General features: G+C 40.8%; 1 protein-coding gene and 6 long non-coding RNA genes across 10 annotated transcripts in view; 2 read left to right on the forward strand and 5 right to left on the reverse strand.

Annotated features, from left to right (window-relative positions):
• Positions 1–95, forward strand: part of LOC135279688 (uncharacterized) — a 3,731-nt gene extending 3,636 nt beyond the window's left edge. Inside the window, exon 3 of the long non-coding RNA XR_010346912.1 lies at positions 1–95. This exon is cut by the window's left edge and continues 375 nt beyond it. This is a non-coding gene — a long non-coding RNA (uncharacterized LOC135279688).
• A 261-nt stretch (positions 96–356) lies between these two features.
• Positions 357–4,382, reverse strand: LOC135279740 (uncharacterized). Its single transcript, XR_010346928.1, has 3 exons — positions 3,291–4,382; positions 3,050–3,110; positions 357–772 (listed from the first exon to the last, which is right to left on the reverse strand). It is a non-coding gene; the product is annotated as an uncharacterized LOC135279740 (long non-coding RNA).
• Positions 4,383–10,236: 5,854 nt separating this feature from the next.
• LOC135279624 (uncharacterized) lies at positions 10,237–36,836 on the reverse strand. 2 transcript variants are annotated; one of them, XR_010346853.1, is made up of 4 exons: positions 36,641–36,836; positions 35,160–35,310; positions 17,086–17,305; positions 10,237–10,724 (listed from the first exon to the last, which is right to left on the reverse strand). It is a non-coding gene; the product is annotated as an uncharacterized LOC135279624 (long non-coding RNA). The 2 variants fall into 2 exon arrangements; XR_010346852.1 differs by having other exon boundaries at positions 10,237–17,305.
• A 14,837-nt stretch (positions 36,837–51,673) lies between these two features.
• On the reverse strand, positions 51,674–57,517 carry LOC135279665 (uncharacterized). The gene is made up of 2 exons (XM_064387120.1): positions 57,234–57,517; positions 51,674–53,866 (listed from the first exon to the last, which is right to left on the reverse strand). The coding sequence occupies exon 2, from the start codon at positions 53,841–53,843 to the stop codon at positions 52,488–52,490; it is 1,356 nt and encodes a 451-aa protein (XP_064243190.1). The 5' UTR covers positions 53,844–53,866; positions 57,234–57,517; the 3' UTR covers positions 51,674–52,487.
• A 9,541-nt stretch (positions 57,518–67,058) lies between these two features.
• On the reverse strand, positions 67,059–71,784 carry LOC135279689 (uncharacterized). Its single transcript, XR_010346913.1, has 3 exons — positions 71,558–71,784; positions 68,326–68,676; positions 67,059–67,466 (listed from the first exon to the last, which is right to left on the reverse strand). It is a non-coding gene; the product is annotated as an uncharacterized LOC135279689 (long non-coding RNA).
• A 23,350-nt stretch (positions 71,785–95,134) lies between these two features.
• Positions 95,135–100,504, reverse strand: LOC135279683 (uncharacterized). 2 transcript variants are annotated; one of them, XR_010346905.1, is made up of 4 exons: positions 100,197–100,504; positions 99,467–100,084; positions 98,249–98,435; positions 95,135–96,689 (listed from the first exon to the last, which is right to left on the reverse strand). It is a non-coding gene; the product is annotated as an uncharacterized LOC135279683 (long non-coding RNA). The 2 variants fall into 2 exon arrangements; XR_010346904.1 differs by having other exon boundaries at positions 95,135–98,435; positions 100,197–100,503.
• Positions 99,325–111,460, forward strand: LOC135279684 (uncharacterized). 2 transcript variants are annotated; one of them, XR_010346907.1, is made up of 5 exons: positions 99,325–99,485; positions 100,267–100,322; positions 102,076–102,194; positions 105,116–105,334; positions 111,401–111,460. It is a non-coding gene; the product is annotated as an uncharacterized LOC135279684 (long non-coding RNA). The 2 variants fall into 2 exon arrangements; XR_010346906.1 differs by having other exon boundaries at positions 99,325–100,322.
• Positions 111,461–144,179: the final 32,719 nt, after the last annotated feature.

Here is a 144,179-nt window from a genome sequence, read left to right on the forward strand (position 1 = left end):
AATGGACATTTCTTTCACCAAAGGGGAAGTGTTCTTACAGAGATCACTGGACAATATGAATGCCCTTCTTCAGTAAACTACAAAACCTACAAAGCTACCTGTAACTTGTAAGCAAGAGGAATTTCGTCTCCCAGCTTGGTGACCTATTGAACATCAAAGTTAGTGTTTATCCATATGTGGCACAATGCTGAAGTCTTTTGGGAAAAACTAATGGTGTGATTAAAGCATTTAATAGCACATATGATGTGGAGAAGGGCTTTGTGAAAGAATTGTTAAAGTATTACCCTTAAGGATGTCTGTAGTGCCCAGAAATGGAAGCTCAAGAACTTTCTGAACACAGCTTTTTTTCCTCAAAGGGACTTCTTGGGGATACATGAAGAAGCCATCTAAATAATTAAATCTAATTACTGTATTTCAAACAACAAACTTCAAAAACGAGTTATCTCTATTGAGCTATTTTTGGCTGTAGCTAGATATATCTTCTAAAAGGACGGGTCCATTCTAAGTGTCCAATGAGTAGACAAATTGCTTAAATCCAGCCTTGTTAATAATGTAAGCAACCATGTCCCAAACAGACTGGTGAGTAGCAGTAAAGTAAGGAAAGACTCTCAGGCAAAGAATTCCTCCGGTATTTATTGCTCTGTGGGGATTCTCACACACCTCTCTTTTGTGCAGGGGTTCCTTTTTGATCAGGATGAGGCTACAGGTGCCAAATTCCAGTCTCAGTTCAGCAGATGCAGCTCTCTCTAGCTTTAGTTATTCCCCAGTTGGTCTGGTGATGACAAAATACCATGATCAACACTTCCTGAATCCCAAAGGACTGGCAACAGATGAATTTGCAGCAAATATAAATTCATAATTAATGCTCTCCAAATTCCCCAATTAATGCAGACCAGCGAACCATTGCAGTGTTAAGTATCTTAACTTTCCATACTCAGTTTGTCCTTTGATAATCTGAGAGGAGTTTATTTCAAACAAGGGATGTGATTAACTAATGTTGCAAAGAATATTGGGATTATCAGCAGTCCTGAGGAAAGCAGTTCAATCAGTATTCAGTTTACGACTTTATTTCCTGATCATTTATTCCAACAGCAAAGACTGGACCATGTTGCAACATATGCAGTTGATTCTCAGGACATGTTTTCCTTTTGCACCATTGTCTTCTTGTTTAGCTGCTAGCACACAGCAGAGGAATAAACAGCACAGAGAAAAAAATATTATATCCCTAATAAAATAGAGAATCCTAAGATAGGCTTTGCCTTCAGCCAAAGGCTGGGCATCCTTATTGTGTGCAGAAATAAATTAACAGGGGAGAAAATATATTTATATCTGTGCAAACACTTGATTAAACTTCACATCCATTACTGCATTATTCACACTAGAAATACCTTAGCCTTAATTCTGAGTATATTGGGACTAAGTGGGTCTTCTGGCTGTAAATTAGTGTTAAAAGACAACATGTTGGAAACTTGCAGAGCAGAACGGTACAAAATATACTATTTTTGATGTGCTGCATACCTGTGCTACGACAACATATTCATCTGCTGAGACAAGAGAGCTGACTTTCAGAAAACAGCAATGAGCATCACTGCCAGTTAAGCCTGACCTTTGAAAGAAGTACCTGGCCTTTAATCTTCAAGACTATATTTTGAAAGGCAATTAAAGGAAAAAATATGGAAAGAGTGACACTAACACGACAGCTGTTGAGGAGGACATAAATAATCATTTGCCTTTGACAGCAGAAATCTAGAGTTTAATATTTGAAAACTTATTAACAATGAGAGGTAAAAGATCTGTCTGTGTGCTCTGCATCAACTGGGATATCAGAAACAGCTTTTAAAAGAACTTAATTTGAAAGAGATGCATTTAACTATCGGATGGCACAACAGTAGCATTCCTAATTCACTGGATTTGGGACATGAAATGACATGACTGTTTAAAAAAAATTTACTCATTTTGAATTAAATAATAGAGAATAGTTAGGTTAAAACTCAGGCAATGGAGAAAACAGTGTTTGAAAGCAAAGTCCTCCAGGAAAGAGCACTGGCAGAGTCTTTTCTAAAGTAGCACTCCAGAACTTTCACTACCTCCCTACAGACTACACAACAACTTAAAGCACAACTGGCTGATTGTGCTGAAATTGTCCATTTTGTTGAAGAGAATACTATTTCATCTGCCTGTTAGAAAGAAGGTAAACACTTCTGTGTAACAGTCTACAGGCAAATCTCTACAGGCAAATTCCACCAGTTGGCAGAAATAAGCTGGGGAACATAAGACTCATCCCATGCAGATAATCACACAATCCCACAATAGTTTGGGCTGGGAGGAATTTTAAAGGTTATTTCATTTCATCCCCTGCCCTGGGCAGGGAACACCTTTCCCTGGGAAGCAGTCCCAGGCTGCTCCAAGCTCCAATGTCCAACCTAGGCTTGGGCACTGCCAGGGATCCAGGGGCAGCCACAGCTGCTCTGGGCACCCTGTGCCAGGGCCTGCCCACTCTCCCAGGGAACAATTCCTTATTCCCAATATCCCATCCATCCCTGCCCTCTGGCAGTGGGAAAATGCTGAATTAGATCTCATCCTAAAGTCTCATTTAAGAAGATTGCCTCATTTCACTAAAGACATCAGAACAGAAGCAAAGATGAAAGGTAATAATCTCTTTTCCCTCTTGCTCCCCTCTCTGCACTTGGAAAGAAACCAAACATTCCTTTATTGATTTAACCCTTCTGTAGCTGTATTTCTAAGATATTGGTAACAAAGACCAAAGCTTTAAGTTGGCATGACTCAATCATCTTCTGTGAGATATACTGAGCTGAACGTCTGCCAGATCAGTTGTTGCTGTCATACCCTGCTCTGCAGTTTTGTACTTCTAGTCAGTATTCAACAACAACAGGAGATCCTTGAATTTTCTCATTGGATGGTCTGGGTGGAAGCATAAAATGAATGCAACAGGAAGTGTTTCAAGTGTTCTTGAAAGCAACAGGAATATACACTACAACACATAAAGGTTTCTGTCAGCAAATCAAAAGAGTTTAGCGAATGGACTCACCCATTTCCAGCAGCAGGTCTGCAGTGCACAGAGATGCTCAGTAAAACCTTATCCCTTATTCCTGGAGGAAATAAAAAAGGCTTTGAAGACACCAGCACAGCACATGTCTAGATCTTCTGACCTCAATTTGGCCAAGATCTAAAAGGGAACAAGTGGTGCTGGACAGAAGGCAGCTGGGTTTGGAGACTGACAGATGTTTCATGGTGTGACTGAAGCAGTTTGGCAGAGGAGCACAACTCACCCCACAGTGAAGTGCTCCATCATTGACATTTTCAGAAGTGCTATCTACTTTCAGCAGCTCCAAGAAATCTCCTGGAAAATAACAAAAAGAGCCTTACATTTGTTTAGTTTCTCAGCCATCTTCCCCCAAACTGTACACATAAGAATACTGAGGTAGAAAGTGCTTTTATATTGATTGTTTTTTCCTCTTTATATTTAACAGCTGGAGTGTTAAAACAGAATTCTGAGTAAATTAAAGCAATAACAAAATTACACAGGGCAGCTGTTTCAGCTATTTCCACAGAGCAATGCTCTTTAGAAGAGCTAATGAATCTAATGGAATCTAACAGACACTGCCAAAGCAGCAATGAGTGATTTAAAATGTAGGGGAAGGTCTCATACAAACAGCATCACTAAGCACTAAAGGAAGTAACACAGAACTCTTGGGGCTTTTCACTTCTAACAAAAAATCAAATAGATCTCTGTTCATTTATTACAGTGGTGCCCACAAGCTCTCTCCAGCACAGGACCTGTCAGAATTTCTATTATCCTTCTCATTACTGAAGTGTTTGTAACTTGCCTAATTACAAATGTGCTCAAGGCTGCAGCTTGCTTTCACTTACTGCCTGGTTAATCCCCATTTCCCTTTCATTTAAATTTTGAAATTATATTTTTGTTTATTCTATGCAAAAGAGTAAAGATGAGAAATATGTTCAACTACTGATTTTTTTTATTTTTCTGTAAATGTTGCCAGTAAAAGCTGACATGTGGGAAGTGTTTCACTGTTAATCATTCAAATGGGGCAAATTTGGTTTCTGTGCTGAGGGAGGAGGTGCTGCCCCTCCTCAGCCAGCAATTTGGGCAGTAACCTGGGGTGTGCTCTTATGGAGGCTGAATGTTTGTTTTATAGCACTGCTGGATTATTTTCATTCCTTCCAGGGATCATGGGTGCAGGGAGCCCTCTGTCAGGATGGATTTGAGAGGGACCAAACTTCCCAATGCTGTAGGAAAGCCCCTTTCCTAAGGGGGCAGAGCCAGCACAGCCATACCCTGGGCAGTAGTGGTTTCACAATAAAATAAACCCCATCAGGCTCTTGATGAGACTCTCAAGATTCTAAAAGTGCTTCAAAGTTCTTCCCAACAACCTTCCATGTTCTGCCTTCCCTGGATGTGGAGCTCTGACTCCTCAGTGGCTTCAAAGGGCTGCCAAAGCGCTCTGAGTCAGTCTCCTGAGTGGAATTCCTGCAGAGGGATGAACTGTCCCCTCATCTTCCTCAAGGGAGGCTACAGCCTTCTGGTGTGGAGCCATTTGTGCCAGTCAGGGACAGGAGTGGAAAAATGAAACACTATCAAATGAAAAGTCAGATACAAAGTTTCCGTGTGAACTCCTTGCCATGGAGGACTACAGAGCTTCCTTAGGAGCGCTGGAGCTCCTGTTCTCCATTTCTGATGAGTGCGCACAGCAGGATCCTCACCTCTGCACTGTGCCCTCTCAGGCCGTGCTCTGCCACCCAGTTTACTGCACTGGGTGTCTCAGGAGAGCAAATTCTCTGACAAAAGAGAGAGACTTGATATTCTCACTCATCATCCCATCAGATAAATCACTCATTTCCCCATAGTTTAAGGTTTTTCCTTAACTGCAGGTATTCCTTAACTGAATGTATTCTTACATTCATATCCAATATACGAAATAAACAATCTTTTCTTCTGTTACTGAAGCATTATTGTGACAGTCTTTAAAGTAACTTTTTTCCATATTTCCATATATTTAATGATGACAAGTATATTATCAGTGACCAAACATAATTTCAGTTAGAGCAAATTATTTCACATCTAAAAGATTAAATTTAAAGGCAGTTTCTCCTTTTTAGCTGAATGTTTTAGTCAGATTTAACTCCTAGTATTTACATTTCTTGGGCAGAATTTATAGTATTTAATTTTGTCTGCTCAAGCACAAACTAACTGGATCTAAGCACAAAATATGCTTTCATGCCTTGCATTTTTATTACCTTTTTCATCAAAAAGACTCACTCCTGTATTTTTTACAAATTAGTTTCATTCATTTTTCAAAAGAAAGCTGCTAACAAATTAGTTTCATTCATTTTTTTCCAAATGAAGCTGCTGCTTTGCTCAGATTCAGACACAAACCGAGCAGTTCTGTGAACTGACACCCACAGAGCCAAGAAATCTCCACAATGCTTGAGATTACAGAGTATATCAAAAAAGGCAGAAGTGCTGCCCCATGAACTTTGGAATCATATTGGCAATTTTGACTAATTAATAAATAATAATCTCAGCATATGCTCCAACTTGTGGCCCTGAGCAAACACACATAAAAGATAAGCTTAGTTGCCAGGTAAATAAAGAGAAATTATGTACATGTCTTTAAGGGATTTTGTAAGCATTAATATCTAAGCAGCTATACCCAGCAACAAGCTAATCAGATATCAATTACTTACTAAAATAGTTGCATTTATAATGTTAATTGAAACTAAACTTGCTACAATGACTTATTAATCCTAGTTTTCAAACTCTTTAATTATCTTACTTGTGGAAAGACTACACTTGTGATTCAAGTGGTTCCATTAAATTAACATATTGAATAGGAATGCTAAGAGAACTTATTCAAGAACTGTGTGGTTCATAAAACCCATATACCTTTATCATAAAGCCAGTCTGATACATTGTCTTAATTTAATTTCTCCTTAGAGGTGGTAAGTGACCAAATACTCTATGTTTAGAGTATTAATCCATACTGAATTCACACAGAATTGTGTTCAAATTTCAGTATTGCAGATAAACAAAGCCTGGCTGTTTCTGACGTTATGAAATCATCTTTTTTGACATCATGTTCTTTTTAATCACTGAACCTTGATCTGGTCTTGATAAAATTATAAATTCTGATTTGTTAAAGAACCAGTCATGGGAGAGCACTTTAATTGAAGAATGTTTTAGTACATGCTAAAGTAGTACAAGCAAAGTCCATATTTTATGGTTAAAATAGATTGTTTTGACTTCTCTATTGCAGCTTAAAATCTCAGAAGTCACTATTTATATGTAACTGTCATGCACAACAGATACTCATGCTTTAGATAAATGGACATATATGAAAAAAGAGAGACTTTTAATACTTTTAAGAGAGAATTTTAATACACTGATCATTTACCCTGACTAAAAGTTTCAAACCTCTTTTCCTTAAATCTAAATCAAAAAGCATTTTTAGGGATTCCACATTTAAAATAACAGACCTTGAGTTGCTTCCTAGATGGATTTAGTTTATTTTATTCCAAGTGTAACTTAATTTTGATGAATTTTTGCAGTCATATGAAGTGGGAGAGGGCATTCTAAAGGCTCCCTCATCAGTGGTGCACATAGCTTGGCCTCAGAAATCCCAGAAAACACCTGCTAAACAAACTTGCTCTCTTCCATGGCAGAAAGCACAAAATACCTCATTAAATCCCCTCACAATGTTCCTGCCCATATAAATTAATGACTAAGCTGAGCACAAATACAACACCAACAACCTCAAGAGTGACAACTCCAGATTCTTGGCTGATCAGATCTGTGCATCCTCCTCCAAACAATTTACCTCTGTAGAAAGACAAGAATTTTTGCTTTGATGAAAAAATCATGGATTTCCAGTGCTTGCAGGAGCTGCAGGAAAGATAGAGAGAGACAATTGACAAGGGCTGGAAGGACAGGACACAGGGAATGGCTCCCACTGCCAGAGGGCAGGGATGGATGGGATATTGGGAATGAGGAATTGTTCCCTGGCAGGGTGGGCAGGCCCTGGCACAGGGTGCCCAGAGCAGCTGTGGCTGCCCCTGGATCCCTGGCAGTGCCCAAGGCCAGGCTGGACACTGGGGCTGGGAGCAGCCTGGGACAGTGCAAGATGTCCCTGCCATGGCAGGGGTGGCACTGGGTGGGCTTTAAGGTCCCTTCAAACCCAACCCAAACCATTTTATAATCCTATGATTTTATGACTCCCTATTAATTTCAAAGGTTTTAGATGTGGCTCTTAATAAAAAGGGCTCTAAAAATCTGTGCAGTGAACACCTTCCTACTTAGCAAGTACAGTTCCATAGCAGCTAATTAGTGAAAAAGAAATGAATGATAGAAAATGTTAGGGTTGGTTAAAAATGATATAAACCCTGGTAGGAAGAGAAATCTCCAATGAAAGCTGATGAATGAACTGTGTAATCCTGCCCCTGTGCCCAGCTCTGGAGGCACCTCTGGGTGCTGTGTCCTGCTCTAAATCCTCAGCACAGCAGGGACAGGAGCTCCTGGAGCAGGGCCAGAAGAGGAAGGGAAGGCTGGCCTGGCCACTGCATGTCAACTACAGCAAAATCATCTCTGGTTCAGCAGTGAACAAGGCGAACAAAGAATCAGCAGCCTCTTTGAGTTTACTGATTAATAGTGGGACATTTAATAAATGCACTGGATACTATCCTATCCATTGGAACATACTTCTGTTTTCTTTAGTGTCTTTTTTCTCACTGAGCAACAACAGAAAAGCACAACTTTCATAAATCAGCTTCCTTTGGATTTTCATCACCAAAAGGCAAAGAATTGTAATTAACTGTGATATCATTAGGCCATTTAAAACAATTGCTATCATCCACAGATAATGCTTTGGGCTGGAAAGGACCTCAAAGACCACTCAGTGCCACCCCTGCCATTGCAGGGACACCTTCCACTGTCCCAGGCTGCTCCCAGCCCCAGTGTCCAGCCTGGCCTTGGCCACTGCCAGGGATCCAGGGGCAGCCACAGCATCTCTGTGCCAGGGCCTGCCCACCCTTAGGTTAGAAAATTTCTTCTTTGTATCCCATCTAAATCTTCTCTCTTTCAGTTAAAAAGATTATGAAGGTTACGAGATAAAAGAATTTGTTTTGCCTGTGACATACTGCAAAGAACTTTTTATTCTGAAGAGCAGATTATATTTTTAAAATTGAACCAGATTTAAATCAATAATCTCCTTATTCTACTTTATGACTTTAATATTTCTTTATATGTATATCTAAATTCCTGTAAAAAATCACAGCTCATATCATCCTCCCTGTAAATGTTGATATTTTCACCTGCAGTGGCATAGTCACAAGAAAAATCTATTCTGCTTACATTATGTCTAAAAATATATAAATGATGAATAAAGTACTGCATTAAATATTTCAAGAAATCTCAGTGTAACTGTGGATACAAATACACTCAGAGCACTAGAATTCCAAGAAACTACTGAGAAACCGTAAGTTTTACATTAATTTGCAATGTGCTGTTTCCTTACTAATGTGCTCTCCTTCTTCCACTGTTAAAGCTCACAGAAAGATTTTGCTTTTTAATTCTCTTTTCTTTCTAAATGATACAAAAAATTGCAGTTAAAACTCAGTCAGTGGTAGAATGATGCTGAACACACCATCTTATTAAAAAAACCCTGTGATTTCTCCTGACACAGCCTGGCAGTGGAACCAGCTGAAGTTTCCATTTTAGGTTTTATACCCATGGAAAGACCAAAGATTATCCAACCATGCTCATAAAGGAGATTTCTCATCCTGACTGTGCAGCTGAACATTTAATATCCTCTCGTAGGAGGAAGATCGCTTGAACACACAAGCAGGCTGTGCCCTGCTGGGATGAAGGCAAAGATGGAAGGTTTGGGTTACAGAAGCATGGGACAGACTGTCAGATCCACTGCAGCTCTGCAATGAATTAGGGGCCTAAACAACACTGAGATAATTGAGGTTACACATCCAGCTCACACAAGGGCTCCACTGCATCCCCATGGGCCCCCTGAGCTGCCCAGTGCTGCTGCAAATCAAACTTCAAAAAACTTGTGTGGAGTGGGAAAGAAAAAACCAAAATGTGACTGTAAAAGGATTCACCATCTTAATCCAAGACTACCAGAGAGAGAGACAGAAAGAGGGGGAAATCTTGAAAGAGCAGTGGGCAGAGCTGGGCAGTAAGTGTGGAATGCAAGTAAAACATCCAAAGCTGAGGAACTGTGAATTTGACCACACCAACAGCAGCTAAAGGAGAAGAAGAGGTTTAATTCTTTCACATGCATACTTTGTTTACAACATCCTGGAAAGAGATGCTCAGACAAACTCCTGTTGTTGTTATTCTTATTAGCTTTATAGTTAAAAATAGCATTTAGTTAAATGCATTAAATGGGATGGCAAAAATTGAAGTGAATTTAGACCTTCAGCTTTCAAGACAAACTTGCCCCAAAGATTTGTTAAAAGAACAAAGCACAGCTGTACTTTATAAACATGAATTCTTTCTATGATGACTGCACTTCTATTAAATGTAGGCTAGAAGTGGTATTCTCCAGTGTTTAGCTTATTTATTGCACATCTTTTTGCATTTGCCCTTATTCATTATACTAAATATCAAGTGTATGCAGTGGGATTTTTAAATTGCTTCAGCCCAAGAGCAATCATTATATAAAGATGTCCTTAGGGTATTGAAATATCTACAGCATCTCCTTACATCTACAGGACATGCAAATAGACAGTGTCTCATGTAAAATTGGATTTTATTTCTGTTCAAAAAGGAAAAAAATGTGGCCTCTGGGTATCAATATTCAACAAGGGCCACTGGAAGACAAGTAAAATCACAGAATCATGGAATCCCAGAATAGTTTGGGTTTGAAGGGATCTTGAAGCCCACCCAGTGCCACCCCTGCCATGGGCAGGGACACCTTCCACTGTCCCAGGCTGCTCCCAGCCCCAGTGTCCAGCCTGGCCTTGGCCACTGCCAGGGATCCAGGGGCAGCCACAGCTGCTCTGGGCACCCTGTGCCAGGGCCTGCCCACCCTCACAGGGAACAATTCCTCATTCCCAAGATCCCATCCAGCCTTGCCCTCTGGCATTGGGAGCCATTCCCTGTGTCCTGTCCCTCCAGCCCCTGGCAATTGTCTCTCTCCATCTTTCCTGCAGCTCCTTCAGGCCCTGCAAGGCCACCCTGAGCTCAGCCTAAAGCTTCTCCTGTCCAGGTGAACAATCCCAGCTGTGCCAGCCTTTGCTCCCAGCAGAGCTGCTCCATCCCTCTGCTCATCCTGGAGCCTCCTCTGGGCTCTCTGCAGCAGCTCCAGGTCCTGGCTGTGCTGGTCCCAGGGCTGGGGCAGCTCTGCAGGTGGGGTCTCACTTGAGCAGAGAAAACAAGACAGTGTGAAGAGAAGAGAAAAAACAATTAAATTGTGGATATCAAAGCTTTCCATCAGAGTGTGAGTAACACCTATATCAGGAAGAAGCCAGCCCAAATTAGATGGTCAAAAGTAGATTGAAAGGACAACAGTTTAATGGTGAAAACAGGAATTTTGTGCAGGTGCTGGATTCCCTTTCCAGCTCAGCTCCTCCAGGGTCTCCTTATGTTCATTCCCTGTCACAGGGTGTGTTCCACCTATTGGGATACTCCCGGGTCAGAGGAATGCATTCAGATTTTTGTTTGTCCCCACAAATACCTGCAAATTTAAAAACATTTTACTGTTTAAAAAAAAAAGTCCAGAGCATTTGCTACGAAATGAAGTTTATATAACAACCTAAAACATTGGAAAGTTCTTTCTTTTATATTATTCCTTTCAATTTTTTTAATTTTACTTCAAAATTCACATGTTTATATTCACACATTTATATTCATCCTAGTTTGACACAGAGCATGCAAAGGCTCTGGAGAATGCTCCTCTTTGGCCTTTGCCAGCTACAGTTCTCAGCTGTGAATGCAGCGGGTGAGTGGGTCAGAGACAGAGACCACCACTCACCCGATGCTCATGTGGCAATAGGGAGATCTTATTCCTTGAGCCCCTCTTTGTAAAGGGGATTTGCCTGGATAACCCCATTGGTCTGATCTTTTAAAACTGCCCAGCTCCCTGACCAGTGAGATGTCTGCTGCTTAGGCTGGAATGTAATTGGTTGAGGTTCCTGTCAGTCAACCCAGGGGCCAGTTGGGTTTCTTATTTCTAGCCAAATTAATTGTCCAGTACAAGCCAGATTGTAGTGTGATATACTGTGACATCTCCTCAGTTCTTTCTTTATTAAAAACTGCAACTTGCTCTCTGTCACTCATCTGCAAGGACCCATTGCAAACCAGGTGACTGAAGACAGTATGGGTCTAATTTGCATGAGGCCATGTATCACTGGAGCTGCAGCATTCACATCTAGGAGCTATTAGGCAAGAACTACTAATATCTTTTCAGGCTAACATGTCACAGGCTATTTTCTTAGAAGTTACAAGTTACAACTTATCTGTAAAACCAAGAAACTATTTAGCTCTAAAACCATTTAACCCTTAGAATTGTTAGAAAAAAACTCAACTACTAGAAAAACAATCTGTAAACAGAAAAAACAGTTTGTAAACAGGAAAAAATCATTTTTAAACAAATGCAGTAACTGTCAATTCAAGACTCCCAGATTTCTATGAGGTAGGTAATGAACTGTTCTGGTTACAGGGCTCTGTGATGGCTGTTGAGGGGTCACCAGGAGGATGCTGCCTGTGGTCCTGAGCAGGATGTGGTGTAGGCTGGACACATCTGTCAGGCATCCAACATGTCTCAGTGTCCATTAAAAGGCATTCATATCTCTGTTCTCAGGTAGTAAGTCTCAAAGAGCCCCCCATCTATTGGTGAGAAGGTGTCTCACCATTACCTTGGGTTAGAGCAGCTGAACATCACCGGATGATCGTACTGTTATATGATTGATTGCAAGATATGAGAAAAACATGAGAACATTATATTGGCCAAGACTTAACGTGGGGGTGTACATTCACCCCAAATATTTTCCCTTTTCTTTGTTTTAATAAAAAATAGGGGGGAAAAAACCTCATGGACTTTTGAACAACATTAATAAGGCAAAACTTACAATTGTGCATATGTTTTAATATTACCTGGGGTCTGCTGTTGCTGACGGGTTTCTTTTTCACAATAAGAACTTGGAAGAACCTCTTCCAGACAAGGTTTCCTCATTTATCTCAAAGGAAAAGGGTTAGCTTTTGCAAAGTTTGCACAGAATCATCTAGGTCTAATAGTACATTTTTCCTTTACCAGTCAGGTTCAGGGTTTGATCAGGGCCAAAAACCGGTTGGGTGTCCTGGTTTAGAGCAAATCTGGGAGAAAGCCTCCAAAGGGGGCCCCTCCAGAAAGCAAACCCACACAGCCCCTTCCCCAACTGCTTCGAGAAGGATTCCTCGGAGAGAAGTGGAAAGAACCTGTTTATTTAATAGGCAAAACACCCCCAGCACACAAAATGAACAATACCAGATGACAATGCTTTCACCGATCTGAAAAGGATGACAAATTCAGAAAGTCTTTCCTGGGAGTGGTCGCTCTGTTGTCAATCCCTCCAGCACTGGGGATGGCTGCTGCAGGCCACAAGGTGTAAACTCTTGGTGTTTCCCAGGTCTCAGTCGGGAGCAGGTTCGAGTGGTTCCAAAAAAGGGAAAGGAAAAACAGTCCAGGGAAAAAATCAGACTGCTTAACTAAACTAACTAACAAGCAGAAGCAAAAAGCAAGAGCAAAGCAGGAGCAAAGCAAGAGCAAGAGCAAATCAAAAAGCAAAGCAAAAAGCAAAAGCTGCACTATGTACTGCCCCGTCTCTCTGTCCTGCCAGCCGTGGAGGAGCAGGCTGATAACAAACCAAAACAAAACTTCGCTCTTCAGAGCCAGCCTTGAAGGCACAGAACATAATATCCAGCATAAACAGAACACACAATTGGGGATACAAGCATCATAATGCCACCCTCGGACACTGAGGAAGGTTTTCCCTACTTGTCAGTCAACCCAGTGCCAAATCTACAACTGAATTAATTGCCCAGTGCAAGCCAGCTTGTACTGTGATATACTATGACACTCAGCAATGTGTAAATGAGATGCAAAGAATAAAACCTGTTTGTGAAACAGATACAAAAAAAAAAGTGCACCATTTTATAGATGGTCAATATTTTATCTCTTCAGCATTCCAAGAAATGCCACACAAGAATCTGATTTAAAGGGTTATCAAAAGGTAGTTTACAGAATATTTTAAAATCAGTAGCATCACTAAAAATACGTATCCACATATAATTTTGTAGTCGTAATAGGACATATATGTTCAAGGTGTACACAAAAGTGAAGCACAAACGAACCAAAATTTGTCAGTCTATCATCTCCACTGATATTAAAATTCATAATGATAAGAACTAAACAAACAGAAGGTTTGTCTTCATGTGTGATGGAAAGTTCAAACTGAGAAAAGTCTGGGAAAAAAATCTGGAAAAATATCTCATAATCTGTCTGTTAAAAAAATATACCAGAACACTTTTTCTAAGGTTTATTGGAAGAGTTAAAGCAGCTCTGAATTGTGTTCATACACACAGAACCTCACAGGGCCAGTTCTGTGCCTGACAACAGTCTTTGGAAAACTTTGGAGAAGAGCTTGGAACCAGGGTCTGGGAGCAGGTCTGGAGAACACAACCTTGATCCTCATGTATTCATATGTGGGAGAGGGATAGATCAGCCCAAAATCAAGTAGCTATTTGAACCACCTGCAGAACACATATTTTTATGTTCTTCGTAGGTTTTTCCTGGCTCCCAAGGTAAATAAAGGATAGAAGATGTGGAAAGGCAGAATGTGTCTAGAAGGGATAGAAGGACCAAGGAGACGAGATACAGGAACACAAACTCACCCAAAAACATTATCTAAACCCTGCAGTGTTCAGGCCATGTCAGGACAATGGGAACCCTTAAGGGATGAACAATGTGAGACAGTGGCATGTCCAGGAATACATTGTTCTGTTTTCAGATTGCTAAAATCAACTTATTTTTTGGGAAGACTATTCACAATGTGACTAATCTGTACTATGACTGTTGGTTTATATATTTTTGTATGGAGAGTGATGGAGAAAAATAATATAAATTACAATAATATTGACAATTATGTGATAAGTTTCCTAATGAGGTTTGTTGTCTGTGTTTCATGGCACAGTCTTCAAACACTAATTTATCTAAAGATTCCAAAGTCAGAGCTCATCTATCATTAATAATTTTGTGAAACTGACAATTACTAATATGTGCACATTGCTATTTTACTTTATAAAAATGTCCTCTTAAAATTAGGTTGCCTGAAGTTCCTGATGTGCAAATTAAACATCTAATTTATCTTGCCTGGCCTTACTGGCTGGCTTGATCAGTAGTATATTAGGCAGGCAGAGAAGGAGTGTTAAATGTAAAACAGCAATCTCTCCAAAAATCTATGAAAGGCAGCAATTACAGCCAAGCAGAAGATCAGAGGTCACCAGCCTCAATGAGGTGAGAAGAATGAGAATGTTTCCAGTCTGAAACCGTCTTAATTTATGCAATTTCCAGGAAGCTTTTGTATCTCCTGCTCAGGGATTTTCCTGTAAGATGTACCATCCAATATCCTATTCCACCTCAAGGTTACAGGACCTGCTGTTATTTGCTCCAGTGATGTGCTCAACAAAGAGAACTGCCAGAACATTCCAAACCTTTGCTCTCAGATGAGGCTACTGGTCCCTGAAAGGGAAATTAAACAACTTCCCTGGCTGACAGCTCCATCATCAATATATGTAGCTCCTAACTAGACACAAAAATTAGACTGAGCACACAGCAAGAGGGGAAGGCAACAGAGACATGACAGATGACTAAAAGTTATTTTTCTCCTTAATTCTGTGGCCAGCTTGTTTCTCCAATCTCTTCTCTAAGGAGGAAATATCTCTGAAAGCAGACAAACGTCCCTGGGTTATATTTTGCAGAATAGAACCTACCAAACCTTCCCTTGGCTATAGTAACTGCTTCCACAGGGAAAAGTCTTTTTGGAATTAAATTAAACAGGCATCACTGCAAGTTAAAAAGCTTTTGCTGTCCTTGGAGGTTTAGTATCAAACCTAAACAAAAAGTATACCACAATATTGGGTGTTGCTCCCTGCAATGCCACTGCAATCACTTCTCACAAACCACTTGTGAGCACACTTCCAACAGGTGCAATTGCAGCAGATAACAACTTGCTTAGGTAGTCAAACCTAATAAAACTATCAGCTCTAATAACACCTCGAGAACACTTAATGTAGTGGGCATTTCATTACTGCTTTCAACATTCTTGATATTTAATGACCATAAATAGATGGCAATGCTTTATATTCAACTCCTCTCCTTGTGGAGTTGAAAGTAGGTTAGAGAGGAAAGTTTAGCAAACAGTTTCTGAGGAATATTTTTGATTAATCTTAACACTGACTTGGCACTTGGATAGAATTAAGAGAAAAATGTGCAAATTTACCATGCTTAAAAACTGCATTATCTTGTAATATTGCTTCAAGAATATTTTCTGCTTTCTTTTTCCTTCTGTCATAACCTCCACTGTGGCCATGTCTTCATTTTTCTTATAATAAGATCATTTACAATGTACATTGCCATTTATGAACCTATCTAAAATATATGAGAACCAGTAGTTCTAGCTGAGAAGAATGAAGATAAGATGGCACAGAGCTGGCACTGTGCCCTCCTCAAAATCTGGTCATTTATTCAGAAATCAAAACAAAAATATTTGGGTCCTCTGCTCTCTTGTGAAGTTTGGATTTTTCCCAACACTTGCCATGAAACCTTCCCATACATCATTTGGAGCTGTTATTCTGCCTACATTAGAAAGCTCTTGGCAGTAATGACTCCTGAAAACATAGATCAGGCAGCAAAGAGAAAGATTCTGCAGAGCCTAAAGACTGGGATGGAGAAAAACTGCCACTGTCTTCCAAAATTACTGTCTCAGGACACTTGATTTTTAGGCTTCCTGCGTCAAAGCTTCTCAAAGAGGATGATATTCCCAGGGACTGGAAATTATTACTTTGAGGATTCTCAAATTTACAGCAACGATATCACAGTCTGAGCTGAACAGCTTCATCTATATCACCATCTCTCGTACCTTTACTCCAGATATGAGTCTAATTATGTTTACCTTTATTTAATTAGCTATATTTCTGTCTGAGGAGGATTCTTAATTTATTCCTGAGTCTTCAGAACTGACTATTTTATCTAGCAAGATCCTTTTGAAAGAAACAAAATTAAAGCTGCTTTAATTAAGCACTTTTTATGAGAGAGATGCACAAACAGCCCAACTCAAAAAAACATATGAATTATTTCATGGATAAAAAGAGTTCCCTCTGAGGATGGTGAGGCACTTCCAGGTTGTTCAGAGAACCTGTGGCTGCCTCTGTATCCCTGGAAGTGTTCCCGGCTAGGTTGGACGGGGCTTGGAGCAATTTGGGATAGTGGAAATTGTTGAAACTAAATGATCTTTAAGGTTCCTTCCAACCCAAACCACTCTGGGATTCTGTGATATGCTGCCATTCTGAGAGCAAAGACATGACCATGATGATCACAATGTGTGGTGGATGCTAAGACAGCCGTACATAATCCAGCCACAGGGAAAAGCTGACATACTGCACAGGAGGTCAAAAAAAGTTAATCAGGAATTCAGCTGGAACTCTCCTAGCTCTTGGTGACATGGATGTTTCACTGGGAGTGATCACAACATAAAGATAAACAAAGCATCTTAAATATTTCATTCATTTTCAGCTCTGCATGGATCTGTAAGACAGCCAAATACATAGCTGGATAAAAAGCAATGAATAATATAATGTTGCTTAGACCTAAAAGAGCTGCAAATATAGAACCTTCCTGTTGGAACTGTCTGTATAACATGTACATCACAGAGGAGGAAAAAAGATCAAGGTAATGGGCTGAATTACAGGCAGTAATACATGCTCAGAAGTTACTATAGAAAGACTTACCTTAAACCCAGTATTTGTGTCCAGCAAAAAAAAAAAAAATTCCTTCTGTTTACCTGTTTTGTTATTTTCTAAATGTTTCAGTGAAAGGCTTCAAGCTGAGAACTTCAGAGAACTGCAGCCTTAAAAATCCTAATGCACCACTGCATTTTCAGCATGAATTTCAACATAGCCAAGACTTGTCCAGTCTGCAAACTTCTCCCCAGTTTTAGGTAGCCATAGGTTGATACCATTTGGGAAAAGTGCAAAGTTTCTTGATCCCTTTTCAGCTGTTTTCTGTCAGGAAAATTTGAAGCACAAAGAAAGGAAAGAGTAAGATTGTATTTGAGAATGCTTTCATTTCTTCACTTTCATGTCTGACTGTGCTCTGTGCATTAAACAACATCCCAAAATGCTTTATTCACTCGTTCTCTGATAAAGGACATCTTTATGTAGTTTTATATTTTCATACTGTGTGAAGGAACTTTATTTTGTTTTATCTGTCACAACATACAAAAGAAAGACAAAAAATTTAGAAATGCAAAGCTCCTTACAACCTGCTGCAATTCACTCTTTTTCTTGCACAAAATATATTTTTTTAAAATCTAGCTTTGAGATAAATATACCTTATAGCTGTTTTGAGTGTTCCATTATGCCAAAAGAACACAAGGTAGATTACAAACATGGCAGGACTTCAAAACTAAATCTTACAACAAGCCTGCCTTGCACATAACTGTGAGACTAGTTTGAAGTTAAAAAGTTTTTTTCAATTATCATTATTGCTTTAGTTTTCTAAGCACTGGCAGCCTCAATATTTCAAAACATTTTAGTCTCAGAGGCAGTAGGACAAGGCCTATGAAGCTGTAGAGGCTCCTTCTCTGAAGATATTCCACCCCACCTGGACGTGTTCCTGTGCAACCTGCTTAGGTGTCTCTGTCTTGACAGGGAGTCGGTGCAGGTGAGCAGAGCCAGGGTCTGCTGCCATTTCAATACACGAAGTTATGCTATCAGATGTCTTTCCCATCATACTTGGAAAAAGGTGAGGGGAAACCAAGTAAAACCCATCAACAAGTGAGAAACCTGTCTGTGGCGAGTGCAGTTTCCCAGCACTCTTTCCTGGCTCACTCTGCATGTTCCCTTTTGCATGCTGGGTTCTCTCTCAGGTGTTTGTCTCAGAGGTTTGAAATGCAACTGAGGTGTTCTGCTCCTTATTCTGACCTGGCACTCCAGGCAGCCAGAGATGAAGGCAGATGGAATCTGAGCTCTGAATTCCATCTCCTGTGTTCCTTATTCTCTGTGCTCCCTCAGAAATTCATCTCACAGTGGTTTTAAATGCCCTGCCTCATTATTAGCAAATCTGTACCACACTGCAACTGTTTTATAAAAGAGCCTGAGGTCCTGCACCCTCTGACAGCACACCATGTGGAGATATTTTCTCTCCCTTGCCTAGTTAAGGGGTTATTGATTGCCACTCACACCCTGTAATGGATGGCTTTCCGCAGCCCACATTTGCCTTCCTTCTGTATTTTAGCCTCTATTTCTTCCCTTCCTACTGATATTGTTGTAATTTGCAATGCATGTACTGGTGAGAAGGTCAATACACTTTGTTAGACACCGCCTCCGTGATTTATTTTCACATCTCCTTAACTAAATCCTCACAGTGCAGAGTTTTTTCAACCAATTGCCAGCAAACTACCATCCCCAATTCCTGCCAGCTTTGTTGGTGTGTTATTACTGTTTGGTGAGTACATTCTCTCAGAATTCACCCATTTGTTTCACTGCCAGTTTTCAGAATCAAGTCCTTGTTAACCATCATTTCCTTCTGGAGATATTCTTCTAAGTTTTGGCATGGGCCTACAATTTCCTCTTGCCTTAGAGTTTACCAGATTTCCCCCTGTGGTACTTCCAGCCTGCATGATTAATGCTGGTGAGTGAAACCACTCCTATTTATCACCTCACAAAAAATTGTGTAACCACTCTTTAGGCTATGAAATTGGCCAATATATGTAAGCTGTACAATATATGTGAGCAATACCATGGAATTAAAAAAAAATTAGAGTAATAACAGAAAAGCAAAGATAATATGCAGTAAGAATACAGTGACTAGCTGACATCTACCAGGTGAAACTCCCTCCAAGGTTCAAGTTTATACGACACACAGACTAAAAAAGGCTGAAGATTTAGTCCAGAACTGCTACGGAAAACCTGTCATGACTTTGCTGCTGAAGAGATGAACAGAGTGGTAGAATCCTGGAGATGGAGGCCTTGTGCTGCCCCTGCAGGTAAGTTTTGAAATTTTCTGAATTTATTTACCTTTAATATTATCCTGACCATTTGTTAAAAACTGTCCAAAATAGCCTTGTTTCATTTAATGGAAGGTGATGAGATGATTTCAAATTTAAAGGTCTATTAATCCACAAGTTAAACTGGAACCAAGGATTTTTTTAAAGGGCTTTACAATAGAAAGTCCATATCTCACAGTTTAGCTGTCTGCAGTCACATGGGGAGCAGTTAGTACATTAACTTTCTTAAAGCAGAATTTCAATGATGTTTTATTACTTTCAACAGACACACTGAATTGATTAAATTCACAAGCTGCAAAAATGGTTTCTGACAGCTGGGAGCTACACACTGCAAGGACAAAGGTTTTTCTAAATGATGAAGTCTAAAGCAATACAAACTGATAGCAAAAGGCCTTTAGCTAATCTAGAGAAGGGGGAGTTAAGATTTTTCTCCTTTAGAAAGCAAGAATAAGCTGCTTGAACTTTTCATATTAAAGGAGCTGCCTTCTTTTCAGGCTTTGTCAGCTTGGCCAGTGTGGAGCACTTTTGAATGTGTAAGTTAAAGACTCCACAAGAACACACAAGCAATTATTTTATTCATTAAGTTCCAGGATAAATCAGAGCCTGCTTCGTTTTCATCTCTGCATGATCACTGAGACACTGGTGAAAGATTCTCAAAATAAAATCTTGTTTATACTCCATTGCTAAACTACCAGCAACAGGTAACCATCAAATGGAAAGAGGCCACTTCCTACGAGAAACAAATCAAATCTCACTGTCACCAGAACAACGATCCCGGCAGAAAAGAGCAGGCTGATTGTAACTATAAAATGGGCATAATTGTGTCAGTCTGGAGGGACTGAATGCCTGTGCAGTGATATGCACATGCATCATCATCAATTAATTATGCCTCAGAATGCTCTTGCACAGCCTGGTGTGCAAACGAGCACAACTGGAATTTGTGCTGACTGAAAAAACCCTAAATCTTAAAATCAGGCTAAAAGCGATTGAAATTATTTTTCTCACATAGGTGGTCTCCTATAACAAAACAGCACCTTGTTTTCTTTAAACATTTTTGTATCAAGGTAGTCTTTGATATAACAGAAGTCAAACAACATTTAAAGTGCAAAGACTCTGGTTACTTTTTTTTTAGTTCAGGGTGGCTGTTTTCATGGAAAGACCTCCAGACACACAGACCATGTCATTAACATTAACATGAAATATTTTATAGAGAATTTTTGCAGCAAGCACTTAGAGATGCTGGGTTCAGCATTTACTATAATTGCCATTACCACTTACATGCCGCTTTTCCCCAGAGGACTTAGACAGAGAATGGTTTTATCTCGTTTAAACCTAATAGGCAAAAATTAGGTACTGAAAGATAGAAAATCCATGAAAATTCACGAGGTGGGAAAATAGTATAATGCAAACCAGAAGCAATATTTAAAGCAACATTGAAAAAATACCAGGCAGTCAGCAAAGATGTTTTTTTCTACTTATTGGTAATTTTAAAAATAATGAACCATTCAGCTTAAGTGTTTTAGGGACTTTCAAACTTTCATAATCCTACTTTAGAAATAAAAAAAATATGCTTTTTTTTTTCCCACTCCTGACAATATAGACTTTGGAAAAAAATATTGTTATCCTGTTCTACATTTTTAAAAAAACCCCTTGCATGGAAAGTGAATGGTAGCAGCTCTGATTCTCTGCCTGCAGATTGAAGAGCAGCTCCCATCACCCCTGGTTCCCAGGGCTCCCATCAGTCACAGAAGTGCTAATTTAGCATCAAACTGAGACTCAAAACTCAAACCTTTGTCCAATGAGGAAATACTTACAATGTACATTTTTGTCTATTTAACAATGTTTGAAATTCACAGCAAATATCAAATTACTGCATTTACTGCTTTTCAACAGGAGAAAAAAAATCAGTCTGTGGTGTAACAGAATTGGGGATTTTACTTCCCAAAGTTAAGGGCATGAGATTACAATGGATAAAGTCATTATGTTTAATATTTTCCTCAACCTGAATATAGACATGTCATTTCCTACATATGCTCCTAAGGGAAAGCTGACCTCAGAATTCCCTGAGGCAAGCCCACAGGACAGGCCAGAGCTGGATCACCATGTGGGAAGGTTGTTCTCTCAGAATTTGAGCTAGTGGTTTTAATCCCAAGGGTTGTATGCAGCAACTCTTATTTCACTGTTATTTTAATAGTAAGGCCCAGAACATTCCAAAACCATGCTAAATCAGGGTAAAATAATGAGGTGAGCTCTTTGACAATGAGTCAAAGAGAAGTTCTGCACCCTTTAAAACACAGTAAGAATTGCAAAATTATCTAAATGCACATAAAATATTGTTAAAGGAACGAAAAGGTAATAAAAAAGCAGGTTCTGAGCTAGCAGTGGGAGGTTTTTGGTTATTCTTAAGTATAATGGGGCAAACCTGAAAACCCAGAACTGATAAAAGTATCTAATGAACTTTAGCTGGGATTTAGCAGTTTTAATTTGCATGTCAAAGTCCTATGGATGCATCACATGTAACAACAACACACTCTGAGGGCATCATGTACAACACCATAACCAGATTCCTTTTGCTGTTTTTCTTCCCCTTTTAATTTAATTTAATTTATTCACTACATGTTTCTTTGTGGATATCACCAAACCACCCCACTTTGCAACCTGTAAATGATGTCTCAGAGTTTACAACAGCTCACTGCACTTTTTCTGCAAATGTAAAAGCAGAAAAAGAGAGGATCTATAGAAAAATAATAATTATCCTCATAAAAGCAAACTGCTCACCATAGAGACACAAAAGTTTCCTTGCCAGAGCATGAGTGTGTTACAAATTTTAAACAATATCACTGTCTTGAAGTAGTGTTGTTGGAATTAGCCATTATGGAGCTGAGACCCAAATAATTTAATGTGAACTTTAACTGGACATGATTATTGCTGTAGCAGCCTGACATGAACTGGAGCCTCACTTAATTAGCACCAGTATTACAAAGGCCTAGGACTAAATGATGTGGTAAAAACATTGCAGCTTGGAGGAATGGCCACACATTCCTTGTTTTATACTTTATCTGGGCAATAGTCCTCATTCCCACCATTTTATCAGTTCAGCCCTTGCTGCCACTATTGGAAAGATTATCTCTGGTTTTATTAGGAACAAAACACCCAGTTATCTGTAGTTTTCCAAAAAATGAATGGGACTGAAACCTTATTCTTTCAAAAAAGGAAAACAAACAATCCCTGAGCAATTGAAACAATCCCTGAACAAGTGAGAAAACTGGGCTATGGGAAAAAAAATTACTTTCAGCTCAAGTCATAATTTTTCCTGACCCTCTTTCAAGCTTTATTTCACCGAGTAACACCACATTTGTAAAGATTAAGATGGGGACAAATGTTCTGCCCAGACCAGCGAGGCTTGCTAGATCAACATGATTACAAAGGCTGGGTAGTTGTGTTTGGTTGACACGAGACAAATTAAAAGGCAAAGGTAACAATGTCAATCTGTGCAGACCTTGCCATTCTCTTCAAATTGAAGTGAAAGGTTAGTGATGAAAGGTGCCTGAAAAATTCATGAACTCCTTGGAAAGTGTCCTTGTAGTGAAATCCTTGAGAAGTCAAGGAGCAAGGAAAGCAAATTAACTCAAGAGTCTATTCTTTGGGCTGCCTCTTACGTGATTTCTTGAGGTTTCAAATTAGACCAAGGTCACACAGATCAACAATTTCACTGCTGATAAAAAAAACCTATCAGAATACTTTCTGCCTGCTTTTTCCTACCAAATAATGAGTTAAAAGATGACCTCAACTGTAAAACACCAGTGGTCTCCTGAATCCGGTCACCACATCCCAGCTGAGGCTAGAGCACTCTAAAGAGTCCCAGGGAGTGGTTAATAATGAGATGTTGGGCATTCATGCTTGAAATTGTAGGTCATTTTTGATTAAATATCTTGCAGAGGAAATAAGTCATGGCATCCTCACAGTGAGTTTGCAGTGCAATATGAAAGTGCATAAAAGCTAAACTTGTTAAAGGTGATCTGCTTGTTAGACGTGATCTAAGTGATAGGGGGAAACCAGCTCAGCCAAACTGAGACTTAACTCAGACTGCTCTTCAAAATTCAGAAAGGACATTTCATCCAGAGAGTTGAGCTAAGCCTCCTGCAAAATGCTAGTTTAAATTGAGTTTCCATGTGCAGTTTCAGTCTAAAAAGAGAAAAAAATGTGTATTTATTCCTGGAGCTACTGTAAGGTGCAGAAATTTAAAAATGCAAGAATTTTAAAGATCTCTAGCTGCTACCTGCACAGAAGTCCTGAACGTTTTTTATGGTCAGAGCTGGTTCTTCACCTTTCTGGACTTTTTTTGCAGAAGTATTTTGAGAGGAAGAAAGATTTTGCACCAAATACCAGATGCTTCCCAGCCTCATTTCCTGACATTATTCATAATTCCCAAATGACCCAAACAAATCAATACATTTCTTGGCACAAAATATTTATTTACTTCTATGTTCTCTCTACCCTGTCCAGTGAATATGTTGTCTCTGATCATCCCTTTTTGCACATAAGATGTTAATCCCAGTTAGAACCAGTAGGCACCACAGTAGACACACAGAGCAGACTTATCATTTGAGATAGCACAATATTCATAATATAAAAGAGAATTATGCTGGGATATTTTTTGTCTGAAAACACAGAAACTTCAGCATTTAAGATCAATAAAGAGTGACCAGAAGGTTGGCAGAGTTTTCTGCAGTAATCCAGGACATGGAAGATTAAATTATATTAAAATAACTTCCCTCCAATTTTTGACTAAGAACATTATTCCTTCTACCTCATATTGAATACAGATAAACAAAGAATGAAAAGTATCTTTCAGTATTGCACAATCTAAACATTTACAGTTCAAGAAACAAAACAAAAAAAGAAAAACACATGAAAAATTATTAAATTGGTTCAAACATAATCAATTTTGCCCTGGTTTTAGAGTCTTGAGATGTCTGATACTTTTTTCCCCCTGGCTCTTATAAGAACATGGGCATAATTTCTCCTAAAAAAAGTTTTAAAAGGGAGCAAAGAAGCAAAAAATGCTGTGCCAACTCAAGATTCTTACCTGGCACAGGACTAGAAGGTGAAGGAAAAAAGACAAATTCCACTATTAATATGGGCAATATTCACACCAAAAGTGAAAGCCTTTTGCTGTTGCAGGGGGGCCCTTGTACACATAAGAACAAGGAACAAACACAGTTAATAATGCAAGTAATAAAAATTAACTGATATTTAGTCCAAGGCTGTGAAGTCTTCCAAATATTGTGTTCCCTTCCTTTTCTGTGTGATTTCAACTTCACATCTTCTTCCATCCCCCACAGGTGTGTGGTAGGGAGGAAAGCTTTGCAGCACCTACCCTGACCTCCAGCAGGTGATGGCCATCTCTAATGTCCATGAGATTTTGGGGTGTGGATGACAGCCTGGTGTGCAGCATGGCCCTGACGGGAGAGAGATTGTGATGTACTCATGGTCAGGACTGTCGGATGTGTTACAAACCCCCTCAGGACCCAGGGCTAAAGCTGAAGCAGGAAAATCAGCCTTTGGGACTGGGACATACGCATCACCAATAAAATGAGCTCAAATACTTGTTTTGAGAACCCTTGGCAGGACACCTCCATTGTGTTGTTGACTCCCAATCATTCCTTTTACGCCTCCATATGTTTAACTTTGGCTAAGCAGAAAACTGCCAAGACCAAGACTTCTACAAATCTGCAAGTACAAGCTGTGACAGATGATAAAAGATAATTGCTACTATTTGGCAGATTAATTTTAGCTGTCTTCAGCCTGTGCCTGTGATGTATTTTATGGAGTTAATCTTTCATAGAGTTTCATGTTTGTCCAGCATTCCCAGTATGTGTCATTGCAGTTAAGACTCCTCAATGAACTGCACGAGCCCTGCCGGAGGTGGCAGGTAACAGAGTCAGGTACATCATGTCTGTTCCAGAGCCTAAATGCAGACAGCAACAACATAAACTTTGTAGATATTATTAAAATATTATTATTATTATTACTATTATTATTATTACATTATTTATCTTATGTCTTATTACCCATTCTAGAAGGAACTTCTAAATGAGAACTGTGCAGCTCTGAATTCTCATCCCTTCAGCAAATTCCACAGGTTGGATTTGATGATCCTGGAGGTCTTTTCCAACCATAATGATTTTATGATAGATTTGGGGATTTCAGAAAGAAAACCCATCCTGTTTACCCTGCCATGTTTAAAAATTTGTTAAGAAACAAGGGACTGGATTTTAACCTTCTGATCTACCAAATCAATATTTTGCATCCTATGAACAAAAAACTTAAAATGAGCTGGAAAATGCATTTCAATTTAATTTTTTTTAAGCACAATGGCCCATCAATGAGAACTGGAGGATTGCAACTGTAGCACACCATTGTTCATAAAATATCACAAATGGGATTAAAAAAATATCCATTACTTTACAAGAAACAAATGGCTTGAAATAGCTCAAAGATGATTACACATGACTGAGTATATGCTTCAGGGTTTCTAATTGCTTTAGCTATCCCTAGTCCATCTTAGCTGTATAAAATATCATTTAAATATTTTCATTTTCTTTAACAGACTCTTAGACTTAATGTTTCTGCCTTGCTTCAGGACAACATATTTTAATTGCTTTAAATTATCAGTGATGTCTCAAGCATTTTCACTGAACATGGATTGATTTCAATTAACTTTCTCATGCTCTAGCATAAAAGCAGTGTTATTCAATTTGCCCTAATTAGATCACCAACCTCTTGGAGCTAAAGCAATGACAGTCATTAAAAGGTTGAATACAGAGGGAGAATCAAGGTTTACTGCATCATTAGCCTTTTTTCATTTCCAAGCTGCAAGGAGAGTTTGTTCTGTGTGAACAGGAAGGATTTAAATTAAATTCCAGAATTTAGAACATGGAAAATTTTAGAGGAGCAAATTTTGTGTCAGAATCAGGATGGTTCTTTTGTTACTGTTGCACTGACAATGATCAAGCTGCACCAGTCACTGTTTTCCCATCTTGCAATGCACTGAGAAGGATATTAGTAATTAATAGATACATGGTTGTAATATTCCTTTAGTTTATATCTCCTTGGAAATTTTCTTTTTCCTTTACTGGCAGCTGCTCCAGAAGAGGGACATGAAGATATTCTAGAAATGTTCTTGCAATTAAAAAAACAAACAAAAACAAGCTTTGCAGCCTGAGGTGGAGAAAAATGAGGAAAGAAAACAAAGGCCTGTATTAAATGGGTCTAAGGGATGATGATACTTCAAAGAGTCATTAAGCCTGGTACTCAGCTAGCAAGAAAATTCTGCAAAACTACAAGTGCAAACATCCTCAAGACAGTCACAACTTTTCACTCACCTTTCAAAATCTACAAACACCCCAGAACCTAAAAACAAATATATTCTAGTAGAGAAGGCAACAAGATTAAGAACAAAGGGGAGCGTAAGACAGAGAGGAAGAGAGGACACACACAGTGTCCTCCATGGTGTTTTTCTAATCCCAGGAAAATATTCACACACAGAATCCCAGAATGGTTTGGGGCTTAAAGCTCATCCAGTGCCACCATTTGCCAAGGGCAGGTACACCTTCCACTGTCCCAGGCTGCTTCCAATCCCAATGTTCAACCTGGCCTTGGGCACTGCCAGGGATCCAGGGGCAGCCACAGCTGCTCTGGGCATCCTGTGCCAGGGCCTGCCCACCCTGCCAGGGAGCAATTCCTCATTCCCAATATCCTATCCAGCCCTGCCCTCTGGCACTGGGAACCATTCCCTGTGTCCTGTCCCTCCAGCCCTTCTCAATTGTCTCTCTCCAACTTTCCTGTAGTTCCTTCAGGCCCTGCAAGGCCACACTGAGCTCAGCCCAAAGCTTCTCCTGTTCAGGCTGGGCAGCCTGTCCCAGACAGCCTCCACAGGGGAGGTGCTCCAGTCCCATCAGCACCTCCATGGCCTCCTCTGGACTCACTCCAACAGTTCCATGTCCTCCTTTTGGTGGGGTCACTAGAACTGAATTGCAGCAATTCAGATCTCACCAGAGCAGAGCAGAGGGGTGGGATCCCCTCCCTCCCCTGCAGCCCACGCTGCATTTGAAGCAGAAGATGCAAAGAGGAGTGTGCTCATTTTCTGGGGAGACTCAAAGAGCTGCAGCCCCTTTCTCTGCCTTCAGCACTGCCCAGGTTCATAGGGTTCCACACTGCTGCTCCTTGTGGAAATATATTCTTTATAAAAGAGTCTGTCTTGGAACACTCTGTGTACTAGATTCAAAATGAGGTTCAGAGCCAGGAAGATGGGTGACTGCAGCCCTTGGAAAGAGTTCTCCTTCATGCTACCATGCAAGTAGAGAAAATCCACAAAAATTTAATCACTTTAGCCATGGGAGTCTGGGTCAAGCATCTTGTAGTATGTAGTACATTATGGGCAAAGATGGGATTCTTTTATATATTCCTCCTACATGAACATGCATCCATTAAGGCATATCTCTGGAATTAGTTTATGCTTATCTTTTACAGAAAATGAAACTCCACAACAGGTCTGTTTAATTAAAAACTTCAATGGTGCAAAGTTACTGGGGTATAAATCCTAGGACCATTGAAATCACATGAAAAATTATTACATTAATCTGTATCTAGAGTTCATAAAGGACAAAATTTTACATTCTCAAAGTCACAGGTATGCAAAGGGAGCTAAAAAGCCATTTATCAATTTTCCTACATGAATGAATTAAATCCAGATTACACATTAATACATTTGAATGAGTATGAGTAAATATTTACCCATTATTTAGCCATAATAGCCTGTTTTCAAATTCAATTTCTCCAGTGAAGGTCTTTCCTTCCAGCAAGGTGCCAGTGCTGGCACCTTGTGAACCTCTCAGAACAACAAAGTTATGGACCACTAATTAGCAAAGCAGCTCTGCCAGGTTGTCATATTTCCAATGAAATGAGCATTTCTTGTAAATTTTGTAGCTCCCCCAGCTTCCCCAGACTGGCTGGTGATCCCATCTGGAGTATGGGTAATGCTCAATGGCATAACAAAGCCCTGCTTCTTGACTCCCAATGGGGCCCTGCAGTTCTGCAATCAGAAACAGGGAATGTGAGATTCAGGAGCAAAGATTTTACCTTTTGTTCAATGGCAGTGGTCAGTGGAGCAAGAACAAGGATTACCTTGAGCCTGGCAGGAGCCTTTCTGATGTGTATTTCAATCCATTTTAGAAAAGCTGCACCAAGATGATGCTCTGTGCTGAATAAACCAGACAGGAATAATCTTATTCTGGTTTAAATATTTTCAGGCAAAACATTATCCCTGTACCAGCATTCCTCTCCCATGGAACAGAAACATCACTAACACTTGGTCCTGGTATTCTTGTGGATGTCATGGGGTCTGAATGCACAGAGCTAATTCTCTGAAATGTCTCAGTGGATCACTTGGCCATTGCCAAAGGTAAAAACTTATTATCAAAGATATGGAATATTCTACTGAGGTGGTGACTAATGGACTGTTTCACTTTTTTTGGGAGAGTTTGGGTTTTAGGAGTTCATTTTGCATTGACCATGAACTGGTATAAGAGAAGTACACAGATAGGCAAAATTTTTGAAGTATTTAAAATATGTTTTAAAAATCCCATGAGATTTTCTCTGTCTCTGTTTAATGAGGTACATGAACAGAAAGAATACACATAGCAGGAAACACCAGTAACACAAACAGTGATTCAAGAGGAAAAAAAGGATGCAGTTCCTTCATTAAATCTTAACTATTGGGAGTTAAGTTAAAGCATGTAATATTATTCAAGTGAACAAGCACAATAAGCTTTGTGATCACCTGCATATTTGCAAGGACAAAAAGATATCTGGGATGCTGTACTATCAATACTACAAAATTAATAAATTCAATTAAATAATTTCAATGGGGAAAGTCAGGTACCTGGTGATGCCCAACCTTCAGATAAATTTAAAGAGGTCTTTTTGAAAGATTTACTATTTCTCCCTAAAAATTTCAGTGTTTAACAATGTTGAATGAAATTTCACTGAGGCTGAGGTGAAATTAGTAATTTCTAATAGCAGCAACATTCCTATTTCCCCATTTACCTAAAACTCCATGATTAATCTTTGGCTCTTTAACTCTCTCAAAGACACTATCCTTCACATAAAAGGAGAAAGATATTCTACAATTTCCCAGTCCATTTAGGAGAATTCCCTACACGATATGGCTATTACTGTTTTATGTAGTTGTATTTTACACAGTAATTCCACTGTTTCTTTCAGATCACCTTTTTAAGATATTAAGCTTGGCCTGTGAGAACAATCTGGGCCTATTGGTATTTATATTCAGTCACCTGTAAAGGCGTTTGGTGGACAGCTCAAACATCTGCCCATTCCCAGCAGATTTTATAGCCTGAATTACAGTGAAAGGCTGCAGAGTGGATTAAATAATGATATAATAGGGAAATTGGGCAAAATACCAGCACTAAGATGAGCCTGTGTGCATGCACAGAGACCTCTAACTGTCTCTTTTCAGCTGCCTCACTGCTGTCAGCTACAGGGACCTGTTTGATTCAGGTATCTGCTGTATACCATGGGGTTCTGTAATACTTCCCAAGAAGGAAAATTTGACCTCAGCCCACTTGTGGGATGGGAAAGACACAGAATTCTTTGGCGCTTTTTTTTGCCTTGTCCTTTGAACTTCATTAGCACTTTTCACTGTAGGTGTTATGACACATACAGCTGATTCTTTAGCTTCAAAATATTTCAGCTGCAAAATGACACCTAAATAAGAGAAATAGGTAATCATTTGGGTTGGAATGAACCTTAAAGCTCACCCAGTGCCACCCCTGCCATGGGCAGGGACACCTTGCACTGTCCCAGGCTGCTCCCAGCCCCAGTGTCCAACCTGGCCTTGGGCACTGCCAGGGATCCAGGGGCAGCCACAGCTGCTCTGGGCACCCTGTGCCAAGGCCTGCCCACCCTGCCAGGGAACAATTCCTCATTTCCAATATCCTACCCAGCCCTGCCCTCTGGCACTGGGAGCCATTCCCTGTGTCCTGTCCCTCCAGCCCTTGGCAATTGTCTCTCTCCATCTTTCCTGCAGCTCCTTCAGGCCCTGCAAGGCCACACTGAGCTCAGCCCAAAGCTTCTCCTGTCCAGGTGAACAATCCCAGCTGTGCCAGCCTTTGCTCCCAGCAGAGCTGCTCCATCCCTCTGCTCATCCTGGAGCCTCCTCTGGGCTCTCTGCAGCAGCTCCAGGTCCTGGCTGTACTGGTCCCAGGGCTGGGGCAGCTCTGCAGGTGGGGTCTCACCTGAGAAGCAGAGAAGCTCAGAGCTGCAGAGCACTGGAAATGCTCTGGTTTTCTACAGCAGATGCTGTTGCATTAAGGAGCTGGAAAGAACTTAGGAGTTCTAAAATAATTCTGGGTTGAGGGCAGGACTCTGGAAGTTGCTGTTGTAAAAGTGTAAAGATGTCATTCACTGTGTTCTTCTGCTACTTTCTTGGCTAGATTGTGTGCTTGTGTTTGTGACACTGTGATTATCTGCTAATTATCTTCAGAGTGGTAGTCAAAACAAACTGACTTATCAAGCAATCATATAACAGCGATAACTTGGGACAATTAATATGATTTCAAAGCAAAATAGTCTTCCCGAACAAGGTGCCTGGTTTTTATTATGACCTTAATCAAAGCATAAAGTCATACATGTTCTTTTTCCTCTGAGCTTGAATTCAACTCAATTCAGTCCTTCTGCAAGTTATATAAAAATTCTTACACTCAATCCAATATTACAATTCATGCAGATTTCTATGTAAACAAGGTTTGGACTTCTCTGTTAATGAAATATGACCGAGTGAGATGGTTGAACTCATCTTCCTTTCCCTGAGCAGATGCAGTTCTACTGAAACTGACAACAAGCCTATTTCAGTTAGGGCAGACTGATAGAAAACAGAGAGCATTTTCCTTCATCCATTAATTCCTTGATTTTTGCAACTGGAGTTTGTGGAAGGTCTACCTCCCAAATCCAAAGATCAATTCTTTTTTACCAAAGAAGAGATGAAAAACCGACAAATTTGGCCTTGAGGAACATGAATAAGCAATGTTGTTCCTCATTGTTTCAAAACATTTCCAGATGCTTGTTCCAGCACCTTGTTACAGCTGCTCTAATTTGGGGAAGAGTAGGACAAATTCCTTTGGTTATTATAACAGCACCAAAGGTCACAGCCATTGATAGAGCTGCTGCCTATCTAGCAACCTACTTAGATCAGAAGTATATAATCAGAGAAATCTTCAGCAATCATTAGGAAGAAGTAGAGAGAAATAACTGAGTTAATTACCTTACACTGCTTTGCAGATTATGAGTATTATACATGTGTTCAGCATCAATAAGTATTTTTAACTCAAAAGAATTTTTACCATTAAATATGCTTTTGGTGATTTATCTCACTAAGATTCTTTGTCTTATCTTTGGTATCATAGAGAAAAAGAAAAGAGACATGGGCACTACCCAAATCCCTGGATCTGGTGATCACAAAAACCTTAAAGATCATAGAGTCCAACCTGTGCCCGACTCCACTTTCTTACCCAGCCCAGACCACTGAGTGCCACAACCAGGCTTTCCTTGGACACCTCTGGAGATAACTTTCATGGCTAATCCATATGATTAGGATTACTCCAGTAAGGAGTGAGCCCAGTTCTGGGTAAGGACCTTTGTCACCACCTTTATATGTACTGAAGATAGTGCAGATACAACAGTGGAGTTATGTCCTAGGGAAGAGTAAATGTGCTGTATCCAGCCTCTGCTGAGTTGTGACAGCTATAGCTGGTCTATAATTGCACTTATAATTTGGCATAACAGATACCAACTCAACCAGCCTAGCTTGTTAGAGAACAAGGAGTAAACAAGATGCCAGACACAATACTGATAGGTTGAATTCAAGCTCAAACAAGGGGACCCCAGCCAGTCCCTTTGGAATATGTAAGCACCCAAATCATTGGCCAGTGAGCTGAGCAGAGTGGGGACCCTCGTCCAATTCTGTGTATAACCGCAGGAAATTCAGCCCCCCTATGAAAGGGGGAACCCTACAATAAAATCTTGCTGCATGGTCTTGGTGTGTGTGTGTTGCATTCCTGTCTCCACCTTCAGCGATACTGAGTGACACAGCAAATCCCACACATAGTAACACAGGCCTGTATTCAATATTCTCACATTTTCAACCCACAGTTTATAGCAACTAACTTGGCTCCTGAAATGTAATGGAGAACTCACAGGAAAAGCCCAAGGATTGGTCTGTGCCAATCTAATTTAAGCAGAAAATAAGAAAGGAAAAGTAAAAAGAACACCAGAGGGAGTGGCTATTTCACAGAGCTGTACATACAGCTCCCAGGCATCCCACTTGGACTTTGTGGATGGAATAGGTGAGAGAAGTTTTGGACAGGTTTCTGGGCAGATGTGCTTCTGTCTCCTTTACAAACATCAACCAATTGCTCTCGACAGAATTGTATTATTTTGAGCTATAAAACTTAGGGGGGTATAAACAGAGCCGTATCCTGAAATGTCCCAGGGGCAGGAAATGAACTTGGATGAACCTGCTCAATCCATGGGAAGCTGTATTCAGTGTCAGCTGGTGAAATTTTGTTAATAAATATAACAGGAGCAATCAGAGACAATGGTACTTAAACCTTTCCTTCAAACCCTTCACTTAAACAAAAGCTGCCCTTAATTTACTCTCTCTTATAGAAGGTCAAACATTTTATAGTAGCAAATCTGATTTAAGCTACTTTGTTTAAAACAAACCAACAACCTCCCCAACTATCCAAAAAACTATATTAATACAATATTTTTATTCACAGTCATAAATGGGGGATCCTTGTCATTTTACCAGCTCTTCCTGGCATTATTCTATTTAAGCCATTAGATGTGGTTTAACACTTTATTTAAAATTTTAATTAACAAGACGGGGGTTTTTTTGTAATAAAAGTAATACAAGATTCATCTGTTGCTAATGTTTCCCCACAGAAACAGCATTTTTACATGCTTTATGTGCAGCCTCTAAACCCCACAATTTTATCATCTCATTATTGCAAAATATTATCAATCATTATCATCTCTTGTACCCTTTCTTATTTTTTATTCCAAACAATTCACACTGGTCACTGTATAAAAAGGTAGAAGAATTCTGCCAAGCTGGATTTTGTGCCGAAAATTTGGTAAATTATGTATTTCAACAACAAATGCAACATAAATGATGCTATATGGCATAAACAGTTATATTTCTCTCTCCCCCTATCCCTGTATTCTCCTGAAATTTCTGTTCTCTCTTTTATCCTCTATTCAATCTCACTGAGTGCATTGGACTTTTGGGATATAAGTAGGTTGCTCTGGGGAAAAGTAAACCGTGATGGCTATTTATGGATTATTGAAATCAGTAAAAAAAATGTGAACAATGACACATTGTTGATTAATTTTACTATTGTTTTTAAACACATTACTAAAATAATGGAATTTTCAAAATGGTGAGAGAAAAAGGGAAAATGTGTTGGGGCATAAAATATAAGAAAATAAAGATAGTGCAGAAAGTAATCTCACCCCTAAGGAGTTGCAGCTGGGCCAATTACCAAAGATTAGGAACAGGCCTGACTTTTAACAGGCCACAGCTGTGATCAATAAGAAGAAGAGTGCTATTAAAAAGTGTGTTGCCTGATTGAGAACTGGATTGTAGTCACTTGGCCACTTTGTGAGGAAGAAAGGCTCAGTGCTCTGAGAAACTGCCCACAAGAAAACACCAAGAAGGTATGAAACTTTTGTGATAAGGAGACAACAGTATGGAACTTTTGCAATAAGATGACAACAAAAACGTTTCAAATACTTTCTGTATGCAGCTGACCCCTTTGTGGCTCTCTTAATTTTGATTTAATTATCTATTTATCTGCCCTCATGTGTTTTAATGTCTTAATTATGAGAGGAGTGCTTAGAAAGATTTACCCAGCCCTATGGTTACCACCTGATGAGTGCAGGTACAAGTACCTCTAAACCATTTAGAGCAAAACAAGCCAGCTGAACTTTAAAACCCAGTCAGATGAAAAGTGGAAACCTCCTTTAACCACTGCAGATTGTTGCAAAAATAAGGCCCTGGTTAAATTCAGCAATTATGTTTGCTTATACCTAATTCTCATGAATCATTGCAAATTATGAGGCAAAGGAAATTACTTTCCAATGTCATCCCCTCCATCGTTCTTGCTGCATTCCAGTTCTGTTTGGGAATGGCATCATGTTGGATGGGTGAACTAAAGAATTGTCAAAGTTTATTTGAATAGATCTCATGCCAGATCCCTGGGCAGCTGGGAGAAGTCAGACACTCAAAAAGCAAAATGGGAATTTTCATATTTGCACATGTTCAGTTATAAACACAGACTTGAATTTTAAATTGTGTATGTATTTAGTTTACGTATTATTTTAATTGTACATGTTTTTTATGAAAGGCACTTCTGAATTATTTTTATGGTGTCTCACAGTCCCCTTCAACATCATCTTGTTCATTTTGGCAATTCAACATATTTTATTTATCTTAATTTGTGCCACGCTTCTTTTTATTGTCCACCTTTAAACTATTTTATCAGGTGTTTTTACACTTGCCTGACTTTACTCTTTAATCTTCCTACTTCACCTTCGGTCCAGAAATTTTACACCTCAGAAATGTCTCTTTCCAACACTTTATTTTTCATCTCCAGTAGATTTTGTTTTTTTGTCATAGTATAGTCACTGATAGATGAAAGACCCTCATTTATCTTCCAACACATCCAATTTCTTTTCTATGTCTTCCTTACACTAATTTTTCTCACCTTTTACTAAGAGAAGATTGGCTGATACTCCATCAGCCTTTATTATTTTGTCTCCTCTGAGTCCAAATGCAAACTTAGCATGGTAATTGAACTTTATTTTCATTGGTAATAGAATATGAAGAGCAGCATTTTGAATTTATTTATTCCTAAACTGAAGAGACAAAGTATAATAAATCTTAATTCTTGTGTAGCAAAATACTTGTATTAATGATCAACACAAAAATATTGTTAGAATTAAAGATGGAACGAACCATATCTGCACTTGTGATTCACAGAGCCCTGAAAAACACTAACAGGTAGGCAAAAGACTAAATAAAAAATCTAGAAGAAAATTTTGAAAAAAGTTTCTGGAAGTTTGGACAAGCTTTTTGGAAGGCTAGTTTGAATTTCTTTCATTGTAAAGCCCTCTGGATCAACCACATACTAATCATACGAAAAGGTATCTTAAAAGTTGTGTTTTAAGAGCCCAGATTAATTTCTGAAGTAATTTTGTTCCCCATGTTAAAATCATTGTCTCCACACATACAGCTTCCTCCTTTAATCATAAAGTCCCAGGTTGGGTGAGGCTGGAGGGGCCCACAGGGGCTGTTCTGGTGCCACCTCCCTGCTCCAGCAGGGCCATCCCAGAGCACAGGGCACAGCAGTGTGTCCCTGTGGCTCTGCAATATCCCCAGGGAGGAGACTGCACAGCCTCTCTGCCCCATCTGCTCAGGGCTGGCACTGCCCAGGGCAGCAGTTCTGCCTCCTGGGCAGGGGCAGCTCCTGGGCTCAGGCCCTGCCCATGGCTCTGGGGCCATGGCTGGGCCCGGAGCAGAGCCTGGGCCTGCTCTGCCCTCTGCACACAGGGACACCCAGGGCTGAGGCCCCTCTCAGCTGGGGCTCCTCTCCAGGCTGAGCAGCCCCAGCTCCCTCAGCCTTTCCTGGGCACCCAGATGCTCCAGGCCTTGCTCAGCTCCAGGAGCTCCTGTCCCTGCTGTGCTGAGGATCCAGAGCAGGACACAGCACCCAGAGGTGCCTCCAGGGCTGGGCACAGGGGCAGGATCACCCCTGACCTGCTGCCAAGGCTCTTCCCCATGTCCCCAGGGCACCCTTGGCCTCCTTGGCCCCAGGACACTCTGCTGGCTCAGGGACAGCTCCGTGTCCCCAGCACCCCTAGGTCCTTCCCCCAGAGCTGCTCCAGCAGGTCCCCCCAGCCTGTGGTGGTGCTGGGCTTGTTCCTGCCAAGGAGCAGAACCTAAATTTGTCTTGGTTTTTCTTCAGATGTTTTTTCCCCATCCAACTCTCCCAGCTGTCAAGGCTCCTGTCCTGGATTAGGGCAAATTTTTTGGCAGAAAACCTCCAAAAGGGGGTCCCCCCAGAAAGCAAATCCACATGGCTCCTCCCCCCAGCCAGTTTGGGAAAAATTTCCTTACAGAGAAGTGAGGAAAAGACCTGTTTGTTTAACAGGCAAAGCATTCCCCAGCACAGAAAAGGAACAATACCAGATGACAGAACTCATTCACCCCTCTGAAGAGAGGACAAATTCAGAAAGTCTCTCCTGTGGGTGGTCGCTCTGTTATGAATCACTCTGGCAGTGGGAAAGGCTGCTGCCCACAGTAGGCCCCAGTAGGCCACGAAGTGCAAGCTCTCGGTGCTCCCCAGGTCCCAGTCCAGAGCAGGTTCAAACGGTTCCAAGAAAAGGGAAAGAAAACCCCTCCAGGGAAAACTTGGACTGCCTCAGCTAGCTAAACTAACTCAAAAGCAAAGGAGCACTCTGTTCTGCTCTGTCAGTGCCCAGACAACACAATCCAGTGCAGAATGTGGAGGAGTGTTGCTTTTAGAGGAGTCAGTGCAGTCTCTGATAACAAACTCCATGCTTCTTCTCCCTGCCTTCGCTCTCAGAACCAGTCTTAAAGGCACAGAATACAATATCCAGCATAAACAGAACAGATAATTGTGGGTACAAGCATCATAATATCACCCTAGGACAGGCCCTCTGACTGGGGAATCAGCCACTCCCAGTTCTGTATCTTGAAATGGACTGGAAGCAGTGGAACAATGTAATGGAATGAGAGCAGTGGATTTTTCAGTGACTCTTGATAACTAAGAGAGAAACAGAAAAAACTGAAGCTGTGTGAGTGCAGGTACCTGGAACAAGAATTAAATAAAATCAACCATCAGCTGAAATAGGTTTTGGACAGCAAACCAGGACCAGGAGGGAGAATGGACATGAGCTATTAAAATACCATATCTAAGAGAGTATGCAAAAATTTTCCAGTGCTCAGGAATTTTAAGGAGTCTACTGTAACCCTGTTACAACCCATCAGTTGTTTGTCAGTTCTATTCTACTATTGGGAATTAATAGAAAAAAAAAAATCTTGTGGGCAGCACTTGATGACAACACAAACCAACCCATCTACCCCCATCCAGACTAGACACATCAACAGCCAAAATGGGGAGAACACATTTTTCATCAGAATGATGTAGAAAAGACAGAAGAACGTATTGGGAGGACAAAATTTTTCAAATAATAAATCATTGTGCATTCCAACAAATGTTGAAGGTAACAACATGGTTAACAGACTGTAAGTTGCAAATCTTGATTGATTTTTCCTAGTGTTCCCCTTGTTGGAGTAAATTCTTTTTGTTTTCTGGAATTGTGATGATGTGGCAGCAATATAAAGCTTTTCTGGTGATAATACTGATGACATGGAACAAGTGACATGGAACTGCACAGCAAAATCAGAGCTAGGGGAAAAAAATCAAGAACCTTCCTAGAGGATGCCTTAAGATTTTTTTTTACAGTATTTCCACATTTTATTGATTTTGAGCCATCATTGAGGAGTCATCAATGCCAGTGGAAACAGGAGCATGATCCATAGGGACATTCAGATGCACCTTCAGTAAGACCTCAGGAATATTATTCAATTCTGAACCCACAGATGTATTAAAACGTTAAGCCATGTTTGAAGATATTATTTACCTTCTACATTAAAGTATTAAGGTTATACATTTCATTTTATCACCATATTATCAGCACCATGTTATCACCATATTATTCAGTCACACAGTTTGACTTGATCCTTTGGGAAATCTTACAATTCTGTGAGGTTTTCTTTAGTCTAAGGAATTTTCTGTTATCAGCAACATTCACCAAGCGATCCACCAAATCAATAATAAATATACTGCAAAATGTCAGGCCTGATGTTGTTACCCAGGGCAGCCACTACTAACTGCTTTCCACTCTCAGAAAATTTATCTGCAGTTTCCAGGAAAGTGTATCCTTTACAGCAAGTCGCCTGCCTGCTATGTCATATTGAGATAACTCAATGCAAGTCACATAATTACATCATGTAACTTTATATCATTTGACATATCTGAGGCAACCTAACATAAAATATGACAGTATAAAGCAACAGCTGAAAAATTTAAACATTGCTTCCCCCCCGCAAAAGGAATAGGAGGTAAAAAAACAAAACAAAAACTTAATATTTATTTTTTTCAACCCTAGCCTTTGTAGAAAAAAAAAAAGAAAATTATAGCTTGTCTGAAGTATTGATTTTTATATACGTAACTAATGCTGAACTGACAGTGTCTTCAATAAAACCTTCTTGGGAAATGGGCTCTTTTCATGATCAGAGCCAGACCTCAGCACACTGTCAGGGCTGCATTTGAAGAGTAGATGTGCTACATTTGATTAAACCTGTATATGTGCACCTTCACCTCTGTACAAGGCATTCTGATATATGTGTAATTCCCTGTGCCATTAATTTCCTAGGACATGAATTAAAATATATTACAGTGCTAAAGAAACAGACATTTTGGTAGCTTAAATTACTTGTATTACTATAAAATTAGTAATTGCATTCTGATGTAACAAATGCCACATTGTAATTCTCTTTATTTTCCTGTCTAAAAAGAGGAAGAACTACAAGGTTCATTTTTAAATAATATGGCTCATTCACAGTTTTCCTTCTTGCAATCTCTTTGGTTTGAAAAATGGCAATTTTATCCTTGTGCTGAGCTTTCAGAAGATCAAAAAAAAAAGGGATCTATTTTTAGTTATTTTCAAAACAATGAATTCAGCATTCAGAGGAGAAAGTAATTTAGTGGAGACATGGAATATTGTGACTGCAGAGAAATGTGATATAGAAGGGAAGTTGAGATTGATATGAGCTGAAACAATGAAATGTGACTATAAAGAGAGTTTATAATAACAATAACCACACTCAGCTGAAGGTGAGGCAGGAGTTGACATGGACATTCCCATCTGGATAGCTGGCTAATGGCATTGACTGCTGGAGTTAAATGCCAAGGCACACTGATATGGGTGATCAGAACTGACAGGGAACACCAACAGCAGCAGGAGATTCAAGAAAAAGTACATTTATAATACATACACAGTTATTATATGGACCTAAGGATACCAGGGAAAAGGAACTAAGAAAAAGTGCTAGAGCTGAAAGCTCTGTCCGAAACTGAAGGACACAGACTGGCTTGTTTGGGTTAGGACTTCTGTTGGTTACAGCAATACAAATAGAAACTTGCTTGGATTCAAAATAAATGTTGTTCCTTCTTTTATATCTCAATCTTTGGTTCCAATGCTAAAATATTCTTAGATCTCTTCAGCACAATTTTTCTTGAATATAGATACACTGGAATGAAAGGTGGAAAAGTGGAATCAAAGGTCTGAGGAAAAGCCTTTGGAGCTTAAATAGGGATTTCAGATTGGCACTTATAGAAAAGATACTTCACCATTCTGGGATCAATGTACAGTCTGCACCAGTTTTGGATACTGAATGGTAGAGGAGGCAACATGACAGAATGAGAAAATCAGTCTGCAGAGAGAGGAACGAAACCTGGTGGTATTCTATAGGAGCATGGATAATTACAATGAACAAAGCTCCAGCAAAATAGGACCATCAGCTACTGGAATTCAGGTGCACAGTGACCTGTACTGAGCATAGATGAAATCTGTAATCTTGATTTTTATCCAGTATCTGGGGCAAAAAGGTAAGTTTAAAAACTGGAGCTTGAATGCAAGGACACAATTTTTTCTTTTTCTCTGGGGAAACAGATGATTCCCATTGAGATGTGTGAGGCAGCAGAGGTTCTGATCTGGCATAGAAAGCCAGTCAGGCACAGCCAATACCCTTTTTGTACTGTTTGACAGCCAAGATGTGCATCTGAACAAGATTTGTATTCCAAGGAAAAAGGATTTTTGGATTTCACTGCTCCTCGATGTACTGGGATAGAGGACAGTATGTCGTTATATGTGGAAATGGAATTACTCTGAACAACAACTTGGATATTAATAGTGAATTACTTGTTTCAGTATGTACTTCATGCTTATAATAATAGCCATAATTGTTATCTAATTTCTGTTGTTCCAGACACTAAATGGCTAAACTTTCAATCTATAGAATCTCTGAATGGGTTGGAAAGGTCCTCAAGGAGCATCTTGTTCCACCCCTGTGTGGGTGGAACTGTCATGGACACTTTCCCAGGTGCCCCAGGGTACTCCAAGCCCCATTGTCCAACCTGGCCTTGGGCACTGCCAGGGAACAATTCCTTATTCTCAGTATCCCATCCATCCCTGCCCTCTGGCAGTGGGAGCCATTCCCTGTGTCCTGTCCCTCCAGCCCTTGGCAATTGTCTCTCTCCATCTTTCCTGCAGCTCCTTCAGGCCCTGCAAGGCCACACTGAGCTCAGCCCAAAGCTTCTCCTGTCCAGGTGAACAATCCCAGCTGTGCCAGCCTTTGCTCCCAGCAGAGCTGCTCCATCCTGTGCTCATCCTGGTGCCTCCTCTGGGCTCTCTGCAGCAGCTCCAGGTTCTGGCTGTGCTGGTCCCAGGGCTGGGGCAGCTCTGCAGGTGGGGTCTCACCTGAGGGGGCAGAGGGGCAGAATCCTCTCCTTATTCTACTTTAGTTTTATCAGACACCTGTGGAAGCAGCTCCAGCACTTTTTCCCAGTGAGAGTATCATAAATGTATATGGTCCCAGAAAACTCCTGGATAGGAGCTGCAAAGGTGGAATGTGGTAAGGTGTATTCCCTACAATGTGGGACTAACTAGAGAAAAAGTCATTATTGGGTGCATCATCACAGCTGTGAGAGACTTATCAAATGCAGCAGGGACTGGAGAAGGTTCCAAAATCATTTAAGTTTGGAGTGTTCAATTAGACTCAGTCTGAGGTCAAGTGTGGCTGATCAGTGGAGAAAGGAACTTGCTGCAGGGAAATAACTCTCAGTGCATCCACAGAAAACATTTTGGGCAATACCTGCATGTTCATCTGCATGGCTACACATTATGACTGTCACATACAGGATTCTATACCAGGTTAGAGGGCTTTTTTTTCAAATGCCAAAAATGTTTTTGAGGGGAGAGTGAGAGCTGTTGTAAATGCTAGTAAATATTTCAGAAGAGTAGACACATGGAGGCAGGATTGAAAGAATAAAATTATTTAGCTAGTTTTCTCATGGTTTCATTGAAAAATGTAAATGAAATACAGAGATCTATTTCCTTGAATCATTCTGCAAATCTAAATTCAAAATTACTTATTTACTATGAAACAAATACATAGCAAAGAATTTTTCAAGGGAAAAGAAAGGAAAACCTGTCATTATAATCTATTTTGAAGCAGAACATCTGTGATAGGGTTCATTCCCAGGAGATTAAATGATTTTCATTAATTCACAAAACATTGTACGTCGCATTCTCACTTAATAAATGTTAAATTAAAAAGAAGTAGTTTGTGTTCATAGCCATAATCCATTTTTTACTTATTTTCCATGGAAGCTGTTATGCTTTGCAAAAAAAAAAAAAAAAAAAAAAGGCAAAATTGAAACATCTTTAACAACCATAGGCTTAAATTTGTTTGTTTCCTTATTAAAAAAGTTAGGAAGAACTACTGAAAAAAATTTATAGATTTAAGATCTTTTCCAGTCTTCTTTGTTAATTTTTTATTAATAATCCAAAAGTGTTGCACAGTCAGTGCTCACTCCCTTGGCAGGAGGCAACAAGCAAAGCAGGTTCACAGCTGATCCTCACCTCTTCCTCAGAACATATCCTTTTGATTTGTTTTTGGAATAATCCCTTTCATGTAAAAGGATATTTCTCTCATGGAGGATCACCCATTAATGTCAAGTGCATGCAAGTTTATTGTGGCAAGGTTTTCAAAACTCTGTGATAGGTAGCAAAGCTTTAAGGGGCTACAGTGATGTCTTGTCTGTACAATTTTTTTCCTTGAGTTCTGATAGAAGGAGTGTACAAATGTATGCTGCAGCCTCATTTCTCCAAAAGGTGGTTTTTCCCTTTTTTCCTTGAATACAGAAACCCTCTTTGTCATTAAAAATGTAAAGGCCCTTCTGGTTTTGTCAGTTGAGGAAGAAAATGAAAGGAAATTTTTTTGTGGCAACCTGGTGTAGTAAAGAGTCTTTCAGTTAAGGAACTGCCAAAATACATGAGATTAAAGCAGATGCATCTTGACAAAACTTGTCATTAAAAATATATGTGTACAATAGGACAACACGTCAAAACCTGAACATGGTTGATGCATAAGTCCCAGAATACTTGTCAAATATTCATTTTATCCTTCTTTTGATTCAAATTGAAAGAGTTTCCTATTGTTTTGGGGGAAAAAATGGAAAAAAAAAAGGGGGGGGGAGAATAAAACTTGTTTTTAGAAAAATATTTCAGAAACTTAAGAAGTTTGAGTAATTATGGTGCAATAAGGAAAGGAAAGGGGACCCAAAAGGAGCTGTGCCAAGAGGCAATAAGGTCCCTGGTAGTGGAGGGTTGCAGAGATGTCCCATTTCTAAATTATGTTGAGCTCAATCAGGCACAGATCAAACCTAAATGTTCCTCTTCCTTAGAAAACAAGGAATAATGAAAAGAAAATTTACCCTGATGAAAAGTGAAAAGAAATGGAAATCACCAAAATTTCAAGAGGCAGAAGGCAATTAATTACCTGGGGTCCAGAAGTGCTCTGGGACGCAGTGCAAGTCTGTTAAGCACAAACAGCACTGGGAAGGCAGCAACTGAGATCACGAGAGCTGAAAATGCCCAGTTTGCCACAGCTGAGCAACTGGATATTCCCCTATGAAGACAGGAAGATGTCTGGGAAAACACAGTGTCTGTGAATAATACACTGAGGCATTTCATGGTCTGCAAATCCTTATTTTAAATTATAAATTTTGGGTTAAATATCATTATTTATATTGTGATACCCTACATTTATACCAAGAAGAGGGCTCATAAACCAGTGTGGTTTCTGGATTCAAATGTCCTAAAACAAGCTAGACTTGTTTTTTTAGTGGACTTGTTGGTGTCTGGCTCTTGAGATCACCTCATGGATGTCATTGTAGGGGCTATAATACACCAATGCTCCTCTGAACAGTGGCTATTTTAAATGTGCCATGTTTATTTATTTTAAATAAAACTACTCCTTGAGTGCATTCCAAGTTAAATCCAAATACCTCAGTGACTACAATATTTTTTATTGCCTTTCACTTCAAGAAAGGAAGTAGAATTCATGAAGCAGACAGAGAGAGAACTCCTTTATGCATCACGGGCAGGAACATCCCAGCTCTAAGACATCAGAAAACTACTGGAAATAATTGAAATTCAAGGTAACAAGAGGAAAAAATCCCATCTTTGTAATGACACAGACATCCTTTTTTAGTGAAGAACTCCCAGTCAGTACAGGAAATTCAAGAAAGATTTTTAACAGGCATTTGAATTTTCCTAATGGTGTTCTATATTTGCTAACATAAGATAAACATGATTATCATACAGTGTAACTTTTGTTATCCAGCATTATCAAATTAGTGACTCATTTGTAATGTAAATAAGTATTATTAGTTTTAAATATGGAAGATTTACATAGCTAATGAAATGACTGTGAAAACATTGTCTTAGGGCAGTTAAAAGCTATGTTACATTTAGCAAAACTGTGAACATGAATATTTATTCTTTCACAGCAGAAAGAATAACCAACTTCTTATGAATATAAAATAATAAAGCAAATAATGAAGAACATTTATAATCAATAATCATTCTGGGATTAATTTATGTAAAACTGCCCTTTTCACCTTCTATTTTCAATATATTTTGAACTTAATGCATTAAGTTCACTCCATCAAAATAATCAATATCACAATATTTGACAAAAGGCAGAGTTCATTAAAATGTATGGCAAACAAGCAAAGAGTTTTTAAATAAGGAAGCAGCTTATGTGAAGGAGCAGAAGATGTAAAATAATTAAGTCCTTACCATAAGCTTAAAGCTCCCTTCTAATAGCACAGAAAACCTCCAAGGAGAGAAGACACTCTTTACTTCACCAGGGTGCAGAAGAGATGGTGAAGAAAATATTTCCCCAATATTTGGAAGATGTAATGACTAAACACCAGCATCATCACTCACCTTTTTACTCTTTTAAATTCTTTTTTTCCCTCCAGATTATCTCCCATTTTTTTATTAAAAATGTCTACATCCTTCAGAGCTATTTGTTGTGTGTTGAATTTACATCAATCTGATGAAGCGGAGCAGCATAAAAAAGTAGCTCTTACACCTGAGAAAATGTTCAGGGTGTGCTGACTCTTGGTGAGTGTCCTGAAACCTGAGATATTCAAGGTGCATTGTGTCCTCAGTACTCATAGGGTTAATTGACCTTCAGAAAAATTACACTGACCAATGTGGCCAAAATCCTATGGAATTTTGATTTTTATTTAATTACCAGAAGAGAATACTCTGAGTAATTAAGTCACAGTGCAAGCATAGGCTTTTATGGTTTGTGTGAGTAGCAACAATTTTTACATTCAAAAATATATTTTACATAGAAAATATGACTTGATAGCAGTGGACAAACTCTCCTATTTTCCTGTTTATTTTTACACATGGATTTCTTTGCAATGCCACATGCCAAATCCTGTTCACAAAGATGGGACATGCTCCAATGTCTTGGCTTATTACTGCAATCTTGCATTGATTGGAATGCAGCATTCTTATATCTGAATTACACTTTTTCCTGATTTTCTCCATTTCCAAAATATCTGAACTGAAATACTTAAAATATTTCTCTATGTACAAAGCTAGTTTACATTATTCCTATTTTTTACAAACAGTTCTAGCTTTACGAGTTTTGAGCTAATATGGAAGGGGTTTGAAAGCCCAAGAAAACCTCACAAAGCTCATAGGAACTTTTTTTGTCAGTGATCTAACCAGTGATAATCAGCTGCCAAACTTGAATTAATTACATTAAATTCAGGTACTCAGCAGTTTGGAGAATCTGAACTACTATGCTGCTTCTCCCTTATCTTGAGTTTGAGATAAACATCATCCATTCTTTCTCAGAGGCAGGCTGCAAGGCACAGTTTGTTCCCATCTCCAAAGTATCTTGAATTCATTAGGTGGGAAGAGGTTGACAAGTGCAGTTGGAATGCCCAGAGTGCCCTGAGGTGGGAGGGAACAGTGCCACTCTGGTCAGATATGCCCAAATCCCTCCGGTGAGAAGGGAGCCAGCTGAGTGCTTTGCTCACCACCACCCTAAATAAACAAACAGAAACAGTGCCAGGGACCTCCAGCCACACATCTGCATCAGATGCTGACTTAGGAGAAAGAGAAGTGAATCCGTTGCCTTTCTGTGCTGATAATCCATCAAGCAGGCCCCGATGACAGTAAAAGCCTTTGGACCAGTAAGAAGGTTATTTGGAGCCGCATCTCAAGCATTGTCAGAAAGAAATGATCTTTCTTTTCCCCCTTCTCCCTTGCCAATCACATGAATCATCAAGTCCTCTGGCATTTTAGAATTAGCAAGTGCAGTGCAGAGTTAAGAAAACACATTCTTCCCCCAGTCTCATTTCTCGTGGGCTAATTATAATTATTTGACCCCAAAACTACATGGGTTTTGATCAGATAATGGACTTCAATTAACAGGAAATTGTTAGAAGTACTGCACAAAGTGACTTCATTAGCAAAATAATTTTCTGCAATCAGTTCTGTAGGTATTTTGAAGCCACAGAAACCAGTTCACTCATGGTTTTCCAAGGCCAAGATCAAATTGGCAGAGTGTGTTTAGATGGGATATTGGGAAGGAGTTATTCCCTGGCAGGGTGGGCAGGCCCTGGCACAGGGTGCCCAGAGCAGCTGTGGCTGCCCCTGGATCCCTGGCAGTGGCCAAGGCCAGGCTGGACACTGGGGCTGGGAGCAGCCTGGGACAGTGGAAGGTGACCCTGCCTAGGTGGAACTGGGTAAGGTCCCTTCCAACCCAAACCATTCTGGGATTCTATAAATTCAATTTTAGGCAGAGACCATGGACTGCACCTACTCCCACTATCATCCATAAAGGTTTCACCCTCTTTGCTCCATGAGAGCAGCAGCAGAATACTTCGGATACCCTGCTCCTATGCAGTGAACAGACCAATCCATTTTGACACAGTGAAAAACAATTTTATATTGGGCAAAACCTTTTCAAGGCGCTCAGATTAATATCTGAGATCACTTCATGTTTGACTGCACAACTTCTGCTGAAAGGCAGAGCAGGCTGGTCAGATAGCTAAAATCTCCTCCTCCTGTACTTAAAACTAGGAGCAAATTTAATGTCTTTAAGTGGAGATCTTTGTTTTCTGGGCACAAGGGAACTTCACTCCTTAGTTCATAACACTCCATCAGGTGTGCAATAATGCTGGGCTTGAGGGAAGCACATCCAATGTCTCCATGTGTGCAAGGCTTATAACTCTCAAGGAATTACTTTGTTGTTGTTGTTGTTGTTGTTGTTGTTGTTGTTGTTGGGGTTGACCCCAGTAGCCCCAGTGGAAGTCCTGCCCCTTGTTAGGACAAGAGCTGACAAACAACTTTGCATCATCAGTTCAGAAACACTGTCTATAATTAATGAAGAGTTCTTCTAGAAGCCTGATTTACCACAATCTCACTGCTTTATTGACAGCTATTGACACAAACCTTTTCTTTCATTTATTTCTATATATTTCATATATTTCTATATATAAATAATCTTGAATTTTAATGCTTTTTAACTTTGTCTAGTTCCTGTTTCAGGGCATGTCAAGCACAATGTAAGAAGGCTGGACACTAATTGCTGCAATGCTTGGAACATTAATATCTCTGCTGATGATTTCAATGGGGACACCACCTGTCTAAAAATTCTAAATGAGGGAGGGGATAAGAAACAAAAATTTTTAAAAGGAGAGAAAAAGAAAAAAAAGACAGTGCTCCACAATGTTTCTAAATAATTTGGTTTCATTACTTGTGCCATGTATACATAACATTATACAATGAATTGAGGGTAATAATAACACACTGGAAAAATGAAGTGTTCCTCCTGAATAAGACAGAGATTTAAAAGATTTATGCACAATCAGCAGGTATCATTTACATTCCTCATGAAAATTAGAATTACTATGAGGCCTTCCCTAAACTAAAAATAAAGCAAACAACTCCCATTATAAGCCCCAAAATCTGAGCAATAAAGCTGAAACTTCCAATAGAAGAGAGGAAGAGAGATAAATGGAAACATAAAAGAATTTAGATCTGTGCTGCACCTGTTTGACCTTAAGGCATAACTCCTGCTCCTTCAGGAGAGAGTAGAAAGCAGCACAAAAATAAAAACTTGGGTGACTTTAGGCTCACCTTAAGAAGAGTCTCTCTCTCTTTCTCTCTAGCAAAGTTCCTTTTTTGCATATTATAATATGTGAGACAATTCCAGTTGGATTTATCCATTATTTTTAACTCAGACGTAAAATTTTGCTTCAGGCTGAAACTTGGCACACCAGATCTCAGCCAAACAGCTTCTGTATAAAAAACCTAGAAGGTGAAGGGAGGCTGAATCCTTAACCTTCAAGACTGCAAAGTAGCAGCACACTATAAGTAATACAGAACAGGAACAAATCCCAGTTTGCCACATGATAGCTGCAGCACATCACATGAAGTATGGACACAAACACATTTGTGAAGACAAAAAACATTCTTTCTTGCAGTTTAGATACAATTTTCCTTATTATCAATATTTACTGTCACAGAGGGGATGTTTAAAGGTGATTTGAAACCTCTTTGGGAGGTGTTGTCCCCATCCGTGGAGGTGTCCAAGGAATGCCTAGAGTTGGCACTCAGAGCTCTGGCCTGAGTGACAAGGAGGGGATCAAGGTTGGATTTCTGGGAAGCCAAGGCTAAGAATAAAAATAATCAGACATTCCAGTTATAAACGTTGTTGACTGATGGAACTTAGCACTGTCTAAAATGGCTGAATATTCAGTTCAGCAGGGGTCTGAATGCTGGGAAGCTGAGCAGAATGCTCAGTAGAAGATCAGTAGAAGATCATGGAAAAGTTTAAAAATATGTTAAAAAAGATGAAAAGCCTTCTGGAGATTTACACCATATGCACTGTTTTCTATTCCTTGGTTTCATTCTGATAGCATTATGTACTACTGTATTAAAATTTTAGACTCTTACTGAGATGGATTTATCAGGGTTGATCAATCAGCCTTGCTGGACATTTGGAAAATAGGAGATATTGTAGCAAGGGATCTTTATGTGTGTGCACATAAAAGAATGTCAGTATAAACTGACAAACACTGTTATTTACTGAACAATCACTCTGCTGGAATGTTAATGTTAAAAATACCTAGGAAAAAAATTGAGAAAACAAGAAGTTCTGTGTAGGAGGAAAGAAAAATGGAAAATCGTAGGTGTGACTTGTTCAGTATAAAGTTTGTTCCATTTTCCACATCTAAAATGTAAGGAGAGCTAAGACATGCACAGCCTGGAGTAACACAGTGCATCTTGAAGGGGGCATAAAGAGCCAGTTCCATGTGGCTGGGCTGTACTGAACCACTCCTGATGGGAATATTGTCTCCCACAGGCAGGCACCTGAAATAGTTCAAGTTCACAAGGTGTGCAGCTCCCAGAGCTTGCAGCTACACTGCAGCAAAACTGGATCAGCACAGGGAGGGCTGAGGCATTTCAATGCTCATCCAGAGAGAAAACAAGCTTGGAATTGCTGAGAGCAGTGTGACCTCATGTTTTTGGCCCTGTTGCACACTCATATCCCACCACCTCAGACAGGAAACCTCTCACTCCATCTTCCCATAAAAACTCCTCCTGAATCATTCCCCCACTGCCATTCCAGATCATATGTGAAGCTGAAGTAAACTTGTAAATTAACGCACACATTGCATTGTACACATACATAAATAAAATATATGCAGTTATAAGGTTTATAATGCTTTCTTCCTGGGAGAATTCCAGAAGAGTTTTATAATTTAAATAAAAGGCAGGAAAGCATATGTATAATCAATGTTTTATTACATGTTTTGAATAGAAGAAAGGCAAAATAAAATATAACTCTGCATTACAGAGGAAAGTGGAATTTAATTGCACAGCTCTATCAATACATCTCTGAACTGTATTTATTCTGGTTGTTAAAGATGGAGAAAAAATACTTTTCAAGGAACAAAGAAAAAAGAAATACAACAGAAGATGAAAACCAAATAAATATTTGAGAAATCCAGAAATCCAGAAAGCATTTTCTTGGTAGAATTCTTCACTAATTTGCCTTTATGGTATATCATACTCAGAAATTTGGATAAACCCAAACAATCTTAAGTGCACCAGTCATTCAGCAAACAGAGATACTCACACCACGGCCTTGGCCTTACAATGGTTGTAGTTCCTCAGGTTCTGTAGCTCTTGCAGAAATGTGTTAACTGGGTCCCAGTCAGAGGACCCTGTAGCAAGATTTGTTGGATTTGGAGCTAACAGTGGGATTTACAGACTGTTCATCATCACAGGAATATTTGCCAGACCATGAGCTTCAGGATGTCTCCAGTAAGGGCTTCGGTTGCCCCACTGTGCTGCATCTCCCCACAATCCAGCTTATTGTCATCTCAGCAGGGCTGAGGGGCACAGAATCCCAGGTTGGGTGAGGCTGGAGGGGCCCACAGGGGCTGCTCTGGTGCCACCTCCCTGCTCCAGCAGGGCCATCCCAGAGCACAGGGCACAGCAGTGTGTCCCTGTGGCTCTGCAATATCCCCAGGGAGGAGACTGCACAGCCTCTCTGCCCCATCTGCTCAGGGCTGGCACTGCCCAGGGCAGCAGTTCTGCCTCCTGGGCAGGGGCAGCTCCTGGGCTCAGGCCCTGCCCATGGCTCTGGGGCCATGGCTGGGCCTGGAGCAGAGCCTGGGCCTGCTCTGCCCTCTGCACACAGGGACACCCAGGGCTGAGGCCCCTCTCAGCTGGGGCTCCTCTCCAGGCTGAGCAGCCCCAGCTCCCTCAGCCTTTCCTGGGCACCCAGATGCTCCAGGCCTTGCTCAGCTCCAGGAGCTCCTGTCCCTGCTGTGCTGAGGATCCAGAGCAGGACACAGCACCCAGAGGTGCCTCCAGGGCTGGGCACAGGGGCAGGATCACCCCTGACCTGCTGCCAAGGCTCTGGCTGAGCTGACTCTGGAAATTGATCCCTTTTAAAAACAATCCAGCAAAATGAGTGATGAGTTTTACACCAGGACCTCGAATCAGCCCAACAGCAAAGGCCTTCAGGGTAGTTTAAATGCGAAAGAAGACAGACAGGACCATACAGAGGGTGTGACTATGGCAGTCCTGAGTTAGATTGCTTAAACTTCTTTGTAAGCCACCTCACATGCCAGATCCAATAAGCACATTCAGCTCTCTGCCTCATGCTATTGAATTCTCCTAAGAAATGACCAGCTGTTATTAGAAATGGGAAGCAGAGAAATACAAGGGGTAAATTAAAGATGCATATTCACAAGGGGCAGGAAATAGATTAATACATTTTTATTTCTTGGCTTTTTAATCAGGTAAACACATTTTCTCTCAAAATCCATATGAAATAGCATTAATACTCATGCAAATACTTTTATACTTTTATCAATGATGTAGTGTATTCTTGCACTATTGTGTGATTGTAAATGTGCGTTAATGTTAAATAAAAATTAAGAATTTTTTTTTTTTTCAGAACTAGGATGCTTGGAGAACATAATTTTTAATTATTATTTTTATTAAATTGGATGTCCAAGATAATAAATTCCAGGTTAATTTTGCTCAATAACACATAGGAATGAGTCAGCTGTTAAAATAATGTGCATGTTTTAACTGCCCACTGAATTTCCGGATACCAAAAAATGTCCTTCAGGATTTCTCATTTCGTCTAATTTTGTCTCTGCAGGATTTATATCTTTAAGGTCCCTCCCCACCCAAATCATTCTGTGACTCTATGAAGTTCCACTAAAATGATATTAAAAACAGTGAGATAAAATCCACTAAAAAACCAACCAAACAAAAAAAAGGTGCCTTTTATATGCTTTGATATTTGTGGTTTAGGTATAGATCCATATGTTAACTCCCACAGGCAAAGAACTGTGGTAATTAAAACAAACAAAAAAACTTTTTGGATCTCTGCAGTCACACAAAATTAATTTGGCAAAGTTCTGTTAAAAGGACAAGTTTAGTCTGTGCTGTGCATTATGAAGCATTCATACTAAACCAAAAACTAATAGAATTTTCTAAGATTTGAGCACATAAACTGTACTTTTTTTTTTGCCTAAAAGCATCTAAAATTTAACCGCTTAGAGGAAAAGACATGGTCAATAATGACCTGTAAGAACTTCAAAAGAAGATTTGTGTAGTGTAGCAGGAAGCTGAGGAGAAGATCAATGCATAAACATTAATGTACCTGTGCAGCGGCTACTGCTGACCTCTTGGTCTCTGACTCGCCCGGCTGCACAGGCCAGCAGCGCCGGCAGCAGTGAGGGGGGAAGGGCACTCTCCCGCTAGGAGACTTCCTAGGGAGAGTATTTAAGGCGGAATGCCTTCAGAAGGGCGAGAAACCCCCAGAGCCGTGAGGAGAGAAGCTGGGCTGCGTCCCGCAGGAGAAAAGGCTTGGACCGCGTCGACAGGGAAAAAGGAGGTGTTTATTGATGGTGCGTCGGGCGCGGACAAAAAAGCTTGCTCGGCAAGGTCTTATAACTAGAACACAGCGACCAATCTAAAATTTTGAGAGGAGGGAATAACGCATAACAAACAGCTCGGATGTCCAGTGTAAATAAATTAGGGGTTGAACCCTGACCTCTAAACCAATCCTTCAATGTCCAGGACAGAACGTTCTGGATGAGTGGGCAAGGACCCTGAATAACAGACAGGCAGTTAGGGAGGAATTTAGGAAAGATAAAAGTGTAGCTGACAAGACAATTTAGAAGAGGGAGAGAGAGAGAGAGCCCGGGGCAGAACCATAAGCAGGAATGGGGGGTACAGGAATAAACCAACTTAAATTAATGCACCCCAACATCTCCCCCTTCTTTGTTTAAAAGAAGGAGGAGTGGGGTAACTTAAAAACCATCTTCTGAGGATTCATCTGACAAGGGGTTGTCTTTTAACCGCTCGTCTTCTTCGGAGCCTTCTTCTTCTTGACTTCCGTCCATAACCTGTTCTTCGACTACCACTCGATTCACTTCCACAGCAGACATCGACTTAACGATAAGCCCTCTAAGAATTCTCCAAACGACAGAAATTGCAATTGAAATGACCAGTAAAATGAAAAGGACTAAAACAACAGTTTTCAAAATAGAGACTACCCAGCCCGAGAGATCCCATCCCGTAAAGATGTCTCCCAGCCAGTCTGATGTTTTCTCCTTAATGTCGCTGATCATTCCCTTCATTTGGTCAATAGATCTTCTGGCGTCCCCGGCTTTGGATGATAAATTGAGGCAGCAGAACCCTTCGAACTCTTCACACCGGTGATCATGGAGCAGCAATAGAAAATCTATTGCTGCCCGGTTTTGGAGAGTCGCCTGCCTTGTTATTTCTTCGTCTGCTAGGAGGTTACTTAGAGCGGCTGAGGTAAAATTGGCTTGTTTGGCTACCCAACACTCTAGGTGGGCTAATTCACCTAGAGACTTCGCAATAGACACCCACGGGAGAAACACTGTCCATGCGACACCTTCTGGCTTTGACCAATGAACAATATTGGAGTCGCACTGTTCATTTAAGTCTTTAAGATCTCTTGCTACACGGGCCGAATTGTGTGCGACAATTTTCTGTTTCCAATCTTTAATTTGGGAATTGTTGGGAGCAAACAGCGTCAGCCGTCCAAATGTACACGGGCCTCCTAGAAGGCGAGGGGGGATGCCTGCCCATGCTCGGTCTCCGCAAATGAAAAATATACCGTTGGGAAGGGATCTGGGTTTATCTTCAAAGGAGAGGGCGATGGTAATATGGGAGGTAACAGAACACCAATTTCCTGCCGCGTAATTTTGATTTGGTTCTATGATCGGTGTAAAAGAATTTTCGTCGCGGTCATGGAAAGGGAGAAATTGAACACACAAATTTGCTGATGCGGAGCCGAGCAATTTAAATTCGGTGGGGTCAGATTTAGAAATGTTCAATTTGGACATTAGCCTCCTCCAGATTAAATTGGGATTGGGACTAGAGGGACGGAAAACTTTATTTTGGGAAAGGGGTTTAAGGAGGGAGTAAAGGGGCTCGGGAAACTCCTTTGGAGGAAGTGGGATCCCCACAAGGCAGGTCGACAAGGGGTCTGCTGCCGAGGTGGCGGTGAGGCACAAATGATCTCTGCCGAGGGCGCCAGCGAGCATCTTCCAAACATTTTGCTTAGGTTGAGGAACAATCCATGAGCTCGCGATGGCCAAAAGGTTCCAGAGAATGATCAGCTCGATGTGGGTCATGGGGATGGGCTTTCTCGGGCTTTCTGAAAAGAACAAGACAAAAGGTCATAAAGGTAAAACATCAGGAATGGTTCTGCTCCGGGAGGTCTAAACCTCCTTCAGAAGGCCTCTTTTTTCTCCTCCAGCAGGCCTCTTCGATCTGTGCCACTTTCTTAGTTGGAACTTTACTGGAGGCGGTGTATGGCTTGACCCATTTTGAAGGGACCCATCTTGGACCCGAGGGAGTGGAAACGCAGGCGTATCCCCTCCCCCAGATGACAAGGTCAAAAGGTCCCTCCGTCCTCCAGGTCTCGGGGTCCTTTACGAGAACTGGAGGCTTCTCCTTCGGCTGCAGTTGTTGGTGTTGCCCGAAGTGCCGAATAATTGGTGGATTTAGATTCTCAAAAGAGCAGTTTAAGAAATTGATTGTGAAAAGGGCCCTGGCAAGGCGGACCTGGGGGGACTCCATCTTCATTGCCTCACGTTGTTGTTGAAGGACCCTTTTGAGGCTCTGATGGGTCCGCTCCACTACAGCTTGACCTGTTGGGGAATAGGGGATGCCGGTCTTATGTTCTATTCCCCATTGCTGCAGGAAGTTGCGCAGTTCCCTGGACTTATATGCTGGGCCGTTGTCAGTCTTTAATGTTTTAGGAATGCCCAGCGTGGAGAAGGCTAAAAGAAGTTGTTTCTTGGTGTCATTTGCCTTCTCCCCTGCGTGGGTGGAGGCAAAAACTGCGCCGGAAAAGGTATCTACTGATACGTGAACGAATTTCAGTCTGCCAAACTCAGGGACATGTGTAACATCGGATTGCCACACCTCGCAACTCGCCAATCCTCGGGGGTTAGCCCCTGCGTTGTCAGTTGGAAGCTGGAAGGATTGACAGTGGGGGCATGTGGCCACAATGGCCTTGGCCTGGTCACGGCTAAGTTGGAACTGCCTGACCAGACCCGGCGCATTCTGATGATAGAGCTGGTGGCTGATCTTAGCCTGGCGGAACACGTCTGGGAGCGGGGCCACCTGCACAGGGGCAGCGAGGGCATCCGCTCTCCTGTTCCCCTCGGCGATGAACCCTGGCAGGTTAGTGTGGGACCGCACATGCATCACATAAAATGGTTGCTCTCGGTGAGAGACTAAATTTACTAGTTTGGTGAGCAATTGATAGAGGGCTACGTTGGACACTTCCTGCAGAATCGCTTGTTCTGAACGGGCAACTACGCCCGCTACATAAGCGGAATCGGTGACCAGATTGAATGGTCCAGGGAACTTCTCGAAAGCCCTGACGACAGCATCCAACTCAGCTACTTGAGGTGATCCTTCCACCTCCTTGATGTCAGCTTCCCACTGCTGAGTCTGCGGATCCCGCCAAGTCATAACTGACTTGTGGGAGGCGCCGGATGCGTCAGTGAAAACGGTCAGAGCCTTCAGAGGAGTCCTACTCTGAATCTGCTGAAGAGATAATTTAAACTGGACTTCCGAATTAAAAATTTTGTGAGCCGGCCGATGAATAGAAATCTGACCGGTGTAGCTGTCCAGAGCGAACTGCAGGGCCTCATTCTCTTGGAGAAGGTGTTCCAACATAGCTTTTGTAAAGTGGGCCGAATCTAATTTGAGTGGTATGTGAATACATGTGAAATCCACACCTGCCAACTCCCTGATCCGAAGGCGAGCCTTACGGATCAGTTCCGCCACCAGCTCCTGTGGCCTCGTCATTCTTTTGGACCTTTGGTGACTAAGGAACACCCACTCTATAATCAAGAGAGGGTCCCTAGCCCCTTGATCTTTTTTGGTGTTCTTGATGTCCTCCCACTGGAAGATCATTCCATGGAGGTGTGGCAATTTCCCAAGAATAATGAATTTGAAGGGCAGACCCGGCTGGTAACGATGGGCTTGCCTCTCCGAGATGGACTTTTGGATCTTTTCCAACGCAGCTCGCGCCTCTTGGGTGAGCGACCTAGGAGAACTAAGCTCCTCTCCCCCTTTCAATAAATTGAAAAGGGGGGCCAGGTCTTCGGTGGGAATGCCTAGCCAAGGCCTTACCCAATTCAGAGACCCGCACAGCTGCTGGGCACCAAAAAGCGTTTGAATGGAATTTCGAATTGTAATTTTTTGTGGTGTGATAGTTGTTTTGCTAATTGTAAGACCTAGATACTTCCAGGGTGGCATTCTTTGAATTTTGTCCTGCTGCAACTCGAACCCTGCAGCAACCAATGCACTGATTGTTAGGTCAAGACTGTGAGCAAGCTCGTCATCAGTTGGAGCACAGACGAGAATGTCATCCATGTAATGGAAAATTGTAGCGTTGGTTGCCTTTGCCCTGACTGATGAGAGTAAGGAAGAGACATACCACTGGCAAATTACTGGACTGTTCTTCATGCCTTGGGGTAAAACTGTCCAGTGGTAGCGCCTCCTAGGGGCCTCTCGGTTGATGGTAGGAACCGAGAAAGCAAAACGCGGAGCATCGTCGGGGTGTAGTGGAATTTGGAAAAAGCAGTCTTTTATGTCAATTACAGCTAAATTCCAATTTTGGGGAAGCATTGTTGGGGAGGGCATCCCTGGTTGGAGGGGACCCATGTCTTCGATGATGTTGTTAATTTGTCTAAGGTTGTGAAGGAGCCGCCACTTCTCTTTATTAGGTTTCTTTATGACAAACACTGGGGAGTTCCACGGAGACGTGGTCTCCACCAGGTGACCTCGCTGCAGCTGCTCTTCTACGAGCTCCTCGAGCGCCTTTAATTTCTGTTTTGAAAGCGGCCACTGTTCTACCCAGACAGGTGTGTCAGTCAGCCAATTCAATTTCTGGGTAGGGCGCTCCTCAGTGACCGCTGCCCCAAAAACCTGGGGAGCTGCTGGTAGATCAAATCGGGCTCCCCATTGGGCGAGCAGGTCCCTTCCCCACAGGGGCTCCGTGTAATCTAAAACAAATGGACGTACAGACGCTAATTGTCCATCCGGCCCCATAATTTGCACAATGCTCTTAGATTGTTTCGCCAATTGGATCCCTCCTACACCTCGGATTCGTTCTGCTGCGTCCTGCAACTCCCAATGCGACGGCCAATCCCGTGAGGGAATGACCGTAACATCTGCTCCAGTGTCCAGAAGCCCGTGAACGAGCTTCTGGTCCCCACCTTTCTGTAGGCTGCAGGTGATTCTTGGTTTTTCTTTGCCTAGGGCCTGAGCCCAAGCCACCGATGGGAGGTGTGAGGATGTGGATGTTTTGGGTGGCTTGGAGTCCCAGAGCTCCTCAGGGATAGGAATGGCTTGCACCACAATTTGACCCCGAGGCAGAAAGGTGGGAGGGCTGGCACAATACATGGCTACTTCGAATGTTTTCGGGTCTGATGATATGAGACCCGGGATGATGTGAATGTCTTGTGGTGTGAATTTGGAATCTCCAACTGTGACGAACCTACCCTTGGTCCGATGCCAGGTACCTGGGCACTCCGGGCTGACGGAGACGAGTTGGATATTTGAGTCAATAAGATGGAGAGGTTCCGCCAACTGCAACCGAAAGGGGACCGTCCTGGAGGTGGTTGTTAGGACTGGCCGAGGCACCTCCTGAAAAAGATCAGAAATAGATTCGTGAGAAATTGAGTTTGGTAAAGTTTTAGAATCTGTGGCAACAGGCAGGTCCTGCTGGAGGTCTCCCTCCCTTCCCTTTTCCCCGTGTGATGAAATGGTGGCACCCGCCCTATTTTTATCGTGGCGCGGGGAGGAGGCGCGCTTGCAATTTAGTTTTTTGGTTGGTGTTGTGCGGTCCCCTGAGGCCGATGTTTCTTTTTAAATTCGTAAAACTCCCGCCTCAGGGGACAGTCCGGCATCCAATGCCCAGACTGGTTGCACAGATGGCACGGTGCATCCGTCCGGGGTTGCAGCTTTGGCGTGTTGGGCTGTCGGGACGGGGCAGCAGTAGCAGCTGTGGTGACTTCCTCCAGGTCGGTGGCAGCTACCCTTCGAGCCGGAGCCCTGGGCTGCTTGTCCAGCTCCTCCGCAATAATGGCGACTTTGCGGTCGCAGACGTCTAGCATCTGATCCAGCGTGGGGGGAGGATCTAACGGCAGACTGAGGATGGCGGCCTTGCAAGCTGGATTTGCATTCGTCGCTGCCACCTCAGTGAGGATTCCCCTCTTAGTTGACTCATCATGGACCTGCGTCTCGACCGCCCTGCGAAGGCGCTCAACAAAGCTTAAAAAGGGCTCATTAGGTTCTTGCCTGATTTTTACATATGATGTTAAGGGGGTAGCAATAGACCGTAAGGTGAGGAAAGCCCGCTCGGCTGCTTTGGCTGCCTCCCTTAAAGCCTCCACTGGAACAAACCACGCTTGAGCCTGCCCATCCTCCCATGCCCCTGTCCCACACAAGTGGTCGGTTGTTAACACACCCCCCTGCAGATCTGAGGCTGTGGCTTGGTTCTCCCACAGCGAGGGCAAGATGTTACCAACTTCTCTCCGCCAATGTTTTTCCCAAACAAGGAATTCTGTGGGGTTTAAAAGGCAGGAGAACAGCCGCCTTAAATCTGCAGGGGTGACCACTGTTTCAGAGAGTGTAGCTCTTAGAATTCCCCGGAAATATTCACTCTCCCGGGAGAAATCTTTTTGAGCTTTGCACAGCTCCTTTATCGAATGATGTGGGAATGGAGTCCAATGTGGCTGGGTTCTCCCCTCCCCCCCGGGCTGGTGAGTGACCGGGGCCGCCGAGAGGACTGGCGGCTCTGGGATCCGGCCTTCAGCTCCCCCCCCCGCGGCTCCGGACGGAGCGTGGGAACCGGAGCTGAGAGGGGAAGAGGGAGGGGGAGAGATAAGACTGGGGGCGGAGACGGCTGACGACTTTGTCCCCGCCTGGGAGACGTGGCATGGGGGAGGCGCTGATGCCGGAGTGGGAGTGTCGCGGAGTGTAGATTCGGGAGAAGGGAGGGGAGGGGCGGAGGGAGGAACAGTGGGAGGGGAAACCGGATAAGGGAAAGAGTCGTGGCGAGGAAAAAGTGGGTTTTGGGAAGAAGAAGGAATGTCGGTGGGAAGCACCACGTGGTGTCCGCCATTTTGGGCTCCTTGTGAGCTATCCTGGAAGAGTGGGGTAGATGGCGGGGAAGGAGGAGGAGAGGCGGGGGGAATATTGAGACGAACTGAACCTTTACGACTGGGAGCAATCTTAGGTGGAAGAGGGGGTGGACAGGGAGAGCCCCGGGAAGTTTGGCCAGAATTTCCCGGGCGGGGGGAACGGGATTCCCGAAAGGAGCCGGGGCGGTGACCTGAGCCCCGCGCGGTGCTGTCGCGGGCTGCTGCTTTCAGGATTCCGCGCTTGGGGGAAGCGGGGGAGGGGGAAGGATTAGAACAAAAGGAAGAATATGAACTGGGAACAAAACTGGAGTCAGACGGCTGCCCCCTCAGTTTCTTCTGGGACTTTAGAACTTTCCTAATTTGGGAAGCCCAGAAAGCAGTCTGCGAAAGCGAAGAATTTCCTGCTCGAGTTAATTCCCCTAATTTAGTACAAACTTGTCCCCAAAAATGCCAATCGTGAATTTGTTCAGGGGAAAGCTCTGGGAACTGAGTAGACAGCCAAAAGACTAGTTTTTGAACTTCTTTTTTTTCTATTTTTTCAAAACCCCCCCGAGAAAGGATAACAGAAATAAAGTTAAAGTGCCTTTTTTGAGCTTTTGTAAAATGAGCACCCATTATGAGATGGTAAAAAGCTCAAACCCACCAACCCTGGATAACGTGAAGGAGAAGATCTTTGGGGCAACCCCCCCGGAGCCGGACTACGCCGGCAAGACACTGGCCAGCTAGGGAAAAACGAGAAACCCGGGTGAAACCGGGGAGCCGGGCGAAACCGGCGGACCGGGCAAAACCGGCGCAAGTTACAAAGAAGGGGGGGGTGGGGGGAGAGGAAGAAAGAAAGGGAAAAGAACTCACGTTTCCAGGGGTGGTTTGACTCCCGCGGAGGAAATCGACTCCGGAGTGCACGGAGCTCCCGACTCCAGTCCCCAAGTGGGGACGATACCCATGAAAATGGGTCCGCTCCCACACAGGGTAGGTTAACGACTCGTGAGAAACTTTCTGGTAGTCCAACGGATCGCGCCCGTCGGCTCCGGGGTTCTCTGTCGTAGGGTCCGCGGTGTCGGACTGCCCCACGATTGAGACGCCAACCTGCAGCGGCTACTGCTGACCTCTTGGTCTCTGACTCGCCCGGCTGCACAGGCCAGCAGCGCCGGCAGCAGTGAGGGGGGAAGGGCACTCTCCCGCTAGGAGACTTCCTAGGGAGAGTATTTAAGGCGGAATGCCTTCAGAAGGGCGAGAAACCCCCAGAGCCGTGAGGAGAGAAGCTGGGCTGCGTCCCGCAGGAGAAAAGGCTTGGACCGCGTCGACAGGGAAAAAGGAGGTGTTTATTGATGGTGCGTCGGGCGCGGACAAAAAAGCTTGCTCGGCAAGGTCTTATAACTAGAACACAGCGACCAATCTAAAATTTTGAGAGGAGGGAATAACGCATAACAAACAGCTCGGATGTCCAGTGTAAATAAATTAGGGGTTGAACCCTGACCTCTAAACCAATCCTTCAATGTCCAGGACAGAACGTTCTGGATGAGTGGGCAAGGACCCTGAATAACAGACAGGCAGTTAGGGAGGAATTTAGGAAAGATAAAAGTGTAGCTGTCAGGACAATTTAGAAGAGGGAGAGAGAGAGAGAGCCCGGGGCAGAACCATAAGCAGGAATGGGGGGTACAGGAATAAACCAACTTAAATTAATGCACCCCAACATACCTGGAAGCAGAACTGTCTAGAAGCAGCAGCCAGAGGATGCTCTCGAGCTCCATCAGGAACCCAGCATGTCCCAAACCTAAAAACAACTTCCTGGTACACGAGAGCAAATACCTGAGGTGAGCCATCTTGCTCTTGCCAGGGGGAGAAATTGTCATAAGTTACTCAACACTGACTGCAGGGAAAAACAGAGAGTTACTGCCAAGCAGCTGATGTAGAATGAGATCTCACCCCAGTTCATCCCAGAATTCACACTGTGCAAAGCTACAGAACAGACGCAGCACCTTGCACAGATATCTGCAAGATGAATCCATTTCCCTAAATCCTGTAAAAGTCGATGAGAAAATAACACTTCTTAACATGGCTACAAGGTGAAAATGAAGGATTTCCTGTGAAGGGAAAAGGTTGCCTTCTTCCTTGCTTCTCAGCAAAAGACCCTTTTAAAGGAAAATGGGTGTGTTCTTTTTCTTAATACATTAAATAATAAACTGATATATAATGCATTAAATAAGAAGACCACATTAATAATAAATGAGCAAATAAAACCAATGGCATCCAATTTGGCCAGTGGCATCCTGACCAGGGCAGTGATTGTCCCCTGTGCTGACATTGCTGAGGCCCCTCAAGGGCTGTGTCCAGTTCTGGTCTCCTCATGGCCAGAGAGACCTTGAGGAGCTGGAGCCTGTCTAGGGAAGAGAACAGAGCTGGGGAAGGTGCTGGAGCCCCAGGAGGGGTTGAGGGAGCTGGAAAGGGGCTCAGCCTGGAGAAAAGGAGGCTCAGGGGGGACCTTGTGGTTCTGCACAACTCCCTGACAGGAGAGGACAGCCAGAGGGGTCAGGCTCTGCTCCCAGAGAGCAGGGACAGGACAAGGGGAAATGGCCACCAGTTGTACCAGGGCAGGCTCAGGTTGGACAGCAGGAATGATTTCCCCATGGAAAGGGTGTTCAGGCCTTGGCAGGGGCTGCCCAGGGAGGTTTGGAGTGCCCATCCCTGCAGGTGTCCCAGGAAGGGCTGGATATGGCACTGAGTGTCCCTTGGCTGGGGACAAAGTGGCATCAGGCACAGGAAGGAGTAGATGGGCTGGGAGAGCTTTTCCAGCCTAAATGATTCTAGGATTCTGTGAAAACGGGAACACTGCTGTCTATTGTAATAAATCCATCTAACCTTCTCACCACTGCTTTTATAAATTAGGAGCAATCCCAGATTGCCACAAAGACATCAAGACTGGTCCAAAAAAAAAGCAGAGTTAGCAAAACCATAAGCAGTTTAGCTGCCCCAGCCACTGGAAGAGAGCATGGCTGCTCTTTAGCTTTCATGGAGATTGTATCCATTTATCCTGTCAGCTGAACAAAAAACTCAGAGCACAGCAATGGGTAAAGAATTGAACCAGTAAACTGCAGATTAGGGAATTTACTGTTGTTTTGTCATCTCTATCTATCTATCTGTTACCAGTCTTTGTTTCCCCACCAGTTGACAAGTCCAATATACTAATCCATATTGGAATTTCTTTCATGTCAGTAATCATTAGGGAGCATGTTAGAAGTACCACAGGTTTATAGGAACTAACAGGCTCAAAATCTGTCCCTGTAAAAGTGACTTGCACTACTGGGTTTTACTTTTATCAACAGATTTACTGCTGCAAGTTCTTAAAATTTTCCAAATTACATAAATGACAGTGCTGGCAAATTACTGAAATCATTAATAAAAAGCAGTGGAAACAGCTGGAATCCTCCCATATTCCACTCCTTGCATCAAATAATACTCAACAAATTGGTACTTGGCAATTTCTGTGTTGCTCATATGGCAATTAATAACCAACTTCAAAACATTTATATTATTTGGTTTATTAGTAAGCGTAAAACTATTACATGTATCAACACACTTTGCATTAAAATTTTGGCTACATTTCTCTTCAGAAAATACAGAAGAAACTTTCTTTACAGATCTATACCATTTTTTCCAAAGTTATATCATACCTACCCATGTGTCCACTACTCCTATCCTTGTATTAATTTGCCTGGTAGAAATATCACATTTACAAGTTTAAAGATACTCAGATCTCAGTTTTTGAAAAATTCCATCACAGTTGCCAACCTTAATTTCTGAGGTAATTAAGAAAGTTACCTGGTAATGTCAGCCACCCTCATTTTCTCTCAACTAAACACGCACATGCCTGAACAGCCATTTATCACAACCCCTTTTTTGCTACTTCTTCTGGCATCTCCTTACTCCCATGGGGCTGGCTGTGCTAGAGAGGCTGCTGAGCACATTAAATGAAATTCAGACTTCCATAAATCAGAAGGGTCAGAAGCACAACCCAGTGTGCTGACGGCTAGGGCAGCACATGTGGAACTGGTGTATTGAAGCTAAAAAAATCACCCGAAAAGTGCTTGCATGTATCTACATATCTCTCTTTTGCTTCTAATTATATCAGAAGAAATGTGAATTGAAGGGAAGAATAATGCAAACCAAATCTACTGTTGGCTGCAGTGTTAACTCAGCTAAAAACCAAACTTTCAAAAATCAGTATAAAATAAATTTCAGTAGGCCCAGGCTTTTGTGACAATGTGAGAAGACCTTTAAGCAAATAAAAGAGCATCCAACAATCTACCAGAGCCTGCAGGGCTCTGGGAAAGAATTTTTAACCCAGTGTTCAGTGATTTCTCATTTAGAACATCAGTTAAAGGTCCTGAATTCCCTTAGCTCTCTCCTGCACCCTCCAAACCCCAAAATTCTTCTTGGTTTCCTCTTACTCTTAATTAACCTGCCTCAATCCATGATATTTCCAATGATTTGTAGTGAATATTGCTCATTATTGCTGCTTATCAATTTCTCTTGTAGATACAAAGAAATTTTAAACCTCCACTTGGGAGGGAAAAAAAATCTGGCCAATTTTCTTCAGTTTCAGCATCATGAACACACATATTTTCAACGACTGCCACATAGCAGGCACAATTAAAGATGAATGCACATCTTGTAGTTCATTATTTTTGTGAGTTTACAAGGGGGAACACAATCAAAAAAAATTTGTAATCATGAAAATCAGCCTTCAGAAAAGAATTCTGATTGCAACATCAAAGTTCCACATAAATCTCAGTAGCTGCTTCAATTCAGAGGACTCCAACTAAAAAGATAAATTTATTGTTTTAGAGGAGTATTACAAATAAGATAAATGAATGGTCATTTCCATGTTTTTCCCAGACTTTAATCTTGGGATAAGTAATCTAGTAGACAGAATACAGAAAAAAAACACCCTTCTCTCTCATTTTGCATAAATGAATTAAGAGGCAAAGGGAACAGTATTATGATATTTCAAGTATGTGCCTGTAGGAGCTGATTCTACTAAAATTATTGGCACATGCTAAAAGCAAAGAAAACCACTTCATGCAGGAAGCAGAAACACCTACTACTGGAAGTAGGAAAGCTTTATTCAAGAGACCAATCTTCTTACACTAGGAATTATTTAAATTGAGGAAAAATATATGTAAGACAGTCCTCCTAAAATTTACATTTTTCATTTGGAATCCTGGAGCAAAATATCCCTCAAGGAGGAGGCACCAGACAAGCTACAGCCCATGGAGCTCCAGCAAGGTTGTGCCTAACAGATTCCCTGAATTATTGAAAAGGCAAAAAAGAAATAAAAAATGGTTTGAAGCAACCTTTTAATGTCTAATCAATTCTCAAGCCTCTTACTTTTTGGGAATAACAAGGTTTTTCTACTATAATTCCAGCAATTAAAGCTATAAATGTGTCTATATCGACATAAAGACATTCCCACACTAGGTGGAAAAAGGCAATTTAGAATTCCCATTCATTTATGCCAAAAAATAGAAAGAATCCCAGGAGCATCTTTCAGATTTACATGAACCTTGCTACACCCATTCATAAGGAATAGTTTGCCTCTCAATATCACCTAATGTACTATCTATAAACCTCTGAAGGAAATGGTTTATGAGCAACAGGAAAATAAACAGGATTTGAAAGATCTGATATTCAAAAAATAATAATAATTAGTAAAGTGACAAGATTAATGGACTATACTGGATGATAAATTTCTGAGAATAATGCTGTAATGTCATGATAAAGACAAAATAACCTAATAAATCCTTTCTCAGCTATGATATATTAGTAGAAAGATATTTCTGAAAAAAAATATTTCTGAAAAAAAAATTGTTCACAATGTTCTCAGTGTGGCAGAAGAAGAGTCATCCTATAAGACCTCAGCAAGGAGCTTCATATTACTAGCTGGGAAAACAGAAGGATTTCTGATTAATCCTTCTGATCTGACAGACTTTCTAAGATAAGGATGGCTATCTACCTTATAGAACAAAGAGTGTGGCTGGATCCTCTGCGTATTGGCAAAAAGAACAAAAAAAGAGACACGTCTATAATCTGTAGAAAATTTCAAGGTGAACAATTCAAAACTTAAATTTCACACATATATATATGTGTGTGTGTGTGTGTGTGAAGGACTTGAGCAAGATGTTTTAACATCACTGTACCCTATATAATTAAAGACTGATACTTTTTAGAATGAGTGCTCTAAATATCTTGAAATTAACTCAGGACTCAAATAAAAAAAAATCTATATTCAGAAAAGAAATCAAAGAGAAGTGGTAGCTATATAAGAACTGCACATTTGATGAGGAAAGGAAAACTGCAGCACAAAGTACTTACAAAAAAAAAAGTACTAACTTTATCTTAAATGTTACTTAAACTTGCCTTTCAGCTGGAAAGCTGACAAAATTACATCAGCCAACATTATGGCCCTGCAATTCCATTATTAAAAAATTATTTGTAATAATTTTTTGCAGTATTTTTAAAACCTTTTAAAAGCTCCACCCCAGCACAATCTCTGAGAAAATGTATATAGGGTGGCTAATATTACAATGTCTTAAAAATATTAGCTTGCTGGACAAATATGTACTTTTGGGTAAGCAGCACCTGACCTTACACCAGCCATTTTTCTAAATGTTACCACCCTACTAATAGTTTCAATTAAATAAAAATTAAAGCTGAGAAAATATCACAAAAGGGTAATCTAATATTTGGTCATTAATGTGCTTATGTAAAGTGATATTTACAACAGCATTTGGAGATCCAGGAAATATTCCTGGGGGGGGCGGGGTGGGGGGGGTGGGGAATAAAAGTAAAAATAGCTTTAATAACTTCTACTCTTCTACTACACTGAATGTTTGTGTCCTGCACATCCCCAGAGGTGCTGGAAGGGTCATCCAACACCAGCTCCTCAGGCTTGAAGATGAAACTCCCTTAGAGAATTTATTTATGAGGGCATGAAGTAACAGAACACAGGAAATGGGTTAACACTGACAGAAAATAGGGTGAGATGGGATATTGGGAAGGAATTGTTCCCTGAGAGGCTGAGCAGGCCCTGGCACAGGGTGCCCAGAGCAGCTGCGGCTGCCCCTGCATCCCTGGCAGTGCCCAAGGCCAGGTTGGACACTGGGGCTGGGAGCAGCCTGGGACAGTGGAAGGTGTTCCTGCCATGGCAGGGGTTGCACTGGGTGGGATTTAAGGTCCCTTCCAACCCAAACTGTTTCATAATTCTCACACACCAACCCTTCAGGTCAAACAATGTTTCCATTGCTGCCTTACACTGGACAGAACTTAGGACAGGCTCTTAACATATAAAATTACCTTGGTATTAGTGAAACAAGGGATTTAATTGTATTTAAGGGGCCTATTATTTTTTAAAATTAATAAAAAAGCTTTTCTATCATTGTTACCATTTCCCCAATCCTGGGATGAGCAATACTCTCAATCCCTGGAAACCTCCAGAGTCAGAAATTTCACTCATCTCTGTATTCATGGCAACTGGGAATAATTTCCGTGGATTAGCTGGTCATCTTCCAGCTACTGTCATGCAGCATGTCTGTGATAAAAAGGGGAAAAACTACATGGAAAGTTGATGAAGCTGATTGGCACACACATAGAGCTGGTGCTGCCCTGCCCATCTCTGCTCACCTGTGTGGACCAAGGAGGGAGGACCACAGAGACAGGTGCCCCAAAAACAGAGCTGTCTAGAGGCCTGGGAGGATAAAACAGCAAGAAGAGATACTTCAACAACAACAGAAATGTCTGAAGAACTGTGGTATTTACATGAACTCCATGTTCCCTTTGCTCAAATGTACACCAGCCTCTTTAAAGATGTTATGGTGTTATATCTGCTCCACAAGAAAAAGATCTTCTAAAACTCAGCTATGTTATTTTTTTCATGCATTCCTTAGAATTTTCTTTTAGTTGTAGACACAGCCAAATTTATTGGACAATAATATTTTTACTTCAAAGTTTCCTAGGAAATATAAATTTAATATTATTAATGCCTCAGTTTGAAAAGACTGCTAAGGAAGGCAGGAGCCTCTCTTGAAACAGAGAATGTAACCCACCCCCACCACCTCCCCCCGCCACCCCCCCCCCCCCCCCGAATTATTATCATTTTGAAATTAAGGGGGTTCTCGGGCAAAGATATGCTAGTCAGAATAACAGTTCTGTATTAGGAAGAATAAAGTGCAGTAATATAAAACAACATTGACAGAGTCAGAATAGGAGCTGACACCCTGTGGGTCAGGGTATTGGCAGCAGTCCCATTAAATGGTGGCTGCAGCCCTCCTGCAGTGCCAGCTGTGGTTCTGTTGGAGCAGGGATCCTGTAGAAGGGTGGAGTTTTCCTCTGAAGATCCAGTGGTGGTGTAGATGGGGCTGGTCTTCCTCTGGGAATTCAGTGGAAAAGCTGTCCTGGTGTCTCAAAATCTCAGATTATATCCAAGTAGGAATGCTTGGCTCCTCCCGCTGGGCAGAGCATCTCCCAATGGGATGATGTCATTCTTATCAGTTAGGAAGTGAGACTCCATGGCCCGTTAACAGAAGAGATCTCCTGGAGGGAAACTATGTCAAGGAAGAGATAAAGAAAACTGCCCCACCTGGTTTTGACAGGTGGCCCATTTACAGAAGATAACTGCCCCACCTCTAACAAATGGCAATAGAATACACGCCCCCGGCAACATCTTGCATTTGCAACCTAAGACAATTAAAATTTTAAAAAAAATTAAACTAGGCCCATTGTCCCTCTGACATCCACAGAAATTTCAGAGAGGTTAACCTTGATCTCTTTGCATGTTGAAGACAATGATAAACCAACATCTATTTAATGCTTGTACCTCCTAGAGTTTCTGGTGTTCATAATAAACTCAGCAGTTTCTCCTTATTTTATATTAATTGGTGGGCAGCCAGATGTTGTGTTCTGCTGGAAAACAGCACATGCTGGCAACATGGACATTTGTTTCAGAAATCAACATTCAAATGAGAAGGAAAGAAGCTAATTAGACAGCAAGATATTAATTAATGACATCCAGCTAAGAAAGCAGAGGTTTCCTCATTGGCAATATATCGATGTTACAACAGAGGATTGCAGTTTCTTCATCGAGCTTTCATTAACTAAATCATGTTATCATTTAATATTGTCCTGCTGAAGATAGCAATAAAGCTTAAATAAAATCAGAATGACTGAGTACACCAATTGTTCATTGTTTTCCTCACGGCGTTGTTGTTTATATCAAGTCAGAGCACACACTGAGTTATTTAAGATTTCCTCTACAAAATTCTCTGAACTTTCTGAAATTAATTTTCAAACTACCCGATGGAGCAAATTTTCAGAGTTGGTCATTTGCCATTTAGTTTCAGATAAAAAGTGCATTATTTCATCCAAGTCTTCAAAATCTGTGATGGTAGGATACAAGAATGTATTTCTGAGAACACTGCTCCAATTTCAGAATTCTGAAACTCTGATTTTTCCTACAGTCAAATTCTTCTCCATTTACCATAAAAGTCTGATTTATCCATGGGGCCTGGACTTCAAGTTGTGTAGTTTGTATTTCAACAGAGACAAAGATGTGATACCCCCTGGAGGGAGAAAGCTGTAAATAATTTCTAGTTCCTACCTGTGAGTTTTTGGAAATCAGGAGATCATTTTTCTTTATGTAGAAGTGACCACTGGAAAGGTTTCCTTTCTAGGGTGTGGTAGAATTTGAGTCCTCTCACATTACACATGACCTTTGGAACAAGGAGCTTGTGAAGCTGATGAGACACTGCAATGAGAAGCTGTGTCCCCAAAGTTGTCCCAAATAAAGATACAGCATGCTCACTGTATTAACTGGGTTTCACAGGAACTCCTTTTTGAGGGTGAGAAAAGATGGCAAGTGCTCTCTTGTGGCATTGAAACGGCATATATTAAGAATCTTTCTGCTTTATGTAATTATTAAATCATCAGCTGTTTGTGAAACCTCATAGAACTTCATCCCTCTCAATGCAGAGGTAAGTAAGCCTATCTTTAGAAAGTCTTGGAATAAAAATATATTCTTTATATATTGAAACTCCATCTATTCCTCAGCACAGTCACACTCCTGGGGCTCTATAAAATGTTAACAACTGTGAGAGCTTTCAGTGTGTCTGTCGTTGCCACCTGAGCTTCTCAGGCCCACTCCTGGAAAACCACTGCAGTGAGATGTCCTGGATTATACCCTTATGTTATATCCTGAAGGGAGGTGACATGAAAGATGGAGAGAGACTATTTACAAGGGATGGAGTGACAGGACAAGGGGGAATGGCTTCCACTGCCACAGGGCAGGGATGGATGGGATATTGGGAAGGAATTATTCCCTCGGAGGCTGGGCAGGCACTGGCACAAGCTGCCCAGAGAAGCTGTGGCTGCCCCTGGATCCCTGGAAGTGTTCAAGGCCAGGCTGGATGGGGCTTGGAGCCACCTGGTATAGTGGAAGGTGTCCTTCCAAGCCAAACTATCCTATGATTCCATTATTATCTTTTCCATATATAAAAAGCTGAAATGGAGACCAAATCACTAAGACACTGAAGTGCTTAACCTTACCAGTCATTCATTCATTCATTCATTCATTCATTCATTCATTCATTCATTCATTCATTCACTAATCCCACATAATCCTGAAACTATTTTGATCCCTTTAATTTCCTGTGTTTTTCCCTCATCTACTTCCATGATTTTGTCCATCAAACTGACCAAAGTGTGAAACATGTGGCTTTAACTATTAACCTGTGGGATTCTTAATTTACCTCTGGCATACAGAATAATTCCTCTGTCCTCACATCACTCATTTAAGCAATTCTCACTGTTAGTTATCAATAAATTCTCTTGGAAAATAGTTGGCAGTATTTGATCCTCTGACAGTCAGTGATACAACACCAACCCTGGGCAGAAGAAGCTTAACTTGCTTTGAACAGGCAACAGTAAATATCATTGCAATAGTAAAACTCGATTGCTAAATTATCAAAGCTAATTTTGAGAAGTTGGTTCTTTTTGATTTTACCTCTTGACTTTTCTTATTACCTGCATCTTTCTCCAATTTCCCAAATTTCTATTCAAATTTCCTAATATTCCCATCACACTCTCTTCTTCTGCTTTAAATTCTATCTTCTTTTACACTTCTGAATTTCTCATTTTTCTTGGTGACAATTTTGTTTTTGATTAGTTTAATGTGAGAAATTAAGACCCCACTACAACACTATTGGTTTACATAATATACCTGTATCTCACTACCATAAGATACATTTCCTATAAAAAAATCCTTCTGAGAAGATCACTTTAATATGAAATATTTTTCAGAGATTAATTTTATGCATCGTTTAGATGAGCTAAATCCCAAGTACGACAGCCTTTAGCATAATTATTCTAAATCATTCCATAACTTTTATGTAATGTAGTAAATGTGGACTTTATTTGCTTCTGGGGAAATAGTTAAATTTTGCATGCATTCATAACTAACCAAAGTACAAAGTAATTAAATCTTTTCAGTGCTTGCTGATAAGCATTGCCATGACATAGCAATTAAGCTCTTAAAATATTAAGCTCTCTCAAAGAAGATGCATGAAACTATAGTCCTTTGAAATCAGTATTAAAATAGGGAATCTGTGTAAGTTTTTGTAGTACACACGTGTATCTCAGGTAATGCCTGGAACAAAAGGAACTGCTCAAGTCTGGCTCTAAAGAAAGACTTTCACAAGTTCAAAAACAATTTTCATCATTGGAACAGATGGAAATCTCTCCTTTTGGTAGATTCCCACAACAGCTGCCCATCCTAAATGCCCTCTTTATTGTCTTTATACACTCAAGGGCTGCAGGTGCTGCTCAGAGAATGGATAAGGAGTGTCTGGAACAGCCTGGAAGCTCAGGCTGGAGGGATGGGTGGCATCTCACAAGGCACCTGCCTTGATGGCAGCTCCAGGAATGCTGTAGGCACTGTCACTTCTGCATCCCACTACAGCTGAAGGAGAACAGGCTGTAAGGAGCAAACCTGTTCAGTCTTTTCAGCTCTCCTTGCTATAGCCTATGGCTGGAAAACATTTTTCCCATTTTTATATTCCTTACCAAAAAAAAATATATTTTGAGTTGTTACAGATCATGTACAAAGTATTTGAAAAATCACATCTAAAATGCTGAACTTCTAGTTTGCAAAGACAATTGCAAAAAAAATCTAGATGAAAACCAGAATTCACAGAATGCAGGTTCACCAGCATCCTTTTTTCCAGTGGCTGAGCACAGTAGCCATGTGTGCCACTAATTCCATCAGACCTGGGAGTATTCACAGATCTTAAGGAAAAAGGCAGCTTATCACTGAGTCAGACTTACCTTATCTTTGCCTTTTTTATCAGTACTCCCTTGCTGCTGCACCAAATGCATATGTCAAATATTGTGGTAAAATTCTCACAATATGGGACATGGAATTTAAAATTCCTGATTCCATGTCTCTATTTGTGACACTTTCCACTGTCCCAGGTTGCTCCAAGCCCTAGTGTCCAACCTGGCCTTGGACACTATCAAGGTGTCCAGGAGCAGCCACAGCTGTTCTGGGCACCCTGTGTCAGGGTCCCTCCATCTTCACAGGAAACAATTCCTTCCCAATATCCAATGTAAATTTCCCCTCTGTCAGTTTGTACCTGTTCCCCCCTGTCCTGTCACTGCAGTTCCTGAGGAATTGTCTCTCTCTGGGTTCCCTGCAGCCCCTCAGACCCTGGAAGATGCTCTGGAGTCTCCACAAAACCTTCTGTCCAGGCTGAGCAGCCCCAGCTCTCCCAGCCTGGCTCCACAGGGGAGGTGCTCCAGTCGCCTCAGCACTTCCATGGCCTCCTCTGGACTCTCTCCAACAGTTCCATGTCCTTCCTGTGCCAGGGGCACCAGAAGTGTCTGCGGTGTTCCAGGCGGGATGTCATAATGACAATCATCAATCATAAATATATGATTTCTTTACACCACTATAGACACTCTCACCACGCATGGTTGTCAAGAGGGTGGTTCAGGGAAGTGTGCTAATTTTGCCATCCCTTATGAAAACTAGCACTTAACAGTCTCCCTGCTCCTTTTCAAGATTAAGAAGACAGTTTAAGTCCTTCTTTCACCCCATTTTCTGAAAGGTTTTTTTCCCCATCCATACCCTTCCCACTCCTTTTAACAATGAAAAATTACAATAAAAGGACAAACATGCCCCCCACCAATCTGGGCTAAGGTTCCACATACCCAGTACTATCAGAGTGCACAGCACAAGGACAACAAGCAGATTAAAAGAAATTCTTTCCCAGATTTAGGGCTAACAGTTCTTTAGCATTTAGAGAATGCTTCCAAGTCATTAACCGTAAAGGATTACTGTGATAGAAAATATTACCCTGCTGCTGTCAGTACTGCTGAATAAGAGACATGCCACTGAGGATGGTTCTCCATTCTCATTTCAATATTAAAACAAAAAAGGAGACATTTCTACAAGTACTCCCCAGGCAGCAAAATATACATTAATTCAAAAGAGGTTTGGAGTCAAAAATCTCCTAAATTAAGTGTCAGGAATGTCTATAAATGCCTATGATGCAGGAAGTCGGACTTTCTAAAAATGATATATTACAGATATTCATCTTTTAATCATCAATAGGAACATTTTTGAAACAAATTACTGTTCTTTGCATGCCCTTCATTTTCACAGAAAATGCAAAAATTGTCTATATTACCTGTTCTAAGCAAAGAGAATGTTGTGTTGTTAAGTGCTTTGTAAGTTTGATGTATCTTTTGGCCAATGAAAATACAAAACCCAAAGGTCACCTATTTCAACTCTTCCCCACACAACTAACAATACAGGAAAGACAAGAGCAGTAAACAAGGAAGATAAGTAAAATTTTAAGCAATGCAGTTGAAAAGGTCACAGTATACAGTGTATTCCTCTAATTTTTTTAATATATGAGGCTCTAAAATTCCAAATCTCATTGAAGGTGGTAATGAGAACAGAACAGAAATGTGAAGCTATTATTTTGACATTGTAATGACATGAGAAATGTTATAAACTTAATGTACTCCACGGGAATCTGTCACCTTATATCCTGATATTTATTTATAAAAGCAATAATAATCATCATACATGTCCATGGAGGCAATAAGATCCTATAGATTTTATATAAAAATTAGGGTTGCAGAAATGCTTTGCTTTCAATTCTTACTTGTAAGATAAAACGCAATAGAACAAGTAGTCTTAAAAAACCGTGGAATTATTTCTTTCTTTCTTTTCTCTGCCACCAGCAGCTAAAACTTGGGCATTGTAAGCTTGGACAGAAGGAGTTTTCCTGTGCCTTCAGAGGAATAAATTATTTAGATGATGCTCAGTTCTACAGAAAATTTAGACAAATTTCATAATATTCATTAAAAATTAACTAATTCACCACTGACAATAAACTTATTGTTTTTTTTATTCTGTTCATGTTCACACTGCTTTTATTTTCTGACAGGGAAATCCCCAAGCTAAAATCCTGTGAAACTTGGCTTCAAGTCCAAATTGAAAACATAACTGAAAAGCCCTACCCAGGTCACCTTCCTGTTTTTGATTTGAGCCAACTCAAATCAATCATTCCATTCCTTATGCTGTTTTCTATAAGTATGAATGGAAAAAAAATCCTTAAATGCCTTAAATGAAGACAAACCAGCTTATTTAGACTTTTTTCTTACTGTTCCCTCCTGCCATATTGCAGCTATATCCAACTAAATTAGTTTTAAAGGAAGTTTAGGTGACAAATTTCCCCACACTTACAGAACATAAGATTAGATCACAGTGTTGTCTAATTTATTGTCTCTTAGTCTGCCTTCTTTCTGCAGCAAATTTGTGGTCCTTAATCCAGTGGTATTTAAAAAGTCCTTTTTATTATTTCATTTCTGAAGTTATGTGAGCTAATTTGATTAAGCATTTGTTCATATTATATTTCTGTCTCTAAATCAATTAGAATCTTGTTTCTGCTAAGGATATCTAATGTTCCCCTCTGCTTGCTATAACTTGAAATTCATATTCTACTTCTATTCTCGGTTTTTATCTAAAATTGCTGTTCCTGCAAACATGCTTGGTTTGTGTTCTCAGCTGCTCAGAAGTCTACATAAATACAACACAAATGAATTTTTAAATCAGACAAATAAATTCTTTGGACAACTCTGAATAGATATGCTAAAAAAAACCCAAACAAACAAACAACTCAGGCAATATTAATTCTGTAATATCTGGAATTATTCAAAAAACCATTCATTTGTTAAACATGTTGATTCACCACATAAAGATTACCAGATATTATCCTCTATGAGATAAGGAGCTATAGCCTTTGAAACTAGGATAAAATGTGGTGAAGGTTTCTGTCTCTGTTTCTGTGACAAATTTCTTCCTCAGTCATAAAGCAGAGCACTAATAGACACATGCAAGGAAGCTTTTCCAATTTCTTCCTTCATTATAGATGTCCTCAGTGTCATTAGTTCTTCTCCTAAAAAACCAAAAAATTTAAACCAAAGGACTTCCTCCTTCTTTTAACCTTGAAGTTCTGTGTTTTCATTGTGCCATCAGATCAGCCTTTGGGGAAACAGCAGGGATAAACTTTTGGATTAATGGGGGAAGAGACAACTGCTGCAGTCCTGGTGTATTCCTGATTTCCCCAGAGGACAAAGAACATCTCCTTCAAGTGCAAGCCAATCCAAAGAAAAGGGATGAGCATCAAGGCAATTCCTCCCTCACCAGGGCACAGAGTATGGCCAAGAAAAGCTCCCTTTACGTCCAAACTATTCCAAGTTTCTTTTTCCATCTAAGTCTAGACAGTAAGAATCTACACTGAAATAAATGAGTGGTATGAACAGCACAGTAAAGATCCCAAATAAAATTCAATTAATAATACTGTTATTTTTTCTTTTTTTTTTTCTTTTAATATAGACTTCTCAAATGCAAAGCCACAGTGAGGGGATTCAGACATAAACACTCCTTGACATATGAAGTACCGGGGGAAGCAATTCATGTAAGAGTAGCCACATAATTAATGTAGAAGGGTACAATAGAAAGGCCTCTATTTTTGGCTACTTTCTAGCAGAAAATGCACAGCCTAAATTTGCTTCAGAATGTTAACATTATGTAAATCAACTATATTAATCTTAATGTCCATGCAGTCTTGTCACTCTTAAAGGATTTTTTTTCCTCTGTTTATTACTATCAGGGAGGGAACAATAGAAAATGAAGGTGTATCCTGCCAAAAAATAGCAGCAACATTCCATGTTGTCCTGATTTGCCAGTGTTTTAGCACATCTACTTCTACAGAATGTCTCAGTATTCCTGTAGCACAGGCAGAATTTGAAACCCAAATAAAACAATTCTTCATGAGTGAAAGCATTTCTCAACTATTTGTCCTCCACCTTTATTCAGAAGCATTGCAAAAATGCCTCCTGTTACCATTGATTTGCAGATACTGCCCATCCTTTAGATGAAAGCCTTAGAGGAAAGAAGTAGAGATCATTTCACTATACAGAACAGTGTGATTGTTTTAAAGGGCTTTTGTTGTGAACTTCATAAAGTTTCACTAAAGAATCTACCTTTGACCATGGATGATGTCAGCAAGCAACAACCCCACACACAAGTGGTATAATCCAAGACAAGGCAGTTAAGACCCCTTTTACTGCATCACTTTTATCAGTTGACATGTTATAAATTCCTCTCCACCCTCGTCTTTATACTGGAATAGAATATGAAGTGTAAAAAGATAAATTTGGGGATTTCCTTTTGATTAAAAAAGAAATTTTAAAATAAATGTTTCAAACTCTTACAACATTTCCTCTTTATCTCTTCCCCACCCCACCGCCCCAGGCAATTTGAGATTCACATGGACTCTGTAGATTCCAGCATGTTTCAAATAATATGAAGGTAAACTTAAAACCCTAATCCCAACAACCAAACCAACATCAGTTAATTTTCTTGCCAGTTGCTAAGAAAAGCTCCCCCTTCAAGCAGGGGCCAAGAAGAACTGACCTGTCCTCCTGCTCCCCCAGGATATGTTTCAAACATTTTGGCCAAGCCTCTTAGGGTGCCCTTGGCACTAAAATAAGACACTGCTTAGTTATCCATTTGAGAACTCTTCCCAAACACTTTCTCTTTTCCCAGAGGAAGTAGAAAGCCCAAAGGTATATTTAGAAATGCTTGGCTAGCTTTGCTTATTAAATATTTATTTTGATAGAGATCACAGTAATGTAAGTGAAGTTTGAATCTAGTCTCAAGTCTTGAACTTGGATATGGTTTGGCACTTTTTCAAATTTATTTAATGCACTAAGCAATGATCTTCTCTTGCAACTGTGTTATTCCGCTTTTCTTGGAAGATCTGTGTCTAAAATATGCAGACACAGCAACAGAAAGATCTTCTTCAGATTGTGGAGACAGAAAACAAATATTATATTTTGTGCAATATCAACAGAAATGGTTACACTTCTGAACAGCAATGTAAGCATAGCACGTTGACTGGAGGAAGTCACAATTTACCAGTGGTATTTTTAGGCTATTGTGTCTGGTCTGATTTATTGACAGAACTCTTTTTTTTTCCACCCCAAGTTATTTAGGTTATATATAACTATTCAAAATTAACTACAAGGAATGACTGGTATTTGAGCACTGAACTGGGATAACTTACAGATATTATAGTAGAACTTTAATGAGAAATGCAAGCTGTGACAAGACAAAAAAAAAGGAATATTACTCTCTTATTGTGGAATAACTCATGTGAACATCCATGAGGCATTGCACCTACTGGTGTATTGAGTCCACATGTTAAGGTTGTCAGTATAAAAAAGAAAACAAACTACCCAAAAATACATTACTGGGGTTGCCTGGAGCTCTATCATAGCAAAAAACAGTAGCAATGACATAATAGTAAGGGAACCTCAGAGGAAACTGAACAGTAGATTAGCAGTATTACAAGCTGACATACAAGAAGAAAATCCATCTATGGAGAAGTAAAATAAAAAATTTAAGGGAAGACTGACATTCCCAATATCTTCAAAGTAAATAAATAAATCACTGCTGATATTTCTGAGAAAAATGGAGAAAAGGTTAGGGATGTCTGAAGCTGCCAAACCACCACCAACATAACACTGACTGAGGCAAAGACAGTTTTAAAGTCAAAGGGAAGAGAAAAAGCAGTCCTGGATAAAAGCTTATGTGGAGATTTCAAAAATGTGACAATGATAACAAAACTATGCTACAAATAAGCCTTAATACTTCATTAGCCTGGATGATGCACTGAAAACTAAGTGCAAGGCTGATTTGTTTTTCACTACCTGTCACTTTTTATAAACTGCACCATGATGGAAATAAACGTGAGATTTCTAGAGGCCATTTGAAAAAAAATCTCATTTGCCATAGTCTCATAAAACTCCCCAGTAAAATTGCACTGATTAGATTTAATGGCTGACCACACTGGGATAGATGCAACTCATAATTTAAATGAGAAGATTTGCCATAAACTTGGTTGTGTGTCTGCTGAGAGAGAGAGGGATAAAACCAACCCTCAGCGGTCTCTAAATGCTAAGACGCCCTTTGAAATCAAAGCCCATGGAGTCACTGAAGTTGCTCACTTAGAGCCACAGGAAAATTTATGCTGGAAGAAGGCTCCAGAAATCATCTGGTCTAACCTCCCACTCAAAGCACAGGCAGCTTCAAAGTGGAATGGTGTTATCCAGGGTCTTGCCCAGACAAGTTTTGAAAAGCTCCGTGGATGGAGATTTGCCTGAGCTGTCTGGGTCCTGCTCCAAGAAGCTCTCATGGTGACAAGCTTTCTTTTGTATCCAATTGGAATTTTCTTTGCTGTGGCTGCTCCTGGATCCCTGGGAATGTCCAAGGACAGGTTGGATGGAGCTCTGGGATAGTGGAAGGTGTCCCTGCCCATGGCAGTGGATGGAAGAAGATAAGCTTTAAGGCTCCTCCTAACCCAAACCATTTAATGACTCTATCCCACAAGCAAGTTTGTCTTCATTAAACTTCCTGGGACCTTGAATGAAGGGGTTGGGGTGATGGGGGCAAGCAAGGTCTGTCCCAACAGTTCTGTCCTGGTCTCTGTACACCAATAACCACGATTTGGAAACTTGGCTGAAATGATTTATTTTCCTCCCACCACAAATCCTTTGCCATTCACTAAATTGGATGTCTTTAAAGACTCAGAAAAGGTTTGTGTAAAATCCTCTAAATCTTTAGCTGTGGCAGTGGGAGAGATTAGACATCTATTCTGCACAGCTGAATGATAAGCAGTTTAAAATACTTCTCAGATATTCTGTTACCAAATTTGTTTGTTTGCTTCCAAATAACTTTCTTTTGGTTTGTCACCTTTTCAAGCCTAAATTACAGGTGTTCCCTTGGCTATTAATAGCTCTTACTTTTGTTTATCCAAACCACTAAGCATTGCTTTCATCAGTACATACTAATTTCTGTCTTGTTTTTCCTCTATTTGCTAAAAAGCTGCCTTATCCCACTGGGATTTGGCCAAACCATATCTATAGCAGTAGAGTATTCCCACTCTTCAACAATATTTGATTTTCAAGGAAGAAAAGCCAGGAAAAGTAAGAGAAGCTGTTGCCTTCAGGAATCACTATGTATTTGCCAAAAAGAATGGTATCAGGGATGAAATTCAGTCAAACATTGCTATTCTTTTCTTAATTGCAAGAACCCAGTGGGAATTCTATACCATAAATGTTTCTTTGGAATCCTTGGATTTTCTAAGGAAATTGGGTATAAACACAGACTTCCTACACGACACCAGGCACATCACACATATTTTAGAGTACTGAGATCTTCTTTAGAGCCACATTTCCAGTGAGCTCAAAACATGATGCTAAATGTTTGAACATAAACCACTGGCAAAAGTTCTGGTCATGCACATTAGTGACCCTTCCTTTTTTTTTTTAACTTCACAGCAGACAAGCCCTCCCTGCCCTAATTGTCATTTAATCTTCATCCATTTTAGTTACTGAAAAATGGAAAGGACACAGACTGCAGCTGTTTTCTTCTTTTCTTTTTGGTTTTCATCAGAACTCCTTGTACAATGAACATTCTCCATTTCTTTGGCATACCAGTTTCCTGGAATTTGTTACGCCACTTTTGACTCCTGAGTTTCATATACTTATGCTTATAGAATACTATCACAATTTTCTATGGAAAAAATCAACAGCCTTGTAAGAATTTACAAGCCCCAGACTCCTGGGACTTTCAGTGACATGTAAGCAAGAAGCTAAATTGAGGAATTTAAGTGTTTGTGTTCACAGACCTTACATAAGGTTATAATGATCCTATTCTGCTTTATTTGGGACTTCATGCATGAATATGATTTCCCATCCCATTACAGCACAGCTTACCAAAACGCAGGTTTAGTGGTTAATGTCTGCTTTGCTCAAGGTTTCTTAGGTGAACAGAACAATAACAGTAAGGTACACTGTGGGTTGCCCATGGACTTCCAGGGAAGCAGCTCCTTGGGACAGCTTTTTCCTTCAGGAGTTAAAGAACACTCCCTGAATGCAGCCAGAGCAAAGGCCAGAGTGTAGTTCATTCCTTCATGTGGGAAATCCTAATCTCAGTCTTGGGGCAGCACATTAAGAAATGGATTTTAGTTTGGACCTTCGGAGGATAAACAGCAGTGACCAGTGCAGACAGGCCAGAGGTTCCCCTGGATAATTCCCTAATTCCAGGCTATTGCTCCCTGCCATAATGCAGAGATTGTGTGCATGATCCATGGCATATAAGGCACACACAGAGCAATTCCTGTATGTGCCTGGCGAAACAGCCTGGCGTCTACAGCCACCATTAGTGATGACAGACACCACATGGAGGTGCCCAGGGCAGTCCCCACAAAGGTCACTCATAAAGCACATTCCAACTCATTGCTTTGCTTTGAGCACAAATCCAATAATTTCAGTTTTGCAAGTCAGGGTCTTTGGCAGCAGCAGCACACAGCAGAAAGCAAAACATACTTAGGTGACACTTCCTTAGGCAGATCTGATTAATGAGGCAGGGCTGGAATTAATTTTTTTCTTCTCATTAAGAAGATTTCCCAAGTTGTGCAAAATTCCCCTTCTGATGCTGCTCATTCCCATTTAACTCCTGCCAAGCATGCTGAAAGCTAACACACTTCTCAAGCTGCACCAGCCAGCCATCCGTGTCTTATTATCCTTGTAAATATAATGAGAAATGATTTGATATTAATGGCTTCAGATTTATCTCTTTAGGTTGGAAATGCAACTCCCGCTGCAGTTCCAGCTAACTGGAAACATACCCAGTGACTTCAGCTGATGGAAATCAGAGGAACGTGCTTCATAACTTATAAACATGACATTTAAAAATGTTTAGTGCTTGGATTAATACTGGAAGAACTGCTTGTTCCTGCTAGCAACGTTCCTCACGCACACAGCCACAAAGAATTAGACCAACTATCAGTACTAGTAACTGGTTAAAAAATTAAAAGTCTACTCAAAATTAGGCAAACTCTTTCCAGGAACGTTTAAATGACTATTAGTGTTTAAAGATTCCAAGGCCAGCTAGTGGCGTCCTGTGCTTTTCCCTGCTCCATGGACAGTCCTGACTATGCAGCATCACATTACTGGACTAATGGAGCAGTCCAAGCATTTTTTTTTAAATATTCATTTTGTAGTTACATATAGATATAAAATTCAAACCATAGGGAAGATCTGACTGTTGAAAGAACCCAAAGGGAATCCCAGCTCTGCACTGGAGCCCTCCATGGAGCTCCCACATCACCCAGCCTACAGATTCTCTGTAGCTCTCTCTGTACCAAGGCAGACTCTTAAACTAATCAATCCACACACAGGAGAAACTTATGTGTGGTAATCCATAAAATCGGAGGGTTTTGGGAAAACTGCAAAAGGCAGGCCTCAGAGACAGCAGAACTGTGATTAGAGCTAAGCAGTTGTCATAAAATAAGTCAGCAGAAAAGTTATGTAAAAAGTAGAAAAGTAAGGACAAATAGAACAATGGTCTGTGTATTAGTGCTTGTCTAGAATAACTCCCTAAGCTGCAGAATACTATATCTAGCGAGATATCAAGAAGTTCTAAACTTAATAATGGAGCTCTGTGCATTGTGTTTTAAGGCTTACAAGCAGGTATTTTATTCAAAATAAGCAAGCATCATTTAACTGAAGGTGAGTGTGCCTGTAGTGGTTGGATAGAAGTTCTGTCAATATGCTTTTGCTATGCATAATTGGTCAAAAAAACCTGTAAGTTGTAACATTAAGTTCTTGGTCTGCTGCCTGGGATGTGAGCTGATGGCATCTTCCCATTTTCATAACCATGTGCTGGAAAATAAAACAGCTCAAGGCACGTTCCTAGCAGTCCTGTCCTGTTTGTGATTCGTACATAGCCCCCAGCTGGTGATACTTATATTGTCCAATGAAACTTAATATTAAGAAGGTGAAAAAGTTATTTGACAAAAGAAAGCAGAAGAAGAAGGAAGGGAAGGGAAGGGAAGGGAAGGAAGGGAAGGGAAGGGAAGGGAAGGGAAGGGAAGGGAAGGGAAGGGAAGGGAAGGGAAGGGAAGGGAAGGGAAGGGAAGGGAAGGGAAGGGAAGGGAAGGGAAGGGAAGGAAGGGAAGGGAAGGGAAGGGAAGGGAAGGGAAGGGAAGGGAAGGGAAGAAGAAAAGAAAAAAGGAAAGGAAGAAAGGAAAGGAAAGGAAAGGAAAGGAAAGGAAAGGAAAGGAAAGGAAAGGAAAGGAAAGGAAAGGAAAGGAAAGGAAAGGAAAGGAAAGGAAAGGAAAGGAAAGGAAAGGAAAGGAAAGGAAAGGAAAGGAAAGGAAGGAAAGGAAAGGAAAGGAAAGGAAAGGAAAGGAAAGGAAAGGAAAGGAAAGGAAAGGAAAAGGAAAGGAAAGGAAAGGAAAGGAAAGGAAGGAAAGGAAGGAAAGGAAAGGAAAGAAGGAAAGGAAGGAAGAAAGGAAAGGAAAGGAAAGGAAAGGAAAGGAAAGGAAAGGAAAGGAAAGGAAAGGAAAGGAAAGGAAGGAAAGGAAAGGAAAGGAAAGGAAAGGAAAGGAAAGGAAAGGAAAGGAAAGGAAAGGAAAGGAAGGAAAGGAAAGGAAAGGAAAGAAAGGAAAGGAAAGGAAAGGAAAGGAAAGGAAAGGAAAGGAAAGGAAAGGAAAGGAAAGGAAAGGAGCTCACTCTTTCCATCAGCTACAAAGCTTTCCTGACTAACCCTATAACCACAAATACAGGATTTTTTACACTATTTTCTTCATTTCTTTGTGTTACTCATCTACATACATTTATCCACAATCAGAATTGCGAATGCCAATATTCCAAACCTGTTATAGCAATTTTTTTTTTCCTGAATTGGAGCCTACTGGTTTTCTTCCTTATTTTCAAATGATTTAAGGAGAGCAAATGTGTCTTGGTGCACCCCCCTTTCATCTATCTTTAGATTATTCCTCTTAACTGAACTTCCCAGGCCTAGGCATATTCAGTTAATATATTCACACCTCATTCCTGATTTTCTCTCAAAGATATTAACTTCCAATTCCAAGTGATGCTCTCAGTTAAGAGCTCAGGTTGTCAGCAGTACCCAAGCCAAGGCAAATTAAAAACACAAATCTATTAATGCAGTAATACCTGCTCCCAAAGTAATTTAATGATATTAAAACCTGCTCAACCAGAGCACTTGAAGGACTATGTTACCAAGGTATATTTCCCAAACAATATTAAGGTCTGTATATTTTAAAAATATATACATTTCCCATAAGAACATACCCCTGCTGGAGTTCAGGTGTCAGGGGGGTAGTTCTGAAAGTATTTCTGGATTTCAACACTACTAGAAATAGTAAAAGCAAAACAAGAAACTCCTTTATCTTTTTCTAGTTGAAAATGCTTATTTCCCCTGTGCAGCTTCAATGAGCCATTAGAAAAGGGGGAAAAAAAGCATTTCCTTAAAATTCTATTAAATATTTCTGGTTGCTGTATGCTGAAATATATTGTTATAATCATGGACTTTTTCTTTGAGTCATATGGAAAAGTGAATTGATGACCTACTCAAATAATATTTTATTGATTAAGGTAACAAGTTGCATTTTTTTATCTACTTATTAAAAAGTCTGCTTTACAAACCTTCCTCCAACGTACTGAAAATTATTTTTATAAGCTTTATAAAGACTTACTTTAAACTTTGAATTAAGAGCAACAAATAATGTGTTTTCCCTTGGAAAATGTTGTTACAATAAGTGTACTTTATCAATAATATATCACAAGAACTCCACTGTGTCTTGATTTGAATTCTAAAACTCATTCATTATTGACCAGGACCGGGAGAAAAAGAAATATTATATTTCAACCTGCATATGGCTACTTTTAAACTAAATTTTAGGTTTCTGCATATTCAAATTAAATTGTCCATCACAACACATTGTCCTACTCTGAAGAGCAGAGCAAAATTCTTGACTTCAGGAATTGAATGTCTCAAATATCAGTGAGCATAAATTAAAAAAAAAACATAACCTGAACAATCTCTGCTTTTTATAGTGCTATGAACCATCTGCAATTAAAATAAGATAAAATTATTTTTATATTAAAAATCTCATTTAATTTTCCTTTCTACTTTCTTGGGACAAGAGGGGTGAAAAACCCTAATTTTTCTGTAGTACAAAACATATAAAAAGTACCTGCTGATTTTGCATATGGCTATGGCTTGGGGTTTTTTTTGTTTGTTTGGGTTTTTTTTTGTTTGTTTGTTTGTTTTTTTTTTTTCCCCAGAGTTTGACTCTCTCAATTTTTCAGAATTTTATTCACCTGTTAGGAAGCACATGGATGTTACACTGGAGTCAATTATGACTCAAATTTGGATGATCCCTTATTGTTCTCACTCAAATAGATCCCATCAGGGTGCTGGGGAATAGTTTCTCTCATTATTCTGAAGTTATTTTTTGTTCAAAGCTCAACACATTAAATGAGTGACTTTCTAGAAGTTCACATTTTGCTACTTTGCCTCTGTAACATCATGATTTATCTCTTCTCAGCTCTTTTTTTTTAGTAGAAAACTATACCCATCCTGTTTTGCTGCTCATTTCCAGCAAACATTACCTCTAGACAAAATAGGATTTTTTCTAAATACATTTTTAAATACAAACAGGGTTTTTTACTCAGATATTGATAAGCAGGAAGGGGAGGGAATGAATTCTGTCCCACACATGGTGCACCCTTCAAGCAGACTGAATATTCAGTGATTTTAACATCACCAGCTTGGTATGTCAGACCCAGATCATTTATTTCATGGCGCAGTTTGAAGTGCATGTATTGGTTTGACTGTTAAAAAGTCAACCCATTGGATCAAGCCCATCTTCTGTCCCAAAGGAAATGGAAACAGGTGTTTCACAGAGAAGGGCTGCAGGTCCTGGATGAACTGATATGGCCCCATTTGTTCTCTGGGAATATTCTGCAACACCAACTGGCTCATATTTGGCTTCAGAGGTGAAGCTAATTGCAGAACTTATTACAGAACTAATTTTGGAAGAGCTTTTACAGTTCTGGATAAATCTTAACCCCTCTGCCACTCAGGGCTCCTCCTGAAAAGCACCCGCATTTATTTTTTATTATTTCATGAATAAAAATATCAGCACTGGATCTAAGGATAAAGTAAATTCTGTTTATCTCCAGCTAAAATGTAGTGTTAGAACAGCAGTGATTAATAGCAATTAAGTAATCAATAGAAAGAGCAACTAACTAAACATGCACAGAAAAAGTTAAATAAATCCTTATTAAATTTCTTTCTACTGCTGGTACTGCTGTTTTCTCCAAGTTCAGTAATTTTATAGGAAAAGAAAATGCTAGGTTATGTGTAATTATATTTTGTGTACTGTAACTGATGCACAAAACTGTGATACTTTGTTATATTCCATCTTTAGGAGGTATGTAATAAAATTCACTGGAACAATTGAAATTAAAAACGTATATGCAAGGCTTAAGTACTCAAAGGAGAGCCCTACCTAAAACAAATCATGGTGCTGAAAATCTAAAGAGTTGCAATTACAGTGCCTTTGTGCTCCTTGGATAAGCCAGGTTTATGCAGCTGAGCTTCTGCCATCAGTATTAGACAGGGCTCAACACTTGAGTGAGTGTTCTGAGGGTGCAAATTGTAAATAATTGCTATTACTTAGTCCTACTGCATAAAGAAGTCCTGCTGCAAGTACTTCTGCTGAATTAGCCGTACCTCTTCCACCTGGAGACACCTGTCCTGCTCTTTACCTTGGCTTACCTCCTGCTGCCCATTCCTGCACAGCCTCTGCACAGAGCTGGTATTCTGCTGGGAGGATCAACACAGCCTCATTCATGCTTGCTACTGCTATGAAAATCCTGGTTTGCCCCACCTGTGCTCTCCCCCTGCTCCTGTTGTACCCAGATGGAATCTGATGTTGCTCCTAATTGGAGGAACAACACATCTCCACTCTCACAGGGATTTTACTCTTCCCACAGACCACATTTACAGGCAGGTTAAACAGAAAAACTAAGTTCTATCAACTCTCCAAACCAACAGCTGGAATTGAACTGTTAGGATACACACACCCATGGCTCAGCTACTCTCCTTCACTGCTTTAAAGTCAGAGACTTTAGAGTTGGACTCTTTAAAGAAGAGAAATGGGCCCCTTCCACATGATCCATGTCACACTGCAATGAGTGTCTTATAGGCACACAAGCTATGCTACAAAATTTCCTCCTGCTCAGTTATAAAGGCAGCCCCAAAGACCATTCCAATGACACACATCCCTCAGGTGACATCCAATGAATGAACAACTCCAGTTATGTGAGATTACCTCTGTTCCACAAAATCAAAATCTTCTGGTCATCCAGATCGATAATTCCTACCTTCCAGAGAAAGGCATTAGACTGATAACAGAGTGAAGTCTGAAGCCCTTTATGCATCAGAAAGGGAAGATGCAGAAAGACCATTCATCAGGAACTGGAGGGACAGGACACAGGGAATGGCTCCCACTGCCAGAGGGCAGGGATGGATGGGATCTTGGGAATAAGGAATTGCTCCCTGGGAGGGTGGGCAGGCCCTGGCACAGGGTGCCAAGAGCAGCTGTGGCTGCCCCTGGATCCCTGGCAGTGCCCAAGGCCAGGTTGAACATTGGGATTGGGAGCAGCTTGGGACAGTGCAAGGTGTCCCTGCCATGGCAGAGGGTGAAAAGAGATGAGCTTTAACGACCCAAGCTATTCTGGGATTCTGTATCAGCTGTGCAACAGCAGATCTATGTATATTCCTTAATCTGTCTTTTGATTATAACTATAAATACATTCCAGTATTTGAGCTCTTTTTCTCCTGCCTGATGCACTAATTAATACTGTCAGTATACAACATTACAATAATAAAATCAGAAAGATATTTCTTTACCAAAAAAAAAACAAAAAAACCACAAGTAAAACCAAACAGCATCTTGCAGATTTTGACAATGTTTGAACACCCAGGAGCAGAGCACAGCATCATTAATATTTTCAGTGTCTGGTACTTGTTTTTGTGCACAGAACATGGTTACAAGCAGTCAGGATGCAGCAGCTGAAAGAAGCTTTGTCAAGGAGCATTCCAAGCTGCTTAAATCTGATCCACCATCATTATTCCTTTGAAGCTGTATCATAAGCAGCTCAGTAAGACACATGTGAAAGAAGTTATTGCACAGAAAAGTTTGGCTTTTTACAGCATTGCCATCAAAATTTACTGGTGTATTAAAGATCCTAATTTGAAAATAATTTTTCTGCCTTTTTATGGTATGTGATATTTTATAGACATTACACTCATGGAGGAACCAGGAAACAGAGTAATTAACAACTTGAAGATCTTCTAAATGCCAAAGCTATTCCATGGGATGACTGAGCCCATTAAAAAGTCATGAATTATATCAGAGAACATATTCCCCAAGATTAAATTATTCCTGAAGGAAAGATTAAAGCAGTTTACAGGCCTGTATTTCGGACCAAAAATAGTCATGGAAAAAACCAACACACGTAATCAGAACAAAAATAAAAAGGTACTGTGACACAGGCAGAAAATAGTTTTTAATATATTCTACCTTTGTTGGCTGATATGGAAATCCACCATCACTAGAAGTCATCTGTATCTCCCTACCTTTGGCATATTGGTAAAATCCACCTGTTTTCTCTCAAAGGGACTGTATGCCACCGGACAGCTACCCAATGCTACTTGTCACATCCTAGCCCGATTGATCCTTTGACATATCATGCATCCTTGAACCTCTTGTTTTGCCAGCTCATAGATTCCTTTACATCCAAAGAATTTTAAAAACTGCTCAGCTAGGGCTTGTGCTCCCCATGGGTTTGTAAATGTAGCCTCTTTAAAATCTTTCTAGTGTATTCTTTAGATAGCAATTGCTTCCCATCTGGTAATTTCCACTTACCTTCTTCTAGTCTCCCCTCGATTTTCTTGCACCCGTCAATCTCTTTATGAGAAGGTCATGAGGGATATTCTTGTACCTCCCCTCTTTCGACTTCTGGGGTGCCTACCTGTAGCAGTGCTGCGTTTTTAGCCTCCTTATCAGCAAAGTTGTTCCTTCAGGTCCGAAACTGTACTCCTGTCTGGTGTCCTTTTACATGAATGACCGCAATTACCTCTGGTTCCCTTATAGCCTCTAAAATGTGTTTTATTATTCCTTCATGCATCAACCCTCAACCTCAGGTGTTAATCAGTCCCCTTTCCTCCCAGATCTTCCCGAAGGTGTGAACTACCCCAAAGGTGTTTTTTGAGTCCGTGAAAATTGTTCCTTTTCTTCCCTTTAACATCTGCAAAGCCTTCAGTACCAAATACACAAGCCTGGGCTGACCAACAAGCATTCAAGGGTCCCAATTCTATGGTTTGCTTTCCATCTATCACCACATACCCCGATTTCCTTTTTCCCTCTGTGACTCTGGCTGACCCATCTACAAACCACTTTTCTCCTTCTTCCAGTTCCTCCTCTTCTAGATCTGCTCTTATTTTGGTCTGTAACTCCACTATCTCAGCACAGTCATGGGAAGGTTCCCCTGAAATTTCTCCATACAAGAATTGGTGCTGGGTTTTGTGCTGTGGTTGTTTTTAATTCCAAATCACGTGAGTGGATCAAGATAGATTCATATTTCAGAAGCCTGGTGTCTGTGAGCCGTTTCTCTGCTTTTTGCTGTAAAATGCTCCTCACGTTATGAGGAGTAAAAACAACTAAGGGTGCCCCAAAGGTTATTTTCTTAGCCTCTTCCAGCAAAACAGCCACTGCCACAATGTCTTGCAAACATGTAGGCTACCCCCGGCTAACAGAATCTAGTAGTTTTGATACATACCCCACAGGTTTCTTTGACCCTGCCCACTCCTGAGTTAGCACTCCATGGGCAGTATGGTTACTCACGTCCACAAACAGCTGAAATGGTCTGTTCACGTCCAGGAGACTCAACACTGGAGCTGCCATAAGCATTTCTTTCAGCTCCTTGAATCTCTCCTCATCTTGCCTAGTCCATTTTGGCTTATCCATAGTGAGCTTTTCATAAAGAAATTTTACCTTTTCACTGTATCCCTCAATCCATTGTCTGCAAAAACCCAAAAGCCCCAACACCTGCCTTACTTCCCTTTTTGACTGGGGAGAGGGTAAGGCGATAATCCTGGCTACTCTATCCGGATCTAACTTCTTACCTTTTGTGACCCAGTGCCCCAGATACTTAACTTCAGGTTCAGTGAATTGTAATTTAGATTTCGAGACTTTCAAACCCTTGTCTCCCAAAAAGTTTAGGAGGGCTATAATGCTTACCCTTACTTGTTCTTCCCGGGGACCTGCCACTAACAAATCATCCACATATTGTAGCAGTTTGGCCCTTCGACTGGGACAAACTCACTTAGTACCTGTTTGAGGGCCTGGCTGAAAAGGTTTGGTGAGTCCACAAACCCCTGAGGTAAGGAAGTCCACCTGAGTTGTTTTTTAAAGTTTGTGTCTGGGTCTTCCCATTGAAATGCAAAGTAGTCCCGACTTTCCCTTGCCAATGGGCAAGTCCAAAAGGCGTCCTTTAGGTCTATTACACTACACCAAGTATCCTCTGGGGAGACATTATTTAATAGCATGTAAGGGTTGGAAACCATCGGAAATAGAATTTTAGTCCTCTGATTAACCGCCCTTAAATCCTGTAGTAACCTGTAAATGCCATCCGGTTTCTGTACAGCTAGGATGGAAGTGCCTTGATATACAAGGTACCAGTGTGCCCTTTTTAATCAACTCCTCAATTACTGGTTTCAGCCCTTTCATACCTTCCACTGGTATGGGGTACTGTTTAATCCTGATGGAGTCCTCTGATCTCTCAATTTCAATGTGGATTGGTTCCATTTCTAATTTCCCCACTTCTCCCTTTGAATGCCAAACCTTAGGACTGAATTTTCCCTCATCCTCTGTGCTTAGTTGGTACAAACTTACCATAAGCGGTGAGTACTGAGCAATCAGGCTAATCCCCAAATTCACCATTAAATCCCTTCCCAGCAAATTATAATCTTCTTCTTCTACCAACAGGATATTTCCCAAACAGATTTTAGTTTCAGACTCTATTTCTACATCTTTTATAACTGGTACCTTAAAGGGCTCTCCTTTTGCTCCAATGACCATCATGGAATCTTTGCTTTTAAAGCATCCACGAGGTAATTGTTGAACAGTGCTCTGCTCAGCTCCCGAATCAACCAACAATACCAATTCTTATTTCTGGGGTCCTATTTTTAATTTTATCAAGGGCTCTCTGGGTGTTATGGACCCCCAATTAAAAAGCCCCTAACACCTCTAATCTTCCTGTAAAATCCTTTCATCCCTCAGTCTCTTTTTACACTCCCTCTTAAAGTGACCTCTTTGCTTACAGTACTAGCACTCAAGTCCGTCCCCCTGCCTATTCATGGGTTTCTTTTGGGAGTGGTTAAGTTTCCCTTGAGGTTTGTGTGCCTGACCCATCTTACCTGTGTTTGAATCCCTCTCTTGTTTTCCTTACCACCGCCACCAAGACCTTTGCCTGTGCCTTTTGCTTTTCATCCTCCCTTCTCATGTAAACCCTCTGAGTTTCCCTCAGTAACTCCTGTAGCGTCTTCTCCTGCCAATTCTCCATCTTTTCTAGTTTCCGCCTTATATCTTCCCATGATTTTGCCACAAACTGGGTCTTCAACAAGATTGCTCCCACTGGGGAGTTCGGATCTGTCCCTGAGTACATCTGGAGGCTTTTCCTTAGTCTCTCCAGCCACTCAGTGGGAGTTTCATCCTTTCCCTGGCACTCTCCTAGTGCCTTGCTCAGATTTTGTCCCTTTGGAAACACCCCCCTGACACCTTGTATAACCATATTTCTCAATTCTATCATTTTAGGTCTGTCTTCCTCCATCTGCACATTCCACGAAGGTCTCTGGTTAGACCATTTGTCTTCACCACTCCCCCCTTGAGGATTTCTATGCTCCCAGTCCTTTATTGCAGCTGACCTTATCATTTCCCTTTCCTCAGCGTTGAACAGTGACCTCAGGATAGTGCTGATGTTATCGTAGGAAGATATGCTGTTCCCCAGGAATTCATCCAGTCTATCTGCCCCCCCCAACAGATTGTCCATTATCTTACCCATTTCCTTTTGAATGGCTGCACATCCCCGAAGTTTATCGACATGTTTACATACCCAATAACTCCCACAGCTGTTGGAACCTCTTTTATTGGAAAAAGATTTTGTTGACCTTCTCGTCCTCACTATCATCTAAGTTTACCTTTCGGGTCTGGTGTCTTGTCCTGCTAGCAGGTGGGGATCCGTTCCCACCTGTGGGAAGGGTGTGCCTTGTGTTCTCTATCTGCTGTGAGGGAGGAGGGGGCAGGGATGGTTCCAGTGAGTGCTGCATCGCCGAAGCCTGTCCTTGTATAGGTAAGGCTTCCATTGGCGGTACTTGTGGTAACACAGGCTGGTGTGCAGAATTTACTGGTGTGGGGAGAGGGAGAGGGTCCTGTGGTGTCGGGTAAGGGGGTGGGAGATTGTCCAGGGGTTCCCATGTCTCACCAGGGTTCATCTGGTTTCCGGAGGTTTTAACCGGAAAAAGTCCCGTACTGGCAAATTCCCATAATTGGGCATACTCCCTTTCCTCACTTGTTGGCCCAGTCTCCTCAGACACAAACTCATCTAAGGCCCAGCACGTTTCCTTTTCAAAGGTGCCAAACATGGGCCAGAATAGATACTTCTTAACCTCCGCGCTAGCCTATTTCTCCAAGCAATAGTAAATCATTCTTTCCCTTGACCTCCTCCGCCTTGTCGCGCACTCCTCCCAGTGTTCTAGCATCCATCCCAATGGACAATTCCTAGGTATGTCTGGTAAACAATACTTTTCCCCTTTTTCTGTCTTATCCTGGGTTTTTCCTAGGATTTTACTCTTTCTTTGTCCCATCCTGTGCGTTTTTCAAAAAAATTCCCTTTACATACATACCTTTTGTTGAGCTGGAAGGATCTCCTAAAAAAATTTTCCTTATTCCCCTGATTTCCCAAGGAATGTTATCAATCGCACAGCGAACCAGTCTGTGGATTTTTGCCTGAAAATTAACTCTTGTTCTTACATTTTTCCTGGATCTGAGGGTTCACCAGTCCCCTGGTGTCTAAGGCTTTACCTGCCCCTTTCTGATCCTGCCCATGATCGACCCCCCCTTTCCCAAATTTCCTGGGGTTTAGGGTTTTGGTGTGTGTGCAAAACGAGTTTTCCGTCCGCTTCCCCCTTCACCGACCACTTTCCTCGTGGAAGAGTGGAACTGCGATCTTGGGGTCCACACTCGCTTCATGCCAGTGTCACGTCTCACACATACACTCGACCGTAAGTGTCACCATGCGATACTTACGGTCCTTTTCCCGCACGGATTCTTCGTGCACGTCGTTTTTATGAGTGAAAAAAATTTTCCGTGTTCTCAGAGGTCTTACTCCGATTTTCGAGAGCTCTGGGCCCATTTTTATCCTTTTGATTGTGGCTTTTAATTCGTGGTTCTGATTGGTTCTGCTGGGTTTCCCAATCCTGTCCGGCCGCTGAAATCAGCAGGGCGCCGCCCGGGCTGGGAGAGATCCTGGAATCCAGGATCAGATCACGTCGGGAAAGGTCACCATGATTATTATAGGTAAAAATTGATCTAGCCAATTTTAATAAAAAGATAAAATTTATTCACAACCGATATACAGTCCTGACCGCCAACAATCAAAGGCAGCCCCAACCCTGGGATTGGAGCTGGGTGAACTCAGATCCTCAGATCCTCAGTGCCTCTATTGCACTGAATCCCCCCTGTTCACCAATGCCGCTTGGCAGAGTCCAGTTTTTATACTCTTTTTCTTGCTTGCGGCAGAGTCCCTTTGTCCTTCCTTAGAGTTCTTCATATTCATGCTGTGTCTATTCTCTGTCCTGTGCTGGACAAAGCGTTGTCTGGGAACTGATGTGTATCTGCTCCTCAGTTCCCAGAATCCTGCATTCAAATGTATGTCCTTGATAGTCCTGTCTATCTGAGATGAACACCTTCATGGGCCACCATTGCTGGGTGTTCTCTCTTCATACCAGTGAGAACGCCCATCTGCTGTGCAGGCTAGGTTCACTTTGTATGTTAATGACACACCTCCTCCTCAGCTGCCAGCTGTGGTTTTTGTCACCCTTTGGAGCAATTCCCTTCTCCCTTGTGGGTATGATTTTAAGGCTTTATATTATATTATTCTAACAATCATATTCTATCAGCACAGATTACCATCATATCTATAACACCTGGCCAAATCCAGCAGCAGCCCAATACAACTGGTGGATTTCAAGATCATTGGCAACCAATGGTCTGGCAATTAGAGGAGCAATAACTCATCCAGAAAACACACAAAGCCTTCCGTAAAAGAAAGAAACACAGATGCAGGACTACATGAAGGACTGAAACTATCTCATATTTGTTTTCTCTACAAATCTAATTATTGTCTTCATTCAGGTGTTCCTTTTGCTGACTTGACTTTAACAAACCACTTCACCCTGTTGGTAGATGCTCCCATGAATAAAAATCTCCGCTTTACTCCAGCAGAATCATATTTGGGCAACAGTAAATGTTTACTGACACTGAATGCTGTGCAGTCCTTACAAATTAATGTGGATTTATTTCAAATTTTAGGGTAATTTTCTGTGGTCTCCTCATTAGTTGAGAAACTGAGAAAAGCATGTCAAAAGTGAAATGCTTTCATGAAAATGAAAGGCTGGCTGATCCTTCTTGAATAAAAAAGAGTGAAGAAGGAATTAACAGTATTATGAACAATGAAAGTCTTTAAAGGAAAAAAACATAAAAATATATAGAAAACACCACATTTTATCTAAAACTTGACAGGAATAAGTTATACTGATTGGAGAGGGGAGGGAGGGGGCTTTGCCAATGAAGTTATTCAGCACAAAGAATGAAACAGCAATTCACACCTCCCTTCCTCATTTGCACAGATTAATTTATCTCTCCATCTCCTCTGTGTGGAATACTAAAGGCATCCCTGGGAAATACCCTGTAAATCTCTCTTGTACAATAAAGCACTTTCAACTGTAATCACATGCCTGGGGGGAACAGCTTGTCTTAGAGGAAAATCCCTCCTGTACCTGCACCTCCAAAACATCTGAGAGGGTTTGAATTATCCTTCACCTGACAGCAAAGAGATCCCCTATTTCCTCAAACAGCACATACTGAAACTTGGAAAATAGATGGCTGCTTATTTCTCCTCAGGAGTCTTGCACACCCATTTTGTTTCCTCACCTGTCTCCTACTTGGGAATTAAGTTTTTTAAAAGATCTTTCTCTACTCTATATAACCTCTACTATAATCCCCTCAGATTTAAATGGGAAACGTAAGACTTCTTTATTTAATATAAGAGGGTAACATCTCTGCTGGTTGAAGAGCTGGTTCACCCAGCTCAGAAGGGAATTCATCATTACAGGAGAGCAAGGCAGAGAGCTGGACTAGGAGCAACTGCAGCCACCCAATGCCAGCCTGTCCTGGCATCCAATTTTAATCTGCATTTGTCCAGTCCCTTGGATGGACACAGCACAGCCACCAGTGAGTTTGGAGTTGTTACTGACCAATTCTCTCCCTTAACAAGAAGAAGGTAAAGGGAGGAAAAACTACCAGAGAACATTCTGCACTCCTCTATTTCTGCTGCATGTTATAAATATTTCAAGGATTGACTGTGTTAGAAAGGATTCTCCAACTTTCAAAACCAAATTTGTGTGGCAATATTTGGTGTTGCTGCACCCTTTTACTTCAATGCCGCTTCTGTGCCCATTTGAAATGAGCTTTTTAAAAATATTCCCTCCCCTCTGGTTTAAATGCCCAAATTAAAACGGGAATAGTAGGACTCTTTTCCAATCTTTTAATATAAAAAAGGTAAAATCTTGGATACTATTTTGAAACACATCTTTCTTGATTGTCATAGAGCAGAACAGGGTGGGCTACATTTTTTTTGGCTCCAGGAAGTGCAGAAGCTGACATTTTGTTTAAATGCTGCAGAGGATGTAAGATCACAATCATTTATCTTCTTCCACCTCTTCTGCAGAGTTGGATTTAGTTTTGCTCTTTTTCCCCCTACAGTTTATATAAGAGGCAAATACTCTGAAATACTAGCTAGGACTTCTTTAATTTGGGTCACTGCTCCTCTCTGGGGATGGGCAAAACTTTGCTCTCCCATCAATTGACTCTGCGCCCTGGTCACGGGAGGCGATCGGGGCCCACATCAAGAGTGGCCGTGCCCTGTCTGTGCTGCCGGCGGGCAGGGTCACGGTTCGGCTGGCTCAGAACACGGGTTCAGCACCTAAAGGATTGGTGGCAAAGGAAATAAAGAAGGGCCCGGTGCTTGCTTTTCCGAGCTGCTTTTATTTCTCTCCCACGCGGGGATGATGCCGCCGCGTTTTCTCTCCCAGTGGGGATGGCGCTGTGGCTGGCGCCGCTCGGCCTTGGCAGCGTGGCTTTGGCAGCGCGGCTTTCCTGCAGGGCAGCAGCACCGGGCCGGGCAGAGGACACAGCACTCGCAGGTGGTGGCGGCGGCGGAGTGGGGCAGCCGGAGCTGCAAGCGATCCGATCCCTCTCTCCCAGCAGGAACCGCGGCCGCACCGGCGGAGCGGGCAGGAGCGGGCCGATGTCCCCTCCACAGTGGAACGAGGCGCCGGCCGCGGTGGCTGTGCCGGCGCCATGCGGGATCCGGCAGCGCACAGGAGCAGGCAGCTCCAAGGGGAAGGCAGTGGCAGAGAGCAGGGGGTCAGAGAAAACTGCTTTTATTAGGAGAGCGCAGGAAATCGGGGGTGGGGCTGTTGGGAAGGGTCATGAGCTGAAAGCGGAAAAGACAAACCAATACCAAGAAATTAAACTTGACTGACAGGGAACTTTCCAGACTCAGGGCATAAATTATTCCAACTGCCATGGCTAGGCAACTTAAACATCTTCAAACTGCCGTCCCAACCAGACAGTCAGAGACCAAACATATTGCAACAGGAGCTTCAAAACTCCTACTAACACCCATTGCCACAATCAATCCGTCTTTATTTTCTCTCTGCCACCTTTCCAATATGATATGATATGATATGATATAATAATATAATATAATATAATATAATATAATATAATATAATATAATATAATATATAATATAATATATAATGAAAACCAGCAGCCATGGAGTTTATTAATGCTGAGGTCTATTTCCACACTGTGTCTTCCAAGCCCTAAGGAAAAAATGTTCTTTAAAAACCACATAATTTCTCTTCAGTTAGGAGATGTTACAGCCATCATCATTGCATTAGGCAACAAAACTGTGTAGAAAACAATGTCTTGGCACTGTACTGGCCCTGGCAGCAGTCACAAGAATAACTGCCTTAATCTCCCTGTTGTCAGGAGCACACACACTTTAGAATAACTGCTTGCATACATTCTGAAAAACAGTGCTAGCTCCCAAGACAAAACTTTGCTTATGCTCTTCAAATTCATTTCTTCTGCTGCTTCTGAGGCTTGTGTGTGTGTGTTCTATTCCTGAATCCCTTCTTCCTTGGCTCACAGCTACAATTACTTAGAAATATGCCTACAAATTATCAAAATACAGTAACTTCTTCTGTATCAACGACTGTAATAAACTGTGTTGATGATAAACTTTATTATCATTTAATATTATAAACTTATCATTAAATATCACAGCGGTTTAGCTGGAAAATAATCAAGCAGGAATGTACAGAGCCCTGAAATCCTAATGGGAGATGTGAGGAGGTCAGCATTGAACAACAGAAGGTGCAGTACTGTAAGCACACACGCACTGCTGATTTAGGTAGCAGAACCACAACCTGGAGCGAGTCCATTTGGACCACTCACAGAAGCAACTTAATCACCATCCCAGCAGGTAAACCCTCTAACAAGGTGTGATGGAGAGGAGTGAAAGGAAAGCAAAGCACTCAGTCTGGCTCCCTTGGCTCCTTCAGTGCCTGCTGAGACAGGGAGTTCCCTGGGCATTGTTTTCTCTGATCCCAAAATGAACGGAGGATTTTCCTCTGGAGAAGTGAAAGGTGCAAACATCCCAGAATGTTACCAGTGCAGAGCTGAGCCTGCGAGCCAGGCTTCATGCAAGCTCAGCATCGTGAATGGGACCGCTTCGGGAGAAACAAGGCAGATCTGTGGGATCTGGTCCAGCCCTGCAGGGACCAGGTGTTCCAGCTGTGAAGGGCATTCCCAGGCATCCCCAGTGCAGGGAATGGGAATCTCCTGGGCTTAAACATCAGAAATAAGATAGATTCCAGAATGTACCCAACTGCATGGAAGAGATGCAAAAGAAAAGACGTTGTAATATTCCAAAACTTAGAGGTGTCCTAACTCATCCTCCTTTCTCTGAGAGCAACCTCGATATCATATAGTCTTTATCACACAATTTTCAAAAACAAGTACAAGAAACTGCTTTGAGCAAACAATCAAAATAAGATATTTTCCTTTTTGTTTATAATTTATTTACAGGCTCTTTTTGTTCATTACTTGCGGCATGTGTTTTCTCTTTTGTCTCTGCAAAATGTTAATTCATTTTGATTATACTCAAATCTCCACTTATCACCACACATATCTGATCTAATTAACATGAACTGATGAATGTTACTGCCTCTAAATAGAATAAGCAAAACCCCTAACAGATGAATAGGCTTACTTGATAAATATGATATTTTAGGGGAAAAAATCGTCTCAGTTCTTCTTGTCTACTGTAAACCATTTAAGAGTTCATGTTCTATTTATGTGAGGTTATCCAGATGTTGAATTAGAATTTAACCGTTCATGTGAAATAATTTACTGAAGTCCTGCTAAAACCTCAGAGCCCTCAAGGGCTGAACTGGGATCTAGTTACAAAGCCAAAGATCAGCAAAAGATCTGTCCTGTGCAGAAAGGTGAGATTAGGGAAAATACTTTTTATGCAGTGAATTTAAGGAAGACATTTATGATGTATCTTATCTACCCTAAGGATAAAACTGTCCTGAAATACTCCTTGAAGGACCCCAACACTTGCTGGGTTAAAAGGATTTGTGGTCTGTCATTAATAAAATGACCAAACAACTTCTAGTGTTCCAGAAATCCCAAAAATGTTGTGTTTCCAGGCAGCCCGGAACCGGAGGCAGTTTGTGTTTATGGCAACAAACATCACCAACAGTCCATTGGTAACAATTCAAACTGAGTTTGTTGACCTTGACCAGCTGCCAAACACCCACCCAGCCACTCATTCAACAAGATGGGGGGGGGGGGGGAAATAGGATGAAAGGGCTCATGAATCACAGTAAAGACATCATCAGAATTTGGCACGACAAGCTGGCATGAAGTAAAAAGCACTAGGATCTAATTAACCTAAATTAATAAATGTAGTTTTGTGCTTAGGTCCATTTAATATCAGGACAAGAGGAATATTTAAAATATTAAAATGAAAAATAAGATATCTTTACCTCCTGCAAGTTAGAAAAAAGTTCATATTTATTTGCATATGAAAAAGGTTTTGATTGCTACGGCACGAAATTCCATTGTTAAAATATAACTTCCTAAGTGTAAGACCATAGGAAAGGTTAAGTCTCTTACCTGTTTCCAATAGAAAATATTTAAAAGAATGAAGTCAATGTATTTAATACCAAGATATTATGACAGATCAGATGATAATATCACTCTTAGAATCTAGAAGATCACTCAATGTGTTAACCGCATGGATTGGTTTTACATATGAGCACTTCATGCGTCAAAACAAACATATTTTAGATTCAGAGGAAGCGCAGAAAACCCACAACACTTCCAGTAGGTTGAAACACATGCCTAAAGATTTTTGAGTAGAAGTGGGACTGCTCATACCTGCGTTGCTGGAGAAGGAATTTTGGAGACAGTTTGGAGACCTCCTTAAAATTACTCATGTTTCACTGAGATGAGACTTCCCGTCTACAGGATAAACACTTAAAGTTTCATTATAAGGTTGATGAAAGGGACCTGCACCTTATAAATCAAGTGTTTACTGTGTGTGTTGAAAATCCAGTGTGGAAGTCTGAAAAGCAAAACTGGTTAATGAATACAAGGTAGCAAAAGTGTCTGTAAGGCCAGATAAGCATCTAGGTTAGATAAGAACCCACAAAGAAACCTCTCAAAAAGCAATATTAAGTTCAGCAGTGAAGAAGCAAATACTGATTTCAAAAAGTAGAATTTAAAAATATTATCAACCCCGTGCTCTTAAAGCTGCAGTTCTTTAATATTATGTGTTCAAACCTAGTTCAATGTATGAAGTTTTAAAAATTCTTATGACCAACCACATAGGGGTTAAAGACTCTGGAATGCCATGGACAGCTAGAGGGTTTCCTGTGTAAATGATGTTTCCAAAGTTCAGGGGACGTTAAAAGATAGCCTAACACTTGCTGCATTTTTTTTTCCCCTTGAACTTTCTGGAGCAGTGAACCTGAATATCTTGGAGCTGTCCGAGGCCACTGGAATTTTGCAGCAGCAAAATGCGCCCGTGTTAGGAGCTTGTTATCTCCTTGTGCATCTTCCCTCAGGGAATGTGCTGTGAGTCAATAAGGCTGGAATGGACAGGGTGGTTTCTGGTGTGTCCCGCTCCTGCAGCACCCGAGCCGGGCCCTCGCTGTCCCCTCGCTGTCCCCTCGCTGTCCCCTCGCTGTCCCCTCGCTGTCCCCTCTCTCTGACCTTTCGGGGGCAGCGGGCACAGAGCAGCGCCCGTGGCACCGACAGAGCTGCCGGCCCCCAGCAGCCCCCAGGACATCTCCTGTCCCCAGATCCCAGAGCCGGGCCCCGCACAACGCACCGGGCAGCACTGGGGATGCGCTGGGGATGAGCTGGGGATGAGCTGGGGATGAGCTGGAGATGAGCTGGGGATGCACTGGGAATGAGCTGGGGGTGTGCCGTGGGCTGTGGGCCATGAGCTGGGCCGGTCCTGTCCGGCCGTGCCCATTGCTGGGATTCCTGTGGCGCCCTGGGGACACCATCATAACCAGGCCAGAGGCTGGTGCTGGGGCCAGAATCACAGAACATCCCAAGCAGGAAGGGACACACTGGGATCATACTCACTCCCATTACAATGATTCCAGTAATTTCAATTAGATGAATTATCACATAATCATGGAATGGTTTGGGTTGGAAGGGACCTTAAATCTCATCTCATTCCAATCTCCTGTCCTGGATAGGGACACCTCACACTACCCCAGGCTGATCCAGGCCCCAGTGTCCAATCTGGCCCTGGACACTGCTAGGGATCCAGGGACAGCCACAGCTGCTCTGGGCACCTTGTGCCAGGGCCTGCCAACCTTCCCAGGGGACAATTCCTTCCCAATAGCTCATGTAGCCCTGCCCTCTGGCAATGCTGTTCAGAAAATACTCAGAACATCAGAGGTTTATGACCAAAAGGAGACTGAGGAGTTGTAAAACTTCATTCAAATAAAGGGAAAGAGGCTACTGGGGCACACATCCGCAGGGATTTCTCTGTCAAGGTTTAGGAGGGCCCAGCCTCCTTTTGTCCTAAATTCCTGGTCTCTTCCTTTCCCCATGGGCTAAGGTATTATGAAGGTCCACCCTTGCCCAACCACTTAACCCATATCCCACCTTGAACCTGTTATTTTACCTCATAGTGCAGAAGTTCAGCCTTGTGCAGACCCATTTATCTGTTCCAGGAGCCAAGCTGTCTGGGCTCTGCAACAAAACTGATGCTTGAATTTGGTAGAGATACTAAGATTCATTTTAAAACCACTAACACCCATCCCCTCACCCATGGGATTGTTTGCAAAGTCATTAGCGTTCCTACCAGTGGGAGCCATTCCCTGTGTCCTGTCCCTCCAGCCCTTGGCAATTGTCTCTCTCCATCTTTCCTGCAGCTCCTTCAGGCCCTGCAAGGCCACACTGAGCTCAGCCCAAAGCTTCTACTGTGCAGGTGAACAATCCCAGCTGTGCCAGCCTTTGCTCCCAGCAGAGCTGCTCCATCCTCTGCTCATCCTGGTGCCTCCTCTGGGCTCTCTGCAGCAGTTCCAGGTCCTGGCTGTGCTGGTCCCAGGGCTGGGGCAGCTCTGCAGGTGGGGTCTCACCTGAGGGGCAGAGGGGCAGAATCCCCTCCCCTGCTGCCCACGCTGGGCTCAGCCCAGGGCAGGGTTTGGGGCCCCAGCACACGGCTGGGGCAGGGCCAGCTCTGCCCCACAGCTCCCCCAGGGCCTCTGCCAGGGCTGCTCCAGCTGCTCAGCCCCAGCCTGGACTGATCCCAGGGGCTGCCCTGACCCAGGTCCTGTTAAACCTCAGGAGACGCGCAGGGGCCAATTATGGAGCTTGTCCAGATCCCTCTGGATCACAGCGCAAACAGATATGAACAAACAAAGCATATTTTGTACCTCTAATTCCCTTCTGATTCAAGAAAGATCTATCTGTATGGGAATCGGTGTGCCTGAGAGCAATGTCCAAAAGAGATTGTATATGGAAAATGTTTCTGGATTTGATTTCAAAAGTCCCTTAAAATTATGAATCATATTATATCAACACTGCATAGCACTGAAAGTGTTTCCTGAAGGAAATGATTGAATGTTAAGCAGTGCCATAAAATTGGACAATATTTGTTCTCCCTGTGAATGAAATTAGCACTAAAAGATTTTAACTATACCTATTTTTCAAACTTACCACTTTTATCTAAACAATATTATTTATTTGCAAGAATAGGAAACCAAACTTCATAGTATTAAAATTTGTTATAAAACATTAATTCATTGGAATATATGATCATCGTATCTTTTCATGCACTTCAGCTGCAAGAGAGCTATAAATCTCAAGTTTATTTCTGAAGTTTTCCATGTTTTCTAAATGAGGACACATATTAAATTTTCTTTTTTTTAAAGGAAACCAATAAAACCAACCGACAAACAAACAAAAAACCCTAAACACAATGACCCTCTCCAGGTCTGTAGAGAATATATAATAAGATTTAAGATTCCACATCATATGCCAGACTCAAATGTTGTTACATACACATTTGAACTCACCCAGAGCAAGACTCCAAATTCTGTTCTGCACAGCTGGTGCAATGTAATATTCTTTTACTGCCAAGAATATGTGTCAGCGCAAAGAGAACTGGATGATTTACTAATATTGTTCCTCTAACACTTAGACTTTTATGAGGACATCCAGAAAATTCAATAAAATATAATAAAAATTTTCATTTTTAGCATATCACAGAATAGTAAATGTAGCAGGCTAACCTTAAGCAAAGATAAAGGATGGAGATATTCTCACAGCTCAGATTTTCTACTGCTGTTACTCACAGGTATTTACTCCAGGTGAGAATACAGCCTAAAAAAGTCTAATTCCTCTACAGTAAGTTTTTATTTTGAGTCTCTTTTTCTAAACCTAAAACTAATGTAAATGTAGAAGTATCTTCTGCCCACCTCATGCCCCGCTCCTAAAATACAAAAATAGAGGGAATGTAGAACCTAACAATAAGGTTTGATTTTTCCCAATTGTAACTAGTCTAATCCAGGAAAGGAAAATTAAATACGGCATTTACAGCACTCTGTGCATTATATACAGGATGTTTTAGTTGTTTTACAAGGTTAAGAAATCTCTGAGTAAGAGAGTTCAAGATAAGCATATTTATCTCATAATTATTTAGAGTTTTGAAAGTCTGTCTTTGCTTCCTTTCTTGTCAGCTGGAAATATCACAGAATCATGGACTATCCACAGTTGGAAGGGACCCAGCAGGATCATTGAGTCCAATTCCTGGCCTTGCTAGGGACATTCCAAAAATCCTGTGCCTGAGACCCAACTGGTAGGGGTTTTTTTTAAAGAATTTTGACTTTAGATTTACTCGCAGGGTGATTTTCTCATGGCTGATCATAAAGCCAGAATGGTTTAGATTGAAGGGACCTTAAAGGCCATTTAATTCCACCATAGGGACACCTTCCACTGTCCCAGGCTGCTTCAAGCCCCAGTGTCCAGCCTGGCCTTGGGCACTGCCAGGGATCCAGGGGCAGCCACAGCTGCTCTGGGCACCCTGTGCCAGGGCCTGCCCACCCTGCCAGGGAGGAAATTCTCCCTAATATCCAATCTGAACCTACTCTCTTCCATTGAGAATCCATTTCCTCTTGTCCAGTCACTTGTAAAACTTCAGTGACACTTGCATCTATTAGAGGGATTGAGCATTTTTCAAGAAAAAAGGGGGGGAAAAGGCTTTATGATCCCCTCAGCAAATTTTTAATTTGCCAGTCTACCACCGCTGGCCATGAGTGTGCTCAGGGAGATGCCAAACTCATGTGACTTGTTGAGTGCTACACATCTTAAAACTAGGGCTGGGGCCAAGTCCTACTTAAGTGAATGAATTCTTAAATTATCTACTGAAATACCTACATTGACCATACATGCTATGTTTTGTTTCACAAAAAAAAAAAAAAAGCTATGAAAAAGACCCTCTGAATTATATTTGAGAGAGAACATAAGGTTTTGTAAAAAAGCCCAGAAAGCTTTTGGATTGTGTTGTTATTTTAAATTTTAAAAAGAAGGAATAAAATTTTAAAAAGTTAAAAGCATCTGTAATTGTTCAAGCATGTAACCACTGAAATGTTGTAAAAATAAATAGATAACAACTTCTATTTTCCTAGTTTTCTCTCTTGGAGAAATTAATTTACTTTCTGTATGATATGTGTAGAACAACTGATTTATGAGTCTGGCTCCTAGTCTGGACAGCTGAGTCACAAAATTGATTGGTCTGAAATGTAGAAGTTATACTCATAATTCTGTGGATGTGAACACATCACACACAGAAAGGTGGGTTCTCCCTGCAATGTCATAAGGAAATAAGCAAAAAACTGTAGGAAAACTTCACCTATGAACACTTTGGGTTTGTTGGTTTTTTGGTTTTTTTTTTCCCCACATTTTTCAGTCCCAGACTTGGCAACCCCTTCCCAGGACATGCGGGTCCTGCAGAGCTGTTACTGATTCCTGCAGGACTCCACACGTGCTCAGTCACTTACAGATGTGCATCCTGCTCCTGGATCTTGGCCAGAGCTGCACCAAGTGCAAATCTTTTACCTTACTCTGCATTTCAACAGCTGAAAGTGGAAGAGGAAAAGCTTTGCATTTGTGGCTCCAGCATGGTGGTAGCACCCCTCAGGAAAATTGTCCCTATTTTCTTGATCTTTGAAGTGTGCATATGTGCTGGGATTCAGATATTGTGCATGAAAAACGAAAATATCTCTGTGAAATCTTAAGCAATAAAAAAAGTATTTACATCAAGAATTAGTTAATTATTTAGGTAAGTAATGAGCCTAACATAAAACTTACATATTTCTAAGGTGTACTTGCTTTCAGAGCTGTAAATGCCTGTGCATCCTGTAAAGAGCAGGAAACACAAGGAAGCAACATAAAAATTGAGAAGGCTTTCAGATCCTAGTTAGAAGTCTTATGCTGTATATTGTAAGTTATGCCATATAACAGGATATTTAAGCTCCATTTTCCTCTGACTTCAGAGGCGCCCTTTTCACAGTTCTGCTGGTGAGTACCTGAGACACTCACATGCTGAAATGATAGAATAAGGGTGTTGCAAGCTCATCTTTCTCACCTTGGGAAGTAGGTGAGCAAACATTATTCATGATTCTGTGTAACATTTGTAGTGTGTCACCAAAAATAACACTCCAAATAGAAAGGATTTCAAACCGGAGGGAGGGAGGAATATTCCTAAATAATATTGACCCCATTGACTGCCTGTGAATGTCAATGAAAACCTCCTGATAGTTCCTCTGAGAAATTCCTCAGCACTACCCAAGCAAAGAGGATGGCACATATAAATAAAGGAGCCATCAGCCTTGAGAGCTGCCAGTCATTGTCATTGTGCACTTATCTTAATCTCTCGACATTAAAATTGCTTCAGAAGCTTTTACACAGACTTCTGCCACACTGGGATTTTTAATCTGTTTTCTTTTAAATTTTTAATATCTCATATAGTAAAAAAATCTGTTATTGCTTCCACTAATTGGGATATAAGTCCAGTGGGGATTGGTGATGAAAGGAAGGAAACAATTAATAGCAGGAGTCTGTGGTTCAGGACACAGCTCCTGATCCTTACATGGCTGACACTGCAAAAATTACCAATTTTTTATTATATCACTATCATGTTATTCTCATAATCATAACATGGGTCAGGGTTTAACATCAATATTCTTTCTTATTCAGTTTTATTCTATGAAAATGCCATAATATATTTAGTTTAACTGTCTATGATGCCTTTGAGTGACCATGGAAATAGAATAATAATAAAAAAGGTTTTTTAAAAAACATTGTTTTCTGCATCTTCTCCCCCTCCCTTCCAAAAGGACAGTCTCTGTCATCCAACTCAATGGGCTACAAAGATCCACTCTAAAATGTTTGTTAAAATCTCTTCCTTTGAGGATCCTTTCTAGTGGTTGATGGCAGAAAAACCTTGTATTTACTAAACCATATTTCCAGACACCAGCTTGTGCTTTGAGACCTGGGAAAAGATGGATGGAGCAATTTGTCTTGATAATAGAGACTCACCAAGCACAGAAAACCAGGAAGGAGTCACCAGCCCAAATTCTATTTCGACTCATGTGTTGCTAAACAATTATATTGTTCAACTGAGATTTTAATTAATACAATCACTTTCTAAAAACATAAGAAAAATAATTTTAAAAAATCATTGACTCAAAGAACTTTGTTTGTTTGTTTGATCTCCAGATTTTTATTTCACAGAATCAGCTGGGTTAGAAAAGATCTTTGGTATTATCAAGTCCAACCTATTTGTTAATAAGGATGAGCAAGAAATGACCAGGATAAAACTCCTTTTGTGTCCCTGGCATCAGGCAGAGATGGGAATGCTGCTGCTCACAGGTGGAAACTGATGATTCCAGAACTATGTAATGTGCTATGAAAATGAAACTTCTCCAGATTAATGAGGTAATATTTAAATTCTTGACATTTGTGGTTGTGGAGTGGAAAGTAACCATATTCACCAAAAGCCAACAGACCGAGCTGTGTTTAGTGCCTTCAGTGCTGCTTTCATGCAGCTCCTCAGCCATCAGTTTCTCAGAAGTCTGCTTCAATAACCCTCAGTGACACTCTCCTGTGTCAGCTGTGGGAGTAATTCTATTTAATTTCTGTTTTTATAGTGTTGTTGAGAAACAGAGAAAAATGCTTTATCATGACAAATCTGATATTTTAAAATTTTCAGAGTTCATTTGATGAACTTCAGCTCAGAAGTTAATTTGATTTTGATTAAATTCAGCTGACAGGTGTATGAATGCTGCTACATTTAGTCTTATAAATATTTGTGGAATAGAAAGCCTGGGTAGAATACAACTGCAGCACAGGTTCCCAGCACCCTGAATACCAGAGAACCAGTTCATTTGTGTAATAAAGTTTAGTTGAACTATGAAAGTATACTTTGCTTGGATCTCTTTGTAGACATGTAGCTAGATCTATTGAAATATCAGACCTAAACTTTATAGTTCTCATGCCATTAGTGTTGCTGCAAATACTCACAGAAATAACTCGCATATGCTGGTCATAGTTAAATCACTCTTCTCAGGGTTTAGTGAGTTCTGGACACGGCAAGAGCTCTCACATGCTTTGGTCATGAACATTTTGGATGAAGCCCTGTTTTCAGTTGTTCATGACTGTTGCAGTTCTTTACAGCCTTCTCCTTTACATTTTTACTTCTTTCTCTGTATTACAAAACACCACTCTCTCAAACTTTTTCAATTGTGTCATTCAGTCCTGCATCCTTTCCCACCAGGATCACTCCCAAGTGTTATATGACTTCAGAAACCAAACATTTACAGGATTTTTGTCTTTGTGCACTGTGGGTTTGGCTGGCTCTCATCACCTCTGTTTGCAGTGCTGGGTGCAGGTGACAATGACACCAGTCTGGATTTGCAGTGGGGGCTGCAGGCTGTGGGTGGGCAGCCAGAAACTGTTTGTTGGCAAGGACTGTGACAGACTATCAAAGGCTGGCATAGTAATAAGCTGATTTCCACCCAAATGAGCTTATTACCTCCCTCTCACCCCGCAGGTTTAGGACAGTGATTCATGTATGGGTTTGGGTATTCGGTGGTTGATTCTGATCATCCTTTAAGTGTCCAGCACTGCCCTTTGTCACCAAAAAAGGACATTGATTGCACAGTGGGGGAGTCTGCCAGTTAGAGAATCATGGCATCCCAGAATGGTTAGGGTTGGAAGAGACCTTAAAGACCATTTAATTCCACTCCCTGCCAGTGGCAGAGACAACTTCCACTACAGCAGGTTGCCCCAGGCTCCATCCCACCTGGCCTTGGGCACTTCCTCAACTTTTGTGCAATATCTGACATAAAGAAGTGATTCAGTCTCTTCACTTCACCCAGCATAATGATGTCATCAATAACTAAATGTGGTATTTATGAGCTTTCACTATCTAGGGACAGTAAATGGATTTTGGACTGCAAGACATCAAAACTCAAAAGATAGTAGTTTAGAGCTTCCTCAGGTGTGTGAGGGGTTGATTGGTGATCCCAGGGCAACAGCATGGGACAAGGGTAAAGTGTGTCCCCAAAGACTTCATTACTAAGAACACATCCATCAGATTAGAACACCATTAACTGGAGCATGGAAGGATTTAGCAGAGCATAAAGTACATGGAAAAGCTTCTGAGCTGGCCAACATCTTCAAGTATCAGCAAGGTATTGATGCCTCATTATTTAGTGATTATTACTGCTGCATATTCATACAATATATTCCAACCACAAGTCTTTCCAATGGAGCTGCACCCTCTCTGTTTCCCGCGCTTGCTTGATTCAAGAAATGGCAATTTGTCAAATAGTGCAAATACATTCAATTAGAAAGCAGAGGAACAGTCTCATTTTCTTTGATATTAATAACAAACTAATTAGCTGCTGCAGTGTGTTTATTTCATGTTTAATAAAAAGCTGGCATACTGGTCATTAGTATCTTAGGATGTACTCAGCCTAATATGCAAAGCATACCAAAATTAACATAATAATTATGTCAGAACAAACAGGATACAAAATGTTTAGATGAATTTAACTCTTTAAATTATTCCATGTTTACACTAATGCACTAACCCAGGCAGTCGCAGTATTTCCCATTGTGTGCCACACTCTGATAAATTACATGCACCTTGGATACCTTAATTTATTCTCACAGTCCTCCATCCATGGCTGTCATGACCAGCTGTAGGAATAAAATAGCTCTCAAAACAAGATTTTTTTTTTAATGCTTTACAGTATGTACATGCACACACAAACATAGCTGGGCTGCCAAAAGGAAGGGTTAAAGTGCTTTCCTGAGGAGAGCTATTGTGCCCTTACAGTTCTTGTAAGTTTATTTGATTTAATGATAAACCAATATTAGCTTGTTTCCATCTGCTTATTTATGTGGTTTTAGCATCTTATTTTGTTCCAAAAATAAATTTAAACACATGGAAGTTATGTTAAGGCTGCCCAGGTAAAATCACAAAGTTTAAGTTCTAACCATAACTTTTCAGCTGCACACATTTTCCTCTTTACTAAGGACAGAAAATGCAAAGAAAACCACACATTTATTTCCATTAAATTTCCAATTTAATGCTGAAATCCCAGTGCAGGTTTGTAATTTTATTTGTTTGGATTATTTTCTTCTGGATAAGAAGGAAGGACTAGGCAGGTGGAAGCACCTGTGGAAGTTCATGACTGTCTTTGCTGGAGCTGTGTTTTATATAAGGTCATTTCTGGTTCAGGCGTTTCCATCCTGCACCAAGAACAGCCTTCAAAAGAGGCATTTCTGCTCTCCTCAGACTGTATGAGAAAAGAATACGCAGTCATTTTACAAATGAAAGCCAGCAATCACCTGGAGAACTTTGAACTGACACATACTTACAACTTTTTTCCCCCAATGCTGACACCTTTCAATTCAATCCCTGCATCTCAGAACTATGAGAATAACGGGAGACCAAAAGGAGAAGTAGCTGCTTGGAATAAAAAGTGCAGACTGAGGAACACTGGAATTCTTTTCACTTTCTTGAAATTCACATATAGACCACATGTACTAATTAATATTCTGATCTGTTCCTTCTTTGGGTGAAAACTTGTTTTCAGGGAAAAAAACTGGCTTTCCTCCTAATTTTGCAGATAACATTTTTACAGAAGAAACTTCCTTTGTTACTATTGCCCAGCCTGACTTTTTATACACTGGTGACCATGACCCAGAGTGGGCAGAACTCTGTAGTCTACCTTGATCTTCAAGAATTTCTACAACAAAAAAGTCTCAAATTTTGGAGTCTTCAACTTAAGAAATAATTCTTTTGGCTTTTTATTATAATAAAAATGTGACAGAAAACACTGATGCCAAAAGGAATTCCAAGACTTCATGCACTAATCTCCTCTGTCCATTCTGTCCTTTTCTGGTTTCATTTTGTTCCACACCAAGACCAGGAACAAAAGCAGGCTCTGTGCTTTCTCCTCTGGTTCTCAAGAAAACTTTCACCTCCTGTGTGGCATCCTGATTTCTCACAACTACCAAATCCACAATGGGATCTATATCCCTTTGCTACAGGCATACTCAGGAGCTTCTGGAGGGAAGGAATAACCTCCACCCCCTCACATTTCACTTTTCCTAAAGGAAAGTAGAAATTTCTGAAAGAAGAACAAATGAAACAACAAACTAAACTCCCCCAAAAAAGCCATTCTTCTGAAAAAAATCCCCAACCAAATTCAAACCATAAATCCCCCAATTACAATGTTCAGCACAGTGATACTTGTAGAACAGCTTCTCCTAACTTTGAAATAGTAACAAGCCATGACATTTTCAAATATTCTGGTTTTTTATGAAGCAGGTCATAGAGAATTCTATTTGATATATTCCAATATGGATATGTTCTAATAAAACTTTAACACAGTTTTAAATCTGGTCTGCTGATCCTGGATCAAAAGATCTCTCTCTATTGCCCTCTGTGTCAAGATGTTCCTGAGAGCTCTATATTTTATGACTTTTAAGCAGAACTGTGTTCTTTGGGATGGCACCCTATATGGCTGGCAGCACTGTCTGCATTTTGTCTACAGGAGACATTCTCCAGAGGGCAGGGTTCCAGCAGGATGTGCATATGCAGGACCTGCCTTCCACCTGAGCCATGGGAGGTGGTGGGTTGTACCTGCCTGAGAAGCCAAAACATTCAGATGTGCATACTCAGAGCACAGCAAATTAATGTATTTACATCAAAATGTATCTACAATTCTGGAGCTTTTATTCATGGAAAGAAAAAAAAACCAAACCCTGGGACTGAACTATTTCTCAGACAGTAGATAATACCACTTTCATAATGGCTGCTATTTATATCTTAGCTGAGAAAACACTGTTCAACAATTAAATCAGCTTTGACTTTGAGGGGCACCAAGTTGCTGAGGGGACTGGAGCACCTCCCCTGTGGAGCCAGGCTGGGAGAGCTGGGGCTGCTCAGCCTGGACAGGAGAAGGTTGTGAGGAGAGCTCACAGCTCCTTCCAGGGTCTGAGGGGATGCAGGGAACCCAGAGAGGGACAATTCCTCAGGAACTGCAGTGACAGGACACAGGGGAATGGCTTCAAACTAAATTCAGGTCAGATATTGGGAATTAGGAATTGCTCCCTGGCAGGGTGGGCAGGCCCTGTGGGTGGGCAGCTGTGGCTGCCCCTGGATCCCTGGCAGTGCCCAAGGCCAGGTTGGATACTGGGGCTGGGAGCAGCCTGGGACAGTGGAAGGTGTCCCTGCCATGGCAGGGGTGACACTGGATGGGCTTTAAGGTCCCTTCAATCTAAACCATTCCATAATTCTATGATTGTATGACAAATCATATATGGTACTAACCAAAAGAAGAAAAAAACAAAACAACAAACAAAACAGTGCAGTTTCTGCTCAAAACAAATATCTTAATTCCCTTATTAATTTCTTTAGCTGGAAAGTGTGGTCCTCTTCTGAGTCAGTCTTCTTTCTGACTTGTTAATATTAAAATACATCATCTGGCTTGGGGGAAAACAATTTTTGGAATTATTTGAGAACTATTTAATTGACCAACTATGTGAGAATAAGGTGGTACTGCAAGGAACCCTTATGGATGCCTATTAAATGTGTCTCTGTATGGATGCATATTCAAACCCTGGTTCCTTTTGTGTCCTCAGGAAGAGCTTCTTCTTGCTGGGAGTGTTTCTGATGCGCAGCATGTTGCTGCCTATTTTAATGATGATATTTCTGAGAGCAGTTGGGTTGATATACTTGTACTAACAAACCAAGTTGGGGGAAGACTAATATTTTTATGGCAAAGGCCAGATGATAATGGCTTTTTGCTTCCTCAACACAACTTGTTAAGGAAGGTTACAGTAAATAAACACAAGTTCTGCCTGTCAATCCATTTTGATAAACTGTTACAGTTCAGCTTGCATTGTACTCAGCTAGGAAAGAGCTGGAAGGAAAAAGCTTCTCACAAAGACAGATTTAGATTCTTTGGTGATTTAGCCAAGGAATAATAAGCTTTATTTAGGAGGAGAGTCCCAAAAGTGCAGGTCAAAGTGGGTGTTTGTAGCTTGTGACTATCTCAGTGTAGAATATGAGGATAAATGGCTTGATACTAATATATTCAAGACAGATTGCTGAAAGCCCTTTTTTAAAAAAATTTAAAATAGTTTGGGTTTTTAATTTTTGCCAAATTCTCACACCCTTTTACTCTGGGCTTTTTCCCAGTGAGGGCCCTGATTCAACAAAACTCTTAACCATCTTCCTCACAAAAGGGCTCCAGTGACCCTAAAAAAAAACATGCTGGGTTAATCCAGCAGTCCTTCTATATCCAACATCCTTTCCTAAAAAGTGGCTGGGCAGAGGCACACAGGAGAAGGCTGCAAGAAGATTGAACTGCTAGAAAGCTGCACCCTGGAAATCACTCTGTTCACTTCTTTCCATCTACAGACTGTGGAAGGTTTTGCTTGACTAACAGCTATTCTCTCCTCCTTATCCCCCACACTTTTCAGGAAGGGCCAAAAAGGTGGAAAAATGCCCTATCCCTGCAGGCAGTCCTTGAGGAAGACAGCAGCAGCAGGGAAGGTGACCCTTGGCTCACATCAGGAGGAGCTGATGCATCAGGAAGCTGCTGAGAGCAGCGAACCATCCCCATCCAGCCCGTGGACATAGCTGTGGCTGCCACTCAACCAGGAGCTTGGGCAGAGCTCCAAGGCGCCCTCCAGGACCGAGGCCTTTCAGGGTCACCCTCCACCACTCAGCAAAGGCTGAGGAGGAAACCCCAGCTCCCCTCGTTTCTCACTCAGCTAGGAGAGCACAGGACACTGGTGTTCAAAAGGACATTAACTTTCAAAAATCACAGAAGTGCACTTTCTTTGCCCTTTTCTACTGTCTGCTCCCTGTCCTTTCCCTAAAACACGAGGCTTTATAGAATTCTATGGATTCAAGATGTCAGAAGCAAAAACGACATAAAAAAGGCCCGAGTGAATGTTAGAAAAAGAAATCATCAACATCTCACCTGTGCCTAAAATTTGTCATAGTCTGGGGGATGGGAATTCAAGAGTTGAATGAGTAAAAACTCAATGTTTTAGTTTTTCTAAGCATATTCACATCTCAAAGTTTGCTTTCACCTGAAAATAAAAACACCTATCTTTAGGAACTTCTGATACAAAAAAAAACCATCAAAAAACCCCAAAAATTTACAGTGTCTATTCTAAATTTAGGCAAAGATTCAGTTTTCAAACTGAAAAATTTAGACAAAGATTCAGTTTTCATCCAGATCACTACCCTTTCATTTTGATGTATTTATAATTTCTTTTTTTGGCACTCTTACCTGGGTAAGGAATTCAACACAAAAGAGGCACCAGAGCAGTTAGAGAAGCACAATACACAGATCATCACTGCAGCCTCAGAGGAAAAGGCTGCTCTTTGCTGACACAACCCTGACTGGGACCTTGTCAAACCAGCTGGAAAATCAAAGGGTGCTAAAACCAGACAGTCTCCTAATTAGTACAGAGTGCTAATCCCTTCCTCTGGAGAAGTAAAACTGCTTCACTTGTAGAATATCTGATCTAGGAAGTAAGATGGAAGTAAAATCTCTACAAGGAAACTTGTGATTAATTAATTAAAAATACAAAACCAACTCAATATCAATATTGTTTTGAATCATGTGATGTGCAATATATTAACATATCAGGAAATATCTACATGTTTATATATGTATAAATATCAAAAAGGCCCTTTGTAAAGGAAAAAATATTATGGTTGCTATCTTCTGTAATAATTTTATTGCATTTTATGCAATTCCCATATCAAAATACTTTTTCTCTTCCTACTTGTACTTTGAATTATTTTAAAATTGAATACAGGGCTTTCTGCATTTTTTCCTCATCTTCTATTGATATCAGTGGGATTTAGATTATCAGGTAACACTATAAAATCAAAAACTAATCAATTGGAACTTGATATATAACCAGATTCAGTTAGTTTTAGTATAAATGCTTCAGAGTATTACTGAAAAATGCTTACTCCTGAAGAGCAAAATCCCTTCTTCCCTGTTCATAGTCCTGGTTAACTCCAGAAAAGCCTCCCAGGCTCTGCTGTGATCCTTCCTTGAGGCAAAAGCTGAGAGCTCAGGATTTAATCAACTCTGATTTCAGGGTGACCATGAACAATATTATCTGTGTATGTATCCTCCTTGCATTTCTGTTCAGATTTTTACTGGATAATGAGAACCATCACAGAAAGAGAATAGAATCCTGCACCTCTATGGTCATACAATTCTTGGCATTTCAGTTTCTGCACCTTCTAACTTACAGTGAGTACTTGGAGGAAGTACTGAGCTGCCAAAAAAAAAAAATTACCTGTATTTTCTTATCAGAATTTGAATCTTTCCAAGATCTCATGTGCTGGACAGAGGTCTCATCTGTCCACCACAAAATTGACAACTCTATTGATTATTAAAGAACAAATATATTTTATTAACACAGTCTCGTACAACTTGTAGAAGGGCTACAAAGTACAGAAAAGAACAGCAGTGAATATGATAGTGGAGATTTTCTCAGCTCCTGATTATGACTAATAAACCCTGGAAAGGAGACACACCTGCCTTTTGCACAGCTAAAAGCTTTGTTATGTTTTGGTGTTTGGTGTTTGTACAAATATCATACTGTGAATGATTCATGAAGAAGGATCTAATTTAGTGGAAAAATAGTAATAAACCTCTCAGACACATACTTGCACAGCAAAGCCCGGCAGGTAAAAACCCAAAGGGTATGTTGCCAATCTGGATAGCTTTGGGGTTTTTTTAATTGAAGTGGACATTCCTTGGTCTCCTATGAGTCATGCAATTATCCAGTGTTCATAATACTTGGATTACTTCCCAGCAGTTTATTATTCTCCACTTTTGGTACACCAGGGAGAGAAGCACTTTTACCAGGTGATATGTTTCTGTCTCAACTGCTCCAGCTGAGAACTAGGATGTGAGAGAAGCAGCATCTGAGCAGCATTTTTTGGGACATGACAGGAACATATTAGGTTGGATTAAGAACAGAGGGCTGTATGTCATGTTAAAGATAACTGCTGAGGAACTGGGTAAGGAGAAAAGCAGCAAAGTAGGAAAACAGAATACATATGTATCAGAGAGATGGGTGGATGTTTCCTGATCTTGTTTCTATACAATGCCTCGCCTTGAATGTTGGGGCAGCCCTTGACATCATAAGCTAAAATGAAGACATGAAGATGGTGAAGGGCCTGGAGGGATCAGCCAGGGAGAGGCTTAGGGCACTGGGCTGGTTCAGCTGCAGCAGAGGAGCTGAGGGCAGAACTCCCCAGGACTGCAGGGGCAGCTCCGAGCTCTGCTCTGGGCCAGGGACAGCACCCAGGAGTGGCTGGAGCTGGGCCAGGGCAGGCTCAGGCTGCAGAGCAGGGAAAGGTTCTGCTTCCCCCAGAGGTGCTGGCACTGCCCAGGCTCCCCAGGGATTGGGCACAGCCCCGAGGCTGACGGAGCTCCAGGAGCCTTTGGACACCAGGGATGGACAGGGGGGATTGTTGGGGGGTCTGGGCAGGGCCAGGGGCTGGATCCATGATCCTGGGGGGATTGTTGGGGGGTCTGGGCAGGGCCAGGGGCTGGATCTGTGATCCTGGGGGGATTGCTGGGGGGTCTGGGCAGGGCCAGGGGCTGGATCCATGATCCTGGGGGGATTGTTGGGGGTCTGGGCAGGGCCAGGGGCTGGATCCATGATCCTGGAGGGGATTGTTGGGGGGTCTGGGCAGGGCCAGGGGCTGGATCCATGATCCTTAGGGGTCTCTTCCAGCTCAGGATGTTCTGTGTTTCTGTAATAACCAGACACATGGGCTTCTGCCTCTGTTCTTACAGTTTCTCATTTGCCTTCCGTTGGATTTCCTAGAATTCTTTGGGTATTACGTACACATTGTCCTACAGATTAACCTCTCTTCATTGGGGAGATAACCACAGCTCTTTCATCTTAAAAGGACATACAAATCCTGTAGTAGAAAAGCTAAATGCAGTCTCAATCCAAGTCAAGGCAACATGGGGCACTTTAAAGTAAAATCAGGCTGCAGGCTTAAGAATGAAAATCATTCAGAGAGCTTCAATCCAGCAGTTCTGCAAAAACAATACCACATCATAGTGCTTCTTACATAACTTTGGTATAATTATTAGGAATAAAGTATAAGTAAGTTATGGAAAAAGAGGAAGGAAATTTCTAGTGAAGTCCTCCAACATTCTTACCAAATTGCTTGGGGTTTGTTCCTGTAAGTATGTAAAATGATGTTTCAAAAACTTTTGTTCTGCCTTATAGGAATTAAGCTATGAGGGACATTTTAAAAAGCAATGCTACTTGTAAATAAGTCTGTTCATTTTGTTGAAATATACCCAACAGAAGTCACAGAAGATAATTAGCAAAGGATCTAATCAGTGGCATTGCTTTAGTGTGTGTCATTAAAACACTGAGTTGTCATGCAATGTTTCTGGGCTGCCTTTTTTGAGACTTTGTGGTAGCACAGCTTAAATGCCACTGCAGTAGTGAGAGAGAGGAAAGCAGGGTTAATTACTGACCTCAACTGCCAAATATTCCCTGCTACCACACAACCCTTCCACCTTCAGATACCCAAGGCAAATATGATAAGCACAGGAATTTAATGGTAGTGGCTGATCTACCATTACTTCTAATTTGCTAGTTCTAGTGTAAGTTAAAACCATAATACTGTGAATAAGCATAAATTATTAAAAATTGTCATTACAGTATGGGAAATGGGTTTACACTGTCAGAGAGTAGTGTTAGATGGGATATTGGGAAGGAATTGCTCCCTGGCAGGGTGGGCAGGGCTGGCACAGGGTGCCCAGAGCAGCTGTGGCTGCCCCTGGATCCCTGGCAGTGCCCAAGGCCAGGCTGGACACTGGGACTGGAGCAGCCTGGGACAGTGCAAGGTGCCTTTGTCCACAGGAGGGCGTGGAGAAAAATTAGTTTTAAGGTCCCTTTCAAATCCAGGCCATTCCGTGATTCTGTGATTCTACAATGAAGGACATCACAGCAGAAAGTTATTTTGGTAGTTACTCACACGATCTCATACTTTCACTACAAACTGCCCCAAACAAGCTGCTCTCTCCTAAACAAGACTGCTGAAATGTGGTGATTATTGGAAAGGGGAGGCAGTGATTAATTGGATAGCAAACTCCAGAGTGCTGAGGAGAAAATAATCAAAACACAGGAATAAATCTCAAATCCTACAGAAAGATTAGGTTACATCCAGTAATTAAACAGAGCAGAGAGGATTTGATTCTTGGAAGTTTCAGCTAAACCCTCTCTGTAATAGACTCTGTGAACTCTACAGAATGGAATTTATGAATCTTAGAAGGCAAAATGTCTGCTATGGATGTGTCAGGATTGAACACACACCTTCAGGGAGCCCCAATATTCCAAACTGGATATCTCAGATAATAAGAGATGAGGAGTAATCAAAAGAAATTTCAGGTAGTCTAAGTATGAATGCATGGCAGAAACCTCTTCTGAGAGAAAACAGAGGAAAATTACAGGAAAACTGACCACAGAGAGAAATGTAAACAGAAAAAAAGTTATTAATGATTGGGAATTCATGGATATTTGGATGCTAAAAATAATGCTTCTCTTAAAAAGTAACTTTGGCCACAGTTCCAATGAAGTAAAGGCAAAAACAAGAAAGGAAACCAAGTAAAACAAATTTAAAAATCAAATACATTCTTTTTAATATAAGTAATATTTGGATACTTATTAATAGAAGGCAATAAACTTAGAGAACAACAAAATCCTAAGTAAACACATGAACCCAGATTGTAGAAAAAGCACTGTATCAGAGTGAAGGACTTCAAAGCCAAATGCCATAGCCTTCCTTCAGTAACCTGGAAATGCTTCCTCTGCAAATCAAGACCTGAAAAGAGATTTATGATGACTCCACATGTGCATCTAAAGAGCTATTCCAAAATATAAGTATTTCTTTCATTTTATTTCTTAACTTCCTAGATATCCTTGAGCAGAATAAAGTGGAGTGTAAAGCAAAGAGAAAGGTTGTGCCTCTGTCCTATGACCTGAGGGACAGGGATGTATCTTCAAAAGGAAAGTGATGAGTATGGGAATCTCAAGGAACCTGAAGACACCAAGAAAACCGTTTGGAGTTTGCATAATTCAGCAAGTCCTGCTCCCAGCCCAAGCTGCCAGGCTGCTCAGTAGGACTGGAACAAATGCCAGGATTCTTTGGACAAGGTGGTGATTTATTTTTTAATCTTTTATTTCTCTTTTACCCAGCATTTCCCAAGGTACTTCAAGCTAATCTAGCAACACTAAACAAGACCCATTTTAAGTACTGGGTTTTTGGCAAGTTCATTTCAAAGAACAGAAGTAAAGCAGCAGTTGCTATCAGAGCTCTGCTTGGTGAAGACCTCTCCCTCAAATATCTCAAACATAAAAGGAATATTTTAGGGATGGAAATTTCTTAGCCTGAAATGTTGTGGAATGATAGACCACTTTCCTCAGCAATTAATAGCAGCAGTAATCTACAGAATAATAAGCAACATGTACCAAGTCTAAGTAACTTCTATTAAAAATGCTGTCCTTAAAAGTAAAACCTTTGTCAATTATATTTTTATCAGCAGCACTGTGTGACAAATGACGCAATACGAAAGTGTAAAACAACAGTATTGAGGTACTGGACTTCAATATCACAATATCTCACCGGGTCAGAGCTACAGAAAATGGACTTGCTATGAGTGGAGTATTTGAGGAACAGGTAGAATTAGGAATATTTAAACTACATATAGTAAAAAAAAACCAAAACAAACAACCCCTCGCCCAAAAAAAAACCCAACCCAACTCCAAAACAACCAAACAAAACAAAACAAAACACAAAAGCAAGTAAGCAAAGAAACAAGCAAACAACAACAACAAAAAACCACATCTAAATTACTTCTCCATTCACCAGAGGTGGCCTGAACACTTTAAATACCGCAAATACTCTAAAATGTTACCAAAACACACTGTAATTTTTTTAGTTGTACTTTTTAGTGATTCATTGCTTCTCAGGTATCCTCTGGTAGTTGTAGCACATTTCAGTTTTATGGGATAACTGACTGATATGCCTGCAAATTTGCTCTGTTGAAGAATTTATGCACTGCTTCAGTGACAATTGATAAAATACTATAATTCCTTCAGATAATATTTTGATGCCACTGTCACTTACACCTGAGAATGTCAGCAGGTGAAGCATTTACCCAGGGACTGATAATAGAGCATCTTGCAATCAGAAGATTGTAATTAATTGGCCACTGAAACAACTCTGTGAAACTGGGCTGGTACCAACTGCACTGTGCAGGTGATGAATGACAGCTGCCAATCACCCAGGGAGTCCATCCCAGGGTCAGGGAAGAAAGGAAGAAATTCCACTTGCAACAGATTGCATTTCCAACATCTGTCACTGTCTGGCTTTCTGCAACCCCGAGGGATCTAACAATGGAATTGCCCAAAAAATAAAGAACATAAATAGAAAGTAACAAACACAGAAACCACATAATCTGAGGGGCAAGATCCAAAGACAAGGGGAAATGTAACAATATTTAGGGGTATTCTGAGGGCAGGGGTCCAATCACAAAGGCAAACTCTGAACATGACCTTATATGTGACAGGTCCTGAACCAACTGAGAACAAGAACCAGAAACATGACCTATTACAGAATAATTTCATTGACATACGAACTCCCATGACCACACTCTTCTCGCCATGACTTGACCACGTATCTCTCTTTCAGTATCCCACTTCCCATGGTCTCAGGTTGATGCCCCCTGTATATGCCACTGAGGTTAAATCACTACTCATCCCAGCCGGTTGTGTTCCCACAAATGTTAACTCTTTAAAAACAAATCAAATGGAGGGAGAATTAATTATTCATTGGGGTGAAGGTTTGTGAACTGCCACAAAGAGCCCCACTGGGTTTGGGAGGAGGAGGAATGACAAATGCTGGAAAGATGTGAGAGGACAGAGCACAGTAAAATACAGCAATAGTAATTAATAATTCAGATATGGTTTATGTTTAATAGGTTATAAAGCCATTTGGAGTTAATAAACTGACTGACCAACTTTGCATTGCAGCAGGCACAAGATGCACTGCTTCTTAAAGAGGGAATGCTCCAACATTGCCTTGGGAAATGAACATGTTATTTGGTAAAGGTGATTCAGCTTATTGCACATTATCCCCCACATGGAAAAGTGGATAATTAAATGACTATTAAAGTCTGTGTATGAAATCCACTGTAAAAGAAGTCAATATTTGTCTTTCCCTGAGTTCAAGAGATGATCACCTCAGAGAAAATGGGGTTTTGCTGAGCAGGTGTTACAGTAGTAGCCAGTATTACATTTTAGTCCTAAAATCTGCTGGCAGAATAGTTGGAGGAACCATGGCACCTACAAAAGTTTACCAAGAATGTGTGGAGACCCATCTGCATGTAAAACTCACTGAAAGTAAGAATTTCTAAACCCTTAAAGGGAAAGGGCTGCAAATCCTAAATTTGCACAAGCAAATACCCCCAGGAAGGGATTTTGGCAGTGATGTTGCAAAGCCTGTGCTGAAGTTCTTCACAGGCCCATCGCAGAGTGGCTGAATGCAAATCTCAAATCTGGGCTCTAAACCTTCCTTTTTCTGTTGTTGTGATGTGTAATAGAGTCAAAGTTAGCCCCACCAGCTGTGAAGTCAGAGGTTTTGTTGGCAGATTGCTGGTCTGGTTGAAAATTATTCCCCAAGGAAAACATCAGGATTTCTCCATAGTGAAGCATCTCTCTGGAAATATGTGAGCCTGAAAATCCAGAGAGTCAGGAGCACTGAGAGCAGCACCAGACCCAAGAGGCCACTCCTGGATTGAGGAGGTTGTCCCTTGTCAACAGGTCCCTGCCTTCAGTAGTGACCCAGATTGTATAAAAACCCATCTAGGAAAATCAGTCAGTGCTTAAATGAAGCATAATAATACCAAACATTATTATTTAACCCTTTAAGTAAGACTGTGTGGTTTAAAGCACAGTTACTAACCCTGTGTCCATCCATGTGCACTCTGCCTTGGTTTTGCAATTCTGCTAAACCAATTCCTGTGATCATTTAAAATATTAATATATGTGTGTCCCTTTGCACTGCAAAACCTGAATCTCAGAAGAACATTTTACCCTGTTGTGCAAATTGGTCATTTTAGCTCAACATATAGACTCCCTAAACTGTAAAATGCTAACCAGACCACATAAACACTACAGATATCATACTCTCTTTATTTTATATGTGCTGTTCTGTTTCAGTGGGCTCTGCAGTATCTTGATGCATAATAATCTATTTTAAAACACATTGACTTATTTATCTTATCCTATAAACACACACTCTTGAGTCTATTACTCAAAACTATATACTAGTTTAATGTGTATATTTCTTACTTTTCTACAGTTGAATTTATTTCACTTAAGACTGTGAAGCTCAATGCAACATAAGACATTAATCCACATTAAATAAACATGCAAGAAATTAAAGATTTATTGCTAACCAACCAGATTTACAGTTAAGGAATCACCACAGCCTTGTTATACATAGACTGTACTACCTTGAAATACTAAATTATCTGGTTAATTAGAAAAACAAGCAAAAAGAATTAATGCTCCAGTACAATTTCTAACATGCAGAACAAAGTTAATCTATAGAGATATATTGTTGACTTCTATTTTTTAACAAAGATTTTGCATATTTGCAAAATACAAGAGTAAGTTTATGATGAAACACTTCTGGTTTTCTGTTCCAATTATTAGAAATAAAATTGAGTCCTTGCCCAGAGAAGTGTTGCTACTGAATTTAAAGAGAAAAAATGAATTGATTTGTCTACTCTGCGTATTAATTGAAACAAGTGAGGTAAAAAAAAAAAAAATATGAGGTACAAATTTCTGCAGAGATACAAGTGGGTGAAGCATATGGTCTTATAACCAAATACATGGAGCTCCAGCAATCAATTAAAATACTCATATCAAGCAAATACTCATATCAAGCATATCCAGTAGAGTGGAATGAATGGGAATATTTGTCCTCAGCTCCTGTAGAATCAGTCCCATTTGCTGTTAGCCTTGTCAGAAAGTAGTGCCAGAATGTGTATGATGATTATTTTGAAAAAAAAATAAAATAAAATTCTCTCTTGCTGTTTGTTGAAAAATAAAAGCTGTTTACAGGAGTTGTTTCCTTGGTTTGAATGCACAGGTTGTGGTTCAGCAAAAATGTTAATTGATTTATTATCAAAGCTAAAATATGTAGGAGAGACACTGTGTCTTGGCTAAACCTAGATAATTTTCAGCTGTTAATCATGCAGTCTTATTTACACAGGAAGGTTTTATATCTCTATATAAATATAGATATATGGATATAGATATTTACACAATAATTATGGTGTTAAAATGTTAAGCAGGAGCAACACACAATGATGCAAATGTATATTCATAACAGAACAGAGGTTGTGTCCACCGAACATGCAATTCCCATGATCCACAAATAAGGGATACTCTTGTGGCGAACACCACATGTGGGGACATGAGGCTTGACTCCATTTTCTCAGAAGGCTGATTTATTATGTTATATATTACATTAAAATACTACATTGAAACTATACTAAAAGAACAGAGAGAGAGGAAGATCAGAAGGCTACAAAGACCAAGAATAGAATAGAATAGAATAGAATAGAATAGAATAGAATAGAATAGAATAGAATAGAATAGAATAGAATAGAATAGAATAGAATGCATAACAAAATCCTGTGACTGCTCACAGCCTCAGCACAGGTGGCTGTGATTGGTCACTAATTGAAAACAATCCACATGGACCAATGGAAGATGCACCTGTGGCATTCCACAGCAGCAGAGAGTTATTGTTTACATTTCTTTCCTGAGGCTCTCAGCTCCTCAGGACAGGAAAAATCCTAGAAGAGGATTTTTCATAAAATATCATGGCTACAGGATACCTAAATCCTTGGATTTATTGAGGGACAGTATGCCAGACTCAAAATTAGGATGTCAGACCTGAAGCCATCCATTCTGTGTCACAAGGTCCATCACCCTGCACTTTACAGCTCCTTCTGGAGGATGCAGCTTGGGGAAGAGGCTTAAGGTGTTAGTTAAGGTCAACGACAAATATGAATTGTCAGCCAGAGCCCAAGAGTGGGAAAAGGGCAGGAATATTGAAAGATGACAAGGAAAGTCCTGCACAGGCTTTCAGAGTGGGCTCCGCAGAGATGCTCTACATCCCTTTGGTCACCCTTAGCCATCCAGGAAATTTTCTTCGCAACACAGTTTCTGTTTTGCTGCTGTTATGAAGGCAGATAAGACTGATTTAGACATTTTCTTTCGTTATAGGGAATATTTTTTTAAGTACTGCTAGAATTAGTGACAAGTAAGATTTTTTTCTTTTTTAAGTTCTAAAAATTTATTTTATTGGCTTACAGGAAAGCCATTTGGTTTGTTTCTCCTTCCAAGCCTTCCTAGTCACCAAAAGCGACTCCTGCACTATGGGTTCTTTGTTAAGGCCCAGAACTCAACTCACTCTTAGATCATGCAGAAGAGGTACCAGAATAAAGAGTTAAACTCACAATTGCCAGCAGGAATAGGCTGAGCATGTTAGAGCAGCAACTGGGCTGTCATCATCACATGTTGCAGATTCACATCAAGGTATCAGAGATCCTTTACATTCCTCTGAGATGTAAAGAGGAACGGCCCCTCAGAGTTGTGTATTTTTGCATTTCAGCATTATCATTCACTGTTTTTAGAAATCCTTTAGCCCAGTCCTGTCCCTGACTGGGTGAGTTAAGGGCACGTGCTCAGGAAGGAGTGGACATAATTTTAAGCTGTTTGCCTCCCTTATTTACCTGATGAATCAGCTCCTGGTGGTGACTGTGGTTTTAGGCTTCCCAACTCTTGATGCCATCTCAAGGATTTCTGGTCTTTAATTGCATTTTTAGGAGAAAGGTTATTTCCACAGGACAATTCTTTTTGCCGTGGGACAATCTTTCTTTTCTTCAGTCCCAGTTTGAAAATTTTACACCAGCTGTCCAGTAAGGCCATTTATCCAGCTTATATATCAACATTTGTGAGGCAATGTGCTTGATTGAAAATCACCAAAAAGAATAAATACAAAGTATTTAGCTATTTCTTGAGAAAATCTAATTTTCATTGCCAAATATGCACGAGAATACACAAAGAAAATCAGAGTGGTTCTGAAATGTACAATACATAAACACAATCCATAGTAGCTCCAAAAGTGTCCTAGCAGCAATTATAAATACATTCCATATTTGTTCCCTCCCCTTCTGACTTAATGCTTGCACAGTTTGCTTGTTTATTATTCACAAATTTAGTTACTGCCTGGCTGAGGATTTTGGGGAGTGGCAAACCCCTCTAGAACTTTCTTTGTCCTCTTATCCAGCAACTTTATCAATACAATTACTTTTGTTTTGTATGAAAACCCGTGTGAGGGCAGGGGAAGCAGTGCAGTTAAAGCAGAGACTGATGTTAAAGCAGAGACTATTTCTGGCCTACGCACACACAGAAAGCACTGAGAGCTCCTGCTTCCCATCCTCTCCTCTCCCTGCTGTCCCAGCACACCCTCAGCCCGATGCTGAAGCTCCTTCCTCAGAAGGTGAAAGGTGTCAGGAGATCAAATGCCAGCTCACATGGCATTTGATGCCCTTATGGATCAGTCTGCCAATAGAGAAAGAGGATGCCAAGGATCCACCTAAGAGTGCAAAGAGCATATTCCTGTTAGTGTCTGAGCAAAGTGCAGAGCCTCACCTTGCCCAGAGATTCCCTTGCAATAGACAGAGTGCAGAACAGAGCCTTAAAGTCCTCTTAAGGTTACATATGAGCTTCTCAAAAGCTCAGTGGGAAGCAGGAAGTTTAACCAGCCCCCATCACAGCTCTCAAAGGTTATGAAAGCAGTGCCTGAGACATGGTTAAGGCATAATGATTTACAACATATCAATCCTAGTGGAGTCACAATAAATTCCTCTCACAGTTCCTGTCAAAAAAGTTTCTCCTAAGATACTTAGACTGAAATTGGGCATCAATTTTACACCTAAAAACTCTCTAACAGATGCTCTCAATAAAACATATTCGTTTGATAAATGTTGATTTGACCTTTGGCGGTTTATATAGTTTTCTGTGTCCTTGATTTAGCTACAGTCTTATTCAACTCTTTTCTCCTAAAAATATTATTTTACATGTGTTTAGCAAGCACTGTTTGGCTCTCTTTTTCTAAATTTTAATGAGAATTACACTAGGTTTGTACATTATCATATCAGTTTTAAACTCCTTAGCTGAGGAACCCACATTTATGTCCTCCAACACCTCCCTTCCACCTTGCTTCTGAGTAAGAGTTTGGAGTAAGATTGTTTATGAACACCAATGTTTCAGAGGTCAACAAAAATATAACAAAATCTATGATGATATTTCTGACAAATTTGAACACAATCTTGTAAGCTTTGTATACCAAAATTTGCTCACATGAGCATTCAGGTGGAATTTCCAGAACCTGCACCTGAATATGTTTGTGTGCAGGTACAGGCTTGTAAAAAAGTGCCTAACTTGCTACTTGGCGATATTTTAGCAAAAATTCCTGCCTATCACACTAAAAATGCAATAACCAGATAGTTTTCAGAAGTACCCAGTATTTAATCTGGCTTTGAAAGCCTAATCAAAAGACTATTGTGACATTTCCATTAATTAAGACACCTAGTCCTATTTTAAAGTCCATTGATGTCAACTCTTATTCAACAGGTATTTTATTATGGCCAGAGCCAGCATGGCCATCTTGCTCACCGAATTTCCTTTTTCTTCGATTCCATTCTTCATTCAAATCACTCTGTTAAAAATTGTGCAGTTGCTTGGAAAAAGCTTGCAAGCTTTTAAATTAGTTCCTGGGACTTGCTGCATCAAGCAGATGACACTAAATGCTGCATTAATGCAGCACTGGCCAGAGGGATTGCTGTCCACAGGAAAGGTTAACAATGTCCTGGGCAGCAGGAACGACACTGGTGAAACACTGAGAAACATCACCTCACATGTACCTACAAGCACTGAACTGCTAATTATTAAAAATCTGATTTTGCATTGATGGCTCTTACCCCACCTGCAGAGCTGCCCCAGCCCTGGGACCAGCACAGCCAGGACCTGGAGCTGCTGCAGAGAGCCCAGAGGAGGCACCAGGATGAGCAGAGGGATGGAGCAGCTCTGCTGGGAGCAAAGGCTGGCACAGCTGGGATTGTTCACCTGGACAGGAGAAGCTTTGGGCTGAGCTCAGGGTGGCCTTGCAGGGCCTGAAGGAGCTGCAGGAGAGAGACAATTGCCAAGGGCTGGAGGGACAGGACACAGGGAATGGCTCCCAGTGCCAGAGGGCAGGGATGGATGGGACCTTGGGAATAAGGAATTGCTCCCTGGCAGGGTGGGCAGGCCCTGGCACAGGGTGCCCAGAGCAGCTGTGGCTGCCCCTGGATCCCTGGCAGTGCCCAAGGCTAGGTTGGACACTGGGGCTTGGAGCAGCCTGGGACAGTGGGAGATGTCCCTGCCCATGGCAGGGGTGGCACTGGGTGGGCTCTAAGGTTCTCAACCAACCTGTTCAGGTTCATTTGCACAGCAATTTAAATGTTGCTTTTTACCTGCTGAAATACTGGACTGATTTTCCTCATCTGGCATTATTTATGTCTCTGTCTCTCTCTTGTTCTTCCTTTCTGTATTAGAAGATTACTGAAATTTTATCTTTTAAACAGACATAGAAGTGGAGGTCCAAGGAAACTCTTTCTTCAGCTCATCCCATAGATCCAATGACTACTTCTGTCTTTTTTTGTGATTTTCTAGAATGTTTGAAATGTGCTTGCTCTTTGTGGAGACACAGAATTCTGCAAAGCAATGACACATTACCAGAATTTGTAAAATTCTCCATATTTTCAAGTAAAGCATCTAGCATTATAAATGTATCACAACAGATCATATATTTTACTATCTTCATGGAAATTTTCATTACAAATTAAAAAAATAAATTGAGAGTATATTAATAAAGTATTTTTCACATCTTAAGAAGTAACCAACATTTAACTTCAAATACAAAGCAATTTTTAAACATTATTCTGCTTCTTAGCAAATAACTATAAAAATTATTTCCAACAATGAAAAATTACCTACTCTGAAATATTAATGAAGAATTTAATACTGTAATCCATTAAAATACATGACAAAGTTCCCACTAACTTCATCTGAGTCTGAATTTTGTCCTTTGCTAACAAAGCTCTAGAAGAAGTTTTTTACATCAAATAGAAATTATGGATTTTATCTTGTCAGTTTTATCACTTTGTATTTCTCAAATGAAGACAAAATTCTGACTCGTCAAGGGAAATGGAAAGCTGACAGGGTCAGCTGTTAACTCCCACCCTGTTTGGGCAGTATCATAAAATGAAAACATAGATCAAACTTTATTTTCCCAGCAGGCTTATATACAGAAGTCTATAGAAGGCGGACAGTCAGACCTTCACAAAAAGACCTTTCTAACACACTGCTTAAATTGCTCTTCTGATATTTGCAATTTTTAAGCTACTAAATGACAATTTGAATGTTGCAGATGCAGAATCTTGCACTGGAAAAAAAATATTGATTTTAAAAATGTGTCACTGTATTTTTATGCTGTAGAGTTTTTGCTTATATAATTCCTTTGAGACTTTGAAATATTGGGCTGGTTTAATCTCTGCTATGCTTATGTGCACCACCACAGACTCTGAGCCATTCCAGGCTTACAGCAGTACCTCTGAATAATATATTTGGGTTCTACTAACACCACAAGGGCTCACAGTGTAAGAAATTATGCCATTAAGAGGAAGCCCAGGCTCTCAGCCATGTGTAACCAGGCTAAATCCAGCAGTGTGCTGCTGTCACCATCTATTGGTTGGCTCTGGGGGTGTCAAAACCCAACCATTTCTAGAACAGAGCTCAAAACTAATAAACACAACAGAAGAATTAATAAGAAACACTGAGTTAAGACTCTCAAATTCAAGTCATGAATTGAGAGTGATTTAAAAGTCCACTTAAGGGTATGCACAGAGATGAGCAAGAAATGTGTCCAGCTCTTTGTGCTTATCAGGAGGGAGATTATTGCACAAGAGAGAAATGGGTCCTTAATCTCATAACACAAATAAACTCATTTCTGACAATCAATTTCAAGGACTTAATCTAAGTTGCCAAGGTAATTAGCCTTGTTTACTGAGGCTTGCCCTATTAACTTTATCTGACATTTTAAGAAGGCAAAATATTTCCAGTATCAGGGAATATATAATCACAACAAATACATTTACCCCCTTACTCTGAGCTGCTGTATGATGCTGAAGCTGCAATAGAGAAAATAATTAGATGTGTGTCAAGATTAAAACATTAGCAGGGAAGACCAAGAAGTCTGTGGTCCAATTCAAGCAAGCAGGATTTTGTAGGGATCAGTAGCATCCAGCAGGGCCAGGACACTGGGACAACCAGGGCAGGATTTGCCTGTACAGAATGGATGGATGTGGGATGCTGTTTGCACTGTCTGCATCTTGCAGCCTGGCAAATACTGAGCAGCCAGTTCTGAAGGAGTGCAGGCTACTCTTTATATATGTGACAGCAAATACTGCACTTGGCAGGGAATTCAGCAGGGTGCTTTCCAAGCTTAAAAGGGCTTTCTGGGACTGTTTCTGACCCCATTCAATTCAATTCTTTGTAGCATGGCTTCCTTCCAGGAGTTTCAACATGCCATTCATTCAGGAAAATGCACTGTAAATCAATGGTAGGTTTGCTTGCATAAGAAGTATGAGCTCTGTCTCTAGTACCCATTAATCTTGGGAAGTCAGCTTGTGTGTAATCTATTTTAAAACTACTTTCCAATAGTCCATTTGCATAGCGCACACACAGGAGGAGTGATATTTTGTAAGAACTCTGAGTCTGGGTTCCCAGTGAGAGGGTTGCTTTGTGTTTTGTTGGGGTTTTTTTCCTTATACAATTCAGAACTATATTGATGGGAAATTGTACAGTTTTCATCTTATTTTTAAAATTAATTTGCTACAAAAATATTTATATAAACACTGTTAAATTGTATTTTTTAATTAATCAGATACAGGCAAGAATTAATAGTCTTGTCAATTACCAATGTATAAAGAATCTAGTATTTTCTGGTTATTGCAGTTTGCTTTGATTTAGAATTTATAAAGGGCTTTCTGCCTGTAAAGGACATTATACCAGAGAACACCCGAAGGAGCAGAAAAGTAGCACAGGAGAGGCAAGTGAGATTTCAAGAAAACACAAGGCATGTGCCCATCATTGCCAACACAGCTTACGGGCTTCTTTCCCTTCATCCCGGAATCTCCTGCTGAATCAAGATCTGACTGCACACAGAACACTGGGATAACAAAAGGCAGGAAACTCCGTCACACTGACTTGCTCCAGAACACCCAAGGAATGGAAATCATTCTAAACAAAGAGCCAGACCAGGATGAGCTTAGTGAGCTGTAACAACTGGGATTGTTCATGGGAGAAGCCAATTCTTTTTTTGAAGAGGTTGTTGGACTCTGGCCCAAACTGTTCAGCCCCTCTTTCTTCCCAAAGGGTGAGACCGAGCACCTCCTGTTCCCACCGAGCTCTTGGAAACACCACTGCCCCAGGAGCAGGGCTCCAGCCAAGGGAGGGGTCTGCAATCCCACCCGAACAATGAACCAAAGTCTGCCTACTCGCAGATCATTCCTGAGCAGCAAACAGGGCTGGATTTGTCGTAGAGGAGCATTCACTTGGAATCATTCACTCTGCTTGCCACTTGAAACAAACCTTCTCTTTGTGTAATTGTAATGCTCCCTAATTACTTAAGACTGACCAATTATTTAAGTGTTAATACTATATATAGTCAATCTGCCTGCCTTTGGTGTCACACATTTAATGTACTGCACTTCTCCATTTCCCTTAAATTATGCCAAGTAAATTAACATCAAGGTTTCTGCTTGCTAGTTTGCTCAGACATGTCTTCTTAGATATCTTTTAAACCAGTCCTGACATTTTAATGGAATATAATTATTATAATGAGAAACCCATTATAGAGATGAGATTGAGGTCATATTAGGAAAACATTTCCCACATTAGTTATTGCACACACTGAAGTCTATTGTTTGAAAAAGACAAAGATTTCTACAAACCAAAATAAATATAAAATATTTATGCAAGTAAAACTAAGTAAATCTAGTGTGGAAGCATTTCTGTTTAGAAATCAGATCTGAGGCAAAACACTTTATATGTATATTCACAGTGACTTTGAGAAACTCCTAATGCAGTTCTGCAGGTATTCAGTCCTGAGAGGAAAAATGGAGGAGCTCTGAATTCCCCTTTTAATCTATCCTGGGTATTATTTTGTATATCTGTCAAACCATATAACATTTCTTATGTAATGCAGGCCTATAGAAAGCAGTTTTTATTTCCAGCTGGCACATTTCTGCACTCAGATGCTCAGCCATAATTTAGTTATTTGTTCCCTATATGTGGATTTTTTATTTACTTTACAAACTTGCACAGAAAATGCAACTGTACACTAAACCATTAGTATTCTGTTGGGAAGATTTCTGTTTTGTGTTGGAGGCAGTTCTCACTAAATTCAAGGTCTTAATACTCCTTTGAGGTTTCTGAAACCCCGTGGCAACTCTTGAAAGGACTTTTATTTCTTCAGCATATGTAAAATGGATAGGGTGAAGTCAATGTGATTTAAAGCTAACATGTCTTCAAGAACTCAGATGAGACAAAGGTTTTATTAAATGAAATAAGAGGAAATTGTAGTTCCACATTTCATTGTAATATGGTAATGAAAATGGAAAATAATATTTAGTGAAATTAAAAGTGCAGGCTTGAAATTTATATCACTCTTAATCTCATCTTTGCTTTTCATTTAATTTATCTGACATGCCCCAGTCCTTCCAGGGGACTTACAGCATGAGATCTATTGGATATAGAGATATTAGCAAGACTGCACTAGGGTCACACACTGATTTAGGCAACAACGTTTTTGCTGTATTAATTAGGCAGAGGTAATAGCAAATTTAAAAAGAAGAGTTAAAGTTTGTATCTCATGCAGATCCTTGCCTATGCTTATAATTAAATGAAATATTTATGTTCACAAACCCTATAGTGTTACTTGAAAAGTCTCAGAAGGGAAAAATATACAATTTTCATAAAGTTTTAGTCTGAAAAATAGACTTGGCTTCAAATTATTTCTGTTTCAAAAGTGAGTCCACTTAACATTTACTGCAATATCTAATTTAAATGGCACTACATTGTGGCTTAACAAGGTGTTCCTGTTTGTCAAGAGCTGATCTATGACCTGTGCCAGGTTATTTGTGCCATGAAATTCTGTTATCTTGTACATGCATACTTAATTGTTTGGAGTTCAAAATACTGCATTACGTGATAAAGTGTCTTAGTTTTCCAATATGAAAAATCTAGGGAAGAGGGGGGGAAAAGAAATGCAGAACTTGTTTATGGTTATTTCGTCATTAATTAATAATTCTCAAGGGTGGCAGGAGCACTGACAGTGCAACCACTACAAATGTCAGACAAGGAAATTTCATTATTGTAGTCTTTTAGACTGAAAGAGGTAGCAACACAAAGCACTGCACCAGAGCATTTAAGAACTCTAGTTTATGCCTTTTTAACCCTCCCAGAACATTTTTACATCTCCCTTCTATCAGCAGTCATGGTAAATTTTAATGAAATGGAGAAAATTGCATATAAAGGCTCCTCCTTACACAGACTCCCCCTCATCCAGTAAGATATCAAACTATGGATCTCAGCACCAAATCTATTAATACAAACCTGCAATTCCAGAGCAGCTTTAAAAAACATGGCCTTCAGTATTTAATTCTTAAAAAACAGCATTTACATATACTTTTAGTTTAGCTTTTATTTAAGAAGCATGAAGTGGAACTAGGTGCAGAACACTGTGATAAAAATAACCTCTCAGGATGAACTAGAGTTTGTTCACTAAGAGGGACTCTGCTTCTAGCACAAAATGTCTTTTTTATTGCACATGAACTACCCTTGTCCAGGTATGATCATATAAATCATGGAAAACAGGGCTTAGAGTCAGTTAAATCTATCCTGCCTTTTCAATAATGAAACCAGGCCACTTGAATTTTTTGGATCATCCCATTGCCTTCTGAGGATACCCAGTGGCAGGGCTTGTACTCTGAGAATGCTTCAGTGTATGACATTAATTCAGATTTCCATTTACCCCATTGTTTTTGTCCTTTATATTGGACAAAACAGGTACCACCTGTTCAGATTTATCTTTTTTTTTTCATGAGTTACTGACAAATTACAGCAGGAATTTATCTTAGGAGTTAAATTTATCCTTCCAAAATAGCAACCACTTTTCCCCTTTGTTGAGACAGAAGAAATAACTTTCGTGACTTTTTAAAATTTCTTTTTAAATTTAATTGTTGCTTTTAATTCCCTGCATAGATTTGGATTACCTAGAATGAAACAAGTTCATTCTGTCTCTTGCTTCCCATGGAAAAAGGAACAATTCCAGATTATTTGCACCAGCTCACATTTCAAAATAATGTTTGTGCCTCATACTTGAATGACACAGGACAACAGATTGCTTAGAACAGTGGGAGAAATCAAATCAATTGGTTAATTGTTCCTAATATATAAAGGGATAGACTTGGCTCAGCTCTTCACAACTGAGTCTGAAAATGAATGGAATCAAGCCCAATACTGCAGCTGCTTACAAAGTGCAATGAAAATATCATAGAAGCACAGAATTACTTGGGTTGGAATGGATTTCAAAGCCCATCCAGTGCCACTCCTGCCATGGGCAGGGACACCTTCCACTGTCCCAGGCTGCTCTAAGCCCCAATGTCCAGCCTGGCCTTGGGCACTGCCAGGGATGCAGGGCCAGCCACACCTTCTCTGGGCAAAGAAAGAAAATATATAAAATATATTTTATTATAGTTTTGTAAAACAGTCACACCCTACATGATGATCCTGAGTCTTCAGACAGGTAAGAAGAAATGGAAAAATCCAGCACTCTGACAACACTAGGCCTTAAAAGCATAACAAATTCTTCTCCTAAGCAATACTGTATTATGGAGAGTGCAATATATTTTTTTAGGTTATGACTATTTGTTAAATCTTTTTAAAGCTTACAGGTCACTCCCTATTTAAAATAGAAGTAGATATATTTTCATTAAGTGCTCCTTCAATTATGGGACATGTTTTGTAGAACATACAAATTTGGTTGGCCCGTTTTGAATATTAAATGATTTTGGGTTCACTTAAGCATTCTATACAGTGGCCAAACTGTGCAATTTTTACAACTAAAAAAAATTCAGCTTTCAAAACAATGGAAAGTTGCAACTTTCTATTTCAACCAAAATTCTCTTACTCCATTCTTCTGCAATTCAATCATGTGTGCTGGCTGCAATCACTTGGCCTGACATCTACGCTATTTCCCCTTAAAATTTAATGCATGATGGTGGAGGACAAGTGTGAAGAGTACAAACAAGCACAGAGAAATAGCAACACATATTTGAAGACAGTTAAAGAGATTGTTTCCTTATCATGACAGCAAAACGGCATTATGCATTGTATATTCATTATCATTCTGCAAGTCCAGAATTCTTTCTCCTCTCCAGAGCATGTATATTTTACATTGATTTCTGGTTCCCATGTCCCAAGACAACGTGAATTACAACAGAATTTCACCACTGATGAAAAAATCAACACTACGCTTGTAAAATAGTGTGATTTTCTGTAAGCTGCTGAGTATTACGTGTTTATGGCTGAGGTAAATCTGACTGCTCACCTACAGAAATGAGGGTGCTTTAGATAAAACAATCTTCTTCAAAGTGCACTGTCCTTGCATAATGAATTTTTCACCATTGTTTATATTGATCCCTTGTCCATTTCACTGTCTGACTACAAATACTTCTTTCCCAGAGCCACAACTCTTAAATATTTTATAGAACAAGCAGAGTTGTCCTGTTAGGTTCGTTCAGCCACCTACTGACAGAATTCTGCTCTGCTGTGCAGATCAAAGGGAAAACAAAAGTAAATCCCAGAATCGCTGACTTTGAAAAAGTCCTCCCAGCCCATGGAGTCCCAGCTGTGCCCGATGCCCACCCTGTCCCCAGCCCAGAGCACTCAGTGCCACCTCCAGCCCTTCCTGGGACACCTCCAGGGACGGGCACTCCAAACCTCCCTGGGCAATCCCTGCCAAGGCCTGAGCACCCTTTCCATGGCGAAATTCCTGCTGGTGCCCACCCTGAGGCTGCCCTGGCCCAGCCTGAGGCCGTTCCCTCTGCTCCTGTCCCGTTCCTGGGAGCACAGCCCGACCCCCGGCTGTCCCCTCCTGTCAGGAGCTGTGCAGAGCCACAAGGGCCCCCCTGAGCCTCCTCTTCTCCAGGCTGAGCCCCTTCCCCAGCTCTGTTCCCTTCCCTGGACATGCTCCAGCCCCTTAAGGTCTCTCTGGCCAGGAGGCCCAGACCTAGACACAGCTCCAAAGTCCCTCAGCAGAGCCAGGACAGGGAGCCCTGGTCCTTTGAGCCACACCATGGCTGGGACAAGCCAGGTGCCATTGGCCTTCTTTCCATCTGGCCACATGCTGGCCACTCATGTCCAACCCCTGTCACCAGTACCCCCAGGCCTTTCCCACCAGCAGCTTTTCAGTCCCTCTGCCCCGGCCTGAAGCACTCATGGAGTTGTTGTGACCCCAGGGCAGGACCTGGTATTTGTCCCTGTTGTCCCTCACACCACTGACATCATCCCATGGATCTAGCCTGTTCAGATCCCTCTGCAGAGCCTTCCTGCTCTCCAGCAGGTCCACACTCCTGCCCAAGTACTTCAGGAATGCTTCAGAATGCCATGCCAAGGCTGTCTTTTTGTTTCTCTTTTGCAACTTCACTTCCTTGTCATCACCCATGTCTGGGAATAACTGGCTGATATCCCACACCTGCCATCCAGACAGGAATGAGTAGGACATGAAGGATTATAATGAAATTCTCACCATAAAGTCAATAGCCTAAGCCTTGAGCAAGGCCAGGGTTGAAGCGTTGCTGGTAGATTTATGCCTTCATCCAGCTGAAATAATAGTTTTCTGAGGCTGAGAGAAATTACGGAACTTCATTAAAGCTGCCATCATGGACAAATTTTGCAACGAACACTGAGTGCTTGATGGATGACACAGTATGCTTAAGTGCAGTGTCTGATTTAGAGTTCAAACCTTTTGTAGTACACTCCATGAAGATAAAATATTTCATGCCATGGTGTTTTGGGCTCTATATTTTTGACAATATGTTTCATGCCCCATTTGCGACCAAAGTAATGAGATTTTAGTCAATGTTCAAAGACTGCCATTTTTCATGGCAAAACCCCAAATGGGTTATTTTTCAACACTAGTGTACTGCTAGTTCATTGAAGCCCTGATGTATATGTGGACCTTGAGGCAGCCAAACTGTAAAACATTGACTTCACAACACAGAGAAGACAAGTAAAAACTCTGATCAATGATTGAAGCTGCCCATTGGTTCCAAGGATATGGTGTCCCATTTATATTTTTTCCAAAATACCAAGATGCGCTGATACACTGATAGAAATCTTATCAGAAGACAACTTCTTGCATATCCAGATATAAAAATATATATCATGGAACATTTGTTAAGTGTTAAATTACTTTTATCTCCCAAATCTAGTTCTGTTTTCCTAGGACACATGGGAAAATGTAGATTGTGAAACAAACCACAAAGCATTGCATGAAGTATTGATGATAATTTCCCTCCTTTTTCATAGAATAAATTATACCTCAAACAATTCTTTCACTGAGAATTGAAATCAATATATTTCAATATGTCTACACATATGTTCTGTCAAAAGACTCACCAATCTTTTTTATTTGAAGACATGAAAGATAGGATATTTTCTGACACTTTTACAGCTCTTACCATGCAAACTCTAGCATGGTCTTTTAAATGCACACATATAGTCCTTCAACAAAATTCTTAATATAAAGATAGGAGGAAAACAAACACAGTGGGACAAAAAACCAGGAAGACTGGAATGCCCTCTAATCCATCATGTTTGCCTTCAAGTGCTTAACAAGGAGTTTGCCCACACTGTAACCAACAGTACCAATGTTTAAATTTCTAGTTTGATCAGGTATGGAATGAAATACTAAGTGGAGTACAAACATTAAAGAACAAGTTAAAAATCCATCTTTGTGCTGTAGCTAGGCTGGCCATTACTTACAGTAATCTGACTTAAAACTGCACTTTAACCACTTTGTGCTGTACAGAGCCAGGAAAAGCACTGAAGATGCAAGAGATTTATGAGATGCTTTAAAAAATATATGTCAAAATAACAACAACTGATTTCATGAGCTGCCTTTTGTACATTATGGACTATAACACAATATTGGAAAAAAGGAACTGCCTGGTTTCAAAACGAAGGTGTGAGCACTGTGGAACACTGTCACTTCAAGGAAAAACTACCAATCACTAATCATTGTTAAGAAAGGCTAAATACTGTAAGCTCAGATAAATTAGCAGCCATCAACTGTAAAATATAATGAATATAAATTTAAGAAAAGTTTTAGTGGGAGTTCTAGTGTGTCTGCTTCCTCAATCCACATTGGAAATGGCCAAATCTCAGGCACAGATATGATAATATGCCACAACATTACTATTACAGGGCTTTTTGCAATACACAACATCTAAGCATGACTTTTGCACCCCAGTTTGAACCCATTCCAGAACTGGATGTGATAAATCCCCTGCATTAGAAGGATTCTACATTGACAAAGACTAAAATCACAACCTGATTTGAGGACATATCAGAGTGACACTGGTTTTGGAGGCTAAAAGCTATTCTAGAGCATTCCCTTCTGCACAGCTGTGCAGGAAAAACATGGTATTGCTTTCTCCTGACTATTCAGGATGTAAGGGTGTGCAGGACTCCAGGACAAAGCAAGAGGGAAAACTAGAATTAACAATCAAACTGGCACCTGAGCTGCAACTGAACTTTGTGGAATTATATTTGTAGCATATTCCCTGTTCTCTCTTCATTCAGTGATAGGCACTATTCTCCCTTATCCCACTTTAGTACTGCACTGTAAGCTGGATACAGGGATAGGATCCTAGGATCCTAGCCTTAGAGTGGCTGAGGATAACACAGAATAAGACTGTGGAGCTGTCTAACCTCTCCCAGACATTCCGGCATAACTCATGCCCATCTGTTCCCTTTCATGCTACAGTCCGGAGGGAAGCAGATGGGACCTACTCTGTTATCTTCTTCCGAAACTCATATTCATTATAACCTAATTTTTAAAATTACAGTCTTGCTGTCAGCAATGATGCTCAACCAATTTGTTTTCCTTTCTACAGAAGCAAAATTAAACTTTCCAATAATAGGCTGTGCCCGTAAGGGTCAAAACGTTAAAGAGACACTAACAAGTGAACCATCTTCTCATCCCTGGAAGGAATCTTGTTTCCATTCCAAGCCTGGGACTGGATCTGGGCATGACTCCCTAACATATGGTGTAGCTGATGCTCCTCTAATATTTTTCAGCAAAGACAGAGGAGTGAATGTTTTTTGCTACTGTGTAAGGAGCTGCTGCTTGTTGCACTGGCTGCCAGATCACCAGCTCTGCTCCTTCCCGATGTTCTGCTCTCTGGGAAGCACTGTCTCAAACACTTGGCTATTTCACCAGGACTTGCATTTAATAGGACTTAATGTTTTGCTTTTCCAACATGATTAAAAGACTCAACAGAAAAATCACTGGATGGAGAAATTGTGATGTTTTGTCCTTGTGGGTGTGAATATAGACCTGCTCTTTAAATGAATTCCATTCCATTCCATGACAACTTTCTGCATGGTCTCAGTGTATAATGTCCCCCTTTGTTTTGGTTTGAAAAGATAGGGGTATGCTAAGGAAGGCAGGAGCTGCTCTTGAAATGAAAAATGTAAACTCCCCCCCTCTGAAGTATTATAATTTTGAAATATAATAATTTGAAAGGGGCTTTCAAGCAAAGATATGGGAATAACAATAATAGTTCTTTATTAGGAAAAAATAAAAATAAAAAAAAATGCAGTAATAAAAACAAAACAACATTGACAGAGTCAGAATATTACTTGACATCCTGTTGGTCAGGGTGTTGGTAGAAGTCCCATTAAATGGTGGCTGCAGTCCTCCTGGATAACAAATGTGGTTCTGTTGAAACAGTGAGCTTGTATAAAGCATGTAGTTTTTCTCTGAAGGTCCAGTGGTGGTGTAGATGGGCCTGGTCCTCTTCTGGGAATCCAGTGGAAAAAGGCTGCTCCTCTGGGAATCCAGTGGGAAAAGGCTGCTGTGATGTTCCAAATGTCATAGTATATCCAAGTAGGAATGCTTGGCTCCTCTCCCTGGGCAGAGCATCTCCCAATGGGATGATGTCATTCTTATCAGTCATGCAGTGACACTCAATGGCCCATGAACAAAGAGATCTCCTGGAGGGAGGATGGGTCGTGGAAGAGATAGAGAAAACTGCCCCACCTGGTTTTAAAAGCTGTCCAACTGCCCCACCTCTAACAGATAGCAATAGAACATACACACCTCAGCTACATCTTGCATCTGCAACCTAAGACACGCTCCTCTTTGTCCTGGAACTGAGCATACAGTGATGCTCTCCTGCCATTTCAATAACCAGTTTTACACTCTATTTTTAATGTGGTTTTTTCTTTTGTCAGGGTAGAAAGAAGGTAATACCATCAGCTATTCTTTTTCTCCTGTGCTGAGTAAAAACTGAGTAAAAACTCAAGGTGTTCAGAGTAAAAACTCAAAGAAATAATTTAGTATTAAAATTTTTTCAAAGAGAAAATACTCAAATCTGATGACTGCCACTATTTGTTGGAACTTATCTGATCATATGTATCTATGAAATGTTTTACTTTTAGTATTTCCTTCTTTTATGCTGTGGGAATGTGCTGATTCAGGCATAGGTAATTGCCCACTAAAATGGATTTGTTGGTTCTGTGTCAGATCAGTTCAGGTTCTACCACTGTCTTGTGGTACTTACATCTCAAAAAGCCAACACAACCTTCTCACTGATCATTCCTACCCAGGTCAACATGAAATAAATGAAAACAAATCACGATGGAAGAGACACGACAGACAAATGTTCACCCTTCTCCTGTTACCTTGAGGGCGTAACAGGGAATCTGTGGCTTTGAATGAACAGAATGTTCCTTCTGTGCTCATCCCTGTGTGACTGGAGAGCTGTGGAACATGAGAATAGGGCATAAATAGGTAACAAGGATTACCAGGGAGAAATGCTAGCAGACAGTCAGGAGTGCAGTTGAATAGAAAAGCTCCCACGACTTCCCTGTGCATTGCCTCAATCCAACCTACAGTCACAACACATATTTACACTGCTGCATCTTAAGCATTAGTCCTGCTAAGTAATTCCTTTCTGTTGTCCTAACATATCATTTCCTGATCTTTTTAAAGTAGGTGGAAAAAATAAAATATTGAAGAAGTCCAAAGTGACACATTCCCAGAACCCTGCCCTTTATCTCTTTGCAATGGACTACAAAAGGACTTTGCAAATTATAGGTCTTTTCTTTGTGCTTTTTTTTTCCTTATGAATTTAACCTCAGGTTCAGAACATGTCTTTACGCCTTCTGGTAACGTTGGCCATTGTCTAGGAGTATGCAGAATCTTAAACATTCCTCATTCCCCCAATTAACCTGGCAAAGGTTGCAGTCTATTCCATATACATGAGGCACTGCCTGTAGTACTGATGAATCAGGCACACACAGCCCCACTCTTGCCAACAGGCAGCAGTGGTTATCACTTCCCTTTCACACTGCATAAGAAAATTTATTCCAAGTTCAATAGAATTTTAAAATGCAAAATAATATATTAGTTGCCTTAACTTGTGATTCTAATTTAATTGGGTTTTCTCCCCCTGTTTAACATATTCAAATGTAAGGATTGAAAATAACATTGAGGAAGCATTTAAAAATAAAGCAGTGATACAGCACATGGTTTGTTGCTGGAGTGGGAAGATCCTAATTTACAACATGTGATCATGCGCCACATGAAATTAGAGCATATCTAACACATATCCATATTTTGTTTTCTACAATATATTTAGCTTTCCAATAAATGAGAAGAGTGTTCAGAGCTCCTGCAGAATTCTCCTGCCCAACTGCACTATCAATTCTCCCATCCTCTCTCTTTCACTTCAGGGTTATAAATCTGTTTCACTTTGAAGAAGTTGTATTAATATTTAATTAAAAAACTTCATAAAATGTTAGAAAAATATTACACCAAACACAGAGTAATGCCCAAGAGAGTAAACAGCAGGATTTGTGTTATGTAGTTTAGTTGTGCATTTGCATTTCCTTCTTCACTGATCTATTAAAAAAAATTGCTCTCATTCTCACTTTTTACAGGAAATGTGGTTTAGTCTAAGGAAATCAAACCCATGGAAAAGATCCATCTAAGTTCCCATTTACCTTGGCCATTTTGGGATGGATGCCTAAAATCTATGGACTTGTTTCCAAGGCAAAAAAGAAAAGCATAATTAAGTAACTCTTAGCAATTTGGGATACATTTCATTGCTAACAACCCTTCCTTTTAATTTAATAGCTCTTATTTTTTAACACAGTGCACTATAACTCTGATATTCAAGGCATTTAAGTACTGAAGACTAAACCCTAGATTAACTTGAAATTATTTGATTTATACATTTTGACAGAGAAATAACACAGAAAACAAATAACTCAAAAGATTCTCTTTGAGATGAGAAACTGTAAGGTCCATTCATGTGTAGCTTTTAATGTGTGCAATTCATGAATTGGACACATTTATGGTACATAAAGGCAGAGGCAATATATTGCACTTATTAATGTATTAAGCTAAATAATTGCTAAACCCAGTATTCAGACTTTTGCTTTAAAAACACGATGTCAATCATTACAGTTTTTTAATAATTGGATGGAAAAAATCAACTTATGTATCCTACTGCTTGAATTTTAATCACCACATTAACAACTTCATAAAATCAAAACAAACATCTTTACACAGAATTTGCTTCTCAATGAAAATGTAGAACCCCACATGAAATCAGTGACAGTTTTGTGCAACAAGTGACAAGTCAATCTTTAACAACAAGCAATCACCTTCCCAGCCAAGATAGTTTTTTCTTGATTTTGCAATCACTAGGTTGTCACTCCAGAATTAACATCTGTGTCTGTGTAGTTTGAGCTTTTTCAAACACAGACCTTCTACTAATGTCTCAAGCGAAATCCTGCTTCATATCCCAAGTCCCACATGAGTACTTGTTCCAATTTTGAAAGTCCAAGCTGTATCTTTTCTTCTAAAAGAACTGTGTATTTGAGACAAGTACAGAATATGTAATAGAGGCTCTGTACAGATCCACTTTAGCTTAGGAGGAAGATTTTATCTTTTTATCTCAACATTTCTTATTCTCTGCAGAGTAACTGCAGAATGTGAAGTTCCACTTTTGCATGTACAAATTTCTCTCTCAGACCAGAGCAGAGTGAAAGAATAAATTCATCCCCTGCAATTCTCTTTGTTCAGCTTTTCTGCAATACTGTCCAATATAAATTGCCCTGTAAATTTTTTTGGCCATTTTTTGGTGTAGAGTGATGCCTTAAGATTTTAGCCTTTATACTTTTCAAATCCTGTAGTGCATTAGTGCAAAACTCTAAACTCCATATAAAGTGTTAGCTACTGTCTACACATTTTGGTCAGACAAAACAATCACTCTAGGCCTGAAATTCAAGAACACCCTACAGCCTTAGGCCGAAAAGTATAAACAAAAGTGAATTGGAGGGGAGCCAACTGGGAGAATATGACTTCGTTACCTGAAGCTGTAATTGGAGGATTGACTCCTGATATATAAATAGACCAAACTTATATCTGTCTGAAAAACTCATGACCATCATCCATCTTGGGTGTAGCCCCTTGGGGAGGCTTCATCGGTCCTTAATGTACCTGAAGGCCCTTCATTAAATATATCTGCTTTTATCCTTTTAATTTTGTCAGGTCTCTGTTTCTAGGTGAGCCCGAAAAAGGCATCAAGAGTGCATTTAACCCTTGTACTGCAGAAAGCCTTTATGAAAAAATGGGGCAGGAGATCTTTCTCCTTTTTTAATGCCTTTATTAAAAATCAGCTTGGGTAGGGAGACCTGACGGGTCGTGCGCATGCCACAGCTGCTCCCAGGAGTGGCATGGAGGAGGAGTGCAGCTGTGTCCACTGGTGTGCAGGCAGCGCTGGGGCTTCTGTCCTCACAAGAGCACCAGGAGATTCCAGTTTTTCAGTCTGACATGCGAGGTCCTATTTCCAGCCAACATCTCTTGAGGTTAAGGTGAAAGGTAAAAAAAGATCTTAGCAGACACTGGATTCAGTTGCTGACCTCTAGACATCACTTAGCTCTATTAATTCCATGGTGGCTCATTGTTTCAGGGGTTTTTCCTGCTAGACTTGGTGAGGTGCTTCCAAATTTGCATGCACCAGCCCCGATGTCACTTTCTCCTCACAGTCCAGGTGCCATTTTCTAGGAAGCAGCAGGGGCGATACCCAGCGAAGAGGGTTTTCTAACTATCAACAACAGGCAATTAAAGAAAATCTATTAACAACAGCTGATCACAACATGAAGTAGTTGGAGTAGTTAAAACTCCAACTTAGCAGCAATTGATTTAACCTGTTAACTTTGCAACTTTAAAGAAACTGACAACTTTTTCTACTCATAACATTTAGATTTACTGAGCAGCCACTATTTTGAAACTCAACAACAATAGATAAACTTCACTAGGAACTGAATTCAAGTATCTAAAATCATCCTGTAAACCAGCACTCTTTGAAATTGGAACACCATGGTCAAGGCATTAAAAAATATAATCACAATATTTCAAAGACTGTGGCTGTACTTTGGTTTGTACAACTGCAATACCCTGGTTTGCAAAATACCTCAGAATTAAAGATACTTTTAAAGAAAAAAAGGTCCAGCTTTTCAAAGGGTAGTCAAAGCACTACTGTTTTATGATAGTATAATTTCTTGCTGAGTCTGCTTTCTCCTTTATTTTTGTGTCTCTTTCTAAAAGTTGTTTTTCCTATTCCTTTATTAATTTTTCTTTTTTTTTTCCCCTAGCAGCCATCAAAGGTGGTGTGAAATTGTGCCATTGAAAACTAACTGTAACTGGTACGAAGGGAGAGATTTTCTGTGTTTAGAGGGCAGCAATTGATAAAAGACTGTCAGAAACCAGAAAAAAATTGCTTTATCAAGTTCCAGTTCCAATTTTTCTCCTTTGTCATGTAAGTTACATTAATGTACAAGTCGCTTCTGAATTTGGACTGTCATTTTTCCCATTATCTTTGTTTAAAGCCTCAAATAAATCAGACGGTGAACCTGTCCTCCCACAGTTTCCAGGATTTAGATTCTGTAATTCAAGTTGCCTCACTGGCACACTCTAGAATTGTGTTCCTGCTGATACTGAAATTCATTGCTGTGATTCATTATTAGCAGACTCCCTTGAGGCTGATTTTTCTTCCCCCAAATATTAGCACCCAGCCTGTTGTGCTCATCAGGTCAAAGATCTCTGACCACAACATACTTGTGCCAAGAGAATTACATTGCCTCCTGGAGAAGGAGCACAGCAGATTCAGGTCTGCTACAAATATGTGCCTCCATAATTAAAGAAAAAGAGAGCAGCACTTCAGTCAGGTCCTCACAGAATTCCAGAACCATAAAGGCTCACCCAATCCCACACCTGCCATGGCAGGGACACCTTCCACTGTCCCAGGCTGCTCCAAGCCCCAGTGTCCAACCTGGCCTTGGGCACTGCCAGGGATCCAGGGGCAGCCACAGCTGCTCTGGGAATTCTATCGCAGGACCACCCCCCCCCCCCCCCCAGGGAACAATTCCTTCCCAGTATCCCATCTAGCCCTGCCCTCTGGCAGTAGGAGCCATTCCCTGTGTCCTGTCACTGCAGTTCCTGAGGAATTGTCCCTCTCTGGGTTCCCTGCATCCCCTCAGACCCTGGAAGGAGCTGTGAGCTCTCCTCATAACCTTCTCCTGTCCAGGCTGAGCAGCCCCAGCTCTCCCAGCCTGGCTCCACAGGGGAGGTGCTCCAGTCCCCTCAGCACCTCCATGGCCTCACCTGGACTCACTACAACAGTTCCATGTTCTTTTTATATTGGGGCACCAGAACTGTTCACAGTGTTTGAGGTGGAGACTCAGGAGAGCAGAGAAGAGGCAGAGAATCCCCTCCCTCCCTCTGAGGGAGCCAGCTCATGCTGGCCATGCTGAGCCTTTCCTGATCAGATATTTGGAAGTCTGACTCTTCCCTCACACAAATGAAGGAATTTCACTTTTGCTTCAGTGACTTCATTGCACCTGAGCCATCAGAATAGTGAAAAATGTAATTTATGAACGGGATTTCCCCTTTTATACACATCTGCTTTATCCTCATTTAAGATTTGAGGATTAGGGAGATTATTTTATCTTTTTCAAGGGACATAAAAAATTGCAGCTCTAGACACGAAAAGATTGATGACAAAAGCTCCAAAGAAAAGGCATTTTTATTTCATGATGCTTCCTTTTTGCTGGCCTGTAGGTTTAGAAAAAAAAATCACTCCTAATTAAGATGATCTTCTGTATACTGCTAAAAAGAAATTCAACATTACTTTGTTTTGGAAACAATGAAAAAGAAAAGTGTTCTTATTGAGAAGATGCTGCTGAGATTAGCTGGTGGCTGATAGCTGAAATTAAAGAAAATTCTAAGTAGTTTCCTGACTTTTCCAAAAGCCACTAACATTGCTGAACAATCAGACAGCTGACTGAGACGTCCCTAACAATCACAATTCAAGTACTTTGCTATTCTGCTTGTCTGAAATCAGTACATGTGCTTGAAGAATCAGTAATTTGAGATGAATAAACTGTTTTCTTGGAAAATCTCCAACCAGTCCTACTGATAACAGTTTTAAGATCAGAGCACAATTTCCCTGTCCAACTGTCAGCACACAGGTTTTACTCTAAAAGTTCAATAGGAAATTGTCTTTTTCCACGAGTCCAACCGACAAAAACATGGATTTGAGTTCATGTTTTGTTTGAGAGACCATGCTGTACGTATCTGATAAAAATTGTCTAAGTGCTGATCAGATGTTATCCCCAACATGAATATTATGTTGAAATT

This window comes from Passer domesticus, chromosome 12 (genome assembly GCF_036417665.1).
Source record: "Passer domesticus isolate bPasDom1 chromosome 12, bPasDom1.hap1, whole genome shotgun sequence".
In the NCBI taxonomy this organism is placed as follows: Eukaryota; Metazoa; Chordata; class Aves; order Passeriformes; family Passeridae; genus Passer; species Passer domesticus.

Coding starts and splice junctions, on each gene's coding strand:
- LOC135279665 (XM_064387120.1), bottom strand. CDS start 53,843: ATGACCCACATCGAGCTGATCATTCTCTGGAACCTTTTGGCCATCGCG.